Genomic DNA, 119,274 nt, shown 5'->3' on the forward strand with positions numbered 1-119,274 from the left:
TCTGTGCCCCTTCATTATCAATGACTTAGGCCCTTCTGCATAAACAGTTGAAGGACACAAATGATTAAAATAAAACAGATAATTGGTAAGACGAACATGTAGAAACTACTCCTGAAGCCAGTTTCTCACTGCAAGGCATTTATAGAATAAAAGAAACATTTGGAATTATCTGGCAATTAAAGGAGGAAAGGAATAAAAGTTAAACAAAAGAGTCGTCACAATGTAATAGAACAGCATGATGACTGATGGCTCATTTCTCCCCCAGTGGAAGCTAAAAGAGGGAAGCCAGGAAGTGTGCAGAGATGGCAGCAAATCTTTGGGTTATGAACAGACCAGGAGAAAATTATTTGTGTAGTATTCGAGAATTATTAATATAAACTAGTTCTTTTATAATGAGGAAAACTGAGGGAAGAGAGCCAGTTGATGTTTGAAGTCAGTACTCACAGTCAAGCTATTCCCATTCCTTAGTATGTAATTATTCCTTAATGTGTGCATGTGTTGACCCTGAAGGCTTGTCTCTGCAATTCATACCTCAGTCATTACCTCATAGGAGGGGATAATCTGACAGCAGATAGATTCTTTGTATTTTGTTTCCAAAGATACCAAAGTAGTCATAGGTTGCATATTCCTCTCTTTTATATCATTTTAACATTTTTCTTTTGTTCCTCTCACATCTAAGAGGAAATCAGATTTTTATAGGGAAAAAAAAAATAAAAATAAAAAAATTAAAAAGGTGTTTGCAAACTTGTATTCAGTTCCCCATTCTTGTCTCTGCAAACTGGAGGGACTACCTCAGGGCATCTGTCATTGCTATACCACAAAGCTGTGAAGTAAACAGCAGTACTTGCTATTCTGAATGCGTTTTCATGTTCAGACTGGGAGAATGCTTTGGGAATCCTGGAACTGAAACTGAAACATCATGAAAAGAGAACTGCTGGGGATGATCTACAGTAGATAGAAGTGGATGGGAAGTGGATGTTTGAAAAGAGATGAGAAAAGAAAAAGGAAAAAGAAAAAAAGAAAAAAAAGAAAAAGGAAAAGGAAAAAAAAAAAAGAAAGAAAAAAGAAAAAAGGAAAAGAGAAAAAGAAAAAGAAAGAAAAAGAAAGAAAAAAGAAAAAAAGAAAAAGAAAAGAGAAAAAAGAAAAAAAGAAAAAAGAAAAAAAGAGAAAAAGAAAAGAGAAAAAAGAAAAAAAGAAAAAAGAAAAAAGAAAAAAGAAAAAAAGAAAAAAGAAAAAAGAAAAAAGAAAAAAGAAAAAGAAAAAAGAAAAAAGAAAAAAGAAAAAAGAAAAAAGAAAAAAGAAAAAAGAAAAAGAAAAAAGAAAAAGAGAGATTTGGGAGGTTTCTTTTGACACCTTTGCAGAAAAATATCAGGAAACTGTGGATTTAAAGCTATGCCAAAACTTTTATGATGATTCAACACCATGTGCTCATTTTTCCTTCTGCAAGCTATATGTGGAGTAACTGGGGAAACAGAAGCCACATGTATGGAAAATGCATCCATTTCCCATAGCCATCACAGCAAAGCCACCACGAAAAAATAATATCATGACCCATCACAGTATAACTGTTCAACCTGTAACTAATTTCGATCTGCTTTCACAAAGCCATTTTTCTTTTTCGGTGAAACAGCAGGGAAGTCATCTCCAAAGTAATCCCTCCACTCTGTGATGAACAAGCTCTCCTCTAGGAGCAACAGCCCAAAGAGTGCCTCACCTGGGCTTGCTTCCTGTGCCTTGTGTTAAATGACATCACATGCATACGTGTTTGCTTTTTATGAAATGCATATTAAAACTGGAAGAACTTTTTGTGTACCAATTATCTATCTTCTTTTCCAAATAAACACTTCAAAGATGAATTCTTGGCACACAGTAGGTTCTATCAGTCTGCAGGCTGGCCCAGGCCCCAGGTTTTGCAGTCTGTTTTCAGCACACACAGCAAAAACATTGCACTCCTCATCTGCCCAAGGGTCATTCCCACCAAAGCTGCAGTTTTGCAGAGGTACCACAGCATAGCCATCTATTTAGGAGACAGCTTTTCAGCCCTGACTGAAGGGTCCTGTTACTTCTCAAGAGTTACTGAGATGCAAGACATGAGATACATCAGTGTTGAGGTACTGACCATAAAAAAAAATTGAACTGAGATTAAGTCTTATCATTTTCCCAGGGGGAAATTCCAGACTTTCTTGTTCTCCTCACAGTACCTCAAGTTCCTACTTTATATTCATTATTGCATAGTCGGATGGAAGTTCTTCTTCCTCTTATTTTCTTCCAGAACCAAATGGGTATTTTGTGTAATTCTCAGTCTGGAGATAGGACAGTGCAAAAAGTCAAGTTGTGATTGAGGTCAGATACCACAGCTCAAACAGACACAGAACTAGCGATTATCACCTAGCTGCACATTCTACAAAACAAGTTATCTCCTGTTATACTATAACCTTCAACACACAAGTGCACTGAGAGAGAACTTTTAAGAGGAACAACAGGTTAAATTGCCTCTGAGGAGTCCCACTAGGCCTTTAAAACACACAGATAAATGGTGTCTAGAAAGTTTTCTACATGTCTTGTCTCAAAAATCAAAAAAACTGAAGGAAGAAATGGAAGAAAGGAAGGATGGAAATAAAGGGAGGGTGGCAAGGAAGGATGACAAAGAAGGAAGAGAGGAACAACTGAATAATTAGATGATCTGGAAAATTTTGCTAGGCAGTTTTGGAAGAACTGTGTGATGGGTGAAGTACATTTCAACATAGACTGAAATTTCCCCTATCAGCAAAACTACTACATCCAATAGGTATTCTCCTTCCCTACAAGTCATTAGAGTTGAATGTTATGTTTGGTTTTTCACAGTTAATCAAACAAATGTTAAACTTACTGAGCTGCTAAGACACACTTCATAAAATTCATAGCTGAATGTGTGAAAGAGAATGACTAATCCAAAGCAAACAGCAATCTGCATAAATTAAGAAATAAATACCAGGAGACACTTCCTTTTTGAGCACTCCAGAGCCAATTGCAAGTAAGTGCAATTCCAGTCCATGGTTTTCATTTTTGGCCCCAATTGTGTTATTAAGCAATTTATCCAGAAACACAGATATCTTCTACTACTAAAAAAAGAAAAAGAAAAAGAAAATGAAAAATAGATAGAAGATCAGAATCAGACAAAGGGAATGCAAAAGATATCAAACAGCTTAAGAAGAAATAATGATGTAAATTCTTACTGCTTTAGAGAAATGTGAGTTAGTTTCTCAGTTGTTCAGCAAGTTCATAAATTGTCAAGGTACTAATACAAACCAGGTGATGATCATCAAATTGTAAATGGGTTTCACATTAGTGTACAGCTGATAAGAAACTGGTAGCTGACATCGAATGCTGATAAATAAAGTTATACGTGAGGAAAAAGAAAACAATCTTAGTTTATTAACTACAAAAAACTTAATTGATGCCACAATCACTACCTGTACTACAAAGCCTTATCTACATACAGAACACATTCTGTTCTGGCTTAATAACTCAGTACATTTGTGGGAAAAAATAATAATCCATAATGAGTGGGCTGCAAAGCTTTTCCAAAGCTATCTATATTGCAGAAAAATATTACAGGTCATTTCTGTTTTATTTTCTAAAACAGTGTGAATTCTGGTAGTTCTTTCCCCTTCAAATTTTAACTAGTGTTAACTAGCAAGAAGAGAGGGAATGGCCTCAAGTTGCACCAGAGAAGATTCAGGTTGGGTGTTAGGAAATACTTCTCCAAAAGAGTGGTCAGGCAGTGGAACGGGCTGCCCAGGGAAGCAGTGTAGTTACTGTCCCTGGATGTGTTCAAGAAAAGTTTAAATGTTGTACTGAGGCATATGGATTAGTGGGGAAATATTGGTGTTAGGTGGAAGGTTGGAGTAGATGATCTTGGAGATCTTTTCCAACATTGGTGATTCTGTAATTCCGTGATTCTAAACCTCAGTTTCCCACATGCCATCTATTCATGGGCTCCCAGAATAGGAGAGATGGTGCAGTGCTGTATGGCAAAAAGGGAATTTGTGCCTCTACCTCCAATGTGACAATCCTTCCACCAGACTGATTTGATTTGGAGATGGCAAAAGGGAAGGTATTAGTCTCATCATATGACACAACATGGTTGAAGGAGGAGGAGATTAATCACAGGACACAGTTTTGGCAACTGCAACAAAGTAAGTGACCCCCACAAAAAATCAGTTTGCACACACTTAAATCAATGGGGAACTAAAGTTGAGCCTTTAGATGAGCCCAGAAAGGATGCCAGAAAAAGCATGGAAGTTCATGAAGTCCAAATACAGTGCCCATCAAAGCTTATTTACTGAGTCTTTGATTTCTCATGATCATTTACTATATACATATCTTTTTTACCCCCTGGACAAAACTTACAATTTCTCACATTTGAGAAGCTATTCTGTATGTCTTATGGTCTCAAAATGCTCTGTTTTCCACTTACCTGGGAATGAATCGCTGCACAACTTTGCAGAATTAAATGCTTTTGTTCTTCCGGGAAACAAAACCCAGTATTGTGCACATACTGCCAAGCAAAAGAAAAAATGCCTCAAAAGACAAATGGAATCCATACTTTACTGGGGTTTACTAGTAATTATTACAGATGACTTACAGATTAGAGGCATACTTCTGTGGGCTGGACCAAGGCTGTTTTCTTCATGCCAATGCTAAGGGAGTAGTGAACGCTGTTGTTTCTGGCAGGCCCAGCAACTGCTGCTGTCAAGCAGTGGTTCACAGATCAGTTAAGTCAAGAGAAAGTTTCTCCCAGTGAGTACAATTCTCTCCCTTTGTCTCACACTCTCACACATGCACATGCATGTACACGCACAAGCTTCACAAGAATTTACAACTGACAGATTAGGGATGAGAATTGTGCTTGTGAACTATATTACAATGAACATTGTCTAAGGGCCCTTCTCATTTTGTTGGACTTCTGAATGAATTCCTTAAAATGGCCTATTAAATATAAAAGAAGTTTCTATATAAACCTTAAGGTATAGATAAAGGAACACTACCACCTTGTAAGTGTCTTACGCAACTTATCTATGTCCAGGAAAAACCTGGTGCAAAAGTTCTCCTTTTCTGAGAGCTGTATCATAGAATCATAAAATCACAACTTTGGAAAGGACCTACAAGATCATCTAGTTTTGAGTCATCTAACAGTGAAAGACAATTAAATCTAGTAAGAATCTATATCAAACAAATCTGTAGCATCTGAGTTTTATAAATAAGTTTTATAAATAAATGTAGATAAAAGCTAATGTTCTTCAAACACAGTGACTGCATTTCCTTTCTAACGATGACAGAGCAGTGCTTCATTGGAGTACAGCACCCATTCTGGAATCTCAGTTTCCTCTCTCATCTCAAGCAGTGACAGCTGCAGTGGCAGCTGTTTCCCATGATAGCCAGTGTCTCTGTACCAAGGAGATAATGACGAGTGATAAACAGCTCTCACAAATACATGTACACTATCTTTTTCACTGCAATGGAGTAAATCTTAGTCTGAAATATAATTTGTTCAGACTAGGTGGTATATAGAGCATTCCAGGGCTCTTTCAAGAGCAGAATGACTATGTCTATATCTCCTGAAGGAGGGGAAAACACCCTAGAGCCAAAGGTATACTCAAGCTTTCTCTCAGATGGGAAAAGTTGGTTTGCTACAAATTAAAGCCTTGGAGAAAACTGTAAGGAATGTAATGCAGATAATCAGAACCCTGAAGTAAACTGTAACATCAAAGGCTCACCATAGAGACTAAAATTCTTTTCTTAGATAAGCTTTTAAAAAAAAAAAAAAAAGATTTCTGCATTCCCCCAAAATTGTAGGTTCTTTCATAATTCCCATTAAGAGCCAGTTTCCAGATAGTTATCCTTCTATCTTTTCTAAGTTCCTGATAAGAACTTTGTTGTAACTGAAACACATTTACTTCAGTGTCCTACTTGTGTTTGTCTCTGCAAAGTAATTCTTTAAGTTGGATCCAGCTGGCTGCAATTGAAAGTGCTGCCTCCTCAGCGACATTCCACTTCACAGGACACGGAAAAATATCTCTAAGATTTTACATGGAGAGAAAAGAGAAGTTTCTAGCTCTGCAGATGGATAAAACAGAAGGACAAGAGAGGAAGAAGAAGACTGATTAATAACTTAATTCATAGATCTCCACTGTCATTCCTGGACAAAAGAAAAGCAGAGGAATAAAGCTCTCATTCAGCTCCAGCTACTGTGCTCACAGGAAGAAAAAGTTAGACAGTTGTTACCTTTCCTCATTGGTGAGGAACTAATAGAGGCTTTAGCTGTGAAAGCAGGCATTCTTGATTTGCACCTGGTCTTTGTCAGGCTTTGGGCACTCCACAGAGGACTAAATCCCAAAGTATCCAATGCAAGAACCTGTGAGCTGGTCCAAGGAATTGAGTCAGATTACACACTTAGGACAGTTTTCTGCTCATTGTTAACTCATACAAACTTAAAAGAAGGATGCTTCATATTGAATCAGCAGTGCTGCGGTCAAACTGTTCTCTCCTGCCTTTCAGCAAGTTTTATTAGCTTAGGCACAGCACACTGACGCACAAATGTGTTTAAATGACTTCCAGGACTGTAGTATGCAGCCATCTTAGAGTACTAAGAGAAAATCTTACATGATCTAAAAATAGTCCAAGATATTCAGACACACAGCTTCTCATTATTGTGTGGCAATTTGTGCATGCAATTAAACTGTAACTCGTAATAAAGTAGATGTATCCACAACTGCAAATAAGAGATATCTATATGACACGGAAAACAAATAACTGTGAATTGTCTCGAGACAGGGTGATCCAACTGGGTCAATTATCAGCAAGAAAGGAATTTCCTTCAATTAAAACAAACAAAAAAAAAAATACAAAAAGGAAGCCCTATATAATTAGCCAAGTCTATAAGCAATCACACATGAGATTTTTGGATTTGACTTCTATTGCAGTATTGTGCATTGAACAATATTGCAAAACTATTTCATAGTTTGGGTGAGAAAATTTTTCAGTGTCCAGCAGAGTTTAGTGAATACATTTAGCGCTAGAATGTATTTCTATACCTGATTCTTTCACGATTGACCTACTAGTATTTGAAATGCCTCATGGGGAAAAAAAATACGTATAGTTACATGTATATCTGTGGCTATATTGTCACAAGTACACTAGCATCTGGTAGCTGAGTAATGTAGAACTCTTAACTTCTGAACAAAAAAAGCATCACATGGAACTCTCTTCCAGGGCATTCCAGTTCGAAGGAACAGTAAGAGCTAGTCTCAGATGGAGCAATAATTTTGTAATCAAAGTAGAGAAAGGTTATCCAAAGTGATGTATTATAAGCAGGACTCTTAAGGTTCAGGTAAGGAGTCAACCATAATCAACTTTCCTGCTATACAAATGCAAACAGGCAGATCTGAGACAAAGTACAGAAATACAAGCAGGAATTATATGCAAGCATTGCTACAGTCAAGAATGTGTTAATGGTAAGCATCTAGGCTGAGCTGTCTAGGCTATCTCTAACTTAAGTGTCTGGTCAGAACAAAATATGCTTGAGAAGTACATGTCACTGCAGCAGCCACACTGGAATCTAAATTGCTACCTTTGAATGAACAGTTAAACTTCAGACATTTCAATGAAGCAGCATGTCTGCTACCATCAACAAGAAAAGATTTCCCCAAGAATTTTAACACTTGTGCAGCCAAAATAAGATTTTGCAATTTAAAGTATCCAGCAACCTCCAGTGCAGATTCTACTGCTTCAGGACTTGACATTGGAGGTGGGGTTTTGTCTTAGCTACACTTTGGTTTTCAGATCCTACCATGCCATGATAATCTGAATTCATTTTCAGTCTGAGAACAGAGGCAAAAAGTTCCTCATAAGACTTAGCAGCAATAAAAAGCAGTATACTGTACAAATCAACCTTTTGCCTTTTGGAAAAGGCTTTTCCACTAAAGAGTAATGTTAATGCTCCCTTAGTCAAACACGATGTTTCTGGCTGCAGTCTGGAAGGCATTAAAGGAAAAAGCAGATGTTTGAATAGATCGGTGCTTCTATTTCACAGTCAAAGCAAGTAAATAAATGCTTCTCAAAGGCTGCCTTTCCACGTCTGCTTTTGGAGCTGTAGCACTGCACTGAATAGGAATCTATCTAGTAGATGTGTGCTCTACACAGTGAAGTTTTAATATCAAATGAGCCAGGTAGTGTTTGTCCTCTTGAGAGTCCAACTAAAACCTTGTTTCACCATAGCAGAAATGACTCATACCTTATTTGTACTCCGTAAATTCTCTGAAAATCATGAGAAAAAAAAAACAAACACATTCAGATGGAAAATATTTTTTATTGATCAAATTCTTGTTCCACACCCTCACTCCCCTCCCATCTTTTTGATCTCACATGAGCAATTCTACATGGTTTTAGGATTTGTTATTAATAATCTTTTAAATGACTTTATTTCCTTTTTACACAACAGGAAGTAAGGATGTTTGACAGGAGTGTTCCTCAAAACGTAGGCCAAATGTTTTATAATCAGTACAAAGTGTAATATTATTCTCAAATGTTACATATAAATACTGATATAATGGGAAAACAACAACAAAAACAAACAAAAAACTTCAGTTATTTCCACCTAACTGTTTCCTTCTAGGCTGGATTTTCATGTGACTGTTTTAAGTAACTATCAAACCAAAGACCTCCTCCGATAAATAGGAGTTATCTCCAAGTCAAATGCAAATGTAAACACAGAAATCAGTTATTAGATATATTTAAGGAACATGGTCTGTCACAATGAGGTCAACAGAGTGGCATCAGAAAACAAAGAAGGATATTGTAAAAAGATGAGAAAACTTCCTTTCTTCATTTCCCAAAAACTTTTTCTTATGGTTTAAAAAGAAGAGTTACAAATAAGCACATCTGAAATTCTTGTTCTATAGGTACTGTGAAATTATTCATTTAAAGCACATCATATATAAAATATTATTTTAGAAGGAAAATGTGAACCTGATTCTCTAACTACATGATCTAAGATGTGCTTTGTTTTGAAATACTGTGAAATGAGGAATCATAATTCAGCTTCTTTTGGACATTAATGTAGGTCTAACTTGCTAAATTCTCCACCCATAAGAATAATCCCACAGAATTAGGAGAATTTATTAAGATGTGAGATGCCAGTTTGCAAGTTATACCAAAAAGCAACTCGATGTTGATAAGCTGCTAAGGAGATTGAAAATGTGTTGTTAAATTCAATGCAAGGAATGCACACTCTTCATTCTAGGGGAGAAACAGAAAATGAAAGATAATTTTTTTCTTTGCACTGAGAAAGAGTTGGTTGCATTCTTACATAGTTGGAGTTAGCAATAACTGTAACGATTTACCTATAGCTTGAGGACTTGACTGCCCAAACCACACAGTGACTTTGAACAAATGCACAAAAATGAGATACTTTATTCTTAGTGGTACCATCTAGCAAGGCAAAAAGCAAAGACAACCCCAAATCGAAGATGGCAGCAGCTTTTCAACCACATGATTTGCCTAACTTTGGCAAGGCTGTGTATTTTAAACATCTTTGAACGACAACTTTTCAGAAAAACTCTACTCTTTCTTGTGTTCTAGGTTGCTCCCATTGTTCCAAGTTGCCTCCAAAAGGACATCCTTAAAGAAAGAGCTTTTTGAGAAGCTCAGGGTCTTACCAAATCATACATTCATTGACTCCATTAATTACTGACTTCTTTACAGCCTAGGAATAAGTGTTTTGTGATGGATGTGGGGAAAAAAAAAAAAAAAAAAAAAAAAGAAAAAAAAAGAAAAAAAAAAAGACTGGAACAGCTGAGCAAGTACAGCAGAGAGAACAGGGTGTTGTGATCCCCCCTGCAAATATCAGGAGAAAGGCAGGAGATAAGTGCTAATAATATGAAAGCCATCCTCAGTAAATCTGATTTTTCCAGGGCTCTTGAAGGCTGAATGCTTGTTTTACAAATTTCTCACTTCCATTGGTTATTTATCACCGTTTGTCTTTTTGTCTCTCTAGCAGCTATCTCTCAGGCCAGACTGCATGAGAGCTAGAACAAAGGAGTAAGAGGTGCCAACAGGAGAGAGAAGGAAAGGGGAGAGATAGGAACCTGACATTCCTGTCAGAAAGTAAAAAAAATTCACTCTTCTTCCATTCCTTAGAGACAGTAAAATGACGTTTCCAGAATTAACTGTGCCAACTCTTAAATTCTGTTAACAATGCATTGAAGAGAATGGCTGAATACCTGTGTGTCATGGCCTTTGCAGGGTTTTCATTACCGTATGTCTGTCCACGAAAACCTGAAGAAGCAAGTCAAAATGTAAAGTGTCATTTTGTTTTCATTTCAGCTCATACATTTTTTTCACATTAACTGACTCCAGTTATTTTTTCATTTGGAATGGATATGTTTCGTCTTAAATCAGCTAAATAATGTTTTAGAATATTTTGCTTCTAATGCAGTCCAAGGAAGTGGGCAAAGAAATAATAAAACTGGAAAGAGAAGCAAGTTTTGCCTTTGGGTTTTGTGTTTGAGAAATAAAATGCATGTCAACAACATCATTGCTCTTTTGGCACACTGACACTACATGGAATCTTTACTAAAATGTAGTAACGATATAAGTTCCTATTTCACAAAGATGCAGACAATAGATATTTTCACTTTTGTAAGACTGTTTCTCAATCATTTGACATTTAGTAGAATTGAGCTGCCGCAAGTTATGGACAAATTCTACATTTAATATGTCTTTCTTTCTTTTAGCATATTGGGTTCAAGGACAAATGGTACCACACTGTAAGAACTACCACCCTAGATGAGGTTGTCTTTAAGGAACATTCTTCATCTCTTGATTTTTGAAAGCTCTTACTTGAGAAGATGTCTTAACTTCTGAAAATAAGCACTTGAGAATTCAAAATTCTTAGTAGTAATGCTGTTGCATTCAGTATCTGACACATGACAAAACAGGCAGTTGATGACTCCTGATGAGCCAGTAAGAGCACAAAGATTATGAGTTGGAGCCACACAGTTTAGAATCTCACCACTGAGAAAGTTTGCACGAGCTATCTCAGAAGGAAGTTTCAGCAATCTCTTAATGGAAAGATGTTGTTATTATTATTAATCTCCACAAATTCTTGATAAGAACAGAAATTATGATGACAAATTCCACATTTTAATCAAACATGTCCAGAAAACTCTTTATTCAGTTTTCAGTGTTCCACCATTTTCATTTAATACATAGATCCATTTTCTCCTATTAGAAGGCAGGAGAGAATTCCCTGACTGTCATCCTTGAAACCTATTATTTTTGATGCTTTTTTTCATATTTTTCACATTTGTTAAATGGAAACTATGAATAAGGAGAATGCATCCAGATTGCATGAATCACAACATTCAAAAATTAACTGATTCATCTCGAGTGGACTTATCGTGAGTACAGAAGAAAACTGAACAAGCAGTGTTTGCACAGAGAACCGCAGTTGGATTGCAAATTCAAGTGCCAAGTATCAGGCTTATGAATCTGAAACTACAGTTAACTACACACAGAGCAAATCTTTCATAGGAATTGCTATGTTTACAATGAACTGGGAGGGGAAGTCTTTGTGTGAGTTTGGGGTGTGTTTTTTTCTTGCAGTGCTCAGATTGAGCTTTCTCTCAGCTCGACTCCTTTTTAGACTTTTTAGTTCTGCAAAACCTAAGGCTGTGTTCTTCACCGTGAACCCTGGAGGCTTATTTACTTCAGATTGATCAGATTTTACAGTGCAACCATCAGGGGTTGGAGATTTCAGAATATTATGACTTCTTGAGTGAATGTGAGTGCACTTGAACTCATAATACTATCCTTGGCAGTACTTCTTCAGTGGAGAAAACTCCTGCTGTTCCATTTGCAGAGGTGGAGAATTAACAGTAGAGCTATGCTGCAATCACTACAATGATGGAAGTGCATGCCCACTTGCCAAGGATTGTTTTTAAACTAGTTACTTCATCTACCGAGAGCACGGCAAATGTAGGTGTGGCATGCAGCACTTGGCACAGGCTGGTAAATTCACCCAGGGAGCAGAGAAGACAGACAGCCACACAAGTTGCCCTTACAGTAGCTAATTAAAAGCTGGTTTAGGTAGGAATCCATTGTCTATAAAGGAAGCTGAGCATCTCTAGCTCACATGTAGACATCTACATTCAGTCAGATGAACCCGATCGTCATTTCCCAATGAAAGCATCCCTCACTTGAGATGCTTTCTTCCATTCAGTCATAACCTGGTTTTTCTTTAGTCACCGTAAGTACTTACCACAGTGGATATCACAGATCTGCAGTGGAACTGAATAATCTACATCTGTCCTCCAGCCCTTGTAAAAGAAAGAACTGAGTCTTATTCCCCTTTCAGCAGTACTGTTACTAAACAATTCTGTTTACATCAATAATAAAATGCTGCTTTATTAGTCTACTTGACTGAGTACATTTTTATTCTATTTTTAAAGAAATGTGCACGGAGACTTCAGTCCAGTGAGTCACTATCATTTTTAGGCTTCTAAATGTTAAAATCAATCCGTTTTTTCTTGTTTGAAGAGTTATGTTCTGACAGATGTTATCTTATTTACACAACAGACAATTTATGCAGGAAAACATCAACTCAAGAACTCAAGAGACTCAAGAAACACCAAGTTGAGAACTCTTAATTCCAGAGAGGAGAAAACCAATCAGCTTCATATTCATTTTCTATCAATGATGTCTTAATGAAGTTCAGCTACAGTTAGTGTGCAAAACAATCAGTGATTTGGTACTGCTGTGCTTTCAGGAGCGCTAATTCTAGCATACTACGTACTTACTGTGCTGTTAGCTATATGCCTAACCTTTTTCAGCTGATGTCAAAATTTCAAAGATTCATCTATGATTTACTTGGATCTCTTAACTAACCTTGTATTAGAAACAAAGGAACATACAGAGACAGGATTAACAGTTTCCTGTCGATATCCCTTTATCTGCCACTTACAAAGCAGCAGGATCACTGACAGCAACTTCTCTGTTAATTAAATCATCTCAACAAGAGGTGGTGGCAGCACTTCAAGCTATAAATAATGCTCTCTGCCAACTCCATTTGCACAGCAATCAGATCTGGCTAGGAGGAGGAAGTTGGGAGGGTGCCTGATGATTTCCTTTTTTTAAAATTTTTTTATTTTTCTTTTGTTCTTTTTTTTCTTTATTATGACTTGTTTATTTTGTACACAGTACCTGGCAAAATCAATATACGTACCTGAATGCAAATTGTTGACCCACACATTTCCCGTGACACTGCGATTGACACAGAATCTCCCTTAAGAAAAGAAAGAAAAAGAAAGGAAGAAAAGAAAGAAAAAGGAAGGAAGGAAGGAAGGAAGGAAGGAAGGAAGGAAGGAAGGAAGGAAGGAAGGAAGGAAGAAGGAAAGAAGGAAGTAAGGAAGGATAGGAAGGAAGTAAGAAGGAGGAGGAAGGAAGGAAAGGAAGGAAGGAAAGGAAGGAAGGAAAGGAAGGAGGATGTAAGGAGGAAGGAAGGAAGGAAGGAAGGAAGGAAGGAAGGAAGGAAGGAAGGAAGGAAGGAAGGAGGAAGGAATGGACAAGCAAGAAGGAAGGACGGAATAAGGAAGGAAGGAAGGAAGGAAGGAAGGAAGGAAGGAAGGAAGGAAGGAAGGAAGGAAGGAAGGAAGGAAGGAAGGGGAAAAAAAAAGAAAAAAAAAACTATTATTTTCCATATCCTGAAACAATGAAAAAATATTGTCTTTCCAACTTTTTTTTTTTCTTTTTTCTTTCCTGTTTTACTGTTTTGGAAAATTAACATATAAAGTAAAAAATATAAGAGTACACATTCCTCATGGAAGGTTACATATTTTCAGAGATATCTGAAAATATATCTGAAAATATCTCTGGCTCTCAATGACCATAATCAGCCAGGGTAGTTTTGCCAAGCACAGTCTGGATTGTGCATAGGAACGAGGCAAATATTCCTTCCTGTACTTTGTGAAGTACCATGAGGGAAGACACCCTCCCACCAAGGCTGCTGACACCATGTTAGCACCAAGTATCTTCACTTCTTTTCCCTGGTGTATGTGAGTTGAAGGAATGACCCTTTCTTCTCAGTTCTTGTGGGTTTCCCATCATATTGTATGCCAAGAACAAGCTCAGCCTTAGGGTAAAATTGTCCTAAATGACTGTTCTGACACTTAACATTTGATTGTTTCTAGTTTGTTCTCAAACTAATTTTGGTTAGTTCACTAATGGCTTTGCATCTCACACTGTTTTCTTTAGTGTGGCAAACTCCTAAAATAATTTCGGGTAAATTAGGTGAATGTGTTCTTACTCAAGCACAACCAAACTGGGATTACTAGAAAGAACATCAGTTTCTGGGAACACAGAGCTAAGTCATTATGAAAATTTTGTGTATATTGCTCACAGTGGTGAGACGGGAACTGTGTGTAACTTATGTGGGCTCCCACTGTGTCACAGTACACAAAGGAAATCACAACTTTGCACGAGAAGGAAGAAAAAAAGCATTTCTAAACATATCAGTGCCCTTCATGAAAGACACTGCACAACACCTTGCTCTGCCTTATCAGTATTGTACCATTAGCCTTCTCACTTTGCAATTTACACAGTGAGCATTTAAAACCAAAAGTCTAAATTCCACAGATTTTATTTGAAATAAGCCAATTGAAGGGAAACTACACTGATAAAAGTTCACAGAACATATTGTTTGTCAACTGTTTCTACATTGGTCTCCATCTCTGCCAGTAATAAGCATTTCCCTGCATGTCTTGCTCCATAAGGACAGAATTCTCCTACTCTTCTCAGTGACATCCACCTAGATGATCTTTTGAGGTCCCTTTCAATCCCTGACATTCTGTGATTCTGTGAGTCTGTGACTTTTGATAGACACGTGCCCCCATTTCTCAGATCTCTTGGAGGAGATACCATGTTTCACTTAAACTCAGCTTCAACTTGTTAACAAAACCCAGAGTTGGAAAACTCAGCTTGGAACAAATGCTTAGCTACACTCAGAACAAGGGATGTAATAAAAAATCTAAACTGATTCTTTAGAAAATAAATTCAGTTTCAGTTTTCAGTGTCTATCCCTTTGAGTTTAAGAAGTCAACTGCTTGCTTAAGCTGCCCTCCTGTCAACAACCCCCTGCTGTGTGCATGCTGCATGCTGAAAGGATCAAGGACTGAAAAAGCAGTCTTGCCCTCCCACAGTCTTTTTCCTCTCTCCCTTCTTTTTTCTGGAAGAAACAGTTGTGCAGTCAGAAGTTGTTGTGCAGTCCCAGTCAGCTGTCTGAAAAAGTTTAATTGTCTGAAAACTTTCCTTTTTGTGTGTGCTGAAGTGGATTTCTTTTGGCAACCATGAGATTTAGAGTAGCTCAAGACCTTTGTGGAATTGTGCCTTAAGTCTTAAATTTAATGATGTGAGGCTTGTGTGGTCAGCTACATCAGTGACCCATATATGAAAAGCTAACAGTTACTTTTGCTATATTTGTAACACAAATACTGTGCCACAAAAATGATGTTAAAAATATTAAGGTTCTGCTCAATGCTAGTTACTTTCTTTGACATGATTCATTTGACCTCAGCCTCCTTATTTACATCTTCCATCAGTGTGAGATCAGAATTAGAACTTCATGGTTTAAAAATGTTCCAGCAATTGTTCCAATAAGTACATGCATGTGCTTATTAACTCTTTCAAGCTGCATAGCAATAAATGAAATAATAAACAAATGCAGTTAGATTTGGTGAAAAGTATTACAGAATTTGAAGATATACAAACCACAGAGACTGAATGGCGCAACCCAGCAGATTCACACGAGGCCAGCTGTGTCCTGTTACACACCAGCACTGAGAAGTGTGCTTTGGTTTGCGATGTGAAGAAAACTTGTATTTGATCTGCAGCTGCAGATGTTCTCATCTTCCAAGCTGACAATAGGGAAAAATAATTACTTTTCATACTGATCAACACTGGACCTACTGGGAAGTTTATACATAGAAGTAAAGAACTGTCAAAACTCTTTGCTATAATTTACAGGGTACAATGATGTGAATACATAAGAAAAGAGAAAACTTGCTTAATGGAGAAAGCAATTCACAAATCAATATTACGTCATTTTAAAAATATATATTTACCTGGAAATTCTCCATGAGCAAATGGACACTTAACCCAAGAGCCTTGTTTGGTTGTAAACTGAAACCAGAGAAATTAGAAAATAATTTCCAGTTAGGAAAACTGTTTTGTTGTTTCTTTTTATTTCAGTCTGTGTGTACAGATTCAAGTACACAATATCACTGCACTCCAGAAAAGGAAGATGAATTCACAGCTTTTCTGCTCCATGGTATCCTCTAACATTTTATTTAAATTAGATCCCTGCATGCTCAATTTTACAGAAACATGTAGTTCTATTGACTTAAAAGTACTCTACAATGAAATAATAATGTGCCAACATTAATCTTACGTGGCATTTTTTCCTCACCAATAATAAACAGTGCTCCAGTAAATGTAGCATTTCAATCAATCATTTTTATTATCAAATATTTAATATGAAAAATGTCTACATTAATTTTAATATATGCTTTCGAGTTTATGTGTATGACCAAAAGCATTTTCACTGCTTTTTCTTAAGTGGACAAATCTGGGCACTATCTGACATTTGTCAGATCATTGCAGCTGCACTATCAAAGAACCTCCTTTTAATCTAATCTTTCACATTTCCTTCATTTCTATTTCCCATTCATCAGATATATATATATATAAATCCTGAATAATAATATCAGTTGAGAAAGAGGACAGGAAAGAGGTTTTTAACAAAGAAACTACCTTCATGCAAAGTCTTGGGTGAGTGTCCACACGAGAATACTTAACCTGCTTGAAAGAGAGTACTGAGCATTAGCTTGGTTCATTGACTATTTGCAGAAAATTATTACCCCAGATTTTCTTGGTTTAATAACAGAGAAAGGAACTGGTTTACTTACTGGCATGAAATACTAAAAATAGAAACAACTGCTATTTTGGATTCCTGAATAATTCGCTTATATTTATCCATAACATGTAGCATTTCTACAGTCAGTCTAACCCATTAGAGTTTAATTAATTGATTTTGTTGTGACTTGTGTACAAAATTCTGATTACACAGTAGTCTTCTTCCAGTCCCTTATTCATCAATACTGTTGCAGAATGTTTAAACATTCATTCCAGAGTGCTGTTGGATTAACACTTTTACCTTCAGTTAATTCTCAATTTTCAGTATCCCTATTCAAGAAAAGACTTAAACATAGAATGAATTTCAGAAACCCACTTAAATGATCTACAAAATGTTTCTTTCTTGATTAACAGGAGTTCACCTTCCTATGAAGTTCATTATAAAAAGCCTTATCTCATATAAACAGCAGCTACTCACGGAAGTGCGCTTACAAAGACAAACACCATTGCTCAAGCAGCTGAGCACAGTGGATCCAATGCACAGAACATACTGTCACAACCAAAGTAACACCTCCTTCTTGTATGTTTTTTGATAACCTCACAGTGATCATCCTTAAGCACATCTACAGTAAGGTTGCAGAAAATAGTGCAATGGAAACTATCTGTTCAGAGATGGAGACATCAAAAAAAAGAAAGGCACAGCCTAATTAAAGGGAAGGGTTGAATTGCCTAAGTCAGTACATGTACAAGAGTTTGTGGCATCATGTGTGCTTACTGGGAAAGCCGGCATTATCTGAGTAATCTCTCCATCATACTATAAAGATATTCTTCAAGAAATGGTCAAAATTCAATACCTTTCACAATTAAATTAGAGAAATTAAAAGGAAAAATTAAAAAAAAAAAAAGAGAGAGAGAGAGAGAGACAGACAGAAAAGAAAGAAAAAAAAAAAGAAGAAGAAAAAGGAATCATCCTGTCCATGAATTCAGCAATTACAAGCAATGAGTAAGTACAGGAAAACACTCATTGTCTGTAATAAAACAACCTTGGACAATGTTTTGGTTAATTGATATGACCATTATGACCATTATTAGACACTTCTCATTTTAAGATCCCTTTCTTTTTTCTTTGTTTTTTTTTTTCTTTCCTGCAAGCAATGATTTGTGCTTGTTGTCAGCAGATGATGAATCCCACACTGCCCATTCACATATGTAAAATTAAGCTTATGTGTTTTTGCAAGATCAAATCTTTGTTGAAGCACATAAAATGGTGAATCTGAACAATCACTGAACACTTGGCCAGGAGTTCCTTAACAAAAAAAAAAACAAAACACATTTTAACCCTTCACTCCCTTTCGCATTATGTAATCAGAATCAGTCTGATAATGTTTCAAAACCATTCTATATGTATATGATTTTATTTGCCTTTTGAGATGTTACATGGATTTTACTGGCTTCTCTCCACAATAAAGTCTGAAATTTACTTTTAAAAACGTAAGCTCAAATTTCATGCAATTTCATAAATCCAATGCATTCAGTCCCATAATACTTCAGACTGAAATATGTAGCAGTTCAAGACACATGAATTAAAAATCCTTTCCAGATTAGGAATATAATTGCTGAAAGAACTAAGGAACACAGTATTTCAACACCCACAACTTCAAGGCATTGAATCCAGCTTGAGGCAGCACTTCAAAGAGAACATTATGGAGTATAAAACTACCATCAAGGTACATTTGCATCTCTTGTAAGATCTAAAGAGTTTTTGATTTATCTGACTTCCATTTTAGATATCTAACATTAAATATACAGATTATGATATTATGATATCCAGTCATAATATGCTTTTGTCATAGTGAAGAGAAACATCAGAGACATATCCCTCCAACCTTTCTTAAATACCTATTGTCAGATGAAAAGAGTTGTCCTCTGAATGTGTCTGCTTCATTTCCTTACTTTAAAGAAATCTGAGATGAATAGTTTAGATTCAAACACATAATTTTTAGACAGCAAAGTCAGAGCAGATGAATCATGCCTTTACTATAAATGAAAAGCAGAATCTATCGACCCCAAAGAATGTAGTGAACATTACTAGCTTCACAGTCATGTCCATGTTTTATTTCTTAATAGTGAGTCAACCAGTATTGAACTTTCTGAATAAATTATGTGGTTAGTGTTCAAGAACAGACTGTGGTTACAAATAGTTTAAAGTTTCAGAGAAGAAAAGAGGAATTTGCAACTGCTCTTATTCCAAAGTCTAGCATCACTTTATGCACTGGCCAATCTCACTACTTGAATGAAGAGCTGTATAGCCCTTACCTTCTCAGGAAAACGTTTGAAAGAATCTTGTATATCTTCACAGTGGTCATTAGAGTTCATTAATCTGCACAGGTTAACAATGACAAGCACAGGGCAGGCTGGTTCCCAGGCTAGGGTTTGCGTCACTGGGTTATAAACAATATTATCCCATAATGCCTTTGTATCTGTGCACCAAAAAAAGTGGAAATATTATTAAAAATGTCAAAAAAATGCAATCAGGGAAGGATACTTTAATCTTAAGACCCAAAGTTATTTAATTTACCACAATAGAACAAGCCAGTATGACAATTTTCTTGCAGTTTTGCAATGTATGATTTTCACCTTAGACGAATTTCAAATTGAGACAAAACACACTCAGATAAAGAGTAATCAAAAAATACTTGCCATTTTCAAAGGGACAAAGTTGTAACCTCCTGGCATCTGGAATTGCCAGCCAACCCTACAAACAAAAAATTAGCGCTTAACTAAAGATCTTCAGATACAACAATTTTTAACATTTCAGAAAGGATGTGAAAGACCAGCCTCCCCACTAAAGGCACATATATTATGTCTATTATGTTATTTGGGGAAGTATTTTTGTAAAAGGTTGTTCTGCACTGGTATCTTCAGACTGGGGATGATGAACTAGCCTAGCTAGAATCTGTTGACCTGGAGCTGAAGATGTGATCCCTTGCAGCCAGTCCTATATGTCTACTATTTCTGAGTCATCTATTTGGACCATATTTTATTTAAAAAGACTTCTAACTAGATATTTATTGTTTCTTACAGTGCATATTCTAAGGGTAACAAAAGACATTTAAGAACCATAATGGCAGATCTCATTATCTTTGTTATAGCTAAGGATGCAGCCTTGAAGTCGAGGACTAACATTAAACCAAATCTTGCAGGAATCTATGCATGAAAGTTTGTATGACCTAATTGTTTAGACTAATGCACAAATGTTTTTTTTATTGCTCACAGTTCTCATTTGTTTGCTCAGCAATCACATTGTGGGTTTCTCTGTATATATGCTAAGTGGAATATTTTCCAGTGACCTCCCAGCTTTCAGAGTGAAACTAAAAGAAAAAAAAATTACTAGATTTGGAAGAGATCTCCTGGTCCAATTCATATATTAAGGTACTATTAATGATATTATGTGTCTACAGTGTATACATCTGAATGTAACTAGACTGCCCAAATTCAGATTACAGTAGCCACATGAAGGTCCAGTCAACGCAGGCAGTGGAGTTTTCATGGTGCTAATCAGTTCATTCAAAAATAAGCAATTACATTTGGTCCACTGAGTATCTTTACAGGCTTCACTAACCACATTAATTAGATTATCAATGACTAAAGGGTTTAGACATCTAATTAAAAAGGTAGGTATTTACATATGGACATCTACATTTATTATGTTAAGCCACAAGGAAAATACTACTCCAGTACTCAGTGTGAAACTGAGTGTGAAACTAGTGTGAAACTAGTACTTTTGTATTTTATCAAGTTCATTTTATATTACTTTGGTGACTTTTTACTTCTTCTTGCTTGACGGATTATCAATTAAAAGTGTAGATACTGTGATTACAAGAATGCAGCTTATCATCCTTCATGACTATGTCAAAAATGGCTTTAGCTTAAAAAATCTGTTCATATTAAAAACCATTCTGAGAAGTATTTAATTAAAAAACATAGTTTCTTTTCATTCTTTTCACACTTGTTTTACCAGGCTAAAGAAAACATGTCCTTTGAATCTCCTTTTTAAGACAGCCATTCTATTCCCCAGCCATTCTAGATTTTTTATGTACATCTTTCATTTTATTAATGTTTATTAAATATGAATGCAATAAATGCCTACATTATTTCATAGAAGGTCTTACCTATATTTTCCTTCTCACTTGTGATAATCTAGTCACCTAGATCTTTTTTTCACATTTACATAATGTAAGCATGTTCCTTTAATCATTCTATGATGAAGTATTATACCCTGACCTTTTTTCTCCCATGTTATTTCCAAATATTATGCATATTTTACAATAAGAAATGTTTTTATTAGGGCAAATGCATGAACTTGTACTTCACACCATTACACTTTATCCTCATTTAGTTATTTCATATATGAAGATCTCTATTCTCTTCCAATTATTCTGATTCTCTTCTATTTTGATTATACCACTTAACAGTATTACTAGCAAATCTCATTAACACGTTTCTTCCTTTTGTGCCCTTGTGGCTGATGAAAAAATTTATATAAGACCCGAGAGCGATCCTTAATCAACCTTCCTATTATCACTGCACCATTCTACAGGAGCAGCTGATGTAGTTCTCCAAGGAAAAGCAAAATCTACCCCAGCTTCCTCAAATCACCTCTTAGCTTTGAATGTGAAACTACCTCAAATGCTATGCTGAAATTCAGATCAAACCTGTTGCATTTTCATTACCTATATAAACTCAGTTAAATTAACCTGCTATAAATTAATTTCCTTTTATCTCCACCTTTAATTAGTGTTTTCTGAAAAATCTGTTCAACCTTTCCATAACCATAAGGTCAAACATGCTTTAATCATAAAAATATGCATAGAGCTTTTTCCTACAGATTTTCCCACCTTTTTTAGCACATGCTCACATAAAATTTATCTAATCGGAAACACAATCATGTATAAAATCCAAACTGTTACCTCAATACAAAGACAAGGAAGTAGCTGAGAATACTTCAGAGAAACTGATTTTAAAGAATCCTTCCCTTTTATCTGAAATGAAAAAGACAATCACTAATCCAGGCCAATGTAATAAAGTTAATAAAAATAAAACAATTTCATATAAATATGATCTCGATTGGCATTTCTCCCCCAGACACCTCAAGAAAGCAATGCCTTAACTCACCACAGCAAACTGTCCCACATCTTCACAGGTAAACCATTTGTGACACAAACGAATGTAATAATCTTGATCTCGAAGAAAGTTGGATACATTCACTGATATGATTTTTCTTGTCCTGTCTACATTATAGTCTAACTTTCCAGCTGAAAAAGAAAACTCAGGCACTGAATTATTATATCTAGTTCTTTATTACTTTGTATATTTCTGATTTCATTGATGCTTTATAAAAATACAAAATGTGTTTAAAAACTTGATAGTGATAAAATAAGATTTCTTACCTAGGATATTTGAAATCATTATTTTCATATCCTGATATTCTTATAGGTAATCTTATTTTATGACATAATAATTTTCAAAAGAATGAATTTCAATATTACTAATTTTTAATTAACACTGTCGATAATGAGAGGCCGAGACACCTACAGATTGAACCTCAACTTCATTACTTGAAATCTTATGTGGTTCATGCACAAATACCTGAAATATACACACTAATGCTACTTCAAAAATTGATCATCCTAAGGCTGAAATCTTATTTCTTTGAGAATATGTGCAGCTATGTTGGACAAATATGACATACGGGAGCTTTTTCTTTATTGTTCTTATTCACAGATATCTCAAGATCAGGACAGCAGTTTGGCCAATTCGCTTTAATCTAATCATGAGATCTGTTTATAGACAAAATATGAAACTTGTAATCTAAAGTTCATGAAAAAGACACAAACCTGCTTCCAAATGTTGAAGTACTGAATAGGTTGTCAATATCTTTATCTGCTATCTAGCATTTATAAGTCAATGTAGAGAAATGCTGAATTTTTCCAACATACCCAATGTATAATTTTAAGTAGCAGCTGTAAATATTTTTTTTCTGCTTATTCAGCTATGAAAACATCACTGTAGAGGTCACAAGGAATATCCCACAACTTCAAGTTAGTTATACAGAAAATGAGCTCACCCGAACAAGCTGGAATATGTTTTCCCACGTCACTGTTTCTGCAGTCTGCAAAATAGAGGCCAGAATTTTCTTCAGTATTTCTTTATTTATACAGGCATGTAACTAAGACTTCCAAATTATCCAATAGTTTCCCAACAGTAAAACAATCTCATTCATCCCTTTTAAAGGTAGGTTTAGATCCACTTCCAGATAGTGAAGGAAGTGGAGGAAGCACCACACACAATGACTGTGTCTTAACTTGCATTAAGGAGCTATCTCACCAGTGTGGGGTTTCTACTGTTAAACCTCTTCAGCCATTTATGGTTGCAATCTAAGATACAACAGTGCACTTCTTTACCCAGTAGCTAATAATAATATAAGTAATAACAATTTCAGTTGTCCTTTACTTGAAACTCACTCCAGTTATTTACTAGACTCATTCCTCTGCTGGAAACAACTGCATTATTTCAATTTTGGTTTTCCTCTAGACTTGCAAAGAATTACCTTCATTTAGTTCCCAGGGAACCTGCCAGAACTAGAGGCCAACCAGCATCTTCAGAACTAGTATCTAATACTTGTATCTTCGCAATCTAAATCTTGATTTTAAAATATTTTGCTAAAATGTGCATTAGAGCAGTATTTGCTTTAATTGCCCTCACACTGCAATTTTCTACAGGAAAGTACTTTCCTTTGTTTTCATTTGTTTGTTTGCTCTTTTCTCTGAAGTGGCTTAAAACTAGGCTCAATAAAGCCTTACGTTTTCCCCTCTTCATTCACAAGGTACATTTCTCCTTCAGTAGCAAACTGAAGGGGCAGCCTTAGCAAGAAAATGAGGTGCTTTTAAAGTAGAACAAAGCTTTACCTGAGCAGCCACGACATGTCTGATACGGTATGCAAGGGATGGTACCGCACCAATGGCCACAGGTGAGAGCAGCAGCCCACAGACTCTGGCAACAGGATGGCAGGACAAGCACAGGCAATGGGCTGAATAAGGGGTCTCAGTTCATATTTTCCACCACCACTTGCCTGCATCAGCCACACTGGTTGGACCACTTGTACTGAATCTATTTCAGTATGCATATGATTGGCGATTTACACCCAAAACAAGGACAAACGGTATCTTATCTCACTCAGTTACATAGAAATAGGTGACAGAACAGATAGCTAGTGAAAAGGAGATATTTCTTATTAAACTTTCCAAAAGCTCTGAAACCAACAGGGGCCTAACAGAAAACAGCATAATTTCCATCTTATGCACAGAGAACATGTAGGACTGAGCATGCTGGCAGAGATCGATCACATTCCAATCACAGGAATGCAATCTGCGATAAATGCATAATGTTGTTTTCCAAATATTTTGAAATACAGACTCTGGTATCTGGTGTTGTTTGATCTTGTTTTGTTTTGTTTTTGGCAAGTCGGACATTTACATGCACTAAGTAAATCACCAAAATGTAGAATGATATTATTTCAGACATAAAATAGTACCATTTTGATCAGTGTATCCTAAAATATAATTTGTCTGCATTCAGATTTCGATTTTGTTTGGAATTTTTGGCTTTGTTTTGTTTAGTCTTGTCTTGCTCTTCTCTTTGAAAAGACGTCTTTAGAAAAACATTTGTTTGTAGATGTATTCCTACCTTCAACATAGTATTCCTGACTCATCTTAACTTCACAGTAATTTGGTACTGTTTTCATGGTCACATAGATGTGTTGTGCTACGTTGACTTCAAAGCAATTGAATTGAACCTGCACCTGTTTAAAATTTTACAAAATAAAGTTTGTATGTGACTTCCACAATGCATGAAAACTCTCATAGTTATGAGAGTTAAGCAAGCAATATTTTGATTTAAATTGATTTACATTTGAAAGGAGCATTAAGCATTTTGATACACTGTAACATTAAAAATATAAAGGAAGCATATGCCGTTTAATTGAAGGATTTCAAAGAGCATCATTACTCCTAATCTAGGAGCTTGCCGTCAACTTTACGTCCAGAAAAACAAAGATCCGTGAGCTATCAAATTATAGTAAAAGCACAGAACTCACAGAATAGGAAAAAAAAAAAAAAAAAAAAGGATAAAATGTCTTTTATACTCCCCAAAAGTCCTGAGCTGTAAGCATTTTGCAAGCACAAACAATTGCAGAATAGAAAAATATGTCTGTTAAAACATTTACCATCAACTTTGGCAAATTTAGACCTTATCACCCTCTTCCAGTACCTGAAAGGTGCTTACAGTGAGAGTGGGGCAAGTCTCACTGGTGACAAGTGACAGGACGAGGGGAAATGGCCTCAAGTTGCGCCAGGGCAAGTTTAGGTTGGATATTAGGTAACACTTCTTTACAGAAAGGGTAGTTAAGTACTGGAATAGGCTCCCCAGGGAGGTGGTTGAATCGCCATCCCTGAATGTGTTTAAGAGCTATTTGGATGTGGTGCTCAGGGATATGACTTAACAGGGGGTTGTTAGAGTTAGGGTACTATGGTTAGGCTGCGGTTGGACTTGATGATCTTCGAGGTCTTTTCCAACCTACGCTGTTCTACAATTCTGTGATTCTATAAAATTTATTCATTCCAGTAAGGTTCTGGGAAAGCACTTTATGAGGCAAAAGTTGAGGTCCAATTATAGTGGGTAATTCCCTCACCAATAGCAGTAACTACTATATTCCAGATAGACTTTCAAATGTATGTAACTTCCATTTGACACAAATGCCTTTGGAGGGTAAAAGATTTGTCATGTTTCTACTCATTAAACTGAAAGTAAGAAAATCTTCCTCAATTCACTTGCTGAGTCACACCTATAAAACTCACCTTTCTCTGAAAGCCAATAATTGTTGAACGCCAGCTCTGCATTGCCTGCAGGGATTTTTGATCATCAACTGATGATACTGAGTGTAGACTGCAATTGCAGTCTGGGAATAGAAATTGCTTTCACATATGCAATCAATATAACAGAGCACATGAAGTAACATGTTTTGTTTGGGATTAAAAAGAGTTATTCACCACTAGCTGACAGCAAAAATTCCTCTTTCAAACAGTGGGTCAAGGATTGCTTGCTTTCTTTCTTTCTTTCTTTCTTTCTTTCTTTCTTTCTTTCTTTCTTTCTTTCTTTCTTTCTTTCTTTCTTTCTTTCTTTTTTGCCAGCTGCAGATTTTAATAACAAATACTTCTGGGTTTAGTTTAATAGAAAATCATACTCTGCTGTTGCAATTATTATGATGAGTTTAGAACAGATGTGTACAAGTGTTTAGGCACTTGGCTGTCTTCTAGATATGCAAATTCTATTGACATGATTGGATCTAAATAAATGTGGGTGGGATGGGAGCATATGCACTTAATGGTCCCTGTGACATTGTGCTTCCTAGCAAATGGAGTAACAACAGCTTCCCCATAATTTGATGGGTACAGTAAGAAAGGAAACAAGATCAATTTGAAGAACAGAATTTATAGAGGCATCTTCTCTTGATAAAAGTGGAAGAAATATAAAAGTGGTGGAGAATCACATACAGAAGACATTTGTTTCAAAGTCTCATTTGACACTACTGAAGCACGCATTTCATTGCTGTTTTCCACAAAATCATTAAGATAGTAAAGAGAAATACAAAAACTTTGTTTTTCCAAAGATTTTTAAACATTTAAATGAAAAACAACTCTATAAAAATGAATCTACCTTCTTTCCGTTAAGCATCTTGCTTTTTTTCCTGGCAAATCTCACATTTGTGCACTGAGATTGCTGTGTGTCCAGTGAAAAAGAACATATTTCCAGACCACGGATATTTTCTGAAATAAGTTAGGAATACATTTCAAAAACGTGGTTTGAACATCTTTAACAGAAAAATAAGACATACCAAATTCTAAGCTTTCCAAGTGAAAAGTACATGTATTTTACCTCTGTTAAAAAAAGGGGACAACATGTATAACGGAGAAGCCTCCATGGATTAAATACAGATTGCTACAAATTAAGGCTTTAATTATGCAAACTGTCATGCAAATGATTAAGCACAAATCACACAATGAGTGGAGTGCACCAGGAAATATCTAAACAATAACACACAAACTGCATGAATGGCAGGATGTTGGTAAAAATAAACTATGCCCCATAAAAACTGAGTGCCTGCATTTTATTTTGGTTTAGAATTGTAAATTCAGAACAAAATACAGTTTGTTCTGTTGGTGCAGTCACTCATGCCCGTGTTGCCAGGGGAGATGGTATCTTTATGTGTGCATGTAAATACTCACATGTAAGAGAGCAAGAAGAAAAGCACAGCAGTACTGTAGGGGCATTGGTAGAGGAAACTGTAATATGTTGGAGGTAAAAAACTCACTTCTCATTCCTTTGAGAAATTCCAGGGCTTTATCCCAGTTTGTAGTTTAAAAGTTCCATTAAAAAATCTAACACAACCATACGAAAACAGCTTGGACGCAAGCATTACGCTTTGGAACAAAAACTGGCAGAAAAATACTAAGAAGTAAACAGAAATGATTCAGTAGCAAATCCACTTCCTACCATCCAGACTCAGAGATCCTTTAATGTTTAAATGAAGAGAGCATGGGCTTCCTTGGACACATTTAATAACTGTTGAGATCTTCATGCTCTTCAGTACCATAGAAGACAAAGATGCAGGAGCACTGTGGCAGAAGCTGTTAAAAATGCCACCTGCAAACATAAAACACAAAGAGAAATCAGTGTGCACAGGTTATTTCTGGGGAAAGAAGCACCAAAGATGAAACTCCAGCTCTTCAGAAGTCAGTGGGAAATCACCAGTAACACTAGTACTGTATCTAAGATACTCATGTGACCACAGCAAGCTCATGGCTGATTGATTTCAACAGCAATGCAGTGGGAAAGAACTACATTACAGATGGGGTTTGATGATAAATTTCCTGGCTTAGGAAAGTATGAATTCCAAAAAGAAAATTGTATTTCTAACAGTTATGTTTAGCAGAGTGCAGCTAGACAAACAGCATTCTAAGCAATTGCATCTTTCCAATCATGGCTAGACTAATCATATGAGATTTTTATTTTTTTTTCTTCAAAAAAATTTGCCTGCATGTTGTGAGTGCTGTCACAGGTATTATTTCACTTTTAGGAGTCATTGGCTGATAGTCTCAGCTGATGTTAAATATAATTTTCACACAAGAGGGCACCATTGCATTCATAGTGATGAAAAAAAAAAAAGAAAAAAAAAACCAAAAAAAAAAAAACACCTACAAGATTTCTTTCCATTAAGAAATGAAAAACAAAAATAAAACAAAACAATCTATTACCCAGGCTTTCTTCAAGGTGTAAACAGAAGCCTCTAAATAGAACTACCATGTCTAGTCTTATTTTCTTATGCCAATTTAGTTCTGCCTCAAATCCTTTGGCCATGGGTTTGCACATCAGCATTCTGTAAACTAACGTAAAAGAAGAACCAGACTTAAAGCCCCATGTCTCACCATTAGCCATATTTCATCTCTTTCTACTTCCCAATCTGCTCAACAAAAAAGTTGGTCATTCAGTTATGAGTTTATGTTGGTACAGTGGATGTAATTCCCAGTGCCTGCCTGAGGCTTCTCTATCTCCAGTGCATTGTTTGTAGTCTCATAAACCAGAGTTTAAGAGACTTCCAAAATGAATAGCCAGGGAATTGGGTTTTGTCCCTTGGTTTTGTGGTTTACAATGAATCATAGAATCATAGAATTACCCAGGTTGGAAAAGACCTTGAAGATCATCAAGTCCAACCACAGCCTAACCATAGTACCCTAACTTTAACAATCCTCTGCTAAATCATGTCCCTGAGCACCACATCCAAACGGCTCTTAAACACATTCAGGGACAGCGATTGAACCACCTCCCTGGGGAAAGCAGGGAAAAACACACCTCATTTTATCTGCAAATACATGCTAGTAGTTTCTTTGAAATATTTATTATCCTCCCAACTTCAGCATGAAAGTTCAAAACATTCAAGTAAAACAAAGTACTTCACAGCTCATTCTCCTTTTCAACCTTTTGACTCTTGTTAGTCATACTGTTAAACATGCTCTTGGAAGGCATCCAGCTATTAAGGGGAAAAGCTGAGTATGTAAGTGCAATGGCATGATACTGTGCTTGCAGTAAAAATACAGAATAGCATGGAATCATAGAATTGTCTTGGTTGACCTTTGAGATCATCAAGACCAACCGTGAACCTGACCTGCCATGGTCTTTCCTCTCCCATGGCTTGGGACAATTTCCTCACATTCTAGCAATCATACCTTAAATTATTAGAAAAGTGTGCAACCTTCAGTGTCTAGACAATAATTATTGTCAAGGCATGGATTCTCATTGACTCACATGGAAGATGCATCCACTGTTCTACTAGAGGAAAGATAAGATGGAAGGCAAAGCATATTCTTGTTTACTCCTTCAGTTGTGAAGAAAGTTCTCTAAGTGTAATGACTGAAAGAATAATAACCTGTACAAGAGTAGTTTCTAGCACTTCCCATTTCAAGAAGGAGCCTATTGTCAGGGATCAAATTCTGATATATGCAGAACATGAAGACAAGCTGATATAAATGTTGTACTTTGGCTTGACTCTGTCAGGCCTTAAAGCGCCCTCACACTTGTAATCAGGGGATATCACAAATCAGAAAATACTAAACATCTGTATCTTCACTCTGTTAGCCTGTGGTTTTCTTGCCATTGAGCACACTGTGGAGGTAACATGTTATTCTGACCTCAACTAAGTGAAAAGTAAGGAAACAAGGACACTTTACCTCAACTGACAGTTACGCCAACCCTCAGTTATCCAAGGTAATACCAACAAGTGAGAGAAGCAAAACAAAGAACAAGCACCGATCATTCAAAATACACAAAATGAGGCCATAAGAAGAGTACAAGGACTTTTCTAGCATTTTTAAACGTGTTTCAACTAAGCAAATTTAAGAAGTACTTTGCATAGCAGCCAGATGTGAACGCTGTATTCCATCTTCCAAGAATGTGTTGTGTAGTAATCCTGAAGGTGTCTCAGGATGGAGAGTTATTCTACAACACGCAGTCTATCCACCCAGTTAATTGTATTGCAGAACTACTTGATAATAATTATTATTACTAATGTACTAAAAATGTAATAACTATTTTTTTCCAGATCTTTGTTCAAAACATATTTTCTTGGACTTCTCTGGCCACCAGGACCACCTATTTCAGATCAGGGCTGCCCGATTTACCTACATTAAATATACTGAATGACATACAGTTATGCGCACCTGCCCTAAATAACCAGCCTATATTATTTTCATAAGAAAATGAAATAAGCCAATAAATTATTTCATTTAGTTCCCCAGTTGTCAGTGTAAATTTCTCGATCAAGGCCTTATCTTGCCTGCCTTTATGTCTGTAGAAATGATTCAAGGGAAATGTCATACTTCTTGGCAAAGTGAATCTGAGCAAACTTGACCATGTTATTTTATCCTATATACTTTTAGGGGAGATTGTTTTGAGCCAATTGAATTTTATCCTTAGTTATTACTGCTTGAGGTATTGAATTACCAGATGTCAGAAGCTCTGCCTCTCTAAGGAGAAACCCAGATCATACCTAGGTGCACTACCAACACTGCCTCAGTACAGTTTTAGAACTACTGCATCAGTAAGCAGGGTCATGGGTTTTGCATTCAAACTGAAAAAAAAAAGCAAGTAATACACTGGATAAAGTGAAAATACTCTTTCAATTTGGATTTTTTTCCATTAATTTTAGGAATTTTTCACATTAATTTTGTGAATTGCGAAAGATGCCACAAAACTTATCAAGAATAATTTAAATGGATCATATCATGCATGAAAATACTAGCTTGAATCTCAATGAATGCATGATACAAGCAAAAAGCTTACACAAAAGAAATTCCTTGCCATAAATCATCACAGACATTTCAGTAATCACAAAAGGAGACTCACTTCTGACTAATTCTTCTGTAAACTCTTCCCTTATCACATTTTAAACCTCCTTAAATAGCTTTCTCTGGGACACACACCTCTTTCCAAAGTAGTTTGATCTACACCCCATAACACATGAAGGTACATCCGGCTACACAAACCATATTCTGAGTAAATCTTGCCTAAACTTTATGTTTGTGAATTATAACTGCAATTAGCCCTACGTGAGAGAAAGATTGTTACTGTAATAAAAGAATCCTTAATTATGGACAGATATAAACTGAGACATAAAGAGGCCAAGACTTGTTATTTAGCATGTAGACACTTTCCTTGTACTTTTGCCATCAGCTTAACCACAGCAGATTATTTTTTTATCTATCTGTTGATGCAGCAATCAACCTAGAACTGTCACGACAGCAAAACACACCTTTTGTATCCTTGGATAATAGAAGTAAGAGCTGAGCAATAAATTTGCAATGGAAATGATTAGACGGATAATTTGAAGCCCGAGGCAAGGAGATGAAATTGGAGAACAGGAAAAAAAATTGCAGAGAAAACCTATTAAGAATAGGCCCAGGGCAACTCCCAGAAGAAACTCCTAACTGTTTTTGTTTGTTTGTTTGTTTTGTTATTTCTTCCCTACAAGAATTGTAAGAATCTCAGCTACTTAGGATACAAACAGAGATAAATCTGTTAGCTTATCTACAGTGCACTGAAATTGCTTCACTGGGGCATCATTCCACAACTATGAATTGCAGTAACATTTCAAACTGATTTACATATGATTTACCACAGTATCTACTGCATCTGCGTATTATGATGATTCAGGAGCCTTCATAAACAGACTAGGTAACTCACCTAAGATAACAAGATGATGCATTTATGTTAACAAATATCAAAATCTGCAACTTAAAAGTACTTGAACCAGTCATGAAATTGATTACAATTCAGTTTTCTCTTTTACAGACATATTATAGAGATATCATACAGATACATTACACAGCTATTATAGATTTCAATGCAGAGTACACTAAGAAGAGTTCCACAGTTGTATGTTCAGGCAGTATTTCAGACTTGCAAGACTAATTAATTGCATGATCTTACACTATGTCAAATATATTTTAGAAGTGATTTTAAAATTAAAGAATCATGATAAAGCACAGTTAATTTTAAATACTGCAGTAGCCTTAATGTACTACTAATAGTTTGTAGGAAGGGGATGGAGAAGACAGAAACAAAACTCAACTGCCAAACACTACAGAGGTGATACCTGTAAATTCTGCAGAATACAGTCATCTTTTTGGTGCAGCAATGACTACTACACAGTATTACACATTAAAGGTCTTTTGAGGTAAGTTTACCTCAAAAATAATTAATACAAAGTATGACTATTGAGAAGGAAGTATGGAAATAAGTATACACCCAGTGTTGCACAAGACAACTAGGATGAAGACTGAAAAAAATGTTTTTTCATCATGCTGGTAAGGCTGAGTCATCCTACGTGTTGCTCATAATAAAGACAGCTGATAAGCCATTTTCAGGCAGCAATGGAAACCTACAGCCAGCTCTGCTTGATGTACACTGTATTCAAGATAATTATCTTCAGTTTACACGCTCTTCAGGCCCAGAGACTATACCTAGCTCACAGTTATACAACTAGTTGAAGCTCACATACATCATTAGGTGATACCTTTGGTGTGCAAAGGAGAGGAAGAACCTCTCTTGCATTCCTCCCAGCACATAATTCATTTTGTCCTTAGAATGAATCACCCCCTTCTGTTACCAGTAGTGTCTCCACTATCTAGATTTGCATTTGTGTAATACCTAGCAATTATTTTAGCTCATAATCAACAGTATTGCAGGTGTCCTTCCCTTAGAGGCCAGAGTTGCAGGGTTTGGTTTTCTCAGCCTGTGCTACCCAAAGGCGTGAAGGCATGCTTCACAGCTTGGCAAAGTTCAATATTCCAGTTTCTCTCTTATTCTGAAAGACTCCTTCTGTGCAGGTTATGCAACTTGCAGGTCAGCTGTCTAACTCAAATAAGGCTCATTCACAGCCCTGATCCAGTCACTGATGGTTCAACATCTTTACATCTAATGGCTTTTTCAAGCGCAATTTCGAATTGCATTCCCCCCAAAGCCATGTTCTTTCTCTACACCTCAATATTATGTGTCCAGTAAACATCACGCTTTCAGAATAAGAATCAGGACAACTGTCACCCAGCTCACTGCCCTACCCCATAGCACCAGAACCTCTCATGCTTGTGGTTCACTAACAAAGCTTCTCTCTGTCCATGGGTATTCTGCAATGACAAACTTGCTGAAGACAAACAGCACTCAGAGCTGAGCCTTCAGGTATAACTGTCCTCTGAAAGGGGACAGCCTGCAAGGCAGTTGCGTCATACTTCCTTGTCAAGCAAGTATACACATTGGAGAAGTGACTGACGGAAGCTTCACAGTTTAGGAAATTCAAGAGCCTATATTGTTACTGTACCAAAAATAATAAGCAAAAGCAATGTAAACGTGTGAGTGAAATGTCAAAGCAAATTCTCCCAATGACTATCTATGATTAAGAAAATTGTTAATCAGTAATGCGCAATAATTAACCTATTATTTACTTCAGCCTACTAATTTCCTATGTTTTGTACAGAGAAACTTCGATTCACATTGAAAGAGGGCAGATTTAGGTTTGATGTTCGGAAGAAATTCATTACTCATAGGGTTGTAGAAAGTGGAACAGGCTGCCCAGAGAAGTTGTAGATGTCCCACTCCTGAGGTACTGATCAGACTGATCCAGAGGTAGGCAACCTTGCTCATGGCAGGGGAGTTGGAATTATATAGTATTTAAGGTTGCTTTCAACCAAAGCCATTCTATGATTCTATGATTCTATGATTCTATGATTCTATGACACAATGAACTGAAGTGACCAAGAAAGTGCATCTATTATCTGCAACAAATTATCTTTATTTTCCAAAAATAAATGCAGTAAAAAGCAAATGATGTATACTCACTGGAAGGTTTGCTTTTACAATGAATCCCCTGAAAACAGAAAAAATATATATATTATTATAGGTTTAAAAAGTAAGCACATTCACAGCTCATAACACAAATCAATTTTGAAATCAAAACAGTTTTTCAAATACAGTAAAAATGTACATTACTACTTCCTACGATGGCCAGATAACTTTATGGACACAAAATCAGTGTTATCTATATTTTCATGTATTTTCTACTGAATTGTAATTGCTACAAGTCTAAGGTTCTAACAAATAAAGACCCCAATCAGATGTCACCCAATAAAAAAAATAAAAAATAATAATCATAAAAAAAATAAAAATAAATTACCAATAGTTTATTGATTCAGGTATAAATAAATAAATTGGGCAAAGAAACCAAGTGATTTTTTTAATGCAAGATATTTGTAACACTTGAATATTAGATGAGTTTTAGAAGGTCACATCAGGTCAACAGGACGTATTACAATCAACTGCAAATGAAGTTGAGGAATAGGACTTGCCATTTTATTTCTGAGAACTATTTGGCTCATAATCCTGAAACTGAAATTATTCAAGCACAATACTCACTATGTCAAGTGAGTAAGTTTTTTTACAAGAGGCAAAGTGAACCTGACATTGAGATTTGAGCAGGTTTCCAGATGTTTTTCAGACAGGCTGCACGCATTTTCCAAGTAAAATAAACACTCAACCACACACCACTATTCTGTAGAATATAAAAATAACAAATATTATTTTGAATACTATGCATCATTTTCTAAATACGGGCTATTACTAAACCAAAAACTGTACTTTCCTGCTGCTCTGGCATTCAAGCTTCTGATATAACACTTCTACTAGTGATCCTTTCTGGTGTATGTTGTAAAGTACATTCCCCTCCTCTTCCTTTTAAAATCAGTGCATTATTCACAGAGATGCTTTTGTCACAACTGCAAAAGAAGCAGACATCACCTTGTCTCCTCTACCCTCACATGGACTGGCAGCTGTTTGTCCTTTTAAAGCATTTCAGGATCCTGTCAGTAAGCCAACAATCTGTGAGATTTAGAGCCAGAAAAAGTCTCTCAGCAGACATTTGGAAGTTCTCAAGTTGTACACAAATAGAGTCGGCAGCCTGGGAGAGTACTAGCACATCATAAAAGAACTATTACTTGGTTTTCTATGTGGCTGTCACCCACAGGTTTCTCTGTCCACCTCATAAACACAGCTGTAAAATCTTATTTCTGAAAGTGTGAAATGACAGCCCTGTGGTAGTTCTACACATGTATGGTCTTACCCCAGAGTAGCTGAGAAGTGTTTCTGTCCTTCATGGCTACATTTGGCCACTGTAGTAAAAGAGAACAAAAAACTTTTTTTATAAATATATTAACAGTTAAGAGGAGGGTAAGGAGAATCTCTATCCTTTATTAGATGCATCAGGGAACGTGATCAAATGGGAATAAGGAAAAGGCTGAGGTTCTCAGTGCCATCTTTACATCTGTCTTTAAAAGTCAGACCAGTTATCCTCAGGGTACTCTAACCCCTGGCCTGGAAGTCTTGGATGGGGAGCAGAATAGACTTCCCCACAATTCAGATGGAAACAGAGACCTACTAATCCGCCTGGGCCATCACAAGTCCATGGGGCTGGAAGGAATCCACCCAAGGGTGCTGAGGGAGCTGTCGGAGGTGACTGCCGAGCCACTTTCCACCATCTATAATATTTCCTGGTCAACTGGAGAGGTCCCAAAGGACTGGAGACTTGCCGATGTGGCTGCCATTTACAAGAAAGAAGGACTGTAATGTCAGCCTGACCTCGATGTCAGGGAAGACTATGGAACAGATCACCTTGAGTGAGATCACAAGGCATGTACAAGACAACCAAGGAATCAGGCCTAGAGAACCTGGTTTACAAAAGGCAGGTCCTGCTTAACCAACTCAATCTCCCTGCATAACTGAGTGACCCTCCTGGTAGATGAGGGGAAGGCTGTTTTAGTAGTCTATCTACACTTCAGCAAAGCCTTTGACACAGTCTCCCACAGTATTCTCCTGGAGAAGCTGGAAGCCAATGGCTTGAACAGGTACAAACTTGGCTGGGTTAAGAACTGGCTGGAGGTCCAGGCCTAGAGAGCAGTGGTGAATAGAGTTAAATCCAGCTGGTGACTTAGCACAAGTGGTGTGCCCCAGCGAGGTAAGTGTTGGGGCCAGTCCTGTTTTATATCTTTACTAATGATTTGGATGAAGAAATTGAGTGCACCCTCAATAAGTTTACAGATGGCACCAAGTGAGGAAGCTCATGTCCAGCTTTCCATCCATCAGGACCCCCAACGAAATCAATCTTTAGTTAACTATTCTAAAAGTGGGGAGCTTCCATTTCAATGATTTCATAAATACCTCAGATTCCCCAAAGGAGTAAAATTGTAACTGATGTAACCTTATTTCTGCTGCAGTGTGTTCACTGATATATTTGTCACTTCCAATTTCTGAAGAAAGACTTAGTTTGTAGTTCACTGATTTTCACAATGCGTATTTATCAACAGAAAGAAAAGTATAGCTTTCTCACTTCATGTAACACCAATCTAATAGAAGTGGAACATGCTAACTCATACAAAACTCCACTGGAATTTTAACTTCAGTTTCAAAGCCCTGATTTTGAGTTAATTTCTAATCAGACCCTGCAGGAGTACACAGAAGGACAGAGAAGTGACTGTCCCCCTGGTGAGGCAGCTCTGGTGAGGCCGCACCTTGTCCCATTTTGGGCCCCTCACTGCAGGAAAGACATTGAGGCCCTGGAGTGTGTTCAAAGAAGTGCAACAAAGCTGGTGAGGGGTCTGGGGCCTTATGAGGCTGAAGGAGATGGGATTGTTCAGCCTGGAGAAGAGGAGGCTCAGGGGATGCCTTATTGCTCTCTATAACTACCTGAAGGGAGCTTGTAGTGAGCTGGAGGTTGGCCTCTTCTTTCGTGTAACTGGTGGTAGGACTAGAAGGAATAGCTTCAAGCTGCACCAGGCTGGACGTTAGGAAATACTACTTCTCTGAAAGAGTGGTCAGGCAGTGGAATGGGCTGCCCAGGGAGGTGGTGGAGTCACTGAACCTGGAGGCATTCAAGGAACGTTTGGATGTCCTGCTGAGGGACATGGTTTAGTGAGAACTATTGGTGATGGGTGGATGATTGGACTGAGTGATCTTGTAGGTCTTTTCCAACCGTGGTGGTTCTGTGATTCTGTGAATTCAGCCTCTTTTGCTTGATGTTCTTGATGGCCTTACGAAATGGAACAAGCAAATAAACAAACTGCAAAAAATTCATTGAGTGAGCAAGCTTTGTGGAAAGAAAATCTAACTGTTGGATCAGCAAATTGATGAGCTACTGCTCACTGGAAGGAATTCTCTAGTGAGGCTGACAATTTAGTAAGTTATCTTTGTATATTTAACTTCCCATTTTGCAGCCAAACTACTGAAAATGTTCTAGTCAAGTGGTTTGAGAGAGATCCCAACTGCAAGTGAAAAATTCTCAGAAGAAACTAGTTGTCTACTATCTTCTCCTTACAATCGCACTACAAAAATTCATTGAATAAAAAACTATTTTCACTGAACTAAACAAAAAAAAAAATGAAAAAACTCAAAGCATCTAGACTATACTCAACATCCAAAGTTTAAGATCTTCTGTTCTGACACCTGAAAAATGCAAATTGTAGGTAAATAAATTAAGTTACAAGTGAGAAAACAAACCACCAACTTCTCAGGGGCTGCAGTATGATGCAGAAATACATCTTCTGTCCCAATGAACTCTATTTTTCACTTTTTATATGAACCCTGGTCTCCAATCACTTTTTAGTAACATCTTGTATCTATTTACTCATGTACTCCATGGGGAAAAAGTAATATATCCAGTAGTGACTTTTGTTCTGGTAAGGAGATATTTTGTGGTTCATGGGTGTTTAGATTTGTTCTGAATGAGGAGTTGTTTGGAAGGTTTACATAAATAATCAAGCATTTGCTCAAACACTTGCCAGTTAAACCAAGAACTCAGTCACAGTTCAATTCTTTTTTTAATAAGTGATTATTTTTATTGCACAATGCCATAGGGTTTTGTTGCTTTTTTTCCCCTCTTTTATAATCATTTTGCAAAATAGTCAAGAGAGAGACCATTTGTCTGAAAGAAGAACTCAAATAAATGAACCAAGTTCCCTTCCCACTTTCTATATCTTTTGTTTTCAGGAATTTTCAGTGATGAATGCAACAAAAATAAATTTTTTAAAAAATGGAAATTTTCTTCTCCTTTCACAAATGCTGTGGGTGTCTTTTATGCAAAAATGAAATCTTAAACATGATGGTACAATTTAGTGCAATACAGAGAACATCTCTGATTCATATCTGCTTTGGCAAAGATCCTAAGCAATATACACTTACACAATGCACAAACAGTTAGGGATTTTCCTATTTCTCTAGGGTTTTCCCCACTTGTGGCATTACTCAACTGTAGCTAGAGGTTATCTGAACAGACACCACCAATATGCATCATTCTGAATAGGAGGTGTGGTGCCAACTTTTTAGCTAGCCCAGCAACTTCTCAATTAATTCAACTGTAATAGCACATTATGCTCTTAAAGATTGTAGAGCAGAAAGTAAGACTGGCAGAGAAAGATTTGGATTTGAGGGCTTAAGGAGTTATTTCATGAAATAAAATTGGTGAGGAAAAGAAACAAAGATGAAATCTATTTCCCACTTCCTTTTATACTTCCAGGCACTGAAGCAAAAGCAGAACTGTAGAAATTCTTCCCTGAATGTCCAGTCAACACAGGGAAGAGTCTGAGATAAATTTTGTTTCCTAGTCTGTTCCCTATCTCTGCTATACCTGGTTCACAGAACACCTCATGACAGCTCTTCCACAATTCCAAAAAGAGTAGTGAAATGCCTGAGAATGCTTTTAAATGTATTTTGATCATAATTTGGGCCAGGCTGTCAGACATTCAATATTCAATCTTCCAAGATGTCTACATTAATGTTAGGGAAAGTAAAGTAAATCTTTTGAGAGATTCTCAGTGGCAAAACTATTACCTACACTCCTACCTAAAGACCGACTATCAGAGAGAAGAAGGAACATGACCATCTTATGAAATTTCCCTCTAGTCCAGTAATTTCTATTCTTTAATCACCATAAAAAGCAAACATGAAGCTGTATGTAGTCTTACTGCACAGGGTCTTGCAAAAACTGGTGCTCAGTTTGTAACCAAAAAGCTCACGAGTCTGATGAATCCAGACAAGTTTTTCATTCAAGAGAGGTTGCTCTGCTCAGCAACAAAACTTTTTTTTTCTAAGGCAAATACAATAATGGTTTGTTTGTATTGATTTCTGATTGTGTTTGTCAGCTTTTCACTTAAATAGATGCTTTCCACCCTGGAATTTACTTTCCATTTATCTGCAGCCAGTAATTTAACTTTTCTCAGATTTTATTTTGTGAGGCTATGAGAGGCAAGCTCTTTTATCCTCCTCAAATAAAATAGCTTTTCCTTCTTTTCATGTGTGTTAACACATCTTCCCTGAAATCAAACAGTTGGAATAGATGACCATTGAAGAATTATTCTATTCTATTCTATTCTGTTCTATTCTATTCTATTCTATTCTATTCCATTCTATTCTACTCTACTCTACTCTATTCCTAATGACGTGAGCAGAGCCATGCACAGTTCTGAAAAGAGTTTTCCACAAGGGTTTATTTGATGCCTTGTAAAGTGGTAATATTCTTTGTCTCAGTGACATCATATTGGTGGCTATCCTGCAACACAGATAGGGATCTATTTACCCCTTCCCATGTAAGCAATCCACCGCCAGCAATCCACTTTCCCTTCTCCATCAGCTTATACCATTCACTCTGCAGAGAAAAGAGCCTATGGATACTGGACGCTTAAAAGTTCTAACTGATTTGTCAAGGTCTCTACTGAAAAACCTGAAAATGCTAATGTCATTTCAGTCACTTTCACGAGGAAAAAAATGTCTTTGAGGGGTAAACAGCTGCTGTATGGAAAGAGAAAATTAAGTGCTGTCTCATGATCTTAGACTTTCAACACATTACAATAATTTCTTATAAAAATGTTCATATCCAAATCATCTAGGGAAAACTTTGTAGATAGAAACAACTGCATGTACTGTAGCTTTTCCCAGAGCTGTTTTCATACATGCATGAGATAATAACTTCAGATTTTACATATCCTTCATGACGGTGAGAACTGAAACCTCAGGAAATTTTTCTCACACTTTTTTATTTCATTTTAAGACAGGTATGAAGATCACCCCTGTATTTATCTTACGAAAAGTAGGAAACAGAATCCTTTATAGTAAGAGAAAGCATACTGTAATTATTCCTGTGCCACTAAAAAAATCTTAATTACATCTCGGCCACATACTTATGCAAAAGAGTATGTTCACTTAATGAGTGAAAATGAAAAATAATTTACCCACAGAACGCACTTAGCAATTGAATCAATTATAATATTTACTGAGATCTAGAGAAATTATAACAATTAATACACATAATATGAACATTTAGAACTGCTGTGGATTTGGTTAGTTCTACTGATGCATTGTCCCCAAGAGACCTTTTCTCAAAAGGAGCATCTGTGTTTGTTTGGATGTCATCTGCAATTACTTTCATTGCCAAGGTAAAACTATCTTTCAGGCAAACCACAAGGTTGTTCTTCAGCTTGTACTGACAGTGTGGTAATCAGATACACATGAATAGCATATAATGGGAGCAGCTATGCAATCACAGAAGAAAACAATTGGACTGATGTCTGAGCAGAAAAGAAATTAGAGCATTAGAACTTAGAGCAAAACATTGTTTTGGACTACTTTGCACTACTATTTCTACAAGAGCACTTAATTGACTGATTTTATTATAGAATGCTGAAAACAAAGAATTTCTGAGTCAAGAATATCCAGCTCTGAGCAGAAATTATTCTCTTTACATGTATTCCAAACTGAACAAACTTATCACATTAGTGTAGTGTAGAAACTGAGAGGATAAGCACAGCTGAGAAGTAGCATATTATCAGGACCAGGGCTAATGAGGCCACACGCACTTTTTGGTAAGAGTTGTTGAAAAAATACAACTTCTTGCCTGTGCTAATGCCACACTGATATATTTCCCTGTGCAATGAACAAACAGGAAAAAAGATACTGGGTTTACTGAAGATTACTGGATAATTCTCAGTAAAGCTTCACTGATGCAAACGTATGACCCTGTCCTTCATAACCTGGTGTTTGTCAAAACTGAAAGTCAGTGTTTCCATTACAGACTAGGAGTATTTTGATAGTGTATATGACTAACACAAGTTCTTCAGGACTCTCAGATTTTTGTTTACTTGCTACTGTTCAGGTACAACAGAAATTTGTGTCTTCAAGATAGCATATGCTTCCTCAAGCATTGTACCGATGCAGAAGAATCCCATTCCTATATATGCCACATGGATGGCAACTGGCACATAACTTCCACTGACCTTTATCTGTTTCCTTTTGCAGGACAGAACAAGTGAAAGAATTGAGCAGCACAGTAATTGTATCTCTGGGAACTCTTTGCAGAGGTATGCATTCATCCTACAACTGAATGTCCAATCAAAACATCCATTTATTGAGGTCTTACAACTGGGAGGAATATACCCAACTTGTACTTTGCTTAAGTGAACTGTATATAAAAATAATCCTATGATACAAAAAGACTTACAAAGAAAACACTTGCTTTTAAAATTACTGGACCAAAAGGAGCTGACAGTCTGAAATAAAGGCTGCCTGATCTATTGTGAGCTTCAGCTCCAGGACTGGAAACGGAATTTGCTTCGAGCAACAGCATGCTCTAGCATGGGTTTTTTGGTTTTTGTTGGTGGTGGTGGTGGGTTTTTTTTGTTTGTTTTTTGTTGTTGTTGTTGTTGTTGTTTTGTTTTGTTTTTGTTTTTAGAAATAAAAAACATAAATAAATAAATAAAGTCAATCATTTTAATGTCATGTTTCCTAAAACATTAAAACAAGTTGTTAACAAAACAGAATTGCATACAATAGGCAAAGTAAAATTACAATGCACTTTGAATGCCAAACTCTCAGCTGGTGTAAATCAGCACCATCCCATGCACAGAGTGTCAAAAATTTCAGACCACTCAGCTACTTGAAAGCACAACTAATCTACCAAATCAGCACTTCTAGTCGAACAACAAGACAGGAACAATCTAACACAGCATTAATGCCTATTTCAGTGAATAACTGGATTTCGCAAACATAGGAAGATAAAATGGAATCAAGGAAATTTTGGGCAGGAGTCTTTGTAGGTCACCAAGTCCAACCTCCTGCTAAAAGCAGTACTATGACCAATACCAGACCAAGGCAGACAAAAATTTTCCCATTTCTTGAAAAACTCAAGGATGTAGGTTCTGCAACCTCTTTAGACATCCACTGGTGTCAAGTACTTTAAGATTTGAATGGCATAATGATCCCTGTAGTCCAAAAGAGTCTACAGGAAAAGTTTAGAGCAGCACAAACAGCACTGAGAAGTGACAGAAACATAGAATCAAAAGGTTGCAAAGGACCTACAAGATCATCTGGTCTAACTGTCCTCCTGTATCATACCTACAGAAAAAACACTAAATAATATATCCTAGATCCCTGTCCAGACACCTCTTGAACACTGCCAAGGATGGCGACTTCACCACCTCCCTGGGCAGCCATTCCAGTGCCTGACCACTCTCTGAGAGAAAAAGTTCCTTCCTATACCCAGTCTAAAACTCATCTGATACAACTTGTGGCCATTTCCTTGGGTCCTGTTTATTGCCTGGGAGTAGAGGCCACGTCCCTCCTCATCACAACCTCCCTTCAGGAAGTTGTAGAGTGCAATGAGGTTACACTGTGGCTATTCAAATCCTGACCTCAAGAGGCAGACAAGTTCAACACCTTCCATAGCCTGAAGTTCTAGCCTTACACAAGTTTTCTTTTTGCAACGCTTTCCCATTAAACAAGAGTTTCCCAGGTCTCCAATTAAAGCAATGATACTGTATGGAAATGAAAAAATGTTTGAGAGAATAGGGAAGAGAGAGAGTAATTTTTAAGATGGAGTTCTTTTAACATTCAAATATAAGATCTGTTTCTTACTTCAAAGGCCATTTCCATTTTCACCAGGAAAACAAAACAGAAAGAAAACCTGAAATTCTGCAACAGTGGAACTCAAAAGCTGCTCTGAAAAGAGAACACCAAACTCTGGTTCCTAACTCAAGTGAGGAGGCTCCTAACCCCAGGTGTGGGCTCCAGAGAGTGGAGTTCAGATTATACTTGTGCTTAACTTCTAACTTCCATGGGGCATCATGACACTCAACATTCAGGTTTCTCATACTGTGTTAGCAGATATTTAATGCTGTCTCACAATCTCCATTTGGCCTGCATTTAATAACCTAGAACTACAGAAAATGAACTATCAGCTGGATTACAGAATGTGTGAAAGATCTACAGACACTGTCCTAAATTTTGGGGTGTAGAAAAGAGGAAATTCTTAAAAATGAGAATGCTAATCCTTTCCCATCTCTGCCAGTGTGGATCACAAAATCATACCAAAGCTTAGAATAAGAAAGAAAACTTGACAATAATTTCCTATAAAAGTTTCAAGACTTTGTAAGTCACATATCAGGTTGGAGACAGACATCAAAGCGATTGAGAAAAATACAGGAACATGCTTCTGTTTGTTGCAGCTTCCACAAATATGGTGTTTCTACCTCTTGTCCATAGACACAAAAGAATTTGAAACTGAAATAAACTTAGGAGTACCTCCAGTTACAGTTCTTCCTGGTAAGAAAAAAAAAAATTATGTTGATTTTGTTTTTATTCTAGCCTTAGCTTGTTATGTTGTTGTGTAAGGAGATAAGGTCATGCAAATGATCCCTCAGGCCATGCTAGAAGCAGCAGTAAAGTAGTCTCACATGGCAATCCTGAGAGATCTGCATTCTTCCTTGGTGCCATATTATCAGTTAAGGAAACGCTTCCATTATAGAGCTCATGATAAAGTTATCTGACTAGCACTAATTGTGCTTGCTTGAGTTACAGAAACACACTAACCATAGCAGAGGAGGGAAAGTTGTTTTAGCATATGTAGATGAAAACCTTTGTGCTGTTGTACACTTGGAGCTCTCAGAGGGAGATGACTTATTTTGTAAAGAGCAATTTATACTTCAATGCCATCTGAAAGTCTTAATCCATGTCAAAAAATTCATGTCAGATTCTCTGCATGTATTGCCATGAGTAGCAAAAGCCAAAGCAATCTTCCCCTATGTTGAAAAACCCTAAGGAAAATACATATAATGGGCATTTCTGTTGAAAGATCTGCAATTTGAGATAATTGAAAAAGGAATGAAAATGGAAATTCTAAGGAAGAATAAATCATATAAAATATTTTTTAAAATAATAATTACTTTAAAAGTCATTCTCTAGTCTACTTCATTTTTGTGCAGTTAACTCAATTTGAGGAGAAGAAGTCTTAAAAAAAACAACTAAGGACTATTCATCTAGTTCAACTTTATCTTGCAAATCAGTAGTTGCTAAAGTTAGCACAGGTCCAATTAGAGATGGCAGAGGTCCAAAAGAAGTGGTTCCAAAGAGGAAGGATTTCACCAGCTTTACAACAGCAGCATTGTTTCACTTGACTCTCCTGATCATGCAGTTATCCTTGGAGGCAGCAATGATTCCTGGGTATGGCCTCAGCTTAGTGAACCCACCAGTGTTCAGTACCTTCCTATGCTTCTTCACCTTACTTCTCATTATTAATGATAGCTTTACTCACTAAAAATGACCTATGTCACACATTTTCATAAAAAGTGTATGTATTACTTTTTCTCCAAAGTGGAAGAGAAAATAAGCTACAAAAGCAGACTAGATGCTAACACAGATGTGACCAAGATCTAAAACTATATTCTATATCATATCTGTCCTGATCAAGTATTTGATATGAAGACCGGTGGCCCTGCAGGGGCACTGGGGTTTGATGATCCTTGAGGTCCCTTCAAACCCAAGCCATTCTATGATATCCTGCAGAAAAATAATACATGAAAATCAAGGGAAAAAATGAAAAGTACATGTGCTGCTGATCAAAATTCAGCATTAAGCTTGATACTCCAATGAGAATTGCTAAAATTTAAAAAAAAAAAAAAAGAAGGAAAAAAAAAGTAGAAATAATAAAAATCATAATACAAAGATATTAATATTTGTAAAGCAATGAAGAAATCTGTCATTACCATCACAGAAGGGAGAACAGCAGGTCAGGAAGATGAGGAAGTGGGAAAAAGATCAAGGAAGTTTTCATACACAGGAATGAAAGGGAAAAACAAAATTGGAGGCAGTTTTAATAAGTTCTATTTCCTCAATGCTTTTCCAAGAAAAGACACTGAATGCAGATCTAGTATTGTACAATGGTGTTTATATGATTCATACTTTCTGAAAATATGTAGGCAAGTAGAGACAATTCCAAAACAATCAGTTTTCCAGAAGGTATTGAAACTTGCCACACATATTCAAAGTAACTAATCCGAAACACTTTCCTGCAGGAGAAATAGCCGCTGATCATTCATTAAGTGAAACTTAAACTTCATTCGCTTTTGTGCAGACACTTCCTGAATGAAATTGTGAGTCCTGTATTTTGCATACTGAAAGGATGACACATACAATAGATGAAAATGGGTCTTTGGATCAAAGCAGTAAGTTAATTATGACTTGAATATGACTGTCTTTAGATCCCCCAAAAGACAAAGTTGCACATAAAGATAGAGACACTGTGGTTAGAAAAAAATTCAAGATGCCATCTACTCATCACTTCTGCCTTAGGAAGAGTGACCTTTATCTGAGATTTGCCTAGCATGTGAGAAGACCTCTACAAGCTCCATAGGCAATCAATTAGCATGCTCAGCATTATTAGCCACTGTGACTTTCCAGATCATTCACAACTTTACAAAATCCAGGCCCAGTAAAATCAGATATCTGTGAAGGCAGAGTCAGGGAGATGATGAGCCAGCTGAGTATACATGAATGTACTGGTCCTGTGATCATTCCTAGCCAAGTAGCTCAGAACTACTCTGGAACCTCCTCTGCCACACACTACTGTTTATGAACATTTTCTGGTTTTTGTTTTATCTAAACTTTTAAGAAGTCAACTATTGTACTGGTCTTCAAAAAACATCTAATAAATGTTGTCAAAATTGAAGAAAAAAAAATTTACTTTTACAAATAAATAAGGTTTCTGGAAAGTAGAAAAGTGCTATAAAATTATTTATGAAGATGATCAAATGACTGGAGAAGTTCTACGATGAAATACTGAAGGAGTTTGTTGAAGAAAAGATGTCTCAGGAATGACATTTTCAGTTTCCCAGTATTTAAAGGGTGGCTATGAAGAGGACAGAGGCTCTTATCTCACAAGAAGCCACATGGAGAAGCCAAACAACAAAAGGTACAAGTTTTACCAGGAAAGGTTTATTCTTTATATAAGAAAGAAACAACAGCCTACACAGGAACAGGATGAAGTCCTCAGCATTGGAGTTTTTTAAGATGCAACTGGACAGGGTACTAGAATCTCATTCAGGCTCCGTTGCTTAAAAAAGTTGGATCTGGGCTGGGATGTTTTATAACTTTATGATTGATCTGTGCCAAAATTGATGTATAAAACAAGGCATCTACTCTGGGGATGATGCTATCACGACACATACAATTTTACATGTGGGTTCCTGCTTTTTACAGTTTGGTACCCATCGTAATGCACCTGAGAATTCATGGCTCCCCAAAATCAAATGATTTTCAATCAGTGATAGAAAACTTTTACTTCCTTCCCTCAGTCCAAGTTTTCTACCTATCTGGGAGCTTCTCAATGCTGGGGCAAACAACAAAAAGACAGCAGACAATCAAAGACTATCTGAAGAAAGGAATTATTTAAAACCTCTTCTTAGTTCTACTCATTTTGGATCACTCCTGATTCTCTCACCAGCACAGGTATTCAGTCAAGTGTAGGAGAATGAAACTGTATAACTCAACATGACAAAGTAATAGGTACAGTACTGCCAGCTCCTGCAAATTTACAAATTAAGCCAATTCTTGACTTCACGGCAAGAATTCCATCTAGGTCACACCATCTTCTCTAGAATAAGTTACTATCTCTCTCTGCAAAATTTGTCCTGCTTAAATTATCTTCTTCCTTGGAAATATTTAAAAGTCAAATGGGCACAATCCTGGTAATCTCCTTTCACTGTCATAGGGGTCGGGCAAGATGACCTCTAGAAGTCCCTTCCAACTTCAACTATTCCATGATTTTGAGATTTGAAGCCACAATTCAGACCAAATTACATATAGTAGTGCCTTGTATTTGAAGTTCAGGACACCTTGTGAGGTCCATTTTCAAAATCAGCTAGTTTTGTGTCCCAAACTTTCATGACTGTCTGTAGTGCCTTTGCTTTTGCTACTGCAGCGGTTCATCTCCTTCCCAACCTTGTAATTTCTTCCCAGAGTTCTCGAGGAAGGAGAAGTGAGAAAGAAAGAAATAAGAGCTACTGCTGCATTTTTTGCAAGTTTTGAACTGCAGACCTTTCTCCATCTTCACCTCTCCTGAAAGAAGTGGTAACAGATCCTTTAACTATGAGGAACATTTGAGAGTTTAAGACCCTGTTTGTATCTGTATCTGACTCTTTTATTAGGGGTGAAGAAATGAGATGATAACCAATAAATAGCACAGGAAACAGCAGGAAACATAAAAGCTAATAGTCCCCTGTCATTGCCAAGCTATTTTTGATCCTGCAAAACACAGATACATAACCTTGCTAAATAGCAGCTCTCCAGACTACGAGCAGAGCAGGAAAGAAAATGGGTTGATATCACTCTAATAAAGTGATTTAAGAGCTTCTTAAGTATGACTGTTTTGACTAATAAAAACTTAATATTTAATTATAGTATTCAAAGGAGCAAATGTAAAAAATGTAATTAAGACACATCACACAGAAAAGTCAGCACTATTCTGTACTTGTGAAAACTGTAGAGGCAAAACTACTTGACTAGGCTCACACAAATAAGTCATTGACAGGCAGGGATGTAAAACCCAGGCTTTCCATTAATGGCATGCTCTCATGGATTGCACTGCAAAGCAGCAGATGTTAGCAGAGTATATTTTTCATATTTTTTACACGTGTCCTCCAGTCATTGATACACCTTCACACACAAAAACACCTGCGGCAATTCTTCCATTCTTTTGTCTTCATGCTGATACATCACAGTCTGATAAAACCAGATACTAGATATTCATTTACACTGTTGAGTGTCTTAAGATTACTTTTAAAATACAAATTGCTTACCTTGACAAAGAACAATCAACTTATGTCAGCTGAGTTAGTAGCCTGCGAGTTGTAATATATCACTGGTTTTGTAGTGTGTAGTATTCAGTCAGAACAGTCTGATCCATTATATAAATATGCAAACAAGAAACACTACATATTTGCACTATGAGTAGCATGAACAGACAACAGCTGTATCAAAAACTGTTTGCCAATAACCTTTAAAGTTGGAGGAAAATCCCACATTCAGTTTCTTTTCTTCATTCATTTCTTCTTTATTTGTGAACTTCGGAAATGTTGCTACACTTAAAGGCAGACAATACTCATACTATTTCATTGTTTTCTGGAAAGTTTTTAAAATGTAGTGCTCATGATCTTTACCAGCTGTTGAGTCAAACTTGGCGTAAGCTTATTCCTTTGTGTACAGCCTGCAAACAATGTGGATTGTAAAGCAAGTAGAGCACAAACACAGTATCAATTGCAGGCTGGGATTCCCCTGTGCTTCTACAGAGAATCTTGGTTGATAGTTGTATTTGCTTTTGGGTGAGGTCTGAAGACCAAGCCCATGGTAGTTAACCTTCAAATACCAGAATATAATGCAAGCTTTAAAGACATTGAAATAAGAAAGAAGAAAAAAAATTGCAATGCATAATAAAAACTTGTATGTTTCTTTGCCATCATTCAACCACAACTGTATATTTTCATGCTTGCATAATACTTGCATAAATATGAAGTGATCTTTTGTTTCCTCTTTCCTAGACTGGATAAAGTAATTTGTGCTATAGTAATGGTACCTGGATATTGTATAAGGCAAAAATGCCTTGCTGAAATGCTCCTGGTAAGCTAAGAATGATTTGTTAAGTTGCAGTAGGATCCAAACTCTAAACAGCCGAGTATAAAGGTTTTATTAGGTAACATACCTCAAAACAGTTAGGTTGCTATTTCCCTCCTAAGTGTAACCAAAGCCCTACTTTGCTAACGAGTATCCAAGGAAGTCAAAACTGCTTATAAATACTTAGGAGACACTGTCACTCTAAAGTCCAGTCTGGTGGTCAAACTCAACATTTTTAGCTCCTGAACCTTCTCAAAATCCCTCTGACAATACCCACAGCTTGAAAAATGTAGAAAAAAAGGTGAAAAAGCTTTCTGTTTCCCTATTACTTTATGAGGAACCATACAACCGCAAGGCTGACTCTGCAGAAGAGAAAATCACTATGCAGACTTATGGGAAGATTTCATAAAGGACAAAGAATGCCTATAATATACATCTATAACAGCAACAGAAAGCATCTTATACCTTTAAAATCACAGTTTCTCATTATTTCATTAAGTAAATTGCTAGTGAAGTTAATTCAATTAACTTCTATTAATTATCTACCTTAAGACCTGTGTGCTATAGAAGAAGACAACGGGCTTTACTGGACATTCACTGAAAGACTAGCGGTAACCCCTGGCTAGTGCTGTGACAAAGACCATTGAGTTCTGAATCACAGAGAACATAAAGCACAGCTTGTTAAAGCAAATCAGGTAGGAATAAGATTGAAACCATGGAATTGTAAGGGTTTATGTAGAAAAACTGATGTTGTTTCCATTGGAAAAGGAAGAGGGAGTTTTCTCTAAGAACCTAGTCACGAGACTCTTGAGTTCAAAATGCTCAAAACGCTTTGCACTGGATTGCAAATGCTAAGCTGGCAGTAATTTGTCCTGTTGAGATCATTATTGTTTCCAGTAAGACAACATTTTTGTCTTAAAAAGTCATTAATACATTCAAGATTCTACTGAATACAACTAGCAGAAACATAACATACAGAACATGAACTGAAATTCTATCTTTTAACATCACAGATGGTGTTTATACTTGATTCTGTTACACTGGAAAGAATGTGTTTTCCTTGTAAGCTGAAAACAAAAAAGATATATATAGACATTTCTCATTTATCCAACCTTCAGCACTGGAAAGTTGCAATACAATATCTGGAAGGCAAAGAAAGGGGTCCTTTCTTTATGTCAACATCTTAGGCAGCTAGTGAACCAGCCTTCCTAAAATAGATACCTATGATAGGACAGAGAAGGATGCCTCCCTAGGGCTCCAGATTAAAAATCATTGTTGTTTTTCACATTCTGTGTCTGAGAGCAAACCACTCTGGAGAAATAAATAAGAAAGTTAGACCTTTTTTAAATACTCATTGTAGACCAGGGAGAATAGATACTTTTAAATGCCTGCACCTTTACATTCAGAAGTACATAATTTGCTGGGAAGTGCTCAAGTACATCCAGAAATGGATCTCTGATTACTACATTTTATAATTTTAAAAGCAATGTCTAAAGGTGGTGAGACTGCACAGAATTTCAATTCAGGAATATAAAACAGTATTTGAAATAGAGAATTTATTTCCTCTCAACTCCAGTGTTTTATAAGCATCTTCACTCCAGATACATCCTAGAATACACATATAAAATACAGAGTTAACTGCTGTAACATACTGACAATATCTAGACAACACTATCACATTTAGACAGTGCTTAGTATGTCCCAGCTGTCTGTCCCAGGGACTGCAGAGTACTGTGGTATTTTCAAGCAGAAGTCCACATTCAGCCAAATTCTTTTATGAAATTAATTCCACTTCTCCATAGCAACTACATAGCTATCCTTGCTTACTCAGACTGAAAATATCAGATAGCCTGTTATTTATGCCCTATACTTTTATTTTCTGATATGTCTTTCCATATTTTTGAACTTTCTGAAAGCCAACAGAAGCAGAATGTCCCTATGCTGCCCCTTTGTGGGGATATTTGGAAGCATTCAGAATTCAAAGCTTTTGAAGTGATGAGTATAATCCACACTCCAATTTTTCGCACATACATAAGTCATTAAATGCAATAGTCCAGTCACATTCATTCCACAAAACGAAAAACAGGTTTTACTGTTCCTCAAGTTTAATCCATTTATTCACAGGAAAATCTGTGTTTCCTATATGACTAACATAATTAGCAATTTCTGCAACTTCCCATTCCTCCTCCTGTCACCTCTTTGACACCACTGCTGTTGTAAAAATCGAATCTCCAAAGTAATTAATGTAAATTAAATCAGTTTCATTACTGCTCTCCAAACACAAGTCATTTTTTTTAAGGTAATAACAAAAACAAGAGCTGGAAAGAGAGCAATTCCTAATTTTCTTATAAAAGTCATCATTGCCATTTCAGATACTTAATGCAGAATGACAGGAATACAAAGTAAATGGTCAGGACAGTTGAAATATGTTTTGACTTTTCCTTTATTGCTTTGTTTACAATTATTATATCAGAATACAACTGTTATATTAAGAGGTAGCAAAGAACAAGTAAGAGGTTACCTGAGAACATGAAAGTCCACATTCTTCAATCCTGGGAATAATATGACAATCATAATTCCAAAATAGAATTATAAGAAGAATCAGAACATGAACACTTATCATCCTAAACTGAAAACAAAAACAAAAGAAAAAGAAAAAGTAAAAGGGAAAAGGGAAAAGAAAAACGTCAGAAGAAATCTTCTACTCTGACAATTCTCTCTCTCAAGCCAAAACTTCAGTATGAATTTTAGTCCCTCCCACAGCACCTTTCAACTCCTCCCACTGAAAGTTTCCAAAGACAGAAAATTGCTGGTTGTGGGAAATATAAAGCATGCTCAGTTCATTTATTGTGTGCCTTACTGAAAAATGAGAAACTTGAATTTCTGACAATTGCAGTAAAAGCCTTTTTCTTTTGGGTTTCACCATGTCAGATTTGAATGAAGTTTAGTGCATTTCTTTTCTCTAATTCTGTATATTTATGGGAATTTTGTTTCTAGCAGGCAACTTCACTGAAATCAAAACGCATTATTGTCTACTATTGTGTCTACTGCCTTTCTTGGTTTTCTAATGCACCAAAATAAAAATGTATCTTTAAAAAAAAAAAAAGAAAAAAAAAAGAAAAGAAAAAAAAAAAAGAATATTTGTGTTGGGATAAATAGTCTTCGAAGACTCATTTCTTGCTTTTCATCAAGAAGAAAAACAGCTTCTTTTTTCCTAGGAATCTGTGTCTTGGATTTATTTTGCATATTGTATATTGTATCGACAGAAGCCTCTTGTCCTATTGGCCTACCTCCAGTTTTTGGATTTTCATCACATTTGTGAATTAGGCTTTGCTGAAGAAGCTGACCACCACCAGCTCTTAAAGCTGTGTATGAAAGAGCTACAACACCTCAATAATACATAGCTTAGGAATGCATTTCTTGGTGCTATCTTAACAAAGAATCAACCGCAGGGAATATGTATTCAATAACACACACTTCTGGTTCATATGGAGGATATGTGGTATGTTATGCCTGAGGTGGAATAGAGAAGTATTACTCCAAAGAGGGTTTGCTGACAACTTAGGGATATCCTCCAGCAGGACAGGGCTAGAACACACACCTTCCATGCTCTAATTAAAATTTTCACATTAATAACAGTAGAAGAATCACATTTAACTCCATCTGATAGGATGAAGCATTACCAATATTTCTTTTGGTTAGAGATGATGTCTACTACTGCATTTGTATTTCAGTATTTTCGACACTGTCACATGAGTCCAGTTTGTTGGTTTTCCAATTTTTTTATTTTATTTTATTTTAAGATGAAAAGTGGTAACAGTCACATTACTGCCCAAATTGTCATTAGATTATTTTGGCTAAAAAATAACAAGTAAATGTCATCACTTGTAAACATAAAAATGCACTTCATCAGATCCACACATGAAATCCACCCAGTCTACTCTCCAATGGCAAGCAAGATCCAGAGCACATACTTGGACAAAAGAAGATAGTAATTAAATATAATATGTTACTTTTATGAATATTTTTTACATAAATACTTCCAAGTTCCAGTGATCCATAACTTATGAATTTCTTGAACTGAAAGCCATGTGAATGTCACTATTTTGAATAGCTATTTCTGGACCTTTCTTACATGAATTTGTTCAATAACGTCTGTAATAACATTTGTACAAATGGCATCTATTTATCCTTCTAATTACCCTATGGCAATGAGTTACACTATAAAACTATGTTTACTTGCTTTGTTTTGAGTTTAAACTGCTTCTAAATGGGTCAGTAGGGTTCTTCTCTTGTTCTTGCATTACAAAGTTGAGCATTGCCTTATTATTATTATTAATATTATTTTTAAAATTAAGAATATACCTCCTAATTTTCACTATACCCTTTTATAACATGGAGGTCCTACTCAGTACTGTTCAGGAGCAATCAGCCCAAAGACCATTAATACAATAGCACAGTGATGTTGGCCGAAACATCAGTGGCATGATTTGCTTCCAACAAAAAGGCATTGTGCCTCTCCCTTGGCGTATCACATTTACCAGTATATTTACTGCAGAAAAGCCAGTTCAGCATACACCACTGTTAGTCGTTTTGCAACTTCGGCTTCAATTGCAATTTATGGGACCCTGTAGAACACTGACTCTGAGACATTTCCACCAGCTTACCCTTTAGTATATTTCCCTGTAATGAACACTACTGCAAGCAAGAACTTCATTGTGCCTTCAGATGCTTTAAGCATAAGGTGTCCTTTCACATCTCCATTTCTAGCCAGCTCTGTAGACTCCTTATGAGTCTTCATTCTCATCTTTGGTTTAAAAAAAAAAAAAAAGATAGTATATTTCACCTTTCTTAAAACTACTCATTCATTAAATTTGCTAATGATGACTTACTGGAGGAGTTTCGGGAGATATCTTAAGTATGTTCTCTTCTGAGCTTTCACTATATTACTTTAAAACAAAATCTATGAGCCTGGAAAGCTTCTATGCTTGAAGTTGCTCCTTTTGATTTCCTTTTGGACACTTGTTCATTTTGTCTAGTTCAACCCTTTCAGTTGCTTCTTTTAAGTGCCTTTTGAACACTTGTTCATTTTATCTAGTTACCTTTTTATTCAAACTTCAGCGTTGCACAGTTTTTGGATGTTGAACTTGTGCCTCTATTGAAGAGTGGCTTTTTAAGTGGCAGCTTGGAAAAGAACCAAGAGCTCTTTTCTTCCTATGGGGTCTATGATGACCTGCTCTAAGCAAAAGTCATTTAATGCGCTTAAGTCATTTATAGTGCTTATACTGATTAAGTTTCTCTATCAACCCTCAGGGTAACACTCCTTCATTTCCATAGAAGTGACTAGTGTCACTCTCTATTATTACATTTTCTCCTTTCTCACTCTCTCTGGTGTTTCTTAGCACATTTCTGTCACCAGACAAATGCTTTGGTCAGCAGCACTGACAGCACAATTTCTATTTCCATTCTCATGTGATTTGTATCCTGGTATCTCAAGAGATACCACCATTCTCAAGTATGTACAATGAGTATTATCTGGAAACAAAAGTTAAGATAAGCATATTGCTAGATATACCCAAGTAGTCAGATATTGTGACTTCTTTTGTAGGAGTTTAAGTTCAGAAATCTACATAAATTTCAACCTGGCTACACACGTACTGACTTTGTTCAGATGAACACATCACTGCCTAGGCTGGTAGGAATGACCCTGTCACATCCAAACCAGAGAAGTCCCAGCCTTCTTTGTTCCACAATAGCCATATTCACACTACATTTTGCAAGAGTATCCTGTGGTACAGCACTACATACTTTCATGCCTCACCAACACAGGCACACATATTATTATTACAGCTTCTTGAAATGAAGGGCCATAGCCAGCACAGCTGCATGCTTCTTCTTTGAACTCAGTGTGCTGTCACACTGCCTGTACCACGGAGCAGACATCTTGCCCCAGGACCTCTCACATTAACCAAAAGACAGCTGAGTGTTTATAACTCAACAGCTTCTTGTCATGCTAGGCAAGTTTTGGAGGAGATCCATGTGGGGTACTACAGTCATTAGAACAAAATATTCAGAATGATTCAGAGCCACTAAGGAGCTGCAGTTTTATAGAAGTTTGCCTGCATCTCCTGGGTTGAGTGAGCCCACACACCCAGGGCATGTACTAAGTCGGCCACTTGTGGCCTGGCCAGCCTGCCTTTCAGCCACCCTTTGCCCTGTGCCATCGTGGCAGCAGCAGTGCCCTGCCAAGCAGCCTGTGCACCCAGCACCCCCTGAACATCACTGTGGGACTGGCACTTTATGGGCTGAGACCAGGGCACTGGGAGGGCACAACGCAGTGCTGACTCAGGTGATGGCAAATAATTGTATGCCATTTGATACACTGACTGAACACAGCCAGGTTTCTGTTTTGATAAAGGAATTTAAGAAGAGGTTGTTGCCATGTGATGGATGGCAGCAGAGGGGCTATCTGACAGAATGGCATCTGACATGGAAGTGCATCTGAAGTAAAGATGTATCATGTGAGAAATGCATGTAATTACTTTTACTTCACCTACATAATCCAAAGGAACCCACAGTCATTCTCTAATGGATACTGCCTCTGGTATAAGCTCTGAATGACTTCAGACATACGGACATAAGACACTGCTACCAGTTATCACTTTTATCGCTTCCAGGATTGGAGCAGGCGTTCAGAAATAGATAAGAACGCTTCTGTAGTGGAGCTGTGCAAAAGGAACTGCAGCATTTGCATGTTTTCTCCCACGTGAAAGTGTTTCCACAGACAGATCATGCCATCTTCTGCTTATTATTCTGTGCACTTTCAGAGAGTAAAAACCTAATTTCAGCTGAATCCTACAGCTTGAAAATAATTGTTAGAGAGATGCATAGTATACTTCGATTACAGCAGCCTACACGTAGCAAGCACTTTTAGACTTCCAGTGATTGTAGCTGCTTAAGCTGCAATTTAGGCACTTCTTCCTCAGAAAGGAACCTGAAGCTGAGCTAGATACCAGTCTCTCTTCGTAGTACCTGAGGTGTGTAGAGCTTGAGAAGAGTGCCCATAACTGCAAGCAACTTGGCCAGCTGCCTGGTGTGTGGCTATGGACAAGTGCTGAGAGAGTGAACTTAAACCATGTGCCTCCTTAAGAGCTGATTGATAACTGCAAAGATATACTTTGTTCCCATGGTTCTTCTCTTAAAAGGCAATGATATCTCCTCTTCACACACTTAAATATCAAAAAGAAGATCAGAGCCAAGCATTTTGCATTAATAGTGGCTGGATTAATGCAAATTCACACAAATAATAACAATGTAAAGACTAGAAACGTGCACTTGAAGATGCCTGAAGATAAAACATTCCACTTGAAGATGACTCAGCCATTCGCCTATGAACTGACAGTTCAGGGACTGCAGACAGAAGTTTGAAAACCCCTCCAAGCTGAGAATCACTCTGGCCCCAAGGGTTCATCCTCTAGGATGTGTGCTCTCATCCCCAGATTTATACACAAAACACGGACATCAGCACTACATGTAAAGAAGCCACAGACACTTTTTAAACAGAACCTGACCAAAACAGTGCATTAAACAAGTTCCTGAAACAAGTTTTTTTGGCAGAACACCCCCCTGTTCTTCCTAGATTCTTGAGGAACACTGTCATTAATTTGAATCTATCTAAACCTCTGCAACACAGGCTGTTACGGATGATGCTACAATTATTTTTTTATCTGGAGAAGCACAGTATCCCAAGAGGGATATTTCCAGCATGGGCATAAGCTTCTTATTTTAATCTAGCTCTTGTGAATGGGTTCTTTCCTCATTTAACTTCTTTCTCTGTGTGCCTCAGCTACATGCACAAACCCCTAACATAACATGTTTGCTATGCAAATACTGCACGTCTTGCATGTCATTCTGAATGCCTCAAGAAGCACACAAATCTTCTATAAGATTTTAGGTAGTAACAGAATGTCTCATTTCTTCCTGGCAAACTACCTGAAAAAGACACATTTTTATGCTATACTTGACATTATACTTTGAAAGCAGATATCTCCTGTGAATCTAAAGGGAACAACGGCAGCAATACTATTTTAATATGTTTGTATTCCAGCAGTTTCAACATACTTTAAAAACAATCTGAATCTCTTCATATCTGTTTTCTTTCTTTTAAAATTTTGCAATGTGAAGACTTATTCATTGTCCTAATCTAATTTTTAGGCTGAGATTTAAAGCAGCTAATTGCAGTAGCAGAAATGTACTGAACAATAGAGTAGTAAAGATAAAGTAATTCATTTCTTTTCACTGAGTATGGCAGGACAGTCAGCTACTCTGTAAATGTCTTCAATACAGAATAAAAAGGAAACATTTTGCCAGAGGGCCTCTTTGTGCATTTCCGTGCACACAGAGTTGTGGCAAATGCTGCACAGAAATGTTGGCACCATCTGCTCAAGGTAGGTGTCACTCTCGAGGCAAGCAACGTCTGTTAGTATTCCAAGAAACTGTTTGACTTTCATTTCACTACAACACTCAGAACCTTAAAAAATAAATAAAATAAATAAATAAAATAAATTAAAAAGAGGTATTGGTGGCATCTCTCAACACTTTGTCTAAGCACATATATAATTACAATAGAAAACATTCCGCAGCTTAAGGACTTTGTAACTGTAAGATATATCTGACAGCTGTATTGACACGGAAGAGGGAAATGGGTTTTGGCTGGAGAATAATAGTTCCTTTGCTTAGATTGGGATGCTTTCTTTTGGAGAAAAGAAACTAAGTTGTTTTGGTGTTGTTTGTTTGTTTTTATTTAAAAGAAAAAAGACATCCAGTGGTGTTCATAATGTCCATGCAGAGAAAGTCATGTGGAGACTTGCTCATACAAAGCAGAATCAACATCAAATTTGAGAGAAAAGTCACATCCTTAGAATATACCCCTACTTCTATCCTTCACTCTGGACAATGACACCAGCTTAAGACAAAAGTTTACCATTCCTCACACACTAGATACCTTGAAGCTTCACGTCAAGAGAATGTAAAGACACTTTGAGAATAGTGAGAAATCAGTTCCACTCTTCGTGAACCAGTGAAGTATGTTTAGATGAACAATTCTCTGTGATCATTCCTAAGTCTGCAGGTTTAAGACAGTATTCACAGTCATTAAGCCTTTCCTGAGCACCGACTGAAAGACAGGATTGCCTAGCGCTAGGAAAGTGCTGATACAAATTTGCCTTTGCCCTGGCAATCCTACAGTGAAGAGTTCAATATCATACAGTCATATCCTGATTTGGAAGGGACCCATAAGGAGCACTGCTTCCAATTCCTGACTCCACGCAGGATCAATCAAAAATCAGACCATGTGTCTGAGAGTGCTGTCCAAGCGCTCCTTGAACTCAAGCAGCGTGGTGCCATGACCAATGCCCTGGGCAGCCTGTACCAGTGTCCAGTCACTCTCTTGTGAAGGACCTTCTTCTGATATTCAATCTGACTTTCCCCTGACTGTGTGAAGATTTGCCTGATTATGGCAGAACTCAATTTAAAATTCTCCTTTTCATACTTCCATCCCGATAAATAAATACCTCCTTAGATATACATGCCTTGTTCTGCCCTTTATTGGATCAATGTTTTTCTCTCTTGAGTGAATTTCTGATTTATTCCTGCTGTTCCCCAGATACTCCCTCTCTCAGCTACCTGCCACTAATCCACATTTCCCAGCAGATCTGAAAAAATCCTTGAACAGCACAGTTATATCCTGATTATATCCAAAGTATATTTCACAGTACCCAAGCATGTGTAATATGGATCACAAACCAATACTGTGCACCACTGATTTTCTGTACTTGTCCAGCTCTGAAATATCCAGCCATCATCTCTGATCTAACTGAAATGGAGCTCATAGTAATGATTTGTGCCAATGCGTCAATGGAAGCAAGCTTCATTCCTTAAGATTTTTTTCTAAATAATTCTTTGTTTAGATAGAAGTCATTTTTTTATATAAGCTTTTAAGAAAAATAAAAGCCACACAAAAGGAAAAGCAGAATTAGGCCAAGGGCAACTTGTGCAATTAGATCATATGATAAAGCAATATGTATTACACCAGCACATGACAGCAGGAGGTAAGTGGGATATTGTTTCCTTAACACTTGTCTTCACTCCTCAGGAAAGTCACCCAGTGATTGCAAAAGAATGGATTAGATGCACTAGACAATTAAACTCAGTCAACCTTTTTGATTCAGAAGAGATCTGAATTATAATAGGAATTTAGGATCCTTACTACAGTTTCCAGATACATCTGCATTCACCCTTTCAATTCTCTGTATGTCACTGAAATTATAATGTAATTGTTATACATAAATGCCTAGAGCAATATACATTCTAGAGAATGTATAAGCAGCTGTGATGACAATAAATTCGAATTGCAATCATTTTATAGAATCACAGAATCATAAATGTTGGAAAAGACCACTACAATCATCAAGTCCAACCATCAACCCATCCTCATCATGCTGACTAACCGCAGCCCTCAGTGCCACATCTAAACATTTCTTGAACATATCCAGGGACAGGGTCTCCACCACCTCCCTGGGCAGCCCATTTCAGTGTCTAACCACTCTTTGGGAGAAAAAGTTTTTCTTGAACTGAACTTCCCCATCACACCTTATAGCAATTCCCTCTTGTCACATCAGTAGTTACCCAGGACAAGAGGCTGACCCTCACATCACCACAACCTCCTTTCAAGTAGTTGTAGAAGGCAGTGAGGTCTCCCAAAGCCTCCTCCAGACTGAACAATCCCAACTCCCTCAGCTGTTCCTCATAAGGCCTGTGCTTGAGACTCCTCGCCAGCTTTATTGACCTTCTCTGAATACACTCTACGGCATCAGTGTCTTTTTTGTACTGAGGGGCCCAAAACAGCACAGCACTTGAGCTGCTGCCTCAGCAGATGGGTGATGTTTAGATGGCTGTCAGCTAATACCCTCAGAATGTTCTCCTCCACACAATTTTCCAGACACTTTGCTTTAGTTGGAGGTATAGCATACCCAGACAGGTATGGTAACCCCAAGCATGAGGTTGCTGTGACCAAAGTGCAGAACTCGGCACTTGGTCTTGTTGAAGCTCACACAACAGGCCTCAGTCCAATCATTTTAGTTACATCAGTGGGGAAAAAATAGATTAAAAATGCAGTACTTATCCTTTAAAAACATATTAATTGTAAGCTATTCCTTGACTACTTTAAAAAAACAATTAAAAAAGAAGAAGAATTAACACCTATGTCTGTACATACATCCCTCTTTTTGCTTTTTTTCTTCAGCACCCTGTGGTATTCCATGACTGGCATTTAAACGACACTCTTGGAGAGGAATACAGAAGCAGCAGTATTCCAGAAGTCTTCTAAAATAAATCACATTATTGTAAGCTGTGTTTCACTAAATCTAATCAATACCTCAGTAACTCTAAAGGCATTCCACTGCCTACTTGCCCTCTGGAAATGAAACACTGGCGAATTGATCCTTTGACTAACTCTCAGCCTAGCATGGAAAAAAACACTTTGTTCAGGCACTGGGTTGGCACTGGCCTCGTTTCTCTGAGGGCAGATCTAAAATTAAAACCCTGCCAAGTTCCTCTTGCTCATATCATCAAACATTCAGTCATATGAAACAAATTTTAAGTGAGTGAGTGATATTCATGTGCCACTTAAAAATACTTTAACATCCACTTAAAAACTTCTGTATGTGTGTGCTTGCATGTTTGGAAGTAAATCTGTTTCTGAACTGTTGCATAATCTTTGTTTTTGTACTTAATAATAATCCTCCTACTGAAAAGGAAGAAATCAGACTCTGGGGAAGTCCAGAGAAACAACATATTATTATTCTGATTAGAAGTGTGGTTTGTTTTTGTATACTTAAAAAAGGAACAATTTGCGGGTTTTTTTAAGAGGCCATATTTAACTCCTAAGATGATTGTCCAGGTTGTGGACATCCAGTCAGCTGACTGATGGAGTATAGAACTCTGAAGAGCCACAGGGAAGAAGTACGTAGTCTGCAAATGACAGCTTCATAGCCATGCATTCTCCTTTGAATACTTTGACCTTTTAATTGTTCCGTGTGTTTGTTATTCACAGTGAAGGATCACTGATCTTCCTTTCAATGTGTTATCAGTAAGATAAGACTACTTTAGAATAGTTCTCCAATTACCAAAATGTCTTTTTTTGTTGCAGCGTTATTTGCTACGCCCAAAATATCTGCCATGCAAGCAGTATCCTCCAGTGGAAGGGAACCTTGTATTCTAAGTGTGTAAGAAGCCTTGACTTCAGAGGATGCGGTTATTTCCAGCTTAAGTATACGCTAACAGCACAGCTTTCCAAACAGCTGCAAAGAACAAAAGTATGCAAGCACTTTTCAAATACAACCCAGGTTATGATTATGACCCATTTGCCAATCCAGCTCACAGGTGTTCCGAAAGTTACAACAGCCATGGAAGCTGTGCAACTTTCTAAAGGAAGCTCACTTTTAAATGCTATAAAATGTCATTCTCTTCTCATGTAGTAGAAAGGAATGCATCTTTAAGGCCAAACTTTATAAGTTATGCAAATTATGCTCAAATGTTAGATGTAGTTAAGTAGCTGAATGACTGATGCATCTACTCCATCTTCCTGAAGAACCCTGGGGGTAAATGAGGTATCTTGAAGGTTAATATTTTTCCATTCTTCATTACCACTGTAAGATGTGCATTGCCGGGACATCCCAAATATTAGATTTTACTTACGCATGCATGAGGAGATGGTGAAAGAACTGCTTGTTTCTGAATGTATTTGATGTTGTAATGTGCTCGGTTTTCAAGGCCCAACTCAGATTTGGTTTGTCTTTGTAAATGTGCACCCATATGTGAATAACATGTGACCATGTTTCATCTGGCAAGGTGAACATCTGCTGTCACTGACTGCTCTGCTCCCTGGAGTGAGATTCCAGAGCTCATGCAGTATGTTACAAAGCCAGCTAAATATTCTATGGGGGGAAAAAAAAAAAAGCCATTCTGACTAAGTGACTGCTTAGGTCATACATTCTGTGGCTTTGTGCAGAAATAGTCCAGTATTAATAGTGTAAGCAATTTCCAAGGGTTTCCATCTATGTAATCATGATACAAATTCTCTTCTTGTATCTGTCCTGGATGGTAAGAAAGGAAAACATCTCTTTGTTCTTCATCATAAGAGAGGACACCGTATCTTGCATTTATAAACAGATATTTCATCATTAGGCAAAAACTGCCTCATTCAGTTGTAGTAAGTAGGTTGATGAAATCATATGGTCTCCATGTTGCACAGAACAATTACCAGCACCCCTAGGTGTCATAGAAAAGGGTTCCGGTTTAATTAAGTCCTTTCTTGGCTTAGGATGTAGGTTTTTGAGAAAGCATGCTAACCTTCGGCCAACTTGTATTTGCAAAGTCCCTGAAGTGATTCTACTTCACAATAGACCTGGCAGTAAGATGGCAGGACACTACTCCAGAGCTGGGATCTGCTTCAGAGTTGCACGTGTCACAAAGCAACAACATCTAATGAAATATTAGCAGGAAGGTTCAAGCTGTGTTGCCATACCACCAACATCTGCCTCCGACTCTATGGGCCAAACTAATAAAATGGGAGGCATTGCTTTTGGAGCAGATCTTGTATTTATTTAATGGCTTCTTTTTCTGCTAGCCACCAGGCTAATACCTGCTCTATGTCATGTATCTGAATCTCAGAGTTTGGCCCATTGTGACAGTACAAGTGAAAAAATAACTTCTACAATGGGGAGATCATTAAAGAAGTTCTCATACCAGATATTGTGGTTTGAAAACATAAGCAGCAACTAAGATACATTAGTAGCATCTCAATCCCCCAGCTGAAATGAGGGTTGTGGGAACACACTGAACTGTGAAAGGATAACCATGCAATTTTAAAACTTTGGAACAAAGAGTGACAGAGTGTGATTTGAGGGATTTGGGCTTTTTTAGGCAGGTCAGATGGAAGCATCAGAAGTGTCTTTCTGGAACCTACACCACAGAAGCAGGCAGTATGGAGTAGGTTTGTGTCTTTATGCTATCATTTTTCATTTCCATTTCAATCTGGAACCTCGGGGTTTATACAACATGGGTAAAATTCTGATTTTATGTAACTTTTTATATAAATCAGATGTTGGAAAGAACACAAAAAATAAATACAGAGACTGAAAGATGAACCATATTGAATTAAACGAAGCTCTTTCCATAGACTTCAATGGAACTGAGTAAAAGAGCATCAGAAGAACGTGAATAATTCAAACCAGGACTGTTGGCAAACAGTACATATCCCCAGAACTGAGCCCCAGTGAATCAAGGTCTTTGTCTAGAAAAACAAATACCAGAGCAGTTGATATTAATCCTGGTTAATGGTTAAATGGTGTGCCTGGGGACACCCAAGATCAGTAATAATCCCTGCATTGCCCTTAGTGGGCAAGCCAGCCGACACTACTACAGAGACAAAGAGAACAGACAGAGGTAGGGAGTATGCCATCAGCATCTCCCCTCTGGTGGGGCTTCTGAAAGCAACCAGTGCTGGACAACCACTTCTGGGTGGTTCCTAATACCAGAATCCCAAAAAACAGTGAATATCTGGATTTCTGCCTCCACAGATCATGAGAAGTAGAACAGAAGAGCACAGAACCAGTTTAAACCTCAAAGCCTGCCCTCTGAAGAAATGGCTGCTTGCTAACACACACGTAATAAGGACTTCTCAAATTAGGAGACTCAGAGGATGGAAAGATTATAACTCGTTCACTGAAGAGGTACAATTTTGAAAGAATGAACACAGACCTGGAAGCAGAAAGGTTAATTCATTAAGAAACGTTCAAAAATATACTCAGAGGAAAGCTGCACTATGCATCACACCAGGATATTTTATCCTTTCCTGTCTTCAAAAAGGATGTATGAAAAACAATATGTATATTTTTAATCACATTTGATGTTCTTAATTTGATATTAACAAAATATGCATTCAAAATTAATTGGCCAATATCAAACTGTTTTCATCTTCGTTGCTTAAAGCAAGCACAGCTCTCCTTCCGCACAAATCTGATTCATCATCACGCTCAGCTCCAGCATTGTTACTTCACTCCTTGGATGTTTTCCCAGGGGCAGAAAAAGTTTATTGTGAAGCACCTCAGCATTAGACAGGTAACACAAGCTTAGGGGGGAAAAAGGATAATCCAAATCTCATCTTTTGAAGATACTTACCTAAGATACAATCGTTCACAAAATGAATGACACTCACATAATCTTCAGGCTGTCAGCTTCTCCCTGGGGGACTTCTCAGTAACGTACAAATGTTAGTACTTCTAACACTTGAAAAAACAGGAAAATATTATAAAACCAAACCGGTCGCCAAAGAAGCCTGACTAATCCAGTTTCTGAAACTAATTTAGATTTTATTATTTTGATCTGATGGATACTCTTCAGAAACACAAAACGCAGATCACAAACCATGCCGTTTTCTACTTGGAGAACACATTCAACTCTGTTGATGGTGGTCTACCAAGACAAATTATATTGGTCGGCCATAATTTGCAGTTCCTGGTATGGATCACATACAAGTCTGACTTTTGGAACAGGGGATGGAAACAAGATGGCGCACATGACTATGCAAACCACAGGTAAGAAATGTGACGGGGGAAGAGAAAAGAGGAACTGAAAACAAACATTCTGGTCATCTTCCTGCACTGAATTCATATTCAAAGTTTTGAGGTCATCTTCCTGCACTGAATTCATATTCAAAGTTTGGAAGAGGGCCTCTGAGTTTTTCAGTATCCTAAGCTGGCTGACTAAAACAGCAGGAAAGTATTCCTTTTTTGGTTTGTTTTCCTTAATTGATAAATTTCTGCAGGTTTAGTCAGATACCAGTCACTGATAGCATGAGGGAGGATCTAAGAAGTTAAGCGCCTCAGCCAAATTTATTTTAGCTAGGACTACTTCTTTCAAACCATGACGTTAATTCCTGGTAAGCTAAGCAGCTGTACATAACGACCATTCATTCCATTGAGTACTGGTTCCAGCAAGACTCTCCCAGCAGGACCTCTGCAACACGGCACAGTGCTGTGTCACCAAGCTGACGCTAGAGGGGGCGATAACTCTTGTCCCTTGGACTTACGTCCAGCTGTAGGTTTCTGCCCAGGCTTAAATGCGTCAAGGCAGCAGCACAGGCCTGCACCTGTGTGTTGTTTAGGGCATATATTAAGCCTCTCAAATGCACTTTCAATCTTCCTCCATCTTTGCTTCTGTAATCTTAAAAACTGCAGGTAGCTTTTAACTGCAGTGTGTTGCATCATGTCTGGAATATGCCCAGAAGACACTGATCTTATTTCCACTGAACCTTATTTCCACAAGAACCAATCCTTAAGTTATACCAGGGCTTTCTCCTTATTGTAAAGTTATCTCCTGAGCAGCTATTTCCTTCCTGCCAAGACTGAATCCACATTCTTGATGGAGCTATACACAGAAAGGTAAACAAACTATTTCACTCTGTAATAACTAGGCTTTTCCTGGTCATTCCTGAAAGCACACACCAAATCAATAGTAGCTTAAAAGATTCTTACCATTTCGAAGAGATTCTCAAATCATATGATGCAAAAAGAGACTAAAGAAACTCAGTGCCTTGTAAGTAGGGCCTTCTGAAGAAAGCGGGTTCCGTAAGCATGTGTCACTTACTAGTGATTTCTCCTCCATCAGTGCTCAGTAACAGAAGATCTAATTAAATCTTACCTTCTGCATAACCAAAGCCATCACTTCACAAAAAAGATACCTCTTTTAGATACAGATTCACATTAACAAAGACAAGAAAGCCAACCGCTGAGATGCATTCAAACTATTCTACATTATACATTCTCTGCTTTCACTTTACAGTGATTCATGAACTGTCTTCATCCAGTCATCAATCAATATCTGAGATTTCATATCCTTGAGATAACAAAGACTTTTATTTATATAAAAGCAATGAAACGAAAAAGAACTTTACAACTCCTACAAAAGTGAAGTATAAGCAGAAATAACAATTATAATTCGTATACATAACTTTACAAAAGCATTTATCAGTTACCCTGACTGCATAACTGCAGTTATTACAATCTCTTGCAAACACATGAAGCCTACGGTCATATTTTATTTTGCTATCAGCATGTGAGTCATTGCTTTTTTCCCCAGTGATGTCTTTAAAAGGAAGACTAAGAGGCAGATGCCAACAGAAAAGACAGATTTGTTAAGAATGTTATCGACGTATCCCAAAATGATTAGAAAAGCAATATTGATTGTGTTATTTATTGGCTCCTACCACTGTAACTATGTTGCTGTTTATAAACTGAAAAGATTTAAGCCTTAATTCAAACAGTAGATTTATTGGATTGGATTGCGGCTGTATTTGCAGAATCCAAACTACTGAGCCATCTGCACCACAACTGCTTTCCAGGCTTTGTCTTTGTCAAAATCCTTTAAGGTATTATTGGAAACCTGAAAGTAAACAAATTTCAAACAAACGGAAACACAAAACAATGCTTCGGTTAAAAGCAGAATTTTAAGCAAGTAAACTTGAGACAATCTGGGAGATCATAAACACGAGTAGTTGCAGTCTGAATACTGTATATGCTATAAACTGTACAGCTTTGTATACTGCATAGTACATATTTACAACAGACAAATATAATAATGTAAACTGTGTTGTACTTAAACATTTGGGCCAATGAAATTTGGACAAATTCCTACTTTAAGCACATAACTTCAGCCATCTTGTCAATTTTTGTCAAAAAATTACTTAAAAGCTCTACCACCTAAATCTCTGAGCCCAAAATAGTAACTAGTAGTAGTCCCAACAGAGCAACTGAAGCAAGATTCATCTATACACATGCAAGTAAACTACGATCTTGCCTAAGAATGCAGACTACACAAAAGCCACAGAGACCTCCACCTCTACATGTAACATTATTCCTGTGTTTAAACACTACAGGGTAAATAAGGTGTTGCTTTTCTAGGAAAATTCCTTTTTTTTTTTTTTTGCATTTAACAGACACCTAGATAATCCTCAGAAGAGAATGGTTTAGCCATGCCATCACCTATGCTCAAAAATGTAACCTGCAGCTGTGGAAATGCTGCTGAGTTCCATCTTTTATACAGAACATAACTCTCAGGTCACAGATCCAAATGATCAGTGACTTCCACTGAATGTCTTCAGCAGCCTGAAGAGCACTTAAATCCACAGCTTCCAATTTCTATCACCAGTTGTGTAGCAGCTGTACTATTGCTGTGTACTGTGTATTTCCCACACATTTTATCCAGTGCTATTTCATTGTGGGTGCTCCTTTCAGAGCAAGGACCGAATCCAGCATTCAACCTTTCCAGTGCTGGGCCACACAGAAACCATCCAGTTAACACAATTTACTCTTCCCTCTTCCTTAAAATAGCACTTTGTTCAGAAGAGATGAGGATAGCCTACAGGCTAAATGTGCTGTGCTGCGCTAGAAGATGCATGTAGTTAATCTGTGCATACTGACATATCCGGATTCCACCAGTCCCTGGCAAGCACTCAAGCTACGTGGAAAGTGGTACCAGCAATACTAGCATCACCATGCTCTATGAAAGTATTTACTGTTTCTGTAACTGAAAGGATGGCTTGAACATTTAAGTGCAGGAAGGAAACAGAGGATGTCAATTTTGATCTTCATTACCAACTTTAGTATAATACTTAGGACATGGAGAGCCCTGGAATTCCAGACACTCTCCTCTGTTCACTAGTTCAAACTGACCAGCACAGGTAGCGACTCACGCAGCTTTCCAAGTGTTGATTCTATGCTCAGCTAACACTTCCCACTTGCAGTTTAGGGAACTTAGAACTAACTCAGCTTAGCAAATTCACTCCCTTGGAAATTCACAGCCCTTGATAAGACACAACTACACTGACAACTCATTTCATGGTCCAAAACTTCTGCATGCATTTAAAACATTTAATTTCACTGATATCTCATTATCAGAACATGGTCATGCAAGGCCTATCATTTTTGCTACAAATTCGTGCTACTTTTTTTCAAATTCATTGTAGTTATAAATACATACCTCTGTTGTTCTGTACTCCTGTTTTTTAACCTGTGACTCTGTCCAGGACGAATCCTGCAGTTTCATTTTTGTCTTGTAATTTACACACTGTATTACAGTTCCAATAGTAAGGCATGCCTGAATTAGCAGCATCAACATCAGAAGCAACAGTAGTACATCATAAGACTGCTAAAAATAGAGACATAGATACCTTCATTCTTCTGTTGCTGCTTTAATAGGTAGATGTTAATTTTCCAATTACATAAAAATACGTACTTTAACAGCAGGTGGATAATTTTTAAAGATGTCAACAACTTGCATGATACTGAAGGATAAATATCCAGAAGCTGTGAACAACAATGGGGATGTGACACTACTAATGGCAATCAGGACCTCAACCTAAATAAAATAAGATTATAAATATTAAATGGGGAAAAAAACAAGTAAAAATGCTATTTGTGAGCTGTACCTCCTTAAGCAAACATAACAGAAGTGTAAGACTACACACACAAGATAAATCTTAACAGCCATTCATGCTGTATGGAGATACAGAAGCAAGCTTTGACTAAGTTTACTAGCCAAAACGCTCCTGTTTTATAATTCATTTTCCTTTTAAGAAGTGTGACAGAACTTCCGTCTAATTTTTAAAGTGTCTTTCAAATGCAGACAGAGGAAACAATACCAAATTTTAAAAGCTAGAAACAAAGTATCATTTCTTTTTCAGTATGCATGAAATACTGAGAATTAACAGCAGATACTGCAGACTTAAAATCTAAAACAACCACTCAAATCAAGTTGAGAGCTTTGAGGCAAGTTTATTACAACAAAATAGCAGCTTAGTTTTCATTCAAATATCATCCTAAAGGATCAAATTCCGACTTCTGTTGTGGTCATGCATTATTACTGACTTAAGTATGGTTGAATGACTGTAACTTAGAGCAGATGTTTTAAGGGGACTTAACTGCACATCTGGGACACTCAGGGAATAAATGAACTTTATACAAAGTCCTTCAGTTTTCTTGTTAGTCAAATAGATCAGGAATTTGTCTATAACAGGTTCTAGATCATATATGGGCTGCATCCCTAATTTTCTTCCTTCAGAAAGCACAGTACATAATGGAAGGATAACGGAATGGAGCTCAGAAGCATAAAAGCGTTTATCCATGTACCATATAAGGCATTTCTTTTCCATAAAGCAACATTCATTTCTAAGAAACCAGTAAAAACAAACCAAAAAAACAAACAAACAAAACCCACCAGTTCTTAGAATTTCATGGACTGGACTTCTTTTCAGAAAAATCAATACTCTTGTTATACAGTACATCTGTTACACTTGTAGAAGTAACTACAAACAACCAGGCAAATATGAGCATTATTACACTCTAATGGCAAAATTCAGGCACTTTACACACTTACCAGACATTTACTTGGATATTCAGCAGCCACATGACTTGCAATAGCACTAGGAAAGCACTAAATAGAATACAAGAAAGTGTAACAAAATAAGGATTTACAGTTACACAACTTACAACTGTGTAAGAGTGATTCCCACTAATCACAGATCATATCCTAAATTTAATAAAGACATGAAACATATGTATTTTAATGACAGTGCTGTGCATCAATTAATTAAACAGAGATAAAACTAATCTCCATTTTGCTTACATTTAAATGAGTGTCAAGCATTAAACCGACACATAATGAAATATTAAACACAAAACTTGATGCTTCTGCCTTAAAATCTAATGAATCCCACAGAACTTTGTGAGTTCTGCATGCTGAATAAGTTGTTTACAATTTTTTTTCCATTTCCAGAGAGGGATTTTCCAGACATAGGAGCCATATATAAATTCATTGTCATCTTTCTCAACTTGTTCAGGTTGTGGCAAGTAGAGTAACACTACATCTTTTACAAGTGTACTGTTTCTATGTGCAGGCTGTTATTAGTGACTACCATTAACAACCACAGATTCAGGCTTTAAAGCACTTAATTCTGATGAACTAAAGGTGATATCCTAAGGAATCTACCACACTAAACTTAAACTCAACTTTTTACTTTGCAGCCTGAAATACTCTAAAGGCTAGGAATTGTTCCAAGAAACACTTATAATATCTCTAAAACCCTTGTTTTATTACTCATTTCCATGTTACCGGGGACTGAAAACATATCACAGTATGTTTAAGGACTAAAGTCTTGTAAATCAAAATAGAACAATCATTACATAATAGACATTATTAAAGATATACTAAAGTAGTTATTTGGAATGCAGCAATTTCCAATTAATGTCAGGGTCAAATAAACATTACAGTACAGTGAAAAAGAGAAAGAAAAATCAAATATGCTATTTTAAAAGAGAGCATTCATTTTGAACTACTTACAGCAACCAAGATCCAAAAGAACGTTACTGAAAGATATGGACCTGAGACTAGAACATCCATATTTAAAGCAATTATGCCACCAAATACTGATGAAATTCCAATGATCACTTCAATTACCTAAAACAAAGTAGAGCACACAAGTTATAAATAGTACATTTTAAAAACAAAATTCCTATTTGCCTGTGGAAAAGAAATCACTGGAAGGAGGGGGGGGGAAAAAGCATTTATGCTATTAGATACACAAAAAGTCAATGTTCTGCAGATGGAAAATATGGCAAAACTCCAGCTGGCCTAAATGAAAGCAAGTTCAGCTTCATTATGCATGCTTATACTCTCATTTATTAGCTCCACTAAACAACAGTTTACAGTATTTATGCTTAAGTCATTAAGTAATTTTTTTCCCATTGTACGTGGCAGTTATTTATCTCACAATATTCAGTTAGGATGCATTTTAGGATCCATCTTGTATTTCTGATTTTAATTATTTCATTGCTTACCTACATTAATCTGTTCCTGACTTTAAAAGAGTTTGGCACTTAGGATGATGCAGGAATATGTATACAGATATACAGACACAAAATGAGTACTTACTGAGTATGACTTCAGAATTCGAGTAGGAAAGCTGACATTACTCAAAACAATGGTACTATCATACGTGGTATTCTAGAAGAAAATAAAAATCACGACTGAAAAATATTCAAGTAATACATTTATTTTTACATTTTGTAGAACTTGTTACAGATCCTGTTACAGGTGGCAGGTAACATCTGGTTGACGCATCAGAACCAAAAGCAACACCCAGTAATAACTGAGAATGTCAGACTGCAAGACTGCATCAATCACTGTGAAAATAAGCAAGGTAGTCCCAGACGAGCCCCTCAAACACCCCTCAACAGTGAAATACAGGCATCTCTCTTCTCTACTTTCTACCATAGCCTTTCAAAGCCTGAAAAATTTCTGAAAATCGGAAGTAAATCCTTCTGATTTTGCTGACACGGTAACTGAAGGAAGACAGTTTACAGTATGACTTTGTCTAGCAAACAACACTTCCACCAGAACATGAAATGGCTTCAGTAATAGGTAAAAGAAGTAACACAGAAACAAGGGTGTGATTTGGAAAAGCACTTAAAGAAAAACCTGAATTCATTGTCCAGGTATAATAATATAGGAAAAATCCAACATTTTTTTTAAAGTTACTTAGAAAAACATCAAAAACCAATCAACTCTAATATAAGGGTACCTACTTTCTTTCTCATACAGCAGTCTTCAGTAGATCTAGCTGAAATGATCACAGTAGTTGCCATGAAGATTTCCAGCAGAATAAGTAGAATCAAGTTGAAATTTATCTGCCAGTGGAATTCCAGAGATAAATAAGTTACATCTTTAACATTAAAATTAACATGAGGGGCAGGATCCAACTATCTACATTCTGTGACACTTAGATGTATCTGTTGATAAGGTACTTTAAAAACTTTTTATTTCTGATGAATTTCTAGAACACTTAGTTGTCTGCATGATACTGAGAATGCCTAATTTGATAAAGAGATATTTATTTCAATTATAGAAACAATCTGCCTGAAGAACACTATCTTCTTCCAAAAAAGCAGTTAATGACAAGTGGGATGTACTGGGTACTGTTGCATTTTGCAGGACCTCCCATATGAAACCAGAAGATTGCAGCAAATCATAAACTCATAGAACATAAGAACATGAGCAAGTCATAAACTCACAGAAACAGAAAGACAAACAAGGAGGAGTATGACTAGCCCAGGGGGTCAAAGGAAATCCACTGGGAGAGAAAGAGGGCCACAGGCTTCCAAACTCTACACTGCAATGCAGATTGTCTGATACAATGCCTAATGCTGAATGAAAACACATTCCAAAGAACTGCGCCAAGAATCCTAGCTCTGTGTTCTACCCAGTGCTAGTAGATGCAATTTTGCAACTCTTGCAGGTCTAACAGACTACATTACCATGTAAAATTACATATGCTGCCATTCGTTCTGCCGTTGTTCAAGACAGGAATACACCGAATGGAATACTCAGTATTTTATTTTGGTTCCTTATCTACCTCTTTTCATGAGACAATATCAACTGTATGTGGGTTTAATAATCTTCTAGAGGCATGTGAGTTAGGCAGAGTAGATCTCCCTCTGTAACTCTTCAGAAGCACTATGTTCTTTTCCAGTGGCAGCCCAAAAATATCTGGTGGCTGGGTGTGGCCATTGGGCAAAGCACCAAACGTTTAAGGAGAACTAACTCCATTAAAAATCTATACAACCATATTACTACGTTCAGTGAACTACAGCGCTTCTTCACAGCAGACCAATTTATGGGATGATCAAATCTAAGTTTTTCTCCAACATTTACCTTTCATAATATACATGTATATTTATTTATTTTGAAAAAGATCATAGGTGGCAGATTTTAAAGGCCTTTTTTGGGGTATTGAATCCAGCCTGTAAACGACAATGTTTTGACATGTAACACTGGTACCAAGATATGCTGACAAGGCCACATTGTACAGTGCAGTGTCAAGCAGATTTTCAAGTCTGGGTCTGTAAGAACCATAATTACAGGGACAGACTATTAGTGCTAGCTCTAAGAAGGAAGTAATGGAAAATAAAGAAAAGTAGTAAATAAATCAGGTGTAGGTTTGTTTTTTTAAAATACTTTCCAGTATTTTTCCTGATGTGATTGCCTAGAATATCAGATAGAGTGTTCCACTAGCAAAAACTAGTTCAACACCACCAGACCAAAGTAAAAACAACTACAGTTCTGGAGTTCAGGTATTTTACTTTTTGTATTTTTTTTTTAATAGAAATACTGCTAAATCTGGAAGTAAACACTTTTTAAAACCATTGCTAACAATGGGAATTCAGTGTTAGATTTCTAAGCATACAAGAAAATTCTCACTGTAACTACCGCTGTTTACAAAGAATCATGTAAATTATGCCCTTAATCCTTTTCTGTGGGAAGAAAATATTGGATCAACACAGCCTTAACCACATTCACTCTGAACACGCAACAGGTATTAAAAATGTAGATTGTTGAAACCACAGAAACAGAGAACTCAAAATTAAATAATTTAAACTTCAACACAGCTGTTTAAACACACACACAGAATCATAGAATCTTACAGATGCTCCAAACCATCTGCACAGGCCTGACTAACAATGACAGAGGACCCAGAGGAGACTGATGCCTTCCTGGATCAATAACTACAGTAAAACAAAGTGAGACAGTGTACACTGGGGCACACACTTCTGCTGAGGCAACCAAATCAAGCACCTACACTCTAGTAACTCCATGCACCCATATCATCCAAGCTTCCAGTACTGCAGGTGGTAATATAGTCTTTACAGACAGCAGAAGAAGTCTCAGCCAGCCACTAGGGATGGGGTTCAATTCTACTGGCCGGTAGGGCCATTTGAAATACATAAAGAACACGCATGAATGATAATGGAGCAAAATGAGTCCCTTGGACTTATCCTTCCTGTGCAGACATAGAACTCCACTGTCTTGATGGGGTTGCTATCCCGTCTACAAAATAGTGGAAGGGAATGTGTAAGAACTCACTAGTTATCAAGTCACACTTCCGCTCCCTCCCAAAATAATCAGACTATTTCCTAATATTTGAATGCTTTACAAGGAAAGGAATGTAAAAGGGATAAAGGCCCCTGTGCTCCCTACTTGGAAGGTGTTGAGGGAATGCATGAGGTAACTGCTACTGCAGCAAAAAACTAACATGTGAAGAACTGACTGATGTAAACTGTCCATAGATATGCAGAAACCCAGAGGGGCATGATGTCATCTCATCAATCACAGGCAGTTTGTGCCTATTACCTAAAGTCAGTACCAGTTCACCTGACTGGACTGTCCAGTGTGTTAAATCTCCACAGCTCCCATTGACCTCAGTACTCCATCTCTGAAAACCAGGTACAGAAAGTTGAACCTGGACTTTGTTCTATCATTTAAAAAGCAGGTTTTTTACTTATTGGCCCAATCCATATACTGAATTTTCTAAGAGGAAGCAAATACAATTAATTTACAAGTTCAGCATCTGTGAAATATGGAGCTAAACAGACATTATTGAGATAGCATAGCTAGCTCTTTAGAAAGTAATATCTTTACAGTTGGTAAAACTGGAGCACCTTTCAACATCTCATTCATACTCATGAACTTAAAATATAATACAGGAATTCCATCTTCATACTGATCTCCAGTAAGTTTGCTGTATCTTTTATTCATGAGGTTTCATCTCTGATTTTAATTTTTCAGGTCCTGTCTTACTCCAAAAAGTAAAGTTATGCAGACTGAGAACTGTGTCATTCCTTTCTGGTTTTGTGCGTTTTCTTTGGTAAAGCAAAGATAAATGCGGCATTAATTAGCAATTATTCTATTAACTTACATTTATAGCTGATGGATTCAGGACAAGTTTGCATCCAAACCAAATTAAACATGTTGTTGTAACAGCAAATGTAGAGACAAACAGAATCTGAAAATTGGGTATCTGTAAAACAAGTTTCAGAATAGGTTTTACTCTCATCTTACAACAGAGATAAAAAAAAGATGCAATTGATATAATTGCCAAAAAACTCTTACACTTACCACATTAATTTTATTCCTTGCTATAGCAAAGCTCACAACTGCTGAAGGAATACACTGGGAAAATTAAGAGAGAAAACTAGTGGGATATTCTGCACAAAGATTATTAAATATATTTTTAATATGTATTTTTGAGTCAGATTTAATATTACTATTACAATTAATAATTGGACAAACTGAAAATAAAAACACTAAGAAAAGACCACCCTCTTTCCCTGGGCTCATTAATTACAACTGGTACTTGAGGACTGCTAGAAGTTTCCATATCCCTCACTTTTGTCTGCCTACCCAGCACAATGTGATAAAGGAAAGGAAAGCATGAAAATCTCATGCATCATTCTGTGCCTCTGTTAGCTAAATTAACTCTAGAAGCAATCAGATGCTTAAGAAGGAAAAGAAAAACACAGCTACTCCTGCAGTGGGCCTCCATATACTTTTAAAATGACAATGTAATGGTTGCTTAAAATCTCAGCCACACTCTTCTGAAAAACTTGGTAAAAACCAATCTGCTGAGAAATTACAGTTTAAGAATCATGCCTAGAACCTCTGATAGTTTCACTAGGAAAATTTCACTACGTAAGAGCAGTGCGAATTGGAAAAATCACACAAAAAGGAAGTTTCACAAAGTAATTTCTCAAGCCCATAATTGTTCCTCACCACATTAGATATGTTACTATTACAGATCAAACTCTGTTTTCCAGATATATGTAACTGTACAATATATTCATAAGTAAAATATATTCATAAGTAAAAAATACTAAGCTAAAATTATGGATAAGATTTTCACATTTAATGATGAATCATGTAACAAATGTTGCATTTCTTCACTAATTATCTTTTCACAAGTCTGAGCACTGACGGCTTAACAATGGAACCTCTATAATTAGATTAATATGGAAATTAAAAATTCTTGGCAGCGCTTCCTTAACACCTAACTGACCTATCTTTAACATCACAAACAGAAACAGTTATATCCTGGACACACTAGTCTCTAGAACACAATGTGACTGAGTTTAGACAACTGATTTCTACCCCTAGTCAAGATGGTCAATACATTCTAGAGAGCAATTCTGCTTTTCCTAAGCTAGACATTTAATAGTCAGAAGAATATACAGCTCTGTAGACTCTCCCAACTACACTGCCTCCAATATCTGCAGGAGGAACTGAAATTCAGTGCCTACATAGAGACACCCAATGTCTTCAATGACAGCAAGCCATTCAAACACAACACGAAAATGATCTGTCACCTAACCTTCTGTATCTATGAGATCGCTGGAAATTCTCAGTAAATACAAAGTTCAAAGAGGCAGAAAAAGATATATCTCAGAAGCTAAACTAATGTTTAGCAAAGACACTGACTTCAAATACTGCTTCAAAATTATTCTAATACCTCTAGCAGAAGCATAAGGCACAGCTCCCCAACAGAACAACCCCTGGTACTTAAAGCATTAGCCTTGCACCTAACTTTAATAAATCTGCAAGTCAAGTTGCAAAACAGTAATGACAAGACAGAATCCTGTCACAAAACAAGTACATCACACTCATCTTAGAAGCAAAGACCTAAAGAGTAAGACAATCACATACAACAGTATAAGATATATATGAGGGTCTAAATGCACAGTAAAAACTACTGGATTTTGAAAAAATGTCAGATATGGTTGATTCATATTCATATATTATTAATAAAACAATAATAAAACAGAATTTTTTCAGTCTGCCACAGTTCTTGAGTATTATGGCAAAGTATAATGAAAAATGTAATACTTTGAAATACATTCCAGTAGTACTTAGGCAAGAAATTCTGCATATATGCAACAGTGCAAATTTTCTTCAACAAAAGCAGAGAAATACCATTCATGCAGATAATTAATAGCTGCCCATGGTAAGCTGGTTAACAAAAATGGCAGCACAACACTATTTATGAAAATGGCTATTTCCTTAGTCATAGGCGGAAAAGTAACTTAGTAAACTTACATAAAATTAAATTTTCCATGAAATAAATTAATAATAAAAAAGATGAAATACAAAGGGAAACAAATATACAAAATCTACTGGTTTTGCTGTCAAATAGCCGCAGCAAATAATTAAGAATGCTTACTGAACCTGCTGCACAACGTAAATAATCCATTTCAGATGGGAAAATATTTCCCAGATAGAGTGAAAACCCAGAGGTAATAAGGAGGCAAGTCTGCAAAGCAACAAATAACACAGATTAATACAATAAAACTACTGTAAAGATAAAAATCAGTAATTCCTTTGAAACTGAGCTATTGATGGACAATAATGTAGTCTTTGTGTGAATGATTTTGAAGCAAAATATCTAAGCATGCTGAGTTCTGAGGAGCATTTCACTGGTTACCAAGACTTAATACCAAAGAAGCATGTCTGAATCAGGTAAGGCACCTAAGGAAATTATCACAGGGTAATTGCACAGGGTTCAACATACATAAATAAATAAATAAATAAATAAATAGATAAATAGATAAATAAATAAATAAAAAGTTTCAGACAACTTAAGTAAGCCTGTACTTTGCATCCTCTTTTTGGCTTTACCAATGTTCACAGTTCACATGGACAGATGGGCAACTAACTACAAGAAAACAATAACAAAAATAGTATAAAGACATACTGATTAAGGTACTTCCACATGCACTCCTTTCTCCCTCCAAACTCCCTTCCCACTTTGGTTCAGTGGCACAACCATAAATGCTCAGCTTCTGTTGCTCCCTTCCTAATCACTTGATTCATTCCACAATTAGGGGCTAAACTTTCAGCATTAAATGTATAGTATATATGTTAGTATATTCTACTAACAATTTTTCTTTCTGTTCCAAGTAGACATTCCTTCAAAGAGTACATCTGAAAGGAAAGCCATGTTACACAGATTGTCACAACAACAACAAAGTGTTGTTTCTATGAATGTAAGGCACTACTTTTATTCACTGGGAAAAAATAATTAATTACCCTATTAACAGTGAAACATTTCAGCTCTTAAAAAAAAAATGACTCTTCAAAACATACCAACTCAGAAATAAAAAGACTTAATTGTAATTGCTATAATGAGCTGTAAGTATCTTGGCTCAGAGCATGGAGTAACGTCATGCTTGTGCAAGATCAGTATCCAGTGATCCTACCAACGATACAAAAATTCACATCACTGTGATGTTCATGAAAGAAACATAAGTATGTTACTCATTACATTAGACTCCTATCAAATAACTCCATGACTTTATGAACACATAAAGTAAAATCTGACAACTACATATTGCATACATTTTTAGTGCCAAAATGATATTAGGGCAAGTACTGTCAACGGTTTAAACAGAAATTTAAAGTAGGCATATCATTAGGATAATTCACATATTTCACAAAGAGGCATTACTAATACATGCATAAGGGTTGATAGTTACAACTACAACTTACTCCATTTTATGTTAGATACAAAAATCAGTTTTCACGAAGTGTATTTAGTTACTGCAAAATGATCCAAAGAATATTATTAGTCAATTAAATGTTACATTCTAAGTTTGCTTTGTTCCTTTCCATACAAATATTTCTATTCACTTCTATCAGTTGTATAATTATGACTCCCCAAATGATCTGAAACAAAACAGACTGGAGAAACCCCCCCTAGGATGTTTAATTTTTACTCTTCATAACGTACTTACACCCATCAGCAAAGAAAAGATCCACGTTCTGTAAATAAAGCAAGGATGCAGCCTCTTTGATAGCTGAAGGTCACTGGATTTGATATCTGGTATATAATTTCCATTCTCTTGCTTTCCCCGCTCCAAAGTTGGCATTCTGTCATAGCTGAATTCTTCTCGGTAACCTTCTTCCCTGGTCATAACACTTTGTAAAGGCAACTAAATAATAACAGCAATGCAGAGAACAAAGAAAAATCCAAAATCTAAGTTAGTTTCTTCATCTACTTGGATCAGTACCCAAATAAGTTTGGCTTTTTTCTGTTTAAGAAGAATAAACAAGTAAAAGTTTGTACAGAGCTGTATTTATATTTTGAAGTACGCATGCCTGATAGGAACTAATTGCACTAAGTAACTAAATTACACTGTATAGCCATGGTTTGCAGTACAGTTTAAATACCAACAAAGTGAAAGTTTGTGTTTCTACACACAAACTCAACAGACTTTTATGGTAAGATCTCAAAAATATTTTTGGAGAGGCATAATTTGAGGGTAACCCTACCACCAAACCATTCCTCTTTTTTATTTATTTGGAAAAAAACAAACCAGAACCCTGTGGTATAGATGAACATTTTTAAACATGTTTAGATGTTAAATTGCATTTGATTTTAAAACTTACCAGGCATCTGAAATGACCGACTTCACCATGACACCAATGAGCTCACAAAATCACAGCAATTCAGCTACAGCGATCTTTTTCTAACGCATCCAATAGCAACCATGTTGCTTGTTCGCTTAGCCCCGTTCTGTTCATCTCACTGCTTGCCAATCCATTCCAATACCTTGAGTACCTTACATTACAGTTACTGCACATTTTTCTACAGTTAAAAAACTTCACGCTTACCTCTGACTGAAAAGTTAACTGTCAGTTTAAAACAGTCCCGTGAACGTAGATGCCCGTACACTTTGTGATCTTCTCACCACTCAGTGAGTCATGCCGTCTTTGAAAAGTTCTCCCTTACACTTTGGCTTTCAACAACATCTATTCAGATACGGAACAAAAGCACAGCAAAAACTTGAGTTAAGCCAGGGAACAGGAAAATGCTTCTTGAATTTTAATTAACAGAATACACTGGAAAATGACCGCACTACACACGTTAAGAGCTGCTTCCAAATCACACCAGCAAATTTAAAGAGTTTCAGACAGCTTTTTTTGTACTACCATTTACTTGGCATATTAAATTAAATCATTCTTGTAGTTTATCAGTTTTAGTTATTATCATAACTCGTGATAATGATATTCAACAATCTAGTCTTTGTTTCAAAAGAGCAAAAGCTATTTATAACACAGTGTTCTTCTAGAATAACCTACTGGTAAAAAATTCAAGTATCAAAAAAAGTTGGGAAGTTACAAGTTAAAAACTTATCGAGATACTTATCATCACTGTAGAACTCTTTATCTTTTTCTATTAAGCTTGGCTTTTTGGACCATTCAGATAAAACCTGCACGTTGGCATCATACTGACATTCATACTTAGACCACGATGACTACACAATGTATTTAAAATCTAGTAGGCATGCAATGGCCAGTGAACACTGGATCCCCCTCCTGCTTATTAGGCAATTAAAAAAAGAAAAAAAAAAAAAAAAAAGAAAAAAGAAAAAGAAAAAAAAGAAAGAATGCTTTTATCTTGAAGATGTTGGCATCTTGACAACTACAGCACTGACAGGGGCTTTTGTGTACACTTTAATGAAGTAACGAAGACACAATTAGATTTTCAGCACTTTTGGCCAAGAGCATCACCTTTTTAAAGCATGCTAAAAAAAACTTCAGAGCACCCCTACTTTTCATTTTGGGCTGACTGTGATTTTGTTGTTCTCAAAATGAAAGCTAAAATTAATATATATATATTAAAAGGTACAGTTTTAATAGTCTGAAACATGGAAATTAATCACGCATGATACACAGCTGGATACTGTTTTAGAAAAGAGGGGAAAAAAAACCCTGTACCCTAGCAAAACTGTCATGAGTAATTAAGGCTTTCCTTCTGCTCCAAGAGGGACATGCTATGCAAGAATTTCCACTCTTTGCATCCTTTCAAAGGCTGTGTTTTAATGGAAAATGGATAATGCTGACTTCACATCCTTTTCAAATACTACAAGGTTCTAGGAGCAAGAGTTTAGCACAAATTAGTACAGATATAAAATAAGATCATGGGTTTTTTTTCCATTTTGACCATTTAAGTCAATATAGGGAGAAAATGGAGAACTATTCAGATATTTATTTGATCTCACTGAGTAAAAATGAATTTAGAAACTCTTATGTCGCTGCACAAAGCAGCACATAACAACACTAGAAAGCTTTGCTGAAAATTCCAAGTAATCCAGCCAGAATGGAACCCAAAGGCCATTTCTCTCAATCAGGGCACTACAGCATTTCATCTGCTTACACTGTGATTCCTTCTTCACCCTTTCCTGAACATGTCCTTGTATTTGTTGCTTTACTTTTTGCATGGAAGTTCAGTGTGTGATTTATGATACTCTCTAGATTTTTCATCTGTCTCAACCAAAAACACTAGAATTTCTGACTTCAGCTTCTACTCAGACTCTGGGGAAGGGGGGGGGGGGGTGTCCTTTATTTTAGTTCCCTTTATATTGTGTTTCAGATTCTGTACAAAATCCTGGGTACTTGTGCATAAAGGCACAAGTCATGATCTGGTAGTCAGAGCCCAAATGACCTTACAGCCCCAGGTGATGTACAAAGGTGTTTGTATGAAGAGATTCCTACTAATTTTAAAAGGTGCACAAGAAACCTGCACAAAGACTGCAGAAGATGCAGCAACTCCAGTAGGACATCACAGACTTGTCAAAAAGGTTTACAAACTATGTATTTTTATTCTAAGTTAGGTCAAATGATATCAAGAGATGATAATCATATCAAATTGTAAAAGGCTTCAAAGGACAACTTACTTTAACAGCTACTAATGACAATTGAAAGGGTTCAGACTCCCAGAGCAGCTGTAGCAAGTGCTAGGTCTTTTGCCACTGTTAGTATCTGCATTACTTTGGTATTTTCAGGTCTTAAAATCAGCTCTTTGAAGTACTTTGTTTCTCTGGAACCAATTCCTCAAATTCTTTGGTTTCCCAGCTTATGTAATGGGGCAGGTACAGAACAAAGTTCAGGCCCAGTTGCTTCAAAACAGCTCCCCCATTGCAACACATTTTTATTTAGATTTATGATCTTTCACATTAATTGAAACCAGTCTGATCAGTATATATACTATCCACTTCATGCTACTGAAATATTATATGCTTCTAATAAATGGATGCAATGAATAAACACAGCACATTCACATTCTAAAGGACAGGTTAAATACTTGCCTTTTCCAACTTGCAGTAAGATTGCTGAGCAGCACAAACAACCTGTGAAGGCTTTCGTAAATAAAGTCAGGAGCAGGATCTTCAGACAGGAATTTATTGCCTTCTAAAGAGATCAGTGACTACAGGCACTCATACTCACACATCCCTCCTCCCAGTTAGCATCACATCCCCCCAGTTACTGCAGAGCAAGGCTTGGGAACCCATGTGCAATTACTGGCAGCCAGAATTTCCTTGGTCTAGGAACTGTGCAGAGCTCTATAAAAAGCATCACATAGCCTGCAGTGCATTCCTAGCCCTTCCCTGCCTAAACTAGGCTAACGAGCTAACTGTACAAGTACAAAAGGTTGCCGAAGACAACCGCTACCCTCGCCCCGGAATCTGCTCACAGACCACGCCACCTTCCCATAGCAAACAGCCTTACAGCAGTTTCCCATAGAGGCACAGGCCACACTGCCAAACCTCCTGGACCCTCCCTCTGTGGCCTTGTGCTGCTGCTCCTGACAATGCTACCAGGACGCTGAGCTCACCAGCTCAGAAACTCGCTTGTAAAATGCCCTCTGTTAAATTTAAAGGAGCTTACACCAAATACCTAAAGCACACTGTGAGAGGAGAGATGGCAAACAGACCGGCAACGTCCATTCACAGCCCAGAAAGCCAAAGGTATCCTGGGCTGCAGCAATAGGCATGTGGACAGTAGAACAAGGGAGCAGATCCTGCCCTTCTGCTCTGTGCTGGTGAAGCCTCACCTGGAGCACTGCATCCAGATGTGGGGTCCTCCATACAGGAGAGACATGGGCCTGTTGGAGTGTGCCCAGAGGAGGGACACAGAAGTGATCCAAGGGATGGAACACGTCTCCTATGAGGACAGGCTGAGAGAGATGGGGCTGTTCAGCCTGAAGGCTGCAGGGAGACATGAGAGCAGCCTTTCAGCATCTGAAGGGGGGTATAAGAAGGAAGGAGACCAAATTCTTTGGTTTTGCTGCTTATAAAATGTGTAACGTTCTAAAGTTCTTTCCATTGCTTTGAAACACGCTTGTGCTGTTATTACAGTAACTCAGCATGATTCATTGAAATCACAGAATCACAGAATTATCAAGGTTGGAAAAGACCTACAAGATCATCTAGTCCAACCATTACCAATACTTCCTAGCAAAATCATATTCCTCAACACCACATCCAAACGTTTCTTGAACACTTCCATGGTCGGTGACTCCACCACCTCCCTGGGCAGTGCATTCCAATGCCTGACTACCCTTCCCAAGAAGCAATACTTCCTAATGTCCAGCCTGAATCTCCCCTGGCGCAGCTTAAAACCATTCCCTCTACTTCTATCACTGATTACATGAGAGGAGAGGCCAACCCCCAGCTCACTACAACCTCCCTTCAGGAAGTTATAGAGAGCAATAAGGTCTCCCCTGAGCCTCCTCTTCTCCAGACTGAACAATCCCAGCTCCCTCAGCCGCTCCTCGTAAGGCCTGTGCTCCAGATCAGAAATCAGAGTCATCATAGAATCGCGTGCATGCATGTGCCCTCCCACATCAGGCTCCGCCTTAACACCCCGGTGTGTGTGCCCCGGTGGCGCAAGTGGTAAGAATGCCGCCTTACAACAGCAGAGCTGGGGTTCGAATCCCCCCTGTGGCGCAAGCGGTAGAAGTGCCGCTCTGCAGCACAGAGGCTCGAATCCCGGGGGTTGGACTCGATGATCTCTAAGGTCCCTTCCAACCCACACGAGACTATTACTATTATTACTATCACCCTCAGGCACAACACGAGCACACTGAGGAGTCACGGCCCCGCTCCCGCACACAGCCGGCGGCCACGGCCGAATCGTCCATCACGTGACGCCGAGCCAGCGCCGTGATTGGCCGGCGGCGCGGCGGGCCGCTTCAGTGCAGTGGGAGCGGTGGCAGGCGGTGTGCTCGGCGTGGTGCCGCTGTGCGCGATGCTCGGCCTGATCTCCAAGGTCGTCTCCTACTTCTGGAGACCAGCGGATGGCCGGGAAGAAGGAGGTGCGAGAAGTTCCGCTTTGATTGTGCAGCTGGGTTTGGAGCTCGCACCAGGCTGGGGCCCTGAGGGTCGCGGTGGTCCTGTCCCCGGTGAAGGGGCTGGTCTGGGAGCAGCCTGCTTCAGGAAGGGAAGGACGGGGAGAGGGGCGGCTTGTAGGCTCCCAGCCTCGTAGTGATGTGCCCGGCAGCTGCTTCACACGGCATCGCCAGAGCTAGTTGGGCTGTGGTGAGGGCACAGAGCGGGGTGTGAAGGCTTGTTGTTGAATGGAGGTGACAGCATAACCTCGATGTTTGGAGGCTTCAGAATGGTGTGTGTTCAGGATGCTTTTAGTGGAGTAATAATAATAGCAGGACTAGGGGAAATGGTTTTAAGTTAAAAGAGGGAAGATTTAGGTTGGATGTTAGGGGGAAGTTCTTTACTAGGAGAGTGGTTAGGCCCTGGAACAGGCTGCCCAGGGAGGTTGTGGATGCCCCGTCCTTGGAGGTGTTCAAGACCAGGTTGGACAGGGCCCTGGGCAACCTGATCTAGTAAAGGTGTATGTTTGGTGGCCCTGCCAGGCAGGGGGGTTGGAACTACATGATCCTTGAGGTCCCTTCCAACCCGGGTCATTCTGTGATTCTGAGTTACACAGAGACCTCGTGCATGAGGGAGGAGCAGCTGCACAATTAGACACATGAGAAACCAGGAGACGCTTCTGTTTAAGCCTAGGACAAGCAATGAAACGATGTTTTAAAAGTTTTCCTTCTTACTCAGGTAGCTTAAACTTAGTTTGGGATGTAAGTGCTGTTCACTGCACCACATAATTGTACAAGTGCAGTCCATCATGTGCCCGTCCTGCTGTGTGTTCTCAAGTGCGACATCATCGTGCTCTGAGGGTTTTTACATGAGCTCCCACTGGAATGTTTGTTTCTAAGCCACTTTCTGTGAACTCAGTGCCACACAGAGAGCTGTGTTTTTTGCATGTGGAGCCTCATACACATTATACAGCATTACAGCTTTTAAACACAGCGTTGTATTTCGATTTGAAAAACATATGCATGTATTTTTACACTAGAAATGTGTTGCTTTTTCTTCCATGTATGGTAATACTGTATTTGGATTGTAAGATAATACTAATTGCTTGTGGTTGGTCTGAGTTTGTAGGGAGGCTTAACATGGTGGAGCGCCCCAAATGTCTTCAGTAGATGCTCTGTGTCAGCTGTAAGATAAACATCAACTGTGATAAATGTAAAGGGGTCTTAAAAAAAGACAGTTTATTGAAACTTATTAGTAGTACTTTTTGTGTATGTATGAACGCAGAAAGCAAAATATGCTGCCCTACTAGTAGTCTTGGTTGTTAGCGGAGCTAATAGTACCTTAGAAGTGAAAAGTGGATTGAAGTGTGTTAGTTTAAGCCTGAAAGTGAAGTGCAGTGTTGTGTAGAAGTTTCTGTAATTAGTAGGTATATACTACTTCTCATTCAAAAGATTGGAAACTATGGATTTCCAGAGGAACAGCACATCTTAGTTTATAGGCATATTGACTATAATATAAACAGCTGTGAATAATTGATTTGTATAACATCATGCTTATTCCCTTTGCCTCCTCCTGCAGTATAGAAATCTCAGATGTGTTAGATTCTCTATGCAAACAACGTTGAGAACTGTTTCTTTTAGTGTGGAGAATATTGCAAATAGCTGTTGGTCTGAAGCCTTTGAGAAAAGTTGTTTATCTTGCAGTTTCCTTCTTTTTGTTGTTGCTGTTGTGTTCATTTCAAGCTTTTCATAATGCAATTCTTTCATACAGCTTCAAGACAAACATTATTTCTACTTAACTGGCGTTTTTCATTAATTGAAACCATAACTCACTGTAAGTCTTCAAGTTTTAAAAATATCAACAGTTGCAAACTGAATGATTTCACATTCAAGTTGGACAAGGGAATGATTTTTTATATTATTAAAGTGATAGCACTCTTGGTAGCATTCATTCATTACTTGCTGAATGGTTCTGTGAACAAGTGATTTGCTCTTACCCCAAACCTTTTCCTGTGAATGCAGGTGACAAAGAACTAAAAACCGTTCAAGGAGTGGTGACAAGATTTTGCAATGATTATGGATTGATAAATGACCTGATAGTCTTCACGGAGCATGATGTTGTAAACAATATGCCGCTGGCTGTAGGACAGGAAGTTATTGCTACTGTTGAAGAGGACAAAATATCAAATGGCTTGAGGGCTGTCAAGGTAAGAGATGAATATAAACCATAGTCTCTCAGGGTCTCACACTCGCAAGACTTTAGAAGTCCATATGTATTTAGTCTCCTGAGCAGTACAAATCTGTTAGCCTACTGGGAATGTGTGAGTTTGGGCTTGTTTTTATTTTATTTGGGTTCCTTTAGAATATTATCCTTTTGTTCTCATTCTCTGACTTGTTGCCATGTGCGCCCATGGTCCAAACCCCCCTTGTCCCAGGCCCCAACGCCGCTCACCCGCTCTCCCCCACCAGCCACCGTGACTCAGCAAGAAAGATGACAAAATGGCGTTTATTAGGAATAATTAGCACCTTATATACCTTAATCACTTTGTCTATGCCCCCTTGGGTGTACGTTTGTAATGCGCGCCCAAAGACACATCACAAGGTAAGGGACTGAACAGGGGAGGTACTAAGTCACAGCCTGAATCCTCCTTAATGCCTACAACACTGACTGTCGGTCTACATGCAGTAAATACTAAACTATAGGTTGAAGTAATTGTGTCAATATTTAATTACGCTCGTGACAAATCTGCATATTAACTTTTTCTAAACTTCAGAGTTATTTTTGTGATTTTTTTCTTGACACTTCATCTGTAAACTCACTTAAGGCTTGATTATCTATTCCTTCCAACTTTAATCTACTGTAATGCTTCAGGCTTAACTCAGAGGTGCCTGAGAAAACTGAGCACTTACACAGAGATGCTGTGTTGAGTGGCCTTTCGTATGTTAACATGACTGGTGCTTGAAAGGCTGACAGGAGGAGCAGTTGGTATCTGGGTGGTACAGAGCCCATCTTCTTGGGTTGTATCCACTCAGCTTAACTGCATTTCACTTTAAGTACAACAGAGAACTGCTGTATTTCATCTACCAAACTCAGATATCTGAACAGCAGTCCAAGCTAAAATGAGTGAGGCCAGGTGGACACAAGCTGCCTATACAGAGCCAGTCTGTGTGTGATTGTGATTTCAAAGTTAAAGTACAGTCTTATAAATTGAGAATCTGTAATTAAGGAACTTAAGAGGTTGTGCTGTTATAAAGAACATAATCATCATGGTGGCTTCAGCATTGTGCTTCAATTAGGAGGAAGTGGTAAGTTATTAACAAAAGTTATGTAATGTGAGTTCAATAGCCAGTTACCAGATTTAAAAACTTCATGATTACTATTTACTTACCTTTTCTAAACTAAATCAACAGATAATATGCGCATAAACTAGGGAGATAAAAAATCTGAATTGATTTGGGATTTCAGAAGCCTCCTGCCGTTCTTTTATGTCATACATATCCTGATTTATTGGGTTTTTTTATCCTGATTTTGCTTCTTGTTTGAGGCATTTTTGTAAGGTGCCAGCAGCATCCAGCAATAACCAGCTGTGTGATGTAAGCAAGTTAATACTATCTTGGCATGTGCAGCAATTGGGTTTGTAACAAACCAAAGTAAGGTTAGACCCCCCCCTTAAAATCTGTGGATTTGATCCATTTATTTTAACTTTCCAGGTGTCTGAAGTTCAAACTAGAACATTAGACTACAGAACACTTGGAAATCCACTTGTATTCATGTCCATGTGTGGGAGCGTTTGTGCCGCATATGCACAAGTGCTGTGCAGGGCATGCAGTGCTGCTGCCTTGTTGCTGCATAAAACATCTAATTGAAGTGTAGGAAAGAATGCTTATTTTGAAAGGCATGTGCTACATGTGTGACCTTTATGTACACATATGTGACTGAAAATGCCATGATTTTATCACTGCCTGTTTATGATACTTAGCTTTTGAAAAGCTGCCCTTTTGGCTAAGAGGCTCTTTGTAAAGAGTGAGCCGTAGTCTCACAGGCAATTGATTGCTTGAACACTTCTAGATAACACAGCTCCATGCACTGTAACAATCTTTCCATCAATATGAATGTGTGGATGCAGATGCATGTTTAGCATATAGAAGAATTGCTTCCTGTAAAATACATGTTACTGTGGGTGATAGTCCAGAAAGTTTGGGGGGGAAGGAGGGGTAATTATTTAAGGATCTTAGGATTTAAAACTAATTTAATCAGTCACTGTAGCTGTTAGTGTTATGGAAAGATCTGCATCTACTTAACCTATGAATAGGAAACCAATGCAGAGATGCTGAATGCTGGCTGAAGGCCATTTAGGTAATCATTATTTATCAGTAGTAAGCATAATTTTTCATCTGAATATATCAGTCCAAGGGGTAAACACCAAGTTAAATGGGGAAGCCAAACCTTCTGGCTGCTATAATGAATTGCACATGATAAATTCCTCTCTAGAGACTTCATGGAAATAGCCTAGAGGCTATGTTTTATTTATTAAAATAAATGCAGGCCTCCAAGAAATTTTTTCTAATGGCTGAACTGACAGCAACTGTTATGTCTGGTAAAACTGAGTGGAAGTGTGGCCTCTCTCTTCTAATTGAGTTACATTTTACACTGTGTGGCTTTAGGTTGTTAAATGTTTTTTTATATAGCTGTGAAGTCCATTGAGGAAATATGGGGGTACTTCGGCAAACTTGGAGCTCCAGAGCTGCTTTGCTATTGTCTAATGAGCTCAAACTATTTCTGAGATGTTAGTAGCTCGTAAGAATGAGTTCGGGTTGTGGTGATGTTTTTTATTTACTTATTATTTTTTTATCTGAATTTGAGACATCTTTTTAATGCTTGATTTCAGGAAGACTTCAAAGGTTGCGTATTTCCATTTTTCTCTCTGTTGTTTTTTTTCCCCTCTTTTTATCTGGGATATACTTCAGCAATTGTTCATGTTTCTAAAGTAAATAAAATCCTTTTTCCTCTCAGAACTGTGTCGGATAACAGCGAGCAGTAAAGTGATCAGAATTTTGAGGGAGTTTTTCTTCAGCGAAACAGCTTCTTTTTGAAGACAGTGCTGCTTCTTTGCTTAAATGAGATTAAGGAAAGAAAAGTAGCGAGAGTCAGACTATATGTCTAAAAGGAAACGTGGAAGGTAATCTAGTGAAAGCGCAATTAAAAAGAGAAATAGTATCTTGTAGGATATTCTCATATAATTTTATTATTAGTAGAATCTCATAAGTAAGGAGACAAAGTCCATCTTCAAAGGATGCAGTAGTCTGCAAGTTCTTGCAAATAAAGGAAAATGATTTAACTTTTCTTCTTGGATTAGAAAAAGAAATGCATTTTGGATTACTTTTGGACTAGAGTAATCATGGTTATACTAAGCTTTCTACACTAGAAGTCATGCGTTTTCACCTTTGGTTGCAAGATTGTATGTTAATCACTGATGTAAAATATCTAATTGCAGTAGAAGAGCACTGTTGTCCCTTTTCCAAAGACATATTCCTAAATACTTGAACAAAAACAAATGCAATTTGTTCTAACTCTTGATTTAAATTGTGGGTCACTTTCTAGGTAACAGCACAAAGTTGAGATGCACTGAGAGCATTGCTCGAAGCAGTCAATAGCAATTCAATCACAGCTTCTTCTGAGCATAGGGAAATAAGATTCTTTAGTCCCTTAGGCAGGAGAAAACAACTTCCTGACAAATGTAATCACACTGACACAAAACTGCGTGCGGCATTGTATATACATTCTTACAAATAATGAATAAATGGGGATAATTGCTTCCCTTGATGTACTGGCTTTTTATATCATAGTGTATTTTGTAAGCTTTTGGGAATAAACTGATTGAGACTTGTAATTACTCCAGACTGGAACAGCTTTGTGACTGCCTCTCACTTGTGCAAACAGTATGGTGTTGTTTACAGTAAACAGTGTAACAGCTGCTGCAATGGAGTGTACTGAGATAGGATCGGTCATACTGTTAGCTCCACAGCTATGCATGATACCACGGCAGGTATGTGCCAGGTGTCCTTCTCCTGGCCAAGGATAAGTCCTCCTGCAGACTCACTGTAAATCTTACACAGACACTATATATTCTCTTACATAGAACTCTTTGTCCATTCCTTTGCTGAGCAAGCCACCATTGAAAGAAGAGCTAACTCAGGGAGCTTCCATGACTGGTTTTTGTTTTGAGGTGATATACCAGTATCTGCATTAAGATCAAGAATAATCAAGTAATATTAGAACTATTTATTCTTGCTTTGTAATGTTATGGGTAGCATTTAATCAGTGTAAAATTACTTGTAATGTTTGTGAAAAGTGTGGGTGTAGGGCTGTGTTTTCTGTCTGTGCATAAATGCCGATCTTTAAGAGGAGGACAGCATAGTATAGATTCCTTTATCACTGTTACTCCTTTTTACATTATATGTTAAGAAAATACTTTCAGAGTTTCTGATCTTCCTGTAGAAATGAAAATACTGCAGCTATTTTTGTTCTCTTTTCCATTCAGTTATTTTTATTGTTTTACTTACGAGTGTTATTCTAGTTTTCTGCTCAGCTTATTTTGGTTGTGAATTTGTGGACACTTGCTTTCTGAATTAAGTTTTTTATGGAACACTGTCTTAAAAAGAATATTGACTGTGTTAACTTAAAGCTCTGGCTTGTATGCTTGTACTATATATATATTATTCATTGAAAAGGTTGTCTCTAGGCATTTTGTTGAGTTTGTTTAATCACTGCAGACATGCCTTGTGTGTGTTCTTTGTGCTTTCCTTCTTCCTGATGCTCATTAGCCTCATAAAAGAATTTGATGTCTCCTTTCTTGTGCAGTGCAGTTTTACTACATACCATCTGGAGTCAGCAGATCTTGCTGAACTTTAGTGCTTCTATCCAGTGGTATTGTTGTTAATGCTTCTACCAGTCCTTGCAGAGAGCAAAGAAACTCTGAAGAGCAAGTGTTTGAACTGTAGAGCAGGGACTCCTGTAGCACTGTTGGCACTTCAGTGGCAAGGAAGAGAACTTACCTTCTAAGAACTGTTAGTGGGCTTCTGGAGTAAGCACAACCAGAGGTGCGGTTATCCTTGCCCCAACACAATTAGGTGAACAAAGGGGTTGTATACATTGATAGTTTGTGGTCTGGTCTCTGCAAAGGCCTACTTAAGTATGAGATGGTAATAGGGAGAGCACTTAAAAAGAAGATGTTTGGTTTTTTCAACTTTCAGTAATTAAAGAATGATTGAGAGAGCAAAGTGCACAATGTATTAATAAGCTTTCTGTAATAGTGATGTTCTAGTTCAGCTTGTATATGATGTAGTTGCAGGTATGAAGATACAGTTTTTGTTGTCAATATAATATTAAGAAAACTTCCAGTAGCCTTAAACAAGAGAAGCATCAAAAAGATTCCACAGATCCATCTGTAATTATAGCATTGACAGCCACTGAAGCATAATACAGCAGACTCTTAAAGGGGAAGGTACTTGCTGTTTACTACTGTGTGGTGGTTTTTTTTTAACATATATACAAAAATGAACAACTACTGTGAGCACATAATGGTCTGGTAAGGAGACTGACATCCAGCAGCAGTTAGAATTCTAAGACTTATATCAGCTGTTTTAAATATACATGTTTGTAAGTGTCATCTCTGAATTTTTTTTTTGTTTTATGGTAAAAACAGGTAGATGCAGTCCAGAATACATGGGAAAACTACAGTACTGCTTGCTATGCTTCTGAACTACATATGAAAACATTAGTTGGTAATATCACCTCTCTCTTTAAGGATGGTGGCTATATTAGTCATAATACTCTTTTCACAATGGAAGATGTCTGTGAAGGTATGTAGGAGATTTCTTGTTTTTCTTTCTTAATTTCAGTTAATCTGGTAAGCATGTGATCCACATCCCAGGGAAGTTTTAGCTGAGTGCAAGTGTATGTAGTGAAACAAATAAAAGGGATTTGCACAAAGGAAGCTGCCTGTTCATTTTCATAGAGTGTAATTTACAAGCTGTCTTGGTGTACACAAATGTACTTTCCACTGGTATCAATTAAGGAGTTTGTCAGAACCTACTGGAAACAGGAAGAGCTGAAAAGAAAATCTCACAGTCAGTGAATCTGAATAGCACATTGTCTTGGCTAGTCTCATTATTGAACTTAAACAAGTTCTGCTTGGGAATACTGTAAATGTAATAGATAGCAATTGGACTTGAGAAATGTTCTACTTTATGTAGGTTTTAAACCTTGCGTGGGTGACTGTGTGCAAGCAAAGTATTTCATTAATCCGGGAACGTGGAGCAGTAAAGCAGTTGCTGTGAAGCCTTTGAGATACAAGCGAGTGGACAAGGTAAATTTACTGTAAATTTATTCTTATAAGAGGAATTGTGTGAAGTGGTGGGTTTTGTGGGTACTTCTAGAGTTGCTAGTATTGATAGAACGTATGTAGCACAGTAAATTAAAAGCTATCAACTCCACAGGGGATTGTAATGATTGTAGTTTATTTATAATTGAGCTTTTTGAAGATGTGTACATATTCTAGTTAGTACAGATTGAATAACTTATGTGCTGGCTATTGATTCTGAATGCTATTGGTGCATGCTATTGGTTTAGTTACACAGATTGTAATAACGATGCATGGATTTTCAGACTCTTAATAAATTTCACAGTCATTACTTTAGTTAGTATTTAAATTGTCCAACTATTTTGTCTTTAAAATAGTAATGATCCCTTCTTTATTTTCCCAAAAATATTTGTGCCTTCTGGGAAAGCCTGTATTAATTTTATGGATTATTGTATTTTACTTAAATTTCTACATAGAATAATACTTGTTTGTTGAGTATGAGAAATTACCTTCTCTCTCACATGGGACCTAATACTTAATCAAGTGCTTCTGTTTCCTATGCTTTCAGAGCTAAAGACAAATAATGATTCAAGGCTAGAGCTGTATATTTGTCTTTCATGCATTCTGGATCTTCGATTATTCTGTACTGTTAAAACAACTGGTGCAGAGAAAACTAAGCATTGGTTCTGTGCCTCTTAGCTTAAGCAAATAATACCAAGTAACAGTGAATAACAAACTGTTGCAGGTTCACATTACCAGCTTGTGTGGAAGAACTGGTACAGTAGATGAGAGTATATTTTTCACGTTGGATTCACTGAGACTTCCTTATGGATATTCACCGTGTATAAATGATCTAGTGAATGTGGTTGTGGTGGAGAGCAGTCAGTCGTTTTATGTTTGGAGAGCTCTCTGCTTGACTCCAGTCGACCGGGATGGGTAATGTTTATTCTTTTGTTCTCCTTCCACTTGCTAACAACTAGAGATAAGTTGCAGTTTAATTTTTCTTCTGTCTGTTGGGAAGATGAGAGTGATACGTTTTAGTCCTGGCTTTTTCTCCTTCCTTTCCAGAAGGTGGAAGATCTTTACCTACTGAAGAAGTAAAACAGGTTGAGCTCAGAGATATAGCTGGGCAAGGACTGAATTTTACTCAGTTTAGCAAATGCCAAGCTCATGCTTTTATTTCATCTTCTCTACTCTGCATTGTCTTCTAGTGAGGATGACACTGTTGGAAACCTTAGTAAAATTGGTGTGAAGTAAAATACAGTTTAATATAGGAAGAAGCAAAATTTTGTGAAGTAATCCACTACACAAGTGCAGAATATAAAGTAACTAGTCAATAGTAGTTCTGCAGGAGAAATCTGGAGCTGGAATCACAATTTCAAGCTAGCATTCTCAGTGCAAGCGAGACCTTGGTGGGCTGATTCTGCTGGCAGAAGATAAGCAGTGAAACAATTGGGTTGTCCAAAGGAGAGCACGGCAGATCTCTGTAAATATTGTCTGTGGGATAATTTATTTCATTCCATCTCTGCGTTTTTTAAGGGATCTTTGAAGATAGTGTAGTTCAACTCTCCTGCAGTGAATGGGGCATCTGCAGCTCAGAGCCCCATCCAGTCTGACCCTGAATGTTTCCAGAGATGAGGTATCCACCACCTCCCTGGGCAACCTGTTCTGGTGCTTTACTACCCTTATTGTAAAAATAAAGAAATGAAAATAAAAATTTTCATATGTGCAGTCTTAAATTTTAGTTTGAAACTATTTCCCCTTGTCCTGGCACAAACGACCCTGCTAAAGAATCTGTTCCCTTCTTTCATAGAGATCCCTTGTTAGATACTGAAAGGCTGCTCTAGGTCTTCCTGGAGCCTTTTCCAGGCTGAAGAGCCTCAGTTCTCTCGGCCTGTCCTCACAGGGAGGTGTTCTATCCCTTGGACTATTTTTGTGGCTCTCCTCTAGACACACTAACAGCTCCAGGTCTCTCCTGTGCTGAGGTCTCCACATCTAGACGCAGTACCCCAGGTGAGGTCTACACCAGTGCAGAGTAGAAGGGCAGGATCACCTTTCTTGAGCTGCTGGCCATGAATCATTTGATTCATCCTGAGATACGGTGGGCTGTGAGGACACATTGCTGGCTCATATCCAGCTTACTGTCCACCAGTACACTTCACATCTTCTTCAACAGGTCAGTGCTTCATCCTCATATCTCCCAGCTTATACTCACAGTGGGAGTTGCTGTGATACAGGTACAGGAATGGGCTTTGAAAGTCATCTCTGATGTAGCTAATAAAGAACAGCTGTGTTAATTTTCTACTTTGATGCATTAGATAACTAAGGGGTACACAGAGTGTACAAATATTGGAGACGTTATTAAGCTTTGTTGAAATGCCATTTTAACTAACTGAATAGCTTTTCTAGCTGTGGAGTAGAAACAGTTTTAAAGAAGTCTTTTACAGGTAGCCAAAACTGATCACTGATAGCTACAGGAAGAAGTATGTGACTTTGGCCTAGTAGGCTTTTTTCAATGATAGTGTGACAAAAGTATTAAAGGTTGCTTTTTGGTTTCCAGCTTTTTTAAAGTTTTTTTTTCTTTAGTGTACTTTTTTCAGATTGTTGCAGTAGGCAGAAGATGTACCCCGAGCACTTACATATTCAAAAATCTTTAAACAATCTGTTCATTTTCTCTTTCAAGCTCCAGTGCTGAGCTGGACTCTCGCTAAGGACCTGGTCTCTCTTGTTTCCTGGTTCAGCTCCTGAGAAGGTCCATAGTAGCTTCAGTCACCATTTGGTTCAGCTCTTCAAAAAAGTGCTAACTTCTTAATCATTTTAATCTCGTATTCAAATTTTTACCCTGGTTTATAGTGGTGTTGATGAAAGGTTTGTTGTTTTCAGGTTTTTTTTTGCTTAAACTAATAAAGGTAACCTAGAGGTTTAGGAAGTGTAAGTAGATGAGGTCGACTCTCTTAACTGCTTCTGTATAAACATTGTCACTGTTCTTTGGTATGGCAGTTATTAAAGATATTTTCTGAGTCTGCTGAGTTAAAAAATACTTTTGAAGTCTATTTCTTTCAAGACTACTATTATAAAATTCAGTCTTCTTACAGGCAGTCTCAATCAAATGGACATGACACAGATGAACCTTATGAAGACTTAATGAGAAACAAAGGAGGGCTGGAGGTATCAAACATGACTGATTTTGGAACTATGAAGCAGGGGGAATCTAGAAGCATGATCATTTGGATAGAGTAAGCCCTTCTGCTTGTTCTAATCTTTTTTTCCATTCCACTACTCTGTATTGTGTAAACCTGTATTTCATATGGAAGCCTTTCATTGTTAAGTGTTGTGGTTTATGGTCTTCAGATAACCCAGTCATTTTGGAGTTTTCTTGTTAGATTCAATGACATCAGGATAGTCTCTTTAAAGAGTCTGCCATTTTCAGAAAGTTCTCTGGGACTTGTCAACCATAAGTCTCTTAAATCCTAATCTTTTGGGTATGGATGCTCAAATGGAGTCAGAACTGAATGTTCTGTTTGTTGTGACTGGGTTTACTGTTACTTACAGTTTATAGACAGCATTTCCATATGCACATTGCTGGTTCTTTTGCTGTTTGTCATATGGTACTTTATATGACCTAGAAGTACTAACATCTAGCAGAATTCTAGTCCTTGTGAACTAGAAGAAGCAGAGCAATTTCTGGTTGTAAAATAATGGTGAATTAACCCCATGAACCATTATGATTTTATGTACGATTAAAGTTCCCGTTATTGATGCTAACAGTGAGTTTAATTATGTGATTAATCTCATAACTACTTCTAGGAATAAAGGGAGTGTACCACAGTCCTTAATCAGCTGCAGATTAGCTGGATGGGTGCAAGACAAGCAATTTAGTTTTCGGATTTCTCAAAAATACTGGAACAGTCCAGCAGCAAATTTGTCATCTTCTCCAATAAATCAAGAAAGCGTTGCAAAAGCTGCAGTGAATCCCTGTGGAGCAACATCTGAGTCATTGACTAATACTTCCATTATGAAGAATGGAGTTATTTCAGGTACAGTCAAACACAGACTCCACAGAAGACCTATACTTTTGTTTGAAAAGGCTTGTCAATGCTAGCTATAACAATTCTGACAATAGAATTTATTATAATCTGTTTTCTGCAGGAGTGAATCCTCAGGAATTAAACTTATCAGAGACAAAAGAAAACTTTTCCTTGGTTAAAGATGAAAATCTGTGTGATGGAGAAGAAGAGCAAAGAGAAGATGTGCAGCAAACAGGAGATGGCACTGATATAACTGAAGAAATTGTCATACCACCAGGTGGAAAAACATTCATTGTGATCACATGCACGGCTGTGTAAGTATTTCTTTGTACTGATTGATATAACAGAAAAAGATCGTAGTGGTAGTTGCCAATCTTAATGATTCTGAGATCATCCAGTCCAACCATCAGCTTATCACCACCATGCCCACTAAAACCATGTCGCTCAGTGTGACATCTGCCAATTTCTTGAACTTCAGGGGCGGTGACTCCACCACCTCCCCAGGCAGCCTGTTCCAGTGCCCAACTGCTTTCTGGTAAGAAATTCATCCTAAAACTGAACCTCCTCTGGCACAACTGAAGACTGTTACCACTCATCATAATTAACTGAGAAGGGGCCAACCTCCACCTCGCCTTTGAGGCTGTAGAGAGGCCTCAGTGTCTTTCTTATAGTAAGGGGTCCAAAAATGAGCACAGTTCTCAAGGTATAACCTCATCAGTTACAAGTACTGAGGGATGTTCACCTTCCTGCTCGTGCTGACTAGGCTGTTTCTTGTACATCATCCTTCTTGGCCACTTAGGCATACTGCTGGCTCATGTTGAGCTGTCTGTCAAATAACACCCGCAAATACTTTTCCTCTATGCTACTTGTCAGCCACTCTGCCCCAAGCTTATAGCATTGTGTAGTGTTGTTGTGACCAAAGTATAGGACCCTGAACTTTGTATTGTTGAACAATATATAGTTGCCTCAGCCTGCTGGTCTAGCCTATGCAGATCCCTCTGTATGGGCTTCCTAACCCCAGGCAGATGAACAGTTCCACCCAGCTTGGTAACATTAGCAAATTTACTGAGGGTGCACTCAATCCCCTCATCCAGATCATCAGTAAAGATATTATACAGGGCTGGCCCTAATGCTCATGCCCTGAGAAACACCACAGTTGACCCTTTGCCAGCTGCATTTAACTCCATTCATCTCTGCTGTCTGGGCCTGGCCATCCAGCCAGTTTTTTACTGAACAAAGATTACAGCTGTACAAGCCATGGGCTGCCAGCTTCTCCAGGAGAATACTGTAAGAGGCCATAAAGCCTTCAACTGTAAAGTATAGGTGCATTACATCCACAGTCTTTCTCTCATCCACTAGATGAGTCACCTGATCATAGAATGTTTCTGCTGTAAAGTAAGCCAGTATGCATTAGCAGAGGATTTAGACGTCTGTACCAGAGATTGGAAGAAGTTAGCATTTCAGCACTTAGTTGTGACTTTTGTCAAATGGAAAGTTAGTAGTTAATGATGAAATATAGTAGGACTAGATACTTTATGGACAGAGGCGGTAAAGTGAAGGTAACTCTTCCAATTAGTTGTATTCTCATCTGGTAGTCAGTAATTCTGTGAGCACTAGAGCTAACATTTGTAGGAGATTTGTGTGTTTTGTCTGATGTGTTTCCTTCACATCTTCTAAGTACTCTGAAATCGTATTCGCATTGTTGTATATCACAGTCTCAAACTTTCCTAGTCAGTGACATTAGATGCAGGTTATCTGTGCCGGAGAAAAAAGGCTTTCTGCCTTAAAGCAGTAATTCATGGAGGTTTGCAGATTTCTTTGTCACCCTCATTGAAGTAACAGCGCATTAACTTGCAGACTACTTTTGTTACCACTTTAAATGATGTGGCGGGGGGAGGAATTTTCATGGGAGGATGATTTTGCTGTTGTTTGAAAAGTAACCTGAGAGTACGCCCTGCCCTTATGGAGAAGGGCATGCATAGAAAGAGCAAGTTGTATTTCACTGTAAATGCCACAAAACCTGAGAATCTTCTAATAACACGGAACAGTTTGCACAACCCTCCGTGGGAGAGAGCAGCATGAAGGTAATAAATGTTTGCTGGCTGCTTTGAAAGACCACAGAGGCTGAAATTCTAGGCCATGAATCTGCACCGTTCATTGTCTGCACTGAGTGCGTATCAGAGCGAAAACAGGCCACAGCTTTAGCCTGAATAGGTAGCATGAGCTGGCATGAAAAAGGGGTACTTCTGCCAAAGCAAAAGCAAGCTGAAATCCTTCTGGGATGCTCCTGTTTCAAACACACATTAACAGTATTGAACTGTGTCATTGGTGCCAGTCAGAGAATCTGGCTCTGGACAGTGCTAGGAAGAGCACATTAAGGTGTTTTGGAGCACGTGCATCAGGAACTTTGGTCTTAAACTCCTTAGAGCTGGATCTGAAAGAACCATTCCCTCTGTTTTGGTGTTGTTTTGTTTTTTGTTGTTCGTTTGTTTTTTAAATCAGTCGTTCCCAGCTCCACTTACACATACAAAGTACTGTTTTTAAGAAGATAAGGGATCTTTCCTGCTTTTTCCACTTGATGTGTTCGCAGCTAAGACAGTTCTGAGTCCCTTTAAGCAAGACAAAGTAAAGCTGCCGTGTACACAGAAGGGATACTCTGTAGGTTCCTCTGAGGGAAATGTTTGTGTCATCTTGTTCAGATCCAGTGATACTCCTGTCGTCTTGTTCTGTATATGGTTAAGCAGAGGGATTTTGCTCTTTAGCCAAACTTTTGATGAAACAGAGGTCTTAAGTTCTTTATTTTTTCAATATACAAGGTGATACTTGGACTGAGTTACGGAAAGGAAGTGAAGTAGGGAATTGCCCCAAGTTAGCAGCTCTCATATTGCTACTGAGTTGGCATGAGAACTACCTTTTCATTGGGGAAAAGAAATAGTACTTATGACCAGGAAAAACAAAATACGTACACAATGATTTTAAGTACATAACTTTTTCTTATTTGAAGAAATCCTGGATACAGTAAAGAGCTCTTGTTGCTCGGATTTTCTGATTTTACCATCGGACGGTGTATTGAAACTACTGTAACAAATGAGGCAGAATTACTAATAGCACCTGTAGAACCATTTTCTGCAAGAAAGGTTGGCATTACTTCAGTACCTCAGCTAAAGAAGACAACAGTGATTGCCCCTAAATACAGAAGGTATGGTGAAATGAAAAGAAGAATAGTACTTGTCTAATACTGTTGTATATAGTATTAGAATAATACGTATTGCTAAATGTGAAACTGAAAGAGTTTGTGCATGTTTTCATAAGTGTTATAAGCATGTTAATCTCAGACTTTACTGACAGAAGGGTTTTTTTAGTAATGAACTGCTTGATTCCTTGTAATCTGTTCAGACAGAAACACTCTACTACATATGTACGAATGCAGTTCATATTACTCTGCAGCTGTGTCCTACAAGTGACGGTTATTTCAGACTTTCTGTCTGTCTTAATCACGTTTGGAGTTGACTTCTTAAATCCTCAAGCAGTTGGTACCTCTGTCAGATCAATTTGTAGATGTTCATCTTTCATTTAGAACTTTGCTTTTTGCAAATAATTTTCTAAGTATCGAGTTGCACTATTTGCTTAATTATAAAAATATAACCAAAGAAGATCATAGTGTTGTTGTATAATCAGTAGTAGGCACACTTACCTTTCATGTCAGAATAGCAAACTTACAGTGGTAATTTTGAAGCAATCATTGGATTTATTAAAATTAATGATACAGTATATGTTTCTGTTTTAGAATTACTAGAAAGTTTCCAAGCTTCCTCCCACATTATACCATACCGAACGCGTTAAGAAGATGCGTGGAGCAGAAGTTAGATATTCTGAGCTTTCAGCCTCTCCTAGCAGAGGTATGCAACTACAGATCTGTATAAGAAAATAAATATTATGTCTTTTCAGACTGGCCTTTATTTGGCAAAAAAATTGTAGCCCTTAGTATAATAGAAGATGTTGTGATACTGTTAGCAAGTAGACTAAGACTGTTCTCCGTATCCTTTAATTTTTATGGGTTTGGGTCAGTCACAGAATCCAAGCTTTGCAAGAATGGAAAATGCTAAGCGTGCAAGATTGATGAAGCTGTTGATGCTGGGGAGGGATATTGCAGAAGGTGGCAAAAGATCAGCACTGCTGATTAGACTTGCATATAAGTGAGAATGGATTCTAAGTGAAAGCATTCTTTGGTGTTGGTCGTTGTTTAGAGTTTGGGGCTGCTGGAGAAACCTCTTCAGAGAGATGTATTAAGCTCTGAAGGTGAAAATTCAGGTTCTTTCAGCTTGTCATAAGCTGTGTAATAATCAAACAGGGCAGGCTGATATGACTCTGTCTATGTGCAGTGTACAAAGATTTCTTTTTATGCTTTCTGGCATTGGTGAGCAGTAGAATTCTGTTTCGAAACTGCCCCTGAATTCAGGTGTTGAAACTGCCATTGTAGTTAGGCAAGGCATAATTACTTCTTTAGCTGACTGGCTTCTGTATCTTAGGTCCAAGGACTATACAGATTCTGTGTTGTCTGTTACAGGAGTTTAAAGGATTCATTTATCTAAATGCTGTGCGTATGCACCTATTTGGTGCAACCTGGTTGCTGTGCAGTCTAATTTTAGATATGTTTAGTACAATAAAGATTGATGGGATTAATGTATTTCAGTGTAGAGATTACTAATGTAATGTATACTATTTTTCTTTCAGAATCTTAATCTGGAAAATTATGAAGCAAAGTTTTCTACTCTCTTGTGGCTTGAAGAGATCCATCAGGAAATGGAAATAAGAAATTTTGACATGTGTGGGGTTACTTTGAAAAGGAACGGGAATTTGTTAGTGTTGGAGGTGCCAGGAGTGGAAGAAGGCAGACCTCACCTGATTGTGGGTAATGATTAATGTAAGATAAAGCTGAATACCACACTGAGAATTTTCACTGCAATACCAACTCAGTTGCATTGTCACTTACTTGAGGTCTTTAACAAGTTTGAACACGAAATCATTTATCTACTAGACAGGTGAACTGCACTGCTTGTGTCTCACAGTCATGCTGTGGCTGCTGTCTGAAGAAGTGTTATGTATGTCTGCCGTTACAAGCGATCTGTTATTTCCAGGCTTCTCATGTAAAAAAAGGGATGTTTTTTTCCACAAAAATAAAAACTGCAACGCGGTGAGATGTAAAAAGCAATAGGTATATCAAAACCAAAAAGTCATTAATATCTAGTACTATGGTATGCAGGTACTGATCAGAGGAGATGTCGAAAGCCTGATGGCATCAATCTTTGATGCCTTTTAGAATGTAACATATAGTTGTATTTAGCTGTTCAGAACTAGTGCCTGATGTGATACTCCTGGAAACAGCAAGTTTGCTGTAGGATGTGTTATCATGCAAATCTTAACTATGCAACACAGAAAGTAAAACTCTCACTGCAGTACTTTATTTCTATGTCTTGTAACACTGTGTTGTCTTTTAATTTTATTTATTAGGTGATAAGGTGATACTGAAAAGTCAGGTCTACTCTGAGCATATAATAGAGTACATTGCCTATGTTACTGAGGTAAGTAAGGTTTGTCTTCTGTTGTCTTCTGTAATCCACAGGATTCAAAGGGGAAGCTGGCAATTAATGCAATTACAGACTGGCTTAACCTGTTTTGAGGCAGCTAAATATTTTTTTTAATCTACTAAGTGATTTATTTTTATTGTGAATTTAGTTTTTCCAAGGACTTTCTTTTTTCTAGATTATGATCATTACCTGCCCTGAAAGCACTTGTAACATAATCTGGAACCATAATATATTGGTTGTTAGTAAATCTCAATGGCTGAGGTGTTTACCAGTAATTTCAAATATGCTTTTGCGTGTATAAATTGCTAAATTCTTCATCAATAAACTGATGTTTGGTTTTTTTCCCCACAGATATGCGATGAAGATGTTACTCTTAAATGTAACGCTGATTTTGAACGGGCTTACAACTCAGAACCCATGGATGTGGAATTTGTTCACTGCAGGTATTTTTATAGACTTCCACAAAGCTGCATTGATGAGCTACAAGTTGCATGATTCCTCTAGCAAATAACTTTTAAAAACACATGACACTGTCCCTTGGTGGTTTTGGTAGTTACAGGAAGGGTACAATTAGGATCTTAAGAGCCAAATCTTTCACCTCTTTCCCACTTTCCTCCTTGGTAAAAGGCTGCAATGGTAGTCACTATGTACAAAGCACTCTTGGTTTGTATCTCTGTTTTTATGTGAAAGTGATTATTCCACCACCTGGCACTGAAGCAGTTACTGGAGTTGCCTGCAGTTCTTTTTTTGTTGTATGAACTGTGATTCTTTGTGAGTTGTTGGTTTTTTGTTTGGTTTTTTTTTTCTGAAGAAGAAATGATACCATTATGACTTCAGGACTGTTTGTAAATTGCTGATGTTAACTACTCATGCTTTATTTGTGGCATATTATTTGTATATAGGTCTTCCATTTATGTGAAAGACTATCCGACCCTGAAACAAAAGGTCATCTTTCTCTCTGCAGGGCTAGAGGTGTGTTAACACTCATAGCAGGGCTGTTGATTGACATGTCTACAGTATATTTTCCAATAAGTACACTGTAGTATTTCTGTGCAAAACTATTTTTCTAAGCACTGCTGCATAGAAAATGTACTGGTTACTGTAATGCTTCTGTAGTTTATGAAAATCTGGGATTTTACTTTAATCCACAAACTGTTGATCTGCTGTTATAACAGGATTCCTAGCAGGCGGTGCCAGCTGGCAGTTGAGCAAGCTAAGCATCTGGGTGAAAAAGGTACACTTCAGTTGACTTAAGCTGTCTGGAGAGGGTTGCAGGGAGTCTACTGTTCTATATTGCTTTCACATGAAGGCATACTGAGATGGATGCATTACAGTCTGTTTTTACAGGAGTTTTCTGTTCGTTTAATTGAAAAGCAGCTCTCTAAATTTAGAGGGGGGAGTCTGACTGGTCATCAAAAGGAATATGAATGGAAACAAATTTTTGTAAATAGCTTGAACTGATAAGAACTGTATAAATCACACATGTAACAGGGGTATGTGAAATGGCAGTATTTTGTGTTATCTCAGAACTTAACAAAAAAGCACAGATACCCTGTTCTGTGGTTGAGCAGAATGGTCCATGTGATCTCTGCACAGATCTTTCCCACTTTTGTGTTAGGATTATAAACCAGTTATAAAAACAGCACGATGATATATCAGCAAAATGTGTGTTTCAGCGGCTCTCAATTTTTTCTGCTTTCTCTTCTGAACTTGAAGTGTTATTTCCGGAAAAGCTTCTGTTACAGTCACCGCAAACTGTCAAGACCCAGAATATCACTGAGTATCATGGAGTTGATGATGGCCTTGAGCAGTGTTCCCAGCAGGAGAATGAGGTAATTCTGTAAATGTTTGTTCTAATTGAGCAGCATCCACATTTGTAACAGATACGTACTTTTCAGCTGTTTTTTAACAAGTATTTGTTTTGGAAAGCATCAAATAATGGAAGTCACATTCTGCTACTTTCTGATGACAGAAGTTTGTTTACCTGAAAAGGGTAAATTTTACGACAAGTGATGCTGTTAAGCTGACTCTCCCATCTAGAATGGAAAGTTCTAGTAACAACCTGTATTACAATAATCTGAACTGTCAGATTTCCCTTAAACTAGTTTTCATAGCAACTTCTAAGATATGTGAAGTTCTTTCACTGTGGCAGGAAACATTAATCATCCTGATCTGTGCAGATTTACCTAGACTTCTTTACCTCTAGTTAAATTATAGGAAGAAATTATAGAAGTCTTCCATAAAACAACCTTCAGATGGTATTTAGTCCTCTTTCCTATTTGAAGTAGATCGTCTCCAATGCTGAATCAAGTCAGCTTTGGGGTTAGGTTTGTTTGGTTTTGTCCAGAGGTTCTACATCTTTATAACCTTCTCAATGTTTTACAACATTTCCACTGAATGATTTCCACCCCCCATTCACAGTGTGAATCTTTCGTCTGCAACTTTGGATATGGATCCTTGTTACATTATATGCTACTACAAAGAATTGAGATGCGTTGGCCTCTCTTTTTTTTCCCTTTTTCTTTTCCTAGCTCTGTTTTAAGCCATTATAGGCATTAGGCTGCCTGTTTACCTTTTCCTCATCAAACTGAAAAAGCTAAGTTGTTTCAGCCTCTGCAGTTCATAGTAACTTGCTGGTTACATACATCAAGAATTTGTAGTAACTCAGTTTCCCAACCTGGGCCTGGGGATTGCTGCTTAGTGTTTTCATGGCCTGTCCTGATTCATACAGTTACTCAGTCCCAGCTGCAGAGCTTTCGGTTTAGATTTTCGTGAGGATTTTTTGATCCTACTGTGATATTTCTTCAAATGAAGATAAGCCATCAGGCTTTTCAGCTAAGACTGTTGATTTTGCGTTGTTTGCTAATTTACTGAGTGTGTATTTGTTCTCAACATAGTTGTTGCTGAAGATAACATTTATCCCAACTACAACCAGGGGTACTTAAGTTTGTGACCTGTTTGCAAATGAGTATTGAACTATTTAGCACCCCTTGAGCCCAATAATCCAGCCAGTTTTCTGCTCACCAAACCATCTATTAATCTAGTTAATGTTCTTGTGGCTCCAAAATAAGAATGCCACAGTAAATAGACCACTTCAAAAGCCTTACTTGAAGCAAAGGAGTATTATTACAGTTACTGCTTTTCTTCTCTTTGCATAATAATAGTCCCTTCATTATTGAATGAAATCAGGTTGACCAGTTCTTATGTCATCTATCAGTAAGCTCTCTTCTGTCATCTATTTCTGAACCCATACAATGCTTCTCTCTTTCCACCACAGCTGTTTGCTGAATTTCTTCTTGTTACTCTGTTGGTACTGCATTTAAATGTGAGTTTAAATGGACTTTGACCTGCCATATTTTATCCAGCTGTCCAGACAGCATGTTTTATACTTTGCTTGTTTCCCACTTGCATTCCAACAATTCATCATGAAGCTACAGTCTTAAAAAAGGAGACTTGTTGAAATTCTTGATAATCTTGTGGAGCAGAGTGGTTTTATTATGTTGTCTTATGAAGCAGCTTTTAGTTCTCCTGGGCACCTCCACACAACTTCCTTGGCTATTTTGCTTCATGATCCCTTAAAGAAGCTGAAGTTTGCTGAAGGTCCAGAGTTATGACTTTGCTTGTACCTTTTTAGCCTTCAGATCCTGAGCCAGTTATCTTGCAGTATTTACAGTAAACATTGGTATATATATCTGTGTCTTATATATTCAGCATTATTCCTGATTATTGCCTCTGCCACTTACACCAGGAGGCTGTCTGCTACTCGCACTCTAGTAACTTCTTGAGTGAATTGCATTAGGTGTGTGAATGATGGAAATCTCCCTTGAGCAGCACAACTTGTGATCAGGAAACTAATGCCAGTTGCTTGTGGGAAGTCTTACCCATATCCTCCTCCTGATGGTGTGATCTTACAGACACTGCTAGACAATGTTGCTGCTCTGTTCCATCCTGTTCTGGGTAACAGCTCAGACATATGTCTGGTTTTGATATGGTTTCCAGTCAAAATGCTCCATCACATGGATGCAGAGACATAAAGGTAGGAGGCACAGCATAGCTAGTTATTGCAAGATGCCTGCTTCTACTGGGTCAATTCTGGTTGACTAGAGGTGTGAATAAGCATAATAATCTTACCCCAGAGCAACATGATTCCCTAAAACTTTGATCTTTTCAGGTTGTCATTGGTACCCATTGAATAAGTAGCAGAGTGACTAATCAGAAGGATTGCCTAAGCCTTGCAATGTTCTCCTGGCATCATTGCTCTAGGGAAGCACCAAAAATGCCAGGATAATGTGGCTAGGAAGCAAGTACCTCTGTCCTGTATAAGAAGTAATCAACACTAACACTTGTCAGTATTATTAAGATAATTGCAGCATATGATCCGGAATGCTGCTAGTGCCACTACAGGCAGTTTCCTCTTGTGCTGCAGTCTGAGAGGTATCATCTCACAGAACTTGAGTGTTAGCTTTTATGGAAGGAGATAAGTTACTTGACTGTGGCTTCACAATCCCCATCTGAGTATCTATAGTGCTTGTTGAAGTAGATGTTTAAAGTTACCATAAGTGCAACTTTGAGAAACCTTTAATTTAAGATGGGAACTCCTAGCATCATCTTCTACTCTCTTGCTTCACAGATATTATTTATTGAAGTATTGAAGCCTTTTAATGGGGAAAAAATAAAAGTAAGCAATTTCAAGAATTAGTGAACATGGTTCCTTGTCTCTCTAAAGTTCTAAATGTGTTTACCTTTGTTTGCTATTTCCAGGTCAGAAAGCTGCAGAACAGACAGGCAAAATGCATGGCATCGAGGCAGATAAACAGAGCAGATGCAGCAACTGTTTGTGCAGAAACAAACCAGCTTGGTATATTTTACTACTTTCTTCGATATTTAAGTCAGAATTGCAGTCACTTCAGACAAACAGGGGCAGAGTACAGTGTCTTTCAAATGTCCTCATCTCTTTTAAGGAGAAACTTTACAGCAGTACTGGCAGGAGGTTTCATTAGAGCCCTTCTGTGGATTATTTAAACATCCTCAGCTAAGCAGACTTCCAGTGATATGGTTTGTAATCAGTGAACTAACTATTCCTAATCACCAACTAGAATCCTTTTGGCCACATTCAGTTTCCAGTTTGTTGCTGGAATTTTTTTGGAACTTTGCTGAAAACGGTAACTATTTTAGAAAGGTTTCAGGAAGTGCCTGTCATGTCTGTGCTTATCTGAGAAGTATGACTTCAGCAGTTGAGCACCCTGATATTGGGAAGCAGATTACCTAGATGGCACTTCTGTCCAGGAGTTAATAAGATTCTGTTGTGGAAAGCTGCAGCTAAACTGAATGAGGTGTGGAGGGGGAAATTCCAGTGGTCCTTATGGTTACCATTGGTCATCTAATGCTGTCTCTGAAAGTTTACTGAAATTTTGTGGTTAAAGGGGGGTTAAAAAATAAAAAAAAAAAACTTAATGTTCAAATTACCGAATAAAGTTCTCACAGTTTTGTTTTTTTATTGAAGTAGATAATGATAATCCTTTTTTGTCCATTAATTTTTTAGCAGATCCTGGATACTTCTGAATTATTGATGTTGTCTTTTCTCTGTGCTGTCCTAGGAAAATGGGGAAAAATAAGGCATAATGTGAATTGCAGTTGTTTGCTTAAAATATCTTCGCAATTTTAATATGTATTTCTCTTGATCATAGTTGAAGAAAGTGAGACAACTAAATGGAGAGCTGGTGAATTTTTCAATCCTATGCTTAACAAGCAACAGAAATTGGCAGTGAAAAGGATACTGAGTGGTGAATGTCGTCCAACACCTTATATTCTGTTTGGACCACCAGGAACTGGAAAAACGATAACAGTAGTTGAAGCTATTTTACAGGTAATGATGGATGATAAGTGGGTAGTCTCTAATCTTTTCAGCATTGGAACACTTACAGTGATTTTGTAAGTACCATCACTTCTTTTTTTTCCTCAACAAGAACTGGAAATACTGTTCTTAAGCCTTTTCACTGAGCTGCTCAGAATGATGAAATTAATATGAATTTGAAAAAAATCCTGAATCGCTTATTTTAATAACTTGAAGCTGTAGTGAATATTTACAACTTGTGATTCTGGAACTGAATAATAGATTCTTGAAGCACGGTATGCAATGTAATAACCATGCAGTAATTCTGCTCTTAGGGTACTCAGCTTGAGAACACTTAAATCATGGCTGTCAAGAGCAGTGTTCTTGAACTGCAAAAGGATGGATGATTCTATCTGGATTCTATATTCAGTAAAATAAAATGGATATATGTTTAAGTTATGTTTGAGCTATTGCTACTTTTTCAAATAACTGTGGGTTTGTTTTTTTTTGTTTTTCTTTTCTGTCCATCTTTTTGAATGTAGATACATTTTACTTTACCAGATAGTCGAATCTTGGTTTGTGCACCATCAAACGCTGCAACAGATCTGATTTGCTTGCGGCTGCATCAAAGCAATCAATTAAAACCAGGAGCTATGGTCCGAGTCAATGCTACTTGCAGATCTGTAGAGGTAAATACTACAGATAACTGCCAGTTAATATTTCTTTTTTTAATATTTTAATCTTAAAATACTATTTATTAATGTAACTGTCAATATTTATTAGGCTGAAGAGACATGGCTAGGAAAGTAGTAACTAATTTAGGTTTTCCAGAAGATAAATTGAAAAATATTTCTGTATGAAACATATATACAGTCTTGATGGATGAAGAGAATGCATGTGTCTTCTTTAGGCACATTAAACCAAGAATTCATTTCAGTGCATTGATCTAAGTGTAAACATTTAGTTCCACTTCCAAAATAAGTCATTTTGGTTTTTTAATTATTCCATCGGTATTTTGCTAAGCATGCTGTTTCGTTTCTGCAGCAAATCGATGACATCGTGAAACCTTACTGCAAGGATGGTGATGATATTTGGAAAGCAGTGTGGTTCAGGATAATAATTACCACTTGCAGTAGCGCAGGAATGTTTTATCAAACAGGAATGAGGTACAGTGCTACAAACAGGAGTATTGTTGAGATATCTGGCTTCATGGCTAACCTCTTGTTCTTAATAATGTCTCAGCTGCGAATTTCTTCACAGTAAATTAAGAAAACTTTTTGACAGAGTTGTTTTTCTACCACTAGCAATGGGAGCCTTAGCAGTGACATTGCTGGTTACAGTCATGTTGTCTTAAAAGCATTTAGGAGTTCCCACTAAGAATCATATTGCAGGTTTTTTATAGTCCTTATTAGTTGTAAAGAGTCACCATGTAAAGTGCTGTTAAGTAAAGATTCTTCTGATTTTGCTTCCAGTTTTCCAAAAGGACACTCTGAAGTGCCTAACTGATTTAAGAGCTGTTTTATAGAAATAGAGGCTAGCAGTTGTCTTTGCTAAAGCAAGTTCATTATTCAAATGAAATACTTGGAGGCATTTGAGAATGAGGAAGGTTTGCCCAATTGTCTTAACCTTACTAATAAATAAAGCTGTAATTAAGATAAGTGGTGGTTGTATATAAGAGAATATATAGGGGAATTCACAGATGAAGAATTAGAAAGAAAAACACAGTGACTGCATTCTGCTTTTTGATGTATTTTCAGCCTTTGCTGTATACATGGAGATGCCTGGTGTGCTTGACAGGGACATTTACAGAATTGCTTAGATCAGCCACAGGGTGGCAGAATTAACTTTTCTGTGTGGGGGGGAAATGCCCAGTTCTGAGTTTATGTTTATTCATTCTAGGCTTGGACACTTCACACATGTGATTTTGGATGAGGCTGGGCAAGCAAGTGAGCCAGAAAGCCTGATTCCCATTGGATTAATTTCAGAAGTTAATGGTCAGGTAGTTGTCTTAGCATTGTCTCTTGAAAGGAAAAAAGGTTATTAGCATTGTGAATGGCGCAAACTGCAAGCTGTCATTCCTGATAGTGAGTGTGAAGTTGTAGGTGCATGTAATAAACCTCACAAATGTACAGTTAAGTTGGTTTTAGATTTTTAACACAGTTTTCATTCCCACACGTTAACGTCATTGTTTTATGTCTGAATGCTAGTCTGCATTAGAAGGTCAGGGTTCAGTATATGAAATATGTCAAAAATATTTTGAAATAAACAGCAATTTACTTCTTTTCTGGGTCTAACCCTTTGCAAACAAATGAGGTGTTTGGGGGTAAAGCAGAGAATTTGATGTGCATTCGTCTTGGAATTCTGAAGTGTGCGTGTTATTGAGACTACATTTAATAACAGCTTTAATAGATGTTTTTTTTTAAATACACAGATAGTTCTGGTTGGAGATCCGAAGCAATTAGGGCCTCTAATAAAATCTAGAATTGCAGTGGCATTTGGATTAAATGTATCCTTTCTGGAAAGACTGATATCAAGAAATATGTACCTGAGAGATGAGGATGCTTTTAGCGCTGATGGATCATATAACCCTTTGTTGGTGAGTAAAATTAAGTCATTTTGCTTTTTTTCAGGTAAAGAATGATGAACTGTGGTTGCTGATGTTTTCTTAACACCTTTAACACCTTTTTTTTTTTTGGCCTTTTAATTCCCATGCTTAGGTTTAAGTCTTGCTTGAACATTAGCTTAGTAGTAAGTCTTCATTATTTTGAATGTGTATTCCAAATAGATGCTCTAACTTCTTAAAGCCTTTAAGGAGAGCTCACATAGTAAGACAGCAGGAAATGAGGGCTTGAAGAATCTCACAGGTCTTCAGGTATCTTGTCAAGTCTTCTTACTTCTGAGATGGACCATTTCCTTCCCATTTAGGGAGGGGAAGGAACTTGTTTTCTGTTTTTACTTATAGATCAAAGCTGCTTTTTTTTTTTTTTTTTTGCCTTCTCTACAATTTTGGGGGAGCTTTAGGAAAGCTGAACGTTGCAAGATGTTAAGTGGTCTTCTTGGGAGCTGCATACTTTGAAGTCTGATGCATAACTCAGTTATCTTTATGAATCCTTCAACTCAGGATATTCTCTGATTTTAACTGCCCATTTTGGTTACAGATTTTATTTTTTGTCTCTGCAGATCACAAAACTCATAAACAACTACAGGTCGCATTCTGCATTGCTTGCCTTACCATCTAAATTGTTTTATCATAAAGAGCTGGAAGTTTGTGCAGACGCTTCAGTAGTAACTTCTTTGTTATACTGGGAGAAACTGCCCAGGAAAGGGTTTCCATTAATTTTTCACGGAGTAAGGGTATGTAAAATGTTCCTGTAGTCTAAGTGTAAATAAAGAGGCTTCATAGAAGTTTGCTAATGTTGTAGACAAAAGTTCTATTCTTTAGAATGGATTTCAGAAAGAAAATGGAAAAAGAGTAAGTTTTTTTCAAGAAGTATGGCTTCTTGACCATCTGGTTTTCAAAACAGCTACTGAAGACGAATAGCTTTCTAAAAACTTGAGCAGCTGCAGGTTGCAGGGTATTGTCATTTTAGAGATCATTTTAATAAAAACTTAAATTGATAAATTTAGCAGTATGGAATTTAATTCTGGTTGAGTTTGCTGCATTAGAATGGATGCAAGCCACTAAAACTAGAAGTTTATCAAAGATTAAAAAGTCAAGGATAAAACCGGTACTTAAAGAAGAAAAGTTTTTGTGGGTGTTCCAAGAAGTTAATGAAGTGGTTTATCCAGTGTTTGGAGATGCTTGTGTCTGAACTCTTCTGCTTTGCACAAAAGCAGGGTAACAGCTTGCAAACACCTGCAATTCTGAGCTCAGATTTAAATTCTTTGTTACATATTTAAAGCATTGCCATCATATCATACAGATGGTTGAAAAGGATTTATAGCTGAGAAGGACATTTGTATATATTCTTACATCACAATTTCTGTTGTTCTTTAGGTTTTTTGTTTGTTTTGCATTTAAGATGTATAAGACTATAATTGGTTAAATATGTAGTTAGTTTTTGCTAATTCTTCATCTTCTTACTTTGCTTCTCCTAATACAGGGCAAAGAAACTCGTGAAGGTCACAGTCCTTCATGGTTTAATCCAACTGAAGCAGTTCAAGTAATGCAGTACTGTTGCCACCTGGCTAAAAATGAAAGCATTGCAGTGTCAGTGACAGATATTGGAGTTATTACACCATACCGCAAGCAGGTACAACTATTATTTAAAACTTCAAAGTTACTGTATTTAAAGTTGTAGTTTTGTGTTGCTGCTCTGGTTTGGTAAAGTTGGTAAGCATATATCAGACATTCACTGTGTTTCGTTTTATCATTCACTAATGATGTTCCCATCAAACCTCAGTTTTTTCACTCTGTATGGTGCAAGTAGCAAGGAGAGGTGGAATCTCTGCACAGCCCTGTGGTAAGTCTTGGGTTGGCACATATTCCATGATGGAAGAAGAGCTTGCATGGGTAAACACCTAAGATCTAAGCTGTTCATGTCATTAAAATCTATCAGAAAACGTGTTAATTTCTGTTTACATGTAGGTAGCAAATATTCCTCCTGTTGAGTCATGTAAGAAGTGTACATAGCAGGAAAAGCTACTGTTTTGTTTAAAAACCTTAGTAGTAGATGATGGCTGACTATGGTGTAGGCATTCCCTACAACCTGTCTGTGTTAAATTACTCTACATGTCTTTGGTTTTGAAGTAATCCACTCTAAAATAGGAAAATAAATTCCTTCAAACATTTTTTCTAGGTGGAAAAAATTAAATTTCTTCTGAGAAGCATTGATTTGTCAGATATTAAAGTTGGCACAGTAGAAGAGTTTCAAGGACAAGAGTGCATGGTTACCATCTTATCAACAGTATGTATGATTGTTGTGGTCTTGTCTAGAATATTTGTGTGTTCTTAATTCTCTGTAGCTCCTTTTTGACATGGAGCTTTGAGAAAACCAAGGGAACTAATTTTGTCATTCTTCTGTCATAGTAGTTGGGAAAAACGTTTAATTGAAATGCATGCAAACAGGATGGTATCTCTGTTTTTTGAGATATTTTGAGGTAGACTTCAAACCTTTCTAAGTAATTCAAAATGAGTTTAGAGTGTCATGCAGATAATATATCTTCACTTAAGCATGCTGAGAGACGATAGAAACTGGATGCAATATAAGTATTAGAGAGAACTGTATAAACCACAGTAATCCAAAGTCATTGTTCAGCTTATGAATGTTGATGTAGGTTCTTTTGATTTTCTGTTTGAGAATTACCGTATACAGCTGATGATTACCCCGACACCAGTGCTGACTGTAGGAATCCAGTACCCTTTTTTACTGTTGAAGAACACTTGACAGTCTTTCGTGAGCATTTTCATGATGCATGATGTTGAAGTGTTCTGCTGTTTAAGTAATGGGATGTTGGCCAATGTCTTTTCTGGCTTCTGGCTATTTGAATCTGAAGCTGTAAAATACCTTGCAAAAGAAGGGACAGGGAAAAGGAAGTCTGTGCTATTGTCTGTACTCCAGCAGTACAATGGTAACAGGACATCATTCTCACAGTGCTTAACTTCCTTGATTTAGTATTGGTTGACTACATCTGTGTAAATATGATAGTACAGAGATGCACATTGTATCGCTAGAAATTTGTATATAAACATGAGAATGCAGAGCTGTTTGTTTTCACTCTTTGCAATAAAGGAGTCTTTCAGAAAATTTCTGACTGATCACAGAAAGGCAAAGATGACTGACAAGACACTCCGAAATATTCTTGATTTGTAGGACCCATCAACTCTAGCATTTCTTCTACTGATACGGCAACATCATGAAAACCGCTGATTTTATGTTGGCATCTTGTGTTTCAGCTTACAATGGATATTCCTGATGCTCAAATAAAGCTAATATACCATTCCCTTGAAATTGCTGAAGTTACATTAGTGGAAAATAGAAGGAAAATAGACCTTCTTTGGGAAAACCAGTGGTGGGAAATCAGTTAAATAGCTGAATTTTGGATATTGAAGCTAACTTGTGTATTGTTCATATTGAGCTGTGGTTTGATATAGTGAGCAAATTATATTTCTTTAATAGATTAAAGTTACACTGTGGTAAAGTAAGTTGGTTTCTCATTATTCCAGTTTTGAGTCTCTATGTGTGATCTTTAGGTGCGATCTTATGAAGACACACTTGCTGAAGAGGAATACTATTTGGGCTTTCTCTCTAACCCAAAGAGATTCAATGTAGCAATTACTAGAGCAAAAGCTTTGCTGATTGTCATAGGAAATCCTCATCTTCTTGTGAAAGTAAGTTGTTTTTGTTTTCTTCTTATATCTTCTTCTTATATATGTGTGGTATTTTCCATGGTAAATGACTTATATGGAAGGGGTGTTCTGATGCAATTATTTTCATTTTTAAACGGACAGAGGTAGAAGTGATTACTACCAATTAATGTAACTACCTGCCAAAGAGATCTATTTTTGGACTCATGCATGGTTCTTTCTGACCTTTTGGACAAAAAGAACAGTATTCATGAAATGAACTGAGTGGGAGGTGTGGTCTCCCCACACCTACCCACAAAACATGTAACTTAATATATCTATCTACCTGTCTTCCTGCTTTGTTGCTCCATTCTTGCACTGTTTACGCTGTTCTGTTTATGTGCTATTAAATCTTCTGCATTTGTGTGCCATGTTAATTTGTTGGCAAGTTCATTACACAGAGTAACATGTTTAATATAAACATTAATCTTTTCTTGTAGGATCCCTGTTTTTGTGCACTACTGGAGTACAGTGTAACAAATAATGCTTATGTAGGTTGTGACCTGCCTTCTGAGCTGAGAAGCCAGCAACAGTGAGTATCTCATCTTCACTTTAACCATACTAGACACAAAGCAATATAAGACATTTTTCAGACTTAGGTTATTTGAAAGATGAGAAATAGAAAAACGTGTGCTACAAATTTAAGGTTTGAATGTGCAGTCGTAAATAGTGTAAACATAACATGTAACCGTAATTCCTCCATCCTGTAAGAAGAGTCTTAGCATAATATTAAATACAGGGTGTTTTGGACTTTGGTATTTTGCATACCCCTAAATATTGCAGCATGTATTTGGGGAACAGAAGGATCTGAGTGGGGGAATGCTGTAGGGAGAAGTATTTATGGTAGCTGTACTATACTCAAAGAATTTTCTTGATTTAGTTAAACACATCCCTTTTAGGATCATATAATATGTTGCTGTATTATCTTCTTGATAATATTATATTATTGTATTGTTATTATAATATTATCTTCTAGTTGAAATTAACAGAGTGTTTGTTCTTGTTCATGGGAAGGTAATCAAAATCCATTTTTATCTTATCTCTTTAATAGGCAGGTGTGACTAATTTTTCAGTGTTCAAGATGCATTCAGTCCTCTTCTGTTTCTGAAGCTTAGAATACTTAACAGCAATCCTGCACCTTTTGGCCATCCTGAAATTCCTTGAAGTTTATCCAACAGAGGCTTGCTAATATTTCCTTTCAAGAAGTGAAAAAGTTGGAATTTATCATTATAAAATGATACGTACAGGCAACCAGTTTGCTTTTTTTGTTTAGAAGTATATCATTTTGCTTCTGCATAGAGCGGGTGCGTGTGAGTCCTACAACATTCAGAATAAAGTTATTGCTGAACTTGTATTTTAATTTTTCTTTAACTTTTTTTTTTCTTGACATTTCAGTTTTTCTCAGACTCGTGTAGCGCCTCCTGAAACTCTTCCATCCCAGGAATATGTTTTTGTGTTGTTAGTTGGTTATGGAGTGTGACATAGATAATGCACACTGGATTTAACTGGAATGATGAGTGAATATCTCCACTTGGCTGATGTTGAGTATCTTAAGCCAACCAAACTTAAGGCCCTGCTTTTTTTGTTTAAAGCCTTTGTATACGTGTCTGAGATGACACAGGATTCTGTTTCTCAGCTGCAGTCCATCTGTCTGCTATGGTCTATGTCAGAATGCCTCAAATGATGGGTTTAAAAGGTGGGTGGTGGGGGGAGACAGTGAAAACTGCTGTGTTCCTATGAAGATTCTGTACAGTAGCATTGTGTTGAACTTAGTAAACAATGAACATAAACTGTAACTCCATTTTGTACTGTGCTGTTACCTTAAATTGAATGTGTTGTTCTCTCCAAGTTGACTAAATATTGCCATACAGCATTTCAAAAGTAAGCTGGGCAGTTAGCTGCTGTTGTTCAGAAACTGCCAGTAGAACCCAATGGCTTTCTGCAGCAAACAATGTAGGTAACCTACAGAGAAACAAAGAGAGGGGTAAAAACAAGATTTGATTTGCAGTCAGCTCATACTACGTTCACTTCTGGTGGGCACTGTACTTCCTTCTGCAATGCTTAATGTGTGGATAGGGCAGCTTATAGCTTGGTGAGACATCAAAGCCAGATACGCAGTATGGTGACGCACTGTGTAGAACCTAGACTATACTTCGTGTGTTTATCCAGTCTGAGTCACTGCTGTGTTTGAGCAGCACTGCAACCTCATCAGCCTTGTCTCTTTGGTTTGTTACTCTGCCAGGTTAGTTGTTATTACTCCTGAACAAGTCATAATGGACAGTTTGTTGCAGTATTATACTGAAAATGTCAATGGCTGTAATGCCATTCAGCATTGTACATAAACCTTTGGAATCTGTCCAATAAGGAATCTGTTCCTTGTTGAGGGATCTCCTGTATGTATTCCTTTCAGGATTATGATGGACTAGATCTCACAGCAACTACATAGTCCTATTAAATGGTCTTTTAGTTCCCTTCCACTACTACTGCTTATAAGTACTGGTGACAGTTTTCTCAAGTGTTCTCATGTTCTTTGCTTCTGCATAGAGCAGGTGCGTGTGAGATTTGAAGAACAGTAAAGTTATAAGAGAGATTAATAGCACTTACTTCATCACTAGGTGTAACTCAAGACTCATTTGTGTTTCCATGGCCTTATGTATGGTAAGGTAGATACTGAAGAATTACTACATTGCTCTTCAAATCACAGTAGTTTGCAAGCTGACTTAACTTCTACAAAGAGCATTTTAGGATATGAAGGCATATTGGAGGCACAGTCCCTCCTGTTGTTCATTCTACCTTTTTAAAGCTCCTAAATTAATGAAATTGCTGCCATTCCTCTGTTCACAGTGGTGCAGTATAGGTCAAGCCAGGCTAAATGACTGGTGTAGGAGTTGCTGGGTATATACTCCATTATTTCTCCTATGTTTTGTCCTAACAGATGTTTAGCTGTGCTTTATCTAATCAGAGTTGCATCCCTAGCAACTACATAGCAGCATACTGAAGGTCAGACTGGGTTCCTGTGACATCAGCCAAACTATGTAAGTCCTGCCAGCTCATGTAGTCCAGGAAACACTCATGGCAAGGTGCTGCCCCTGCCACACTGAACAGGCTTTGCAGGCACACTGGTTGTACTGCAACAGATAATGGGGGGTTGGAGCCCTGTTTGTCTTTTCTACTCTTCATCCTCCTGAAGAGTGGTCAGTTCTACACCTTGTGTTTTCTTTCCAGAGCCCAAATTCCAATAAGGACATTAGATCAGCAGGGCAAGAAATAGAATTCACAGCACACAGGCAACTGCACCTGCTGTTTACCATCTTCGGGAACCTTGAATTTACGATGTCAGGAAAGTTTAATGCACTTTTCTTCTTTAGATGAATCAGCTTTGAGGTGTAAGGGAACATTGGGCTGAGTGTTTTGGAGCTCGGATATCAGAAAAAAAGAGTATTCTAAATCTTAATAGGAAACGGACTCTCTTAAAAAGTGTTACTGGTTTTTTTTGCAGCTAACAAGAAGAGGACAGTCGCTCACAGAATCACAAACAATTTGTCTCAGATTTAGCAGGCTTGCTAAAATTTATGTACTCCGATTATTTAAACAATTGGCTTTATTCTAATAGCAATAGTAATGAACGTGCAAGCTGGGAGGAGGGTGTTCTTCTAGGACAGTGAATAATGGGAGTGTAAAATAATCCTTTTAAACCTCTTTCAGCTCCTTACAGCGTTAGGTGTTGCCATGTTTCAGTACTTCTTAAATGATACTTTCGTACCAGTCTGTTGGGAATTGCTCCGTGAGGCGCCAGGAGACACTTGCACTGCTGTGTCCTGCTGAGGAGCAGCGGGGAGGCGATGTGCTCTGGAAGGCAAACTGCAGACCGTGGAGTGAACAGCTGTCCCTGAGTGGAGGATGAAGTGCTGCCAATATGTTCCATTTGGAAGGGCTTGGAATTTGGCTGAAGGGCACGAACAAATCGGGAGGTTCTCCTGAGGAACTGTAACATCAAGAAGGAAAAACTGAGGAGATGGAAGAGACTGTAAGTAAGGAACAAGCACAGTCTACAAAGGGAAAATAGACAGTTTAAAGTAAAGATCACCCCCAATAAGTCGCTTTTCCTCACCGCTACTCTCTTCACGCTGACTTCCATATGTGACTTCTCTTCCTCTCGCATAACTCTAAAACCTATCATGGCTGCCTGTGTCGTCTCTCCCTACAAGCATAGGAGACCATTATGTTCCTAGTTAATGGAAAGTAGTGTAAGTAAGAGGTGAAGAACAGCATTTGGGAAATGAAAATGGAGTTCTGCGGTTCTTGCTCTTGCTGAAGAAGTGTAGGTCACTGATGCAGAAGTAAACTGGTTTACCTTTCTGTGCAATACAAAAATGCAATAAAAAATGCTTCAGTGGGCTTTTTAGTACAAGGATGCTCAGCAGAAGTGTTTATTTCCATAACGGATCATCAGTGTTCTCCAAACAACATGAAAAGCAACAAAATGGATCTGTGTGTAAACAGCAGGAAGAGGAGCCCGGTCACTGTCAGCCTGGCTGGGTATTGCTGTCAGTCATGGTGTGTATTTAGAGAAGCCACAGCAGCCAGAGGAGCTGTCCTGCTGGTGTGCAGGTTGAACAGGGAGCAGAATCATCCTTAGTGCCGCAACTCTGAAGTAACCCCTTGTATCACGTACTATTAAGAACTTCAAAGGAGAAGCCCTAACCCTGCAACTCTGGTGATTCCAGCTGGCCCTCTTCAGCAGCACAGCTGTGTGATGAGGTGGCCAGGTGCAGGAACTGCCCTCAGCACGGGGCTGGTGCAATGTGGGGGCTGGTGGGGGCCAGCAGAGCAGCCTCTGCACAAAGCTGCAGCAGTGAGCTGGGGGAACGCACAGCAGGAGGCACGTGGGCAGTTTGTGATATGCTGGAAGTACGGTGT

The 119,274-nt window shown here is 37.5% G+C and overlaps 3 protein-coding genes across 11 annotated transcripts; 1 reads left to right on the top strand and 2 right to left on the bottom strand.

Annotated features, from left to right (window-relative positions):
- Positions 1 to 8,343: 8,343 nt before the first annotated feature.
- IL17REL (interleukin 17 receptor E like) lies at positions 8,344 to 52,125 on the bottom strand. Of its 2 annotated transcripts, none has more exons than XM_015852306.2 (17): positions 51,608 to 52,125; positions 33,952 to 33,979; positions 27,559 to 27,708; positions 26,722 to 26,831; positions 24,694 to 24,808; positions 23,075 to 23,119; positions 22,123 to 22,262; positions 21,918 to 21,989; positions 19,648 to 19,702; positions 19,264 to 19,427; positions 16,846 to 16,893; positions 16,158 to 16,215; positions 15,805 to 15,950; positions 13,265 to 13,324; positions 12,302 to 12,359; positions 10,263 to 10,317; positions 8,344 to 9,279 (listed from the first exon to the last, which is right to left on the bottom strand). In XM_015852306.2, the coding sequence occupies exons 1-17, from the start codon at positions 51,707 to 51,709 to the stop codon at positions 9,252 to 9,254; spliced, it is 1,434 nt and encodes a 477-aa protein (XP_015707792.1). In that variant the 5' UTR covers positions 51,710 to 52,125; the 3' UTR covers positions 8,344 to 9,251. The 2 variants fall into 2 exon arrangements, with proteins under 2 accessions (XP_015707792.1, XP_015707801.1); XM_015852315.2 differs by having other exon boundaries at positions 16,846 to 16,890; positions 51,608 to 52,123.
- A 13,918-nt stretch (positions 52,126 to 66,043) lies between these two features.
- Positions 66,044 to 79,836, bottom strand: MLC1 (modulator of VRAC current 1). Of its 7 annotated transcripts, none has more exons than XM_015852345.2 (13): positions 79,699 to 79,836; positions 78,819 to 79,016; positions 77,965 to 78,009; positions 77,249 to 77,338; positions 75,154 to 75,207; positions 74,954 to 75,055; positions 71,787 to 71,888; positions 71,134 to 71,205; positions 70,543 to 70,659; positions 69,580 to 69,636; positions 68,440 to 68,562; positions 68,185 to 68,349; positions 66,044 to 66,588 (listed from the first exon to the last, which is right to left on the bottom strand). In XM_015852345.2, exons 2-13 carry the CDS (start codon positions 78,996 to 78,998, stop codon positions 66,514 to 66,516), a joined length of 1,182 nt encoding a protein of 393 aa, XP_015707831.1. In that variant the 5' UTR covers positions 78,999 to 79,016; positions 79,699 to 79,836; the 3' UTR covers positions 66,044 to 66,513. The 7 variants fall into 7 exon arrangements, with proteins under 7 accessions (XP_015707831.1, XP_015707814.1, XP_015707823.1 ...); XM_015852328.2 differs by having other exon boundaries at positions 68,185 to 68,352; XM_015852337.2 differs by lacking the exon at positions 79,699 to 79,836 and adding an exon at positions 79,474 to 79,624 and having other exon boundaries at positions 68,185 to 68,352.
- A 4,220-nt stretch (positions 79,837 to 84,056) lies between these two features.
- On the top strand, positions 84,057 to 116,150 carry MOV10L1 (Mov10 like RISC complex RNA helicase 1). 2 transcript variants are annotated; one of them, XM_015852378.2, is made up of 27 exons: positions 84,057 to 84,184; positions 86,219 to 86,403; positions 91,903 to 92,059; positions 92,453 to 92,565; positions 93,305 to 93,495; positions 95,655 to 95,795; positions 96,367 to 96,596; positions 96,709 to 96,901; positions 99,592 to 99,786; positions 100,375 to 100,486; positions 101,322 to 101,499; positions 102,099 to 102,169; positions 102,527 to 102,618; positions 103,351 to 103,409; positions 103,892 to 104,007; positions 106,937 to 107,033; positions 107,863 to 108,041; positions 108,551 to 108,697; positions 109,053 to 109,174; positions 109,908 to 110,007; positions 110,440 to 110,604; positions 111,189 to 111,362; positions 112,112 to 112,261; positions 112,808 to 112,915; positions 114,202 to 114,339; positions 114,795 to 114,886; positions 115,406 to 116,150. In XM_015852378.2, exons 1-27 carry the CDS (start codon positions 84,118 to 84,120, stop codon positions 115,413 to 115,415), a joined length of 3,582 nt encoding a protein of 1,193 aa, XP_015707864.1. In that variant the 5' UTR covers positions 84,057 to 84,117; the 3' UTR covers positions 115,416 to 116,150. The 2 variants fall into 2 exon arrangements, with proteins under 2 accessions (XP_015707864.1, XP_015707872.1); XM_015852386.2 differs by lacking the exon at positions 108,551 to 108,697.
- Positions 116,151 to 119,274: the final 3,124 nt, after the last annotated feature.

The sequence above is a fragment of the Coturnix japonica genome, chromosome 1 (genome assembly GCF_001577835.2).
Source record: "Coturnix japonica isolate 7356 chromosome 1, Coturnix japonica 2.1, whole genome shotgun sequence".
In the NCBI taxonomy this organism is placed as follows: domain Eukaryota; kingdom Metazoa; phylum Chordata; class Aves; order Galliformes; family Phasianidae; genus Coturnix; species Coturnix japonica.

Excerpts from the sequence above, each read along its gene's own strand:
- MOV10L1 (XM_015852378.2), top strand. The coding sequence starts at position 84,118 with ATGCTCGGCCTGATCTCCAAGGTCGTCTCCTACTTCTGGAGACCAGCG. Across the intron at positions 101,500-102,098 it reads CAGACCTCACCTGATTGTGG|GTGATAAGGTGATACTGAAA; the intron begins GTAATGATTAAT and ends TTTATTTATTAG. Across the intron at positions 114,340-114,794 it reads ATCCTCATCTTCTTGTGAAA|GATCCCTGTTTTTGTGCACT; the intron begins GTAAGTTGTTTT and ends CTTTTCTTGTAG.
- MLC1 (XM_015852328.2), bottom strand. The coding sequence starts at position 78,998 with ATGACCAGGGAAGAAGGTTACCGAGAAGAATTCAGCTATGACAGAATG. Across the intron at positions 68,353-68,439 it reads ATTATCCACCTGCTGTTAAA|CAGTCTTATGATGTACTACT; the intron begins GTACGTATTTTT and ends CTCTATTTTTAG. Across the intron at positions 66,589-68,184 it reads AGGAGTACAGAACAACAGAG|GTTTCCAATAATACCTTAAA; the intron begins GTATGTATTTAT and ends GTTTACTTTCAG.
- IL17REL (XM_015852306.2), bottom strand. The coding sequence starts at position 51,709 with ATGATAAGTGTTCATGTTCTGATTCTTCTTATAATTCTATTTTGGAAT. Across the intron at positions 19,703-21,917 it reads TTCCTTGTCTTTGTATTGAG|GGTTGGCTGGCAATTCCAGA; the intron begins GTAACAGTTTGG and ends TTTTGTTTGTAG. Across the intron at positions 12,360-13,264 it reads GGTCAACAATTTGCATTCAG|GGCTGGAGGACAGATGTAGA; the intron begins GTACGTATATTG and ends TTCTTTTACAAG.